This window comes from Hirundo rustica, chromosome 5 (assembly GCF_015227805.2).
Source record: "Hirundo rustica isolate bHirRus1 chromosome 5, bHirRus1.pri.v3, whole genome shotgun sequence".
Taxonomy (NCBI): Eukaryota; Metazoa; Chordata; class Aves; order Passeriformes; family Hirundinidae; genus Hirundo; species Hirundo rustica.
The window spans coordinates 1,635,672-1,776,063 of NC_053454.1; the positions used below are offsets into that span (position 1 = coordinate 1,635,672).

The 140,392-nt window shown below is 48.0% G+C and overlaps 2 protein-coding genes across 11 annotated transcripts in view; both read left to right on the forward strand.

Annotated features, from left to right (window-relative positions):
• Window positions 1-26,245: 26,245 nt before the first annotated feature.
• SLC4A11 (solute carrier family 4 member 11) lies at window positions 26,246-121,093 on the forward strand. Of its 10 annotated transcripts, XM_040063600.2 has the most exons (22): window positions 27,618-27,850; window positions 30,726-30,939; window positions 44,081-44,131; window positions 54,942-55,085; window positions 64,014-64,060; window positions 69,220-69,451; window positions 70,103-70,165; window positions 70,709-70,790; window positions 79,391-79,514; window positions 82,732-82,938; window positions 87,617-87,701; window positions 94,813-94,938; window positions 95,648-95,761; window positions 96,812-96,944; window positions 97,239-97,312; window positions 102,382-102,607; window positions 103,327-103,433; window positions 104,546-104,714; window positions 107,816-107,989; window positions 112,455-112,650; window positions 114,191-114,360; window positions 117,598-121,089. In XM_040063600.2, exons 2-22 carry the CDS (start codon window positions 30,795-30,797, stop codon window positions 117,659-117,661), a joined length of 2,733 nt encoding a protein of 910 aa, XP_039919534.1. In that variant the 5' UTR covers window positions 27,618-27,850; window positions 30,726-30,794; the 3' UTR covers window positions 117,662-121,089. The 10 variants fall into 10 exon arrangements, with proteins under 10 accessions (XP_039919537.1, XP_039919540.1, XP_058276473.1 ...); XM_040063603.2 differs by lacking the exons at window positions 27,618-27,850; window positions 30,726-30,939 and adding an exon at window positions 26,246-26,437 and having other exon boundaries at window positions 117,598-121,093; XM_040063602.2 differs by lacking the exon at window positions 70,103-70,165 and having other exon boundaries at window positions 27,597-27,850; window positions 117,598-121,093.
• Window positions 121,094-132,169: 11,076 nt separating this feature from the next.
• Window positions 132,170-140,392, forward strand: part of LOC120753029 (5-hydroxytryptamine receptor 7-like) — a 10,016-nt gene continuing 1,793 nt past the window's right edge. Inside the window, exons 1-2 of the mRNA XM_040064904.1 lie at window positions 132,170-132,250; window positions 133,182-133,729. Of these exons, the coding sequence (XP_039920838.1) occupies window positions 133,221-133,729 (509 nt within the window). The 5' untranslated portion in view covers window positions 132,170-132,250; window positions 133,182-133,220. The remainder of the gene's footprint in view (window positions 132,251-133,181; window positions 133,730-140,392) is intronic.

Genomic DNA, 140,392 nt, shown 5'->3' on the forward strand with positions numbered 1-140,392 from the left:
GCAGACCCAGCCTAGCATGCAAACTCCTACCCTGAACAGCCAGGGCTTGATGAATTTATAACCAACTGAAAGCAGAGCTGAGGGAGAGTCAGGCAGCCCTGATAACCCTGCCTGCAGATGCACTCTTGGAAGGAAAGTTATCTCTTGAATTCATTTTTTTAAGGCTGTTTTTTAAGTCCCGCTGAGCTCCCATAAGGATGTGAAGGATGGAATTCAGGCTCGCCACGCTCCAGACCTCCCCAGACCCTACAAAACCCTGTTGAAACATCCCAGTTGTTCATGACTCCGCCACAACAGCACAAAGGACGAATGGAAGCGATTCTGTGCCTTTCAGGGGTCACGGGCCATGTGGCCCTGCCTCAGCTCCACAATCAGACCCCGAGAGAACATTGTCTGCTGGAGAACTTCCTCTGCCACGCCACCCTGCTGAAACAGCACGACAGCAGCCCCGGTTCAGGCTCCAAAGGGCTGCCCTCAGCCAACTCCGTAATTAGGACAATGAGGAAAACGTATCTCTAAAGTAGCATGCCTCTTAATAGTCGATTTATTTTTAAGAATGGGTGTGATTCAACAGCTTTTTAAAGACTTCATCTCCCACTGTCTGTACCGTGAGGCACAAGCCTGGGGTTGATCTGGTGATTCTTTAAATGGAAGGCTGGAGTTGGCTGAGCTCAGTGTTTTGAGTGAGGTTTTATCGATGCTGCCCCAGTGGCTGGGCTCTCAAGACCTGCTCCTTGGCCTCTCTGTCACCAGCAGCCTCAGAGTGTCCCTCTGACCCACTCCAGCGAGCGCCTTGCCATGGAGATGTTTCCTGTGAGAGGTTAGTGCTGATTTCCAGTCTGGCAGGGGTGTGTGAGCTCTGGGACGGCCGGAACAAGTGCTTGTGTGTGAATCAGCCTGCTGGAAGAGGGCTGTGTCCCCCCAGCTTTGGGGGTTTGGAGTGGAAAAAGAGCTGCGGAGTGTTATGGGATTTTTGGTTTTTTTATCTGCCTGTCTACTCAGGTTATGGTTGCTTGAGGCTTCACAGTGGGTTTTGATAGTTTTTGAAGGGTTCCACAAGGTGTTTGCAGCCTCCAAGAGAGCTGGGGAGAGACTTTTAAAGGGCGTGGAGTGACAGGATGAGGGGGAATGGCTTTGACTAAAGGAAAGTAGGTTTGGATTGGATATGAGGAGAAACTCTTTGCTATGAGGCCCTGGGGGGTCATGGAAGTGCTCAAGACCAGGCTGGATGGGATAACCTGGGCTGGTAAGATGTGACCCTGCCCACGGCAGGGGGTTGAAGCTAGCAAGTCTTTAAGGTTCCTTCCAACCCAAGCCATTCTGTGACTTTTTTTTTTTTTTTTTTCTCCCTTCCCTGGATTTGGCTGTAATTTGCATAAGGGCTGTAGAAATTTTTGTAGTTTCTCCACCCCAAAAAGCCCCACAAGCGCTGGAGGATCCTTGCCATCCTTCATTCTGGATGGGAAAGAAGGAAGAAATAACAACTGCGATGCTCAACCATGCATTCCTCTTCTTCCCTTGCTGCCTTTTTAATGCCACATCTGATACTGGAATGTGAGGATCCCCTGCCCAGGTTTCTCTTCACTTCTCTTCTCTGCCAGGGTTTCTGCCCTCCTGTTTCCTCACTTGGGAGGTGCTGCCCTGTGAAGGATCCTTTCTGAACAGCACCTCTGGATAACTTTTCATGAATTATGCTGGCTGACCAGAGAACCACAGAATATTCTGAGCTGGAAGGGCCCCACAACGATCATCCAGTGACTCCTGGCCCTGCACAGGGCACCATTAATTATTTTGCTTTCCTCTGCTGTCTAAATTCATCATTCTCTGAGCCTTAAAAAGCAGCAGAGTGTTTAATATTCAGCCTGGGATGAAGGTGGGTGCCAAGTTTGAGATGAACCCAGCTGACCAACAGCTTCCTCCCCCTCTTTCCAACCCACGAGCGGTCACTTCAAATTCAAGCTGCGCTGGTTGCTGGGAACTTTAAATTGGCATTTTGGGTGGGCTGAATTATCTTCCTGAGAAGTCCTTGAAGGGTCTTGCCTGTGATAATGCTCCTCGGTGCCTGGCGTGGGTGAGCGGCTCTGAACTCCCAGCAGAGCTCCATGGTAACCAGAGATGGCATTAATAAGAAAAATCGCCAGTTCTGCTCAGTCACTCTTACAAAATAGCCCTGCAGGTGGAGGAGCACATGCCTGGCTCAGGTGTGACACAGGTTCAGGCTGGAGCAGCCACTTCCACCCTTTTGGTCTTCCCTAAATCCCAAATTTTGGTCTTCCTTAATTTCCTGCTGAATGAGATTTCCTCTGCAGGGCTCCCAGAGGGAGTTTGGAAAGGTACCAAGAAAGGGCAGGAATGAGCACATCCATGTCGTGGCTGCTCCAGGTATCCCTCATGCCTTTGGGACTGGAATTTCATTAAAAAAAAACAACCCCACATTTGATTTGGATTTCATCATGACCATCTCTCAAGGGGCTGCTGTTAGAGTGGGATGGAGAAGCCAGCAGGACAAAAGATAAGAAAATGGTATTTCCTCAAAGCCACAACATTTCCATTTGTCATTAGAGGCTGGTGATAGCTGGCAGGGGTTGGCTAGATTTATTTTTAATTTATTTTTTTAATCTGCTCTGACTTTCAAAGGCTGACAGGACATCCTGTACTCTTGAAGCTGGTTGGTTTTCCAGGTTGGTGTTGTGTGGGTTTGTTTTTTTTTTTTTTTTTTTTTTTTTTTTTTTTTTTTTTTTTTTTTTTCTGTTGCCACTAAAAACCTAGAAATGCTTCATCTTCTGTGCTGGAAGAGTTGTTGAGTATTTCCCTTACAGGCTCCACATGAAGGGGAGGAGGCCAGTTCTTGTCAACTAAAAATGCTCTTCAGTGCCTAAAAACTGGCCTGGACTTCAGCTTCAGTGCAAGAATTACATTTAAATCATAGATTTCAGAGAAATCTGGAGCACTGAATTTCTTTCAGCAACAACAGAATTCAGTTGCTGATTTTTTTTTTTAATCATTTGGTTCATGCAGAGCAGGGACACAGTGAACCTGAATGAGGGTAACTCTGAAGCAGTAAGTACTAATTTCTGACAATTTAAGGTATTTTTTGGTTTGTTTCTGGTAGTCAAGATGATTGAGGCTCACTGAAGAGCTCTGACAAGCCATAGTAGCGCTCCCCACCACATCTTATTTAAATGTATGTCTGACTCTCATCTTGATGATCAGATGAAAACAGCCTAGAGAAGGAACCTCTGCTGCAAAAGCATTTGGAAGTGAGACCCTTCCTTTATGACAAGCTTAAATTATTTTCCCTGCTGAATTATCTTTGATTTTTTTTTTTAACTGGCTTTTTTTTTGGCCATGAGTACTTTATGATGACACTTAAATAACACTTTATATCTCAAAAGCATTAAGTGTGCATTAAATCCTGCTGTAACGATTAGGAAATAAGACTTCTGGCTACTGGCAAAAAAAAAAAAAAAAAAAAAAAAAAAAAAAAAAAAAAAAAAAATTGGTATTTGAGTCATTTATTACTTAAAATAGTAGAAGATGGAGGGAGTTACGCAGCCCAAGAGTGACACAGATATCCAGGAAGGAGACCAATCCAGGCAGGCACAGGAAGGTTGGAATGATGAGCACAAATTCCCCCAGGCAGGTTTCTATTAACACCACTGTTCCTTGAGTAATTTTCAGCTGGAGCTTTTTGCCTCACTCATCTCTGTGGGTATATTAAACAGTACATGGTGTACCAGAGTCTGAGAGATGTTTTGTAGGGAAGGGATGTGTGGATCATTCCCCAGCAGATCAGAGTTTGTAGCCAGAATTGGCAAAATGCAAAGATAGGTACAAGTTCTGTGAGGGTGATATCAGTCTTGCTCATGTTGGTTTTAAATAAGAAAAAAAGAGTGATTTTTTTTTTCTTTTTTTTTTTTTTTTTTTTAAGAAAACCTGCTCTGGTAGCAGGGGAAAAGAGATTTCCTTAAATTCTGCCCTCAGCACTGTGCATTTGTGGGTGACAGCTTCTTTCTCCTGAAGGGAGGAAAGCCTGAGCATTAATTCTGTGACTGCACATTTTGTGTTTGTTTTGTCTTCACTGCCATGACTTTACCCCTTTCCTCAGCTGATACTGATGTCTTGTTAGCTTGGTTCATCCCTTCCCCTCTCTGAAAACACTGGGTTTTTCAGCTGCTCTACCAAACTGAGAAGCAGGTTCATCATTAATTCCATCCTGTGGATGCTTTACCCATCTCAAGTGCTCCTCATTCCCACGGCTGATTTTTGTGGAAGTTCTTTAGTCCTGTGAGTCCCTCTGCTCTCTCCTCCAGTTGCTATCAGCTGGAAGTAGCATTTTCAGCTCTTTTCATGCTGACAGACACATCAGTAAATTGTCACCTCCCTGCAGAGCTAAAAATCTGCCTCTGAAGTGTGGAGCTGACTTTCAACCTGAGCTTGGTTTAATCTTACCCTGGTGCACTCTGCATCACCAAAAGCCCCCCAGTCCTCCTGTCCAGCTCTTCCAGGGTGTCCTGTGGGCCATGAATTTCCCATATTTTGCTTTTTAAGAGACCCTTTTGCCCTCTCCAGTTTCCACATTGTAGAGGGTGAATTATTTATTTATCTAGAGGGTTTTTTAATAATTTTACTTTTTAAATTTTTTTTCTTTTTTAATACAGGCATCTCTTTATGGTGTCTTCTTCTGGCTATACAAACATCTCACCTGAGAGGCTCTTTAATTATGATGTCCCTGATGTAATCCCGCTGCTTTAGGAGCTGGGATAGTTTTTTGTCAGGAATACCTGCCCCTGAAAACAGCTGCTGAAAGCTGGGGCTCTTAGGGAAACCCAGTTGATTAGAAATAGGAGTAGCTTTGCTTTCACCTGAAAAGAGGCCATAGGTGAGGGCTCTGCAAATCCATCCATCTGTGCATAGAGCAGCAACAAACCAAGTGCCTCAGTCTTATCACAGAATCGTGGAATGGTTTGGGTTGGAAAGGACCTTAAAGATCAGCCAGTGCCACCCCCTCCCACGGGCAGGGACACCTTCCACCACCCCAGGTTGCTCCAACCCCCATCCAGTCTGGCCTTGGATGCTTCCAGGGATCTAGAGGCAGCCACAGCTTCTCTGGGCACCCTGTGCCTGGGCTCAGCACCCTGACAGGGAAGGATTTCTTCCTAATATCCAACCTAAATCTCTCTTCCTTCAGGATAAGGCCACTCCTCCCCGTCCTATCATTCCAGGCCCTTGTCCCAAGTCCTTCTCCAGCTCTCCTGGAGCCCCTCTAGGCCTTGGAAAGCTGCAGTAAATTCTCCCTGCAGCCTCCTCCAGCCCTGTGGTTGTCATCCCGTGCCCTGTGAGCAGTGTGGTGGACCCTGACGTGTTGATGCTGGAGCGCTGCCTCCTGTCAGGGATGGGGGAAGGTGTGATGCAGGCACTGCTGGAGCAGAGCAGGGGCTCTTGGAGGAGGAAAGGTCTGTGAGTGCAGCCCTGACCTTGACTCCAAGTTCACCAGCAGATAAAAACGAGCTGGAGAGCGTTCAGATGTCACGAGCACGCCGGGGTCTCTGCAGCTGTGCAGATGAGGGAATGTGCCGGTGACAAGTTTTTGGAGGGGTCTGAAAAGACAGGCCGGCTCGATATTTAAATCTGCATCCGGGCAGGCGGCACAGTTGTGTGTCTTGGAGAAGAATGCGAGTTTATTTGTTTGGATGAGGGCTCGGCCACCACTCGTAGCATGAAATGTGAATTTGGAGAGCGGCTCTCAGAACGGCTCCAGCGACTGCGGGCAGATGTGGGGTGGGGCTGGCGCTTATTTAATGAGCTCTGGGTTTAAATGTTCAATATAGGAACCCAGCTCTGCCTGCACACCCCCTGTGACAGCCCCCCAGGACCTTTGGCTGCTGAACTCCTATCTAATTGCAGCTTTTGCTTTTACTCACAAAGCTGGTGTGAAAGAACTGAGGGGAATCTTGAAAATGGTGTCCTGGAGAGCAGCGCTGAGAGTTTGGCCTGGCTTTTCCCTTCTGAGGGGTTTGGGGGGATTTGGAAGCATGAGCTGCTTCTTGAGTGACTAAAACCCAAGATTCTAGTTTTTTATTTTGCCTCCACAGTGTGAGAAGGAACAGCCTTGTACGAGTCACCCAACAGCTCCTCCTGAGGTGACAGGGTCTGACAAGGCTGGACAGGGCAGCTTCAAATACATCTGGAACTTGATTTCAGATAAAAATTCTATACACATGTGATTTTTAGCCGCACCTAGAGTCCAACCAAGAGCGAATCTCTCACTGACAGCATCAAAATTAATCTGTGGCGGGGTTTTCTTTGGGGTGTGTGTGTGTGCTGTCTTACTATGAATAAATACAAACAGTCTTCTCCATCCAAGTGTTTGCAAAAGCAGAGCAGGGGATTATAAAAAAGTTAACACCCACCCTGTTTTGCCTGAAAACCTCTTGGAAAATAAACACTGCTCCATGATAGACTGAACTATTTACAAGTCTACTTTCACTGCTGATGAGAGTGGATGGGAAGAAATAAACATGTTTAGTGCCTCCAGTGTCTTGTTGACCTCTGCACAAACTGTGGAGAACCTGGAGCACTCAGGTGCTGCTCCATGGCTACCCTTAAAATGAAAATACTGATGTCTACCAGCTCTTCTGTCTGTCTACAACAGGCTCTGGGACTCCTTGGTGGTCTCTCCAAGCTCTCCGTAAGGGTTGGATTTAGGAGTGTCAAGGTCAAATCGTTATTCTGGTCATTTCTATCTGAAGTAATGCTTCCAAAATCAGGAGTTAATTCTGCTCCTGACGTTTGGTTATTAGGGAACAGTGCTGTTAGTAAAGCTTGTGTTAAATGAACACAGCAATTTAATACCTCCTTATGTTACCAGGCATTACCTCGATACAGCCACCCTGGTATAATCTGAACACTTAAAATTTAATTTTACTGAAGGAGAGCCCCTTAGGGTAAGGCTGTATCTCCATTATACAGCCCTCAAAATAACCTCTTGGGCCTCTGAAATTCCCTCTGGGGGACCTGAGCCTTTGCAGCAAGAATCTGCTGACCAAAACCAGCCTGATCCACTTCAATGGTACTGGGAGAAGGTCCCATGTGACATTTGGGACTTTTCTCTTGGATAATACACATGGATTTCTGACAGGAGAGTAGAGCCAGGTTGGGGTCAGGCTTTCCTCCCAGGGAACAAGGGACAGGCTGAGGGGAAATGGCCTCAAGTTGTGCCAGGGGAGGTTCAGGCTGGATATGAAGGAAAATTTCCTCACTGGAAGAGTTTGTCCAGGGCAGTGTTGGAGTCACCAGTCCCAGAGGGATTTAAAAGATGTATGAATTTTTCCATAGCAGGGCACCCCCTTCATGGGTTTAACAGGGATAAGGTGTCCGTGGTTGTGACATCTCAATGGGCCTTCAGTTAATTAATTAATTAAGGCCCCTGGATGTTCTGACCTCAAACATTCCTTCCATCTTCTCTGGCCCTGGTGCTTCTTTCCGACCAAATGAAGTTGGAGCTGAAACACAAAACAGCTCCTTGAAATCAAAGCTTCTGAAGTTTAAAGCACTGCAAAAGCCATGCTGGATTGTGAGACAGGTTTGTGTCTGCAATCCCCCTCTAAGAATGCTCCCATGTGAGTGATTTCTGCCTATTAAAAATCTAAAATTAACCCCTGGGAAAACACCATGTGCTACAACTGGAGAACAAATTCATCTCTTTCTGAGGCTCTGAATGTTTTAATCCCTGTGGACTCTCTCTCCCTTGTGACATATCTTGGCAATTCATAGCAGATCCGAGTTCTTTAAATTTGGGCTCCGGCAGCCCTTTTCTGGCTAAAAGTCCAGTTTCACACCTGACAGACTTTTAACTGGGGGCGTGTGAAAATAATCTCAGTTATCCATCCACAATCCAACCAGGCAGGAGCTCAGGATGGCTCCAGAGGGCTTTTAGCCCAGCGATCCTGGCTGGGGATTTGGTGGCCAAGTGGCCCTGTGAGGTTGAGGTGGTGTAGGTGGAGAAGGAGGTTGTGATGATGATGCGTGAAGCTGGGGAGCTCACAGGGGCTTAAATCACGTGTGTGTCACCTCACAGGAGGCTTTGCTGTGAAACAAAAGATGTCAGGGTGAGGCCAAGGGGGGTGCTGGCAGAACTAAGAGGAGCAAATCTGCATGAAGCCTATGGTCAAAGGTTGTGCTGGATGGTTTGGGAGGTCTTTTCCAAAGTAAATGATGCTCTGTACCTGTTCTGGAGGTTGTTTTGTTGGCCTGGTGGTGGTGTGGTGGTTGAGGTTCTTCTTCTTGTGGCTGTACAAACCTCCTGCCTCCAGAAATGCCTCTGAAACGTGGTGCTCTTGCTGGGACACGTCAGCTCTCTAGAAATCTCTTTCAGGAGGAAAAGCACAACCCTGCAGCTCAGGGTCCTTGATGCCTTGGGAAAGCTGACTTGGAATAGAGACTGGGAAGAGCTAGAGAATGAAGTAGATATTTATTAAAAGGCCTTTAAGGGTACACCTTGGGTGTGAGGGTATTGGCCTCTTTTCTTCCCTGCCAAGGTCAGGATGAATAATACTCAGGAAACACCAAGCTCGAGTTTGGACTTGGAATGTTTATTATATCTTATCTATTTACAGTATTTACAGGCTCACGTACCATGAGCTCCAACTAGCATGCTAGGAAAATGAGGTAAAATGGAGTGCTTCTAACTCTTTCCAAGGTTATTGAAGCGATAATCCCCCAATAATGAGACGACATCTATATTATTTATACTTTTGACTCAATAATGACCACCCAAGGCCTGCAATGCGGACCTTTTTCACCCAATTAAAGAAAACCACCCAAACCCAAGAAGAAAAAAGAAGAAGCACAAAGACCACACCCAAAATCTTCCATCTTAACTCATATGTATTATTATTTACTAAAATCTTAAATTTAAGTTTCTAGCATTCCAACACTTGGGCACTACAAGAGCTACACCCAAGGTGGACCCAAAATGGTCACAAAATGGATGATGGGTCACAAGGTCTCACTTTTATAAGTTTTGGTCCATTTGCATATTGGGGTTTAATTGTCCAATTACAGCTTTGGGTTGTGAAGTTTCTTCTTGTTTTCTCTCTCAGCCCCCATTGTTTGTGCTTTTGGGCCTGAAAACTTGTAACAGTTGTCCTTGGTCTGAAACAGGAGAAGGATTTGGTTTGTGTCCCTACTCTGTGTAGAGCAGAGTGACACTGAATGTGAGCTCAGAACTGCACCCCTGGGCAGCACAGAACCTGAAAAACACCGAAGTTGAAACTTGAGGCATGGCAGTCCAGCTGGAGGTGCGTGGAGCAGGAGGCCCGTGGCGCGGACAGAGCAGGCCCTGCTGCGGCTCCCTTTGCTGGGCAGGAACCTCCCCGAGAGGAGGCCCTGCCCCTCCTGGGCACTTCTCACGTGGAAGAGTTAAGTTTTGCAGCACAAACCCAGTCTGGATGAGCAGAACCAGTGCCTTCAGTGCACCATAAAACCCATTTGCTAAGTGGCTGCTTTCTCAGTGGTTTCATGGGGTGCCCTGCCCTGAAGAGAAACTCTTGTCCCTTCCTGGGGGTCTCTTTGATGTAGCAAAGCCCATCCTGACAAATTCAAGGTGTTTGAATTCGATGGTTTGACCTTGCTGCAAAGTGCATTGACGTGCAGCCGCCTCCTGAAGTGACCTTGGTCGCTGTCTTGGTGTTGGTCACCCTTGAGGAAGGGTCTGTGCGCCAGCGTGGGGTGAAACGTGCCCAGGGTTCCTGTCCCTTGTCCCCTGGGGCCACCTCTGCCCCTGTGCCCTGTGTTTGCTGCTGATGAGCACCAGCGGCCTTGGATTTTGGGGCTCCTCAGGACTCCTGGGGGGATCCCAGGGGTCCCCCATGCCCAGGGTCCCCATCCCCTTGCAGGCCAGCTCTGCCTGAGGGTCCCAGGGGATCCTGAGTGTCCCACAAGTCCGGTGTCCTGATCCTCCCTCAGGCCAGAGCAGGGGATTAAGAAAAGTTAACACCCACCCTGTTTTGTACAAAAATCTCTTAAAAAATAAACACTGCTCTATGATAGACTGAACTATTTACAAGTCTACTTTCACTGCTGATGAGAGTGGATGGGAAGAAATAAACATGTTTAGTGCCTCTGTGTCTTGGTGACTTCTGCACAAACTGTGGAGAACCTGGAGCACTCAGGTGCTGCTCCATGGCTACCCTTAAAATGAAAATATTGATGTCTACCAGCTTTTCTGTCTGTCTACAACAGGCTCTGGGACTCCTTGGTGGTCTCTCCAAGCTCTCCATAAGGCTGGGTTTAGGAGGGTCAAGATAAAATGATTGCTCTGGTCATTCCTATGTGAAGTAATGCTTCCAAAATCCAGAATTAAACCTGCTCCTGAGGTTCAGTTATTAGGGAACCAGGTGTTAGTAAGGCTCTCCAGGTCTCTGCATCCTGAGCTCCCTGTGGGTCCCCAGGGGGGTTCCAGAGGTCCCACCTGCCTGGGGTCCCTGTGTCCTTATTCCAGCAGTGCCTGGGGGTCCCTCGTGCTCAGGGTCACAGGATAATAGACATTGTCACTAATGAAGTGAGGGACCAAAGCAGCCTCAGTGTTGGTTCCTACCACTACAATAAAATCACTCTTGGGCTGCCCCAAGAGCCTTCTGGATTCCCTTGGAGGACCCCACCAAGAGGAAAATGCCCAGGTGGCTCATTTGGCTCCATCTGGAGAAGTGAAATGCCAGGGCAGGCGGGTGAGGACCGTTCCAGAGGTGAGGCTGTCCCCAGGGCTGGTGCTGTGGCCCTGGTGTCCCTCACTCTTCAAGGGAAGAGGGAAAGACCTGCCCTGGGCTTGGGTGGTGGGGCTGGGAGAGTTGAGGGCTTCCATGAGGAGCTGCTGGCATTTTCCCTGTGTCCCATGGAACTGATCCCAGCTGAGCCCAGGAAGAAGGGAGGGGTGTGGGGAAGGTGTTTCTAAGATTTGGGTTTACTTCTCCTTGCCCTGCTCTGATTTGATTGGCAATAAATAAAACGAACTGCCCTGAACTGAGCCTGGTTTTGCCTGGATTTAACCAGCGAGGGATCTCTGCCTGCCCTGGTCTCAACCTTGAGCCTTTTGTTGTGTTTTCTCAGCCTTGTCCAGCTGGGCAGGGCGGTGACAGATCTGCTTTGGCACCCAGTCAGGGTCAGCCCCACCACAAGCCCAAATACCTCCTCCAAGGCCACCTCAGTGCTGGGATCTGGGGCTAAAGGCTGCAGAAATTGGGGGAAATGTGGAGAGCGATTTTTAACTGAAGATGAATCAGCTGCAGAGATTTTTTTCTGCAGAGTGCTTCCTTCTGTCTACACCTGCTTAGGTTTCCTTGGATCTGGGAAACACTAGGGGGGAAAATTGCCCAGACTGCTTTTTTAGGTATCTTAAAGTCTATTACGGATAGAGAGTCCTTCTGAAAGAGAGTGGCTTTAGAGCAGGAATTTGAAAAAAGATTATTGACTGCGAAGGTGGTGAGGCCCTGGCACACGGTGCTCAGAGAAGCTGTGGCCATCCCTGGATCCCTGGAAGTGTCCAAGGCCAAGTTGGATGGGGCTTAGAGTACCCTGGGATAGTGGAAGGTGTCCCTGGGGGGCACTGGATGGTCTCTAAGGTCCCTTCCAACCCAATTAATTCCTTATTTCTGTAATATCCACGTTTAAAAGCAGCAGATGCTTTTATTTTTTGCCTGGGGCTCACCTCAGTCCAAAGCCTTGAGAGCTGGCTCTGAGAACCTGCTGCCTGCTCCCCCTGCCAGCTCCTTGATTATATCCAAGAATTACAGGGGAGCAGAATGTGTTTGTGTTGGGAATATTGTGACTCTCTAAACTGACACTTTTAATTGGGATCTGCCTCATAGACAAACGCTCTTTGTGATAAATGACAGCATTTCTCATGCATGCTTCTCAACTTTTAAAAAAATTTTTATTGTTCTTCTTTCCCCTGCATCCCTGTGAGCCAGGAAGATTAATGGGAATTTGCTGTTCTCAGCTGTAGGTTTCTTCCCTGGCTCTCCTGGCAGGGATAGCCCCTGTTCCCTGTCTGTGGGCAAAAAAGGAATGGGATTGGGAGTTTGGGGTTTATCCAAGCAAGGAAGGAGCCATTGGGAAGAGGAGGAAGAATCATCCAGATGCATTGCTGGGGGTGCAGAGAAGTAACTTTTGCCCCTGTTGTTCTATTCCCCTTTCGATCTTGGCTTTATCTTTGTCTTAATCTCCTCCAACCCTTTTTCCTTCGAGCTGGGGGAAGCCCAGGGGTGTCTCCTCGGAGATGCTGAAAGGATGAGCTGCTTCTGGGGTGCTCTCGTAGCTTTGTTCCTGCTGCCCACACACGGCCCTGGGGCTGTCCTGGGATATGGGGAATTGCCATAGGCTGGGATGAAGTGCAGGGCTGTCCCCAGGTGGGGCTGCCAGCACAAACAGCTGCCCTGACTCTTGGAGCTCCTTCCAGAGGCTGGGGACCTTCCTGCACAGGGATGGGGGCCCTTTCCAGGATATTTTTGGAGGATCTGTGCCCCACAGCCCTGTATAACTCCTGTAGGTCAGTCCAGCCTTGGGCTGCTGTGGTGGAGAAGGAAAAAAACACTTCAGGGTTAGGGTAAGGTGGTGGAGTGTCCCATGGTCAGGCTCTCCTCTCAGGAGAGGTGGTGATGGCAGGACTGGTAACTGTTGGAGTTCCTGGTTCTTTCCTGCTCCAAGGTCAGGGCGAATAAAACTCAGAAGAGGTTTTTGAAGTCTCGCTCTGAAATTTATTATCTTTATCTATTACAAACTCACGAGTTGTGAGCTTTCTCTAACAAGCTGAGAAACTGAGCTAAAATTGTGTCTCTTCAAGGCTATTTAAGTCCTAATTATCCAATAAACAGTTGACATCTATATTATTTATGTTTCTAATCCAATTATGATCACCCAAAACCCCCAATGTGGACTTCTTTCACCCAGTTACATAAAACCACCCAGATTTGTGAAGAAGAAGGTGCAAAAAAACCAACTAATCCACACCCAAAATTCTCCATCTTGGCTCCCATGTATCACCACACATTAAAATCCCAGATCTGAGTTTTTCACCCTGTGAGACCACACAGCGCTATCCAAACTCCATCCCTGTGCTATCACTCATTTTTGGAAGCCTGTTTTAAGGCCTCAGGTCAAATGCAGTGCTTCCCTGAAGTTCTGTGCCTGCCAGCACCGAGAGTCCAAAATTCTCAGCATCTAGAGTTCCCACAGTAACAGGCACTGATTTGGGGTGGTGAGGCTGGAGACAAGGATTGGGAATTCTGCTCAGCTAGTCCTTTTCTGCTTTCCCTTGGGATGAGAGAGCCTGTGGAGCAGATGGACTCGAAAAACCACGATTGGTGTGATGGGGATACACCTCACTGCCTATTTTGTCAGAGTGGAGAGTGGGTCAGATGTGGGCTGTGGGGTGGGAAGTGCAGCTGGGGCTGAGGTTTCTGCCCTGCAGAGCTCCAGGGTGGCTGAAGGAGGAGGTGGAGGGATTTTGGGATACTCAGGTCCTGCAGCATCCTTCATGCTCCTGGTTCAGGTACGCAGGCAGCAGCCCAAGCTGGCCATGCCTGGGATCCCCAGCCCTCAGAAGTCTGGAGTGGCTGGGAGCTGTTAATGAAAAGTACTTGGAACCCACCCAAAAACTGCTGCTCTTGAACTTATGGAGAGCTTCCAGCTCTGAGGGATGCAGGTAGAGAACATTTGCTTTCCCCTTCTCCTGTGCCAACAGATGGTGTTCCAGGATTGCAATGTTGTTAAGAGGAGGGTTCTGGCAGCCTTGGGGTCTCTTGGATCTTGGGGTCTGCCTGGTCACCCCAGCTGTGGTGTCCCCATCCCATTCCCAGGACTCCCATCCCATACTGGGAAGGGAAACGCTGCCGTGAGGGCACTGTCTGCTCAGGGCACGTGGAAGTCCTGGCTGGGAAGTGTAGGAATTGTACAGCCTGGAGGGGATTTTTGCTCTTCCTGCCCTGATCCCACCCCACACCATCACTCAGGGATGATTTATTTGGATTATTTCCTGTGTATCCCTCCCTCTGGACAGGGAAGCCTTCACCTGCTTCAAAGCACCCCAGCTGCTTCCCCCAGAGCTCCCTGTTCTGTTCTTCTGGACTGCTCTGCTTTGTGCCCCCTGAAAAAACTCTTCCAGATGGTTGAAATCACTGCAAATCACCTCTCTTTGGAGCAGAGGTGCTGTTGCTTCATCAAGCACCAAACTTTGGGAATTTTCTTTTTTGTGTGTGTTCGCCACAAGTATTCTGCTGGGATAATGACTGGATAATTATTTAACCTCTTTTGAGTTTTGTGGTGCTAATCAACGCTGTCTTCTTTAATCTGTGCTCCAGTGTCGTGACTGGGGCATGATCTACAGGGAGGAGAGGGGCATAAACTCGTGTCATTGAGCCAAATTTGCTTAACCTCCCTGAAACAGCCTGTGAAGGTTGTGTTGCTCCAGGCCACCGCTGATCCTGTTTGTGCTGCTGGAGATCTGAAGGGCTCCGTGTGATCTGATCTCCCTCGGATTTAGGGTTCTCTTGGTTACTGGGAGTGCAGGGAGAAGTTTCTGCCTTACCCAGACGAGTCACAAAATAATAAAAATCCCCAAGGTCACAAGGGAGGAAAATGAAATATTATGGAGGTTTGGTTTTTTCTGCTTAAAAATCTAACAAAAGGTAACTGTTCCTGTGACACAGTGCAGAGCTGTAGGTCTCCCTGCTACAGGATTTTTGGAGATTCTGAAATGACCTCAGAGGATGAGTGAGCCCTTCTGTGAAGGGCACGTGTGCTGTAGACACCTCTAACTCGAGATCCTTGGAATCCAGGCTTGGAGAACACCTCAGGAAGCCTCTCCATAGGCTGGGAAGCATCAAAAGCTCTTTAATGGATATTTGTTGGAAGTTTTTATCCAATGCACGGTTCTGGGCCAGAGCAGATTTATGGATCAGTGGAAGGAGCTGTTTTTAGGCTCCTGAGATGCCCTTTCCCCCTTCCATACCCATCACCAGTAACTCCCACTGTGTTCAAAGGCTGGAAACAACAGTGCTCCAGGCTTTTGCTTTCTCTGCGGAACCCAAACCTTTATGGGATGTTTGTTTGGGAATTGTGGCCGGGAACACTCACCCGGGGTGGATGTTGCAAGGAACACTCACCCGGGGTGGATGTTGCCTGTAGCTGTCTGCATCCTGCTCCTTATGGCTTTCACAGGCCTTGCTCAACTCTTCCCTCACAGTTTCTGTTTCTCGTTGGTGATCACGACAGAGGAAATGTGCCAGGTGAACCTTTCAGAAAGTCAGATAATGACCTTGAATCCAGCCAGGATGGTGCTGTCAGCACCTCAGGGTGTTCTGTGTGAAGGGGAACACTGCCACTCAGTGATTTCAACCTTTTTAATGAGCGAGGCTGGATGCAGCCTGGTGTCCCAACCCACACCAGATCCAGGCAGGGATGAGCTGGGTATGGGCTGGGATCAACCACAAATTGGACCAGTCTCCCCTGAGCTGCAGGATGTTCCTTGGGCAAGAAGGGATAAGAATTTGGATTCCTCTAGAGCTGTCAGATCTCACCTTGGTCAGGGTAGAATTTAAGTCGTTGCATTGTAGAATATTCTGAGTTGGAAGGGCCGCACAAGGATCATCAAGGCCCAAGAATCCCACCCTGTACCTGAGAACATTGTCCAAACACTTCTGGAACTCTCTCAGGCTGTGCCTGAACTGGGTTTGGTATTGGGACAGAACCAGCCTGTCTCTGACAGGACAGAATCCCCTTCTCCTTCCTCCTGCCGGGGAAAAGAAACCAGGGATGTGATGTCTGGGGAGAGCTGCTTGTGGTGAAATCACACAAAGCTGGGTCACAAACTCAGCTCAAACCCTCAGTGAGGATTTCTTGCTAAAACAACCACGAGCACCTAATTTATCAGCGTGGACCAGGCTGGAATATCCCCATCCCAATCCTCTGGGCACCGAATGCCTCGATCCCAGGGAGGCGAGAGAAGCCCTGGGGGGATTTGCATCACTCACCCAAGATGACCACAATGAACTTTTGGTACTTTGTGGTGTTTGTAGCATCGTTTTGGAGTGCGGGGAACGTTCTGACTGCGAGAGTTCGGGTGTAGCAAGCATGGAAACAGCCTGGCTAAGCTGGAGGGGAGTCCTGGAGCCAGAAGATGGCTGGTGATGAACTGCTGTGGTGTTTCAGTCTGTAATCAATAAATACTCGTAATGGCAGGCAAACTCTCTATTAAAAAGCTTTGAGAGCGTCTGCTTTGTGTCTCCAGGCTGAAAACAACCGTGCCAGGGCAGCGACCTCCCTGATTTTCTCTTTCCAAACGCTGCCTTTGTTCGCTCCCCTGTTTCTGGCAGCAGCTCAGGGGGTGCCTCAGTGTGATGGGCAGAGAAGGAGCTGGAGGGGTGGAGTTCATGTCCCCCATGAGCTGGGAGAGGAGGGCTCCTCAACCAGCATGAAGTGATCAGCCTGGATGAGGAGATGGAGTAGATGTGAATGCAGCTTCTCACCTAAAGGTTTTTTGTGTTTTATTAGGGAAGGACCTCGCAGCTGCTGAATGAGGGCTTGGCATGTTTTGTGTATGAAGACAAAAATATCAAGAGTTCCAGGCTAGGTGGGATGGGGCTTGGAGCAACCTGGGATAGTGGGAGGGGGTGGAATGAGATGAGCTTTACCATCCCTTCCAACCCAAACCACGATTCCCTGATACCTGTAGGGGTTTTTGGAAAGGTGGATCAGTGTGTTTGGTCCCTGGGAAGGGATGAAGGTCAGTTTTGGCTGCTCTGGAAAAGGCACCATTGGACAAAGCTTGGAGCTGTGTGGAGCGACAGTAAACTCAATCACCTAAGGATCCTCCTCTGAACAGCATTGTCCATTGCTTGGAATAATATCTGACCCCAATTTTGGCTGCTTATCTAGTTCCCAGCAGGCTTCAGTGCTCAGAGACAAAATCATCTGGGGCTGGTGCTGTCTTGGGGGAAGCGAATGCTGCAGAGAGAGGAGTTGTTTCAATCTGGAACGAAAACATTTCCCAAATCAAGCTGCTGCCCAGCTTATCAGGGTGTAAACACGTCCTCCTGTGGGAACAGGAATTGCAGACCAGTCTGGGCTGAATCTTGCTGCCTCTCTTCATATCAGTCTGCTGGAGTTTCTCAGACACTGGAGGTCTGCAGAGGGTTTGAAATGCATTGTTTTTTCTCATCTATTTTCTTCATGGGGGAGGCAAGCAAAGACCTTGGACTACCAGGAATGTTTGGTTTCATTCAGAGCTGCTGTGTGGTGGGTGTTACACCAGTGCAAGGGAATGCACTGCTTTTATTCCCTTTCTCAGAAAAAAACCACCCTTGTTTTGGTGGTTCTGGTGCTGAAAGCTCAGAAATTACACCGAGGCTCCTTCCACAAACCCATCCTTGGGGAAATGTCAAACTGGTTGAGCTCTTGGGGGTGTGGACCATCCCCCCCCAAAAAAGGAATGACAGAATGTTGTGATAAAGGAATTGTGCTCCTGATGTGTTTTATTCTGTCCTTGGGTGAAATCTCTTGCCACATCCTGGAACTTGAGGCTGGTGAAAGGGCAGGGCAGCTCCCCAGAGAAGGAAATGACTCTCAAGTTACTCTCTGCTTTAATTTCAGTCATTTCTACCTATTTTCTCAGGATTTCCAGCCAGGAGCCAGCCTGTCTGTGAGAGAAGCATCTGAATGGATGAGAAGGTGCCAGCACTGTTGTAGGTGGCTCTTTGAAGTCTGCTCACTCTCTTCAGCCAGGACACCTCAAAATACACAGCCTGGAAGAGAAGGGCAGGGAGCTGGAATTACAGGAGTCGTAATTCTGCAGAAACAGGAGCTGCAGCCCAGCAGACACCAGTCTGTCGTGGTGGACAGCTCTGAAGTGCAGCTCTCAAAGTGGCAAATAATGGTTGGGTTTGGTCATTTTGGTGTGTAGAAGTTGTTTCTGCTCACCGGGGTAAGAGACAACGACAGGATTAAAAGGTATTTCCTATACTTCTGCAGCCTCAGATGGAGAATGAGGAAAGGGGAGTATGGATGGGCTGTCTACAAAATAAATATGATATAAATGCTATGGAGTCTTGCATCTCTCTGCATGTAGAGATCTTTACTGTAGCAAGGAAAGAATTTTATATTCTGGCACAGGACTGATAGTGAAACGCTGAATTCAGAGATAAGAATCATTTGTTTTTCTTCCAGCTCTCCTCTATTAAAAATGAATAAAACTCATCAAACCCTCCCTTGTTTTATACATGACAACCTTTGGGGTTTTCTGGTTTGTGCAGGAAGAATAATCTCCTAGGAGATGATGACCAGCCTGGTGTTTAAGTGGCTCAATATTGGAAAACTTCCCTGCTAGTGAGTCAAAATTACCTTGCACTGGTCTTTTCCCGTTCCTCTGCCTCATGGCAGTAAAACACGGCAAAAACTCGTGGTCTACGTGGAATTCTTTCACAGAATGGTTTTCTTTGTAAACTTGCAGGTGATTTCACGCTTCTTACTTTGGGTATCAAATGCTTAAAAGTTTCCCTTTCTGCCTTGTAAAGACTGAAGAAGAAGCTACAAACCTTCAGATCCCTCTGGGACAGCTTTTTCTGTCCAGAAAGGGTTGCAGGAGGCAGATCTAATCTCTCAGCTGGACTTGATGATCACTGTAGGCCCCTTTTGGAAGTTCTCTACCTCAGGAATGGCTTTTCCAGCTGGTTTTTCTTTCTTCCCCCTCTTGGAAAAGGGAAGTGTTTGGCTGGAGGAAAAAACCTTCTGCTTTGGGACCCTTTCGTATGTCACTGTTCAGTGGGAGTCACTAAATCCCTGCTGGCATCAACAGTCCATGGCATTTAATGCAAAAATATCATTATAAAGATACTCAGCTGCTTCCAAAAAGCATCGAGGGCTCTACTTATCCCCTTCTCCAGGTGGTGGAAGTGCTGCTGATCCAAATTAATTCGAAGAACACGTGCTGGGCTATTAAAAGAGCTCAGTTTTGGTTAATATAGCAGTAGGGAGAGTAACTCAGTCCCCCTGTTGGGTTGTGCTGTTGCATTGGTTTTCATTAGTTGCTGCTTTGCTGATTTCAGAGTGAAAAATTCCTTTAGGTTGCTGTTGGTTTGAAGGGATGGGCTCTCAAACCTGAGGCTCTGGGTCTGTGGGGACTCTGGGCTCTTGGTGAATCCTTCTCCAGGGGCTGCTGCACTTCTCCCATCCAGCCCTTTGCTGGAGTCTTGCACCTTTCTGCATGTAGGGATCTTTCCTGTAGCAAGGAAAGAATTTTATATTCTGGCACAGGACTGATAGTGAAACATTGAATTCAGAGGTAAGAATCACTTGTTTTTCTTCCAGCTCTCCTCTATTAAAAAAGAATAAAACTCATCAAGTCCCTTGTTTTTTTTTACATGGCAACCTTTGGGGTTTTCTGGTTTGTGCAGGAAGAATAATCTCCCAGGAGATGACGACCAGACTGGTCTTTAAGTGGCTCAATGTTGGAAAACTTCCCTCCCCTTGGGTCCACCTGTGCTTGACACATCCCTTGGAAAGCCTCTCCTGCACACATCCTCTCACCAAATATCCCATCCTGGTCCAGGCTCTTGTGTGGAAGCTCGAGGTGTGAAGCTGCAATGGTTTTCTTGGGGCGTTCTGTGCATCCCTGTCCCATTGCTGGGGGAGGGTGGCACCTCAAGGAGAGAGAAGCAGGATGCTTTTCCTGCAGCCCAACTTGAGTTCCACGGGCACGATGAGCTCCGAATCCGCTTTAGCAGCGAGGAAAACCCTGTCGGGCTTTGAAGCTGTTTGTGGAACTTCACGGGCTTTTTTTTCTTCTTCTTTCCCCTGTTCCTATGAGTTTGCTGCCAGCAATTGTATGTGCTCAGTGAGATGAAAGTCACCATGCCCAAGTGTGAAGATTCTTCACAACCACATCCCAGAATCCGATCCCTTTTTGTGTTAAAAGTGGGAGTTTTAGCTTGTCTGGAAGCTGTTCCAGTTGCTCACAACTTCTCTGTGCTGCAAGTCCTCATGAACCTGCTGCTGAGTCAATTAAAACCTGCTCTCTTTTTTTGCCTGGAAAATGGTCTTCTTTAGGCTTGTTTTTGTCTCTGCTGCTTCCCGTGTGTTTCTGCCTGGTGCCCTCCTCTTCCTCGTCACGAAGGTTTCAGGTAAATATTTACGCCGGTGGATATGTGTGATTTAAGTGGATGAGTTAATCAAGGGGCTCTGCACTGCTGGGATTTAAGGCTATTCCTCATTACATCTTGAGGAGCTGCTGATTGTCCCTGTTCTTTATCTGCCGCTTTCCGTTGTGTAATTCTTTATTGCGTTGTTACATGACATCATCTGGATCTGGTGCTGATCTGTGCTTTGGGCTTCAGAACATGTTCAGCTGAGTCTTGGGCAAGGAGGGGGATTTATTACTAAACCCATTAGAGTTCTGAAAATAAATAAACACCATGCTGAATTCCTTATCCACCAGCACGTCGCCTCCAGCAGCAGTGAAAATATTCACATCGAGTCGCCGCTGACTGCCCGAGAGGGGCTGGGGTTGCCAGCGCCTGGAGTGACTGAGGGTTTTTTCCTTTAAATTGTGCTCTTGCACAAAACCCAAAAAACAGTTGGCAAGTGTGTTCTCTACTGGAATCAACAATCTCTTAATGCTCTGAGGCTAAACTAAGGCTGAAGTCAGCTATTCAGCTGTGGCTCTGTGCAAATCTATTGTGTTTATCTCTGCCCGAGACGTTCTCATTAGGCAGCAGGACTCTTTGTGTAGCTGTAACATCATTTTAAGGGTAGGATTTTCCCAAGGTTTTGTCCACAAAGAGACCAGAGCAGTGGAAAACCTTCTTCTTCTGAATGTCCCCTCTTCTGCAGTGGCATGGCTGAGCCTCGGCAATTCCCACTGTGCTGAAGAGGAGGGGCAGCTCTGATCTCTGTGACAGTGACAGGACCTGTGGGAATGGCTGGAGCTGGGTCTGGGGAGGTTTGGGGTGGAAATCAGGGAAAGGTTCCTTATCCAGAGGCTGGTGGGGCATTGCTCAGGCTCCCCAGGGAATGGGCACAGTCACGAGGCTGCCAGAGCTTCCAGGAGTGTTTGAACAACAATCTCAGGTGCAGGGCCAGGAGATGGACTGGACAATCCTGTGGGTCCTTTCCAGCTCAAGATATTCCAAATTCTACCAGTGTTTGCTGTGTCCTGTAAGGATGTGTGGGGTCTCTGGCAGCAGGGAGATGGAGCCTGGGCTCTCCTGCAGGGTCCAGGCACGCGTGTGACAGCCCCTGTGTGACACAGAGACCCCCAGTCCTGTTGTTAACCAGCCATGAAATGGGGATGTGCTCTGACAAGCTCCACGGAGAGAGCTCTGATTGCTACAGGAGGGAAAACTGACACCCAGGTACTGAAGGGCCGGAGCAGAGCTTAAGCTGCTGCTTGGGAGATGGATTTCAATCCCACACTCCCTAGGAAATAACTTTTTCCTTTAGACCAAAATTGACCACAATTATTGTTGCTTCAAACACTGATTAAAATCTTGCCCTGGGAGGGTCTGGCTGTGCTCAGGAGCCTGAGGACAGACTGTGGCTGTAGGAGCAAGCAAGTCCATGTGCTGTTGCTCCTCTCTCCCCCAGCATCAGTGGGACGTGGAACTGCTGGAGCAATCCAGAGGAGGTCATGGAGCTGCTTCAAGGGCTGGAGCCAGGCTGGGAGAGCTGGGAATGTTCACCTGGAGAAGGGAAAGCTCCAGGGAGAGCTCAGAGCCCCTTCTAGTGCCTAAAGGGGTTCCAGGAGAGCTGGAGAGGGACTGGGGACAAGGGGTGGAGGGACAGGACAAAGGGAATGGATTTGCACTAGGAGAGCGGGGATTGAGGGGATATTGGGAATTGGAAAGTCTCTGTGAGGGTGGGGAGGCTCTGGAGAAGCTGTGGCTGCCCCTGGATCCCTGGAAGTGTCCAAGGCCAGGTTGGACGGGGCTTGGAGCACCCTGGGAGAGTAGAAGGTGTCTCTGCCCATAGCAGGGGTGGCACTGGCTGGGCTTTATGATCCTTTCCACCCAAACCATTCCATGATTCCACAATCCTCTCCCAGCTGCAGTTCCTTCCTGTGCCACCTTTCCTGAGAGGCGATAGTCGGGTTGCTCCCTTTCTGTCTCCTCAAACACCTCCTGCAGCTGGGAGATCTTGACACAGGAGTGAATCCTGTTTTAGGGCGTGAGGAGGGGCTGTGCTCAGGGCAGAGTGACCACACTGGTGCTGTCTGAGCTCTCGGTCCTGCCCTCATCTCCCCGTTCCAGCCGGGGGTAGCACGAGTTGGCAGCGGGGTCTGGCCTAATGAGATCTGCATGTTGGCATGGCTTTGGCCAGGGAGTTTCTGCCTCCAGCTCTGGCAGAGCCTGCTGGAGACTGGCTGCCTTCCCCAGCTCCTGCCACTGCCAGGAGGAAATCACCATCTGGGTGCAATCTGCAGCTGAAGGAGTCTGACCTTCCCAGCAGCTCTTGGTTGAGCACCAGCTCTGGCCCTCACTGGGCTCCTTTCCTTGCGAGGGAAAAGGATTTTGCAGGGTGGGGGGAGACAAAGGAATGAGAGTTTATGTGCATTTTAATCAAATGTAGCTGATTTCTTCTTTTGTGGGAGATGGCTCTCACCTTCTGGTTGGGAGCGCGAGCAAGGAGCAGCAGAATATTGCCTTTGTCTTAAAGCTTCAGATTTCTGTGTCTGCTCCTTGTGCAGCTCCCTCCACTCCTTTGTGCTAAAAGAGGCTGCTGTGCCCTTTCCTGGAGTTGTTTTGTGAATTTCATGGTCTTTTCTCCCTTATTTAGATGAGTTTCTCAGGTGGGGGTGACCCTAAGATATGTGACTCTTAGAGGAGGACTTGATGTGCTCCCCTTCACCTGGGTGAGCTGTTGCTGTTCAGTCTAATATTTATTTGTGCTTTTGTGGGCTGAAAAGGCACCAGAAGAAGGTGGCAGTTGCTAAACTCACCTCAAAGTCTCGAAACCCGCTCAAATTGCAAGTTACTGGTTCCCTTGGCCTCTAAACTTAATTTCTTTGATTCCTGAAAGCAAATCTGGTGCCTCAGACCAGCCTGGGTCTCCTCAGAGCAGCCTCAAATGTGTCCTGAAATGGGATCCTCAGAGCTGCTCTTGTGGAATTCAGCTCCAGGGGTGAAGCCAGAGAGTGCTGAAGGAAGGAAGCAGTGGTGGGATAAACATTTAAAACCCACTCCAAATGACACAGAATCCAAGGCAGGAGTTACCTGGGAGTTCCCAGCAGGTCGCTGCTCCCTCTGCTGTGCCTTTGCCTGCAGCGTCCTGCAGGTGATGGCACGAACAGGATGTGCAGCAGGAGCTGGGAAGAGAACTCAGGTTTCCCTTGAGTTGCAGTCAAAGCAGCAGGAGGTAGGGTGGGATTCCAGGAGTTCATGACTCAAACAGAATAAAACAACCCAGGCTGCAGGTACGGTGGTACTTACATTTTTAATTTGGATCCCCTAAGCAGCTTCTTTGCTTTTGTTTCAAGTCTTGGCTGTGCCACAGCTTGGGAATCCCAGTGCCGCTTCATGAGGATGGGATAAGGGTTTCTCTGCAATGCTTGGGTCCACCTAGTGTTACTTTCTGTGTCCAGGCTCTTGCAGCCTCCAGTGCGAGGCCACCAGCAAGAAAAAAAAAAATCAATCAGAGCCTTGGAAGAGCATCCTGCTAAAAAGCAAACACACCTGGCATCTGTCCCTGGCTTGGAGGGAACCCAGGAACTTCTGCTGGGATACTCGGCTGATCCTGCTGGACCAGGCAAGCAGGTCCTGTACGATCTGGTTGTGAAGCAAAAAATCCACTTCCCACTGGTTTCCAGCCACAAACCAGCCTGGCTACAAAGAGCTGATTAATGCCAACCAGTCAGTCAATAAAGAGAGGAAAATGAACTTCTGCCTGGGAGGGAGGTTGGCTTTGTGCATAAAGTTAAGAACCTGCTGGAGGGGAATGTTGGGATGAGGCTCCTCAGAAGCTGATGGGCTCGGGGAAGGGTGGAACTCCTGCTCCTTGGATCCAGCTGCCCCTGGGTGACTCTGCTTGGCTGTGACAGTGGAGAACGTCTGCAAAGATCAGGTCTGGAGACGCCGGGATAGACCAGAGAGCGCCAGACACTGAAGTATCTGATGTCCCCTCTGGTGCCTGGAATCGTGGCAGAGAAGCTGATACCCTCCAGAAAATGCTGCTGGTGGGGGGGGGCTAAGATTTCTAGCATGAGACAGGCGCTGCCATAATGAGGATTTGTCATAACGGGGAAACACGGTTTGCCGTATTAAAAGGGAGTTAAGAGGGGGCCAAGTTTCCTACCATGAACTGAGAGCCCACAGGATGTGGGACTGGAAGGGATCTCAAAACTCCTGGAAGAGACTTCCCGGCCCTGTGAAGCTGTCCCTGCATGCTCTCGTGTATTCCATAGTCCTTCCTGCTTATCCTCTTCCAGGAGGAGCTGGCAAGGTGACCACGGGGGACACTGGGCTCCCACTCAGCTGCCATGTGCCCAAGGCGTGCAAAGAGTTAAATCTTGTATTCAACATGTGCAGTTTAAGCCACTCAAACAAGGATTCACTCCCACAATAAATGCATCTTCCAAGCCAACGTAACTGGATTAAAACCAAATCCCCCCACTTTTTTTCCTCTCTTTTTGGGTGATGTCCTTGTTTTGGCTGGGATAGAGTTGATTTTTTTCTTCCTCAGGGGCTGGTAAAGTGCTGTGTTTTGGATTTAGTATGAGAATAATGTTGGAGTAATAGCTTTAACCCTCAGCTTTTGACAGGGAATTTCCCACCTCAGTTAAAATGATGTCAAATGTTGGTGTTTGTATTTTTTTTTTTTTTTCTTTCCCCTGGATGTGGTTTGTTGATTTAGAGGATGGGGAAGGCTCACTCAGGATATGCTGCCTCTACACCAAGATCTGTAGCGATCAAAAGCCAAGATGTCAGTAAGATTTCTTTAAACCTTCTTCACCCCTCATTTCCAAATATTCAAATTCTGTGGCTGTCCTGGGATCCTTGGAAGTTTCCAAGGCCAGGCTGGATGGGGCTTGGAGCATCCTTGGATAGTGGAAGGTGTTCCCTGCCATGGTAGCTGGGGTGGGACTGGAATGGTCTTTAAGGATCCTTCCAACCCAAACCATTCCAGGATTCCCAAATTGCTATAGCTGGATCAGCTGAGACCCTTCTGGAGGAAAGAAAAATCAGGAAATGGAGAAACAAAACAGTCCCAATCTAATCTTTATGGTATAAGAACTTAAATGTGCCTGTTTTTTCCTAAAGCAAAGGCTGCAGGTTGTTTTTTTCTGCACCTGCTTTTCAAATATTGTTGTCGCTGCTTAGTTTGGTAAACAACCTCAAGCTCCTTCGCTGTGCTTTACCCCAGGCATTTATTTTGACCCCCAGCTGGTTGGTTTTGACTCAAAAGTGCCCATTCCAGGTTATTTCAGAGGAATTTTGAAGTGGCAGAGAAAACCAGTCTGGATGATGGGACTCCACGGTGTCGATGGACACACCTGATGGGAGAAGAAAGATACGTCAGTGCTGTGCTTTTCCCCTGCTCTGAAATTATGAACATCATCTCCCCTGCTAATGCTTCCAGCAGCCTGCATCCCTGGAAAAGTGAACACAGATTTTTTTTTTCCATTGAAGGGAAGAGCCTCAATCCAGGGCCTGTTGTGCTGGAGCAAGGTTTTAACCTGAAGGATACATGTCCTGTAGATATGAATGAGTCATAGGAAGAATTTTTTCAATAAGAAAGAGGGTGCTGAGCCCTGGCACAGGGTGCCCAGAGAAGCTGTGGCTGCCCCTGGATCCCTGGAAATGTCCAAAGTCAGGCTGGACAGGGCTTGGAGCACCCTGGGACCGTGGAAGGTGTCCCTGCACCATGGCAGGGGGGTGGAACTGGATGATCTTTGAGGCCCTTTCCAACGCAGTATATTATATAAAAAAATCCCACAGGCTCCCCGAGGAGGGGTCTGCGGGGATAAATCTGACTTTTCAGCGTCGCTGTCCCCGCCGGGGCCGCGGGCGGGCTTTAGGACCCGGCCGGGTGTGACACCGCCTGTCCCTTCCCCTTCCAGCCGCGCTCCTCACTCGGGACTTTCTCCAGCATTATTTATTTTTTTTTTTCCCCCCCTTTAAATTATTATCATTATTTTTAAATCCGCGCGCGTGCGGGGGAGGGGGATGAAAACCGAGTAGTTTCTCTCTCTCTCTCTCTAAATTTTTTTTTTAATTATTTATTTTCGGCGGGGGAAAATAAATAAAGAAACCTCCCCCCCCTTCTCCTCCTCCTCCTCCTCCTCCTCCTCCTTCCCCCGTCGGCGGCGGGCGCGGGGCAGGCGAAGGCGATGCTGCGGACGGGGTGAGCGGCTCGGCCATGGCAGCCCGGCGGCTTTTCCACCTCCAGCCCTGCGGTGAGGGACGTGGGCTCTTGGCGGGGGATCTGGGAAAAGCGGGGTGTCCCCTGTGTCACCCCGCTTTGGCACCCCGGCTTGCGCTCGTTGCGCCAGCGCAGGGGCGGCGGCGGCATGCGGTGGGCTCGGGGAGGGGATGTGTGATGATTTTCCCCTCTTGGGATGGGGGCAGGAAAAAGCAAAAAAAAAAAAAAAAAAAGTCTTCGCTTTGCATTGCTGCCGAAGTTTTGGGGTGTTGGGTTTTTGGTTGTTTTTTTTTTTTTTTTCCTGTTGGTATCTGCGAGGAGGTGGCTGTTCCAGCCCCGGGGATGCGGCGGGACAGCAGAACCGGGGGGGAAAAAAGGAAATTTGGGGTCTGGCTGTTCTAGGGGGTCTCTTATACCCAACTTTTACTTGTTTGCACCCAGCACGGGCCGGAGGGCACGGTGTGGAGCTCAGCTCCGCTCTCCTGCTTGCGGATGAGGTTGCTGTTAAGGTAAAAAACCGCAATAAAAAGCAAGGGGAGGAAAAAAAAAAAAAACAAAAAACCATCAAAGTAGAAAAAGTGAAACTTTAATGTGATGAGTTCGGGGCAGCCGTGCGTGCCGGGGAAGACCCCCCAGCGAGGAGTTTATTTGAAATGCGGAGGGGAGGAGGGGTTTAAACGCACTTGGGGACTGGCTTTCCGATTTAGGGTGAACTTTGGAGAGTTGTTTTGCGCGGTGTCTCGCCGCTGCCGGGCGGAGGAAGCGCTTCCTTCACCGGCATGGCCGCGGCGGCAGCGCTGGGTGACACCGGCTGCAGTGACAGCCACCGCGGCTGGTGCGGAGCCGCTCTGTGTCGGACCGCAAGTGACTGTAGGTGGCACAGCAGCTTTGTCACCCGTGCTGTCCCCGGACCTGTCGTGAGGATCGGTTGCTCGGGGAGGATTTGTGCTTTCCCCGCTGCAGTTTAATGGGAAAGTTTTCATTCGGAGCTGATGTGCTGCCTCGGAGCCTTTGCTCCGCTGCTTTTGCCTTGTCCGTGTTGTCTTTCTGGAGACCTGGCGGTGCCGCGGGCTGTACTGCAGCAGTAGAAAACCGTGGAATGGTTTGGGTTAGAAAGAACTTAAACACCGTCCCGTTCCACCCCTGCCGTGGGCAGGGACACCTTCCACTGTCCCAGGCTGCTCCAAGCCCTGTCCAGCCTGGCCTTGGACACTTCCAGGGACCCAGGGGCAGCCGCAGCTTCTCTGCGCGGATTTGCACGTGGAGAACCCACGGGGAGTTTTCCCCTTTCCCCGAGCTGTTTCAGTGTCTGCAGGATTTGTCTCTAGGTGTGAGCCTAGCCTCGTCCCTCCTCCGCCAAATTCCTGCCCCTCCAGTGCTGGAGCACGGGATCAACAGCTCGAGACCCAGGACTGAGAAAATCCAGCATCCCCTCACCTCTTGTTGGGTTTGTGGCTGCTTTTTTGGTTTTTTTTTTTGGCGGGCGGGAGGCTGGAACAGCGAGGTGACACTTTGAGTCCTGTCTGCACAGCAACCTCAGTCATTGCTGCCTCCCCTGCGAGCCGTGCGTCGCCGCTTCCCGGCTGTAATCGGGATTTGTTGGCTAATCCATCTCAGCCAGAGCCCTCCAGTTTTGAAATATCTGTGGCTTTTGTACAGTTGGTGCTCCGTAAGAATGATGGACCGCAGAGGAAGTTCCCCTCCGGCTCTCCTGTTGTTCCTTGGCAATTTGAATGCTTCAGCTTGTTTAAATAAATGCAGATAAAAAAGAAGGGTTGGGGGTTTTAACTGGAGCCCTTGCTTGACCCACCCGGTGGCATAAGATATCTGTGTGTAAGCTCGGAGCGGCTTGACTTCGAGTAAAGCTGTAGTAAATCATTTGAGGCTGTAAACATTTATTAAAACAAGCTTTATTTTTGTGTTGAGTCAGTGTGAAAACAAAGATGTCTTGGGTTTCAAAGGGAAAGGATCCGCAAGGGAAGCTTTCTGTGTTGGCTTAAAGGAAAGTGTCAGTGAGAAGTTGGATATTTCAGCAGAAGGGAGCTGAGGTAAGAGTTAGGGTCAGATTTTAGCTGCAGAGTTGGAATTTAATCCGGAGTTATCAGACTTAACCTGGCGCTGTTCAATTTGCCTGTTTGTTGTTTGGTTTGATCTTTCTTGCAGGAGGCAGCTGAGGTGAGAGTTAGGCTCAAGGTCAGGCTTTAGTTGCAAGGTTGGATTTTAGTCCGGAATTACCCGGCTTAGCCTGGTGCTGTTTTATTTGCCTGTAGAAGACTAAAACCTCCAATTCTGTCCTGGCAGAACTTCACTGATGCTCTGCATAGGTCCTTTATGCCTAAGGACAGCTGTTAAATCACACTATCTGGTGAAAGCTGCTTGTTGGTTTGGTTTTTTTTAGTAATTCCAATGCTGTGCTGTGGTTCAGGTGTCTCTGGGAAGCCACAGGAGCCTTTCTGTTGCAGCAGGCTGGGTGACACTGGAGTTACCTCCTCCTAAAGTGAACCCACTCCTGGAGAAGTCCTGGTTCCTGGTGTAGGATTGCCCTGGGAGTAAACAAAGCTCGGGACACTTTAGTAACTCATCATCATCATCATCGTGGAGCCTCTAAATATGCAAATCCTTGCCAAGACATCCAGCACAGGTTAAATCTCAGCTACCCTTGCTATCTAAGCTGAGGGGGGAGTCTGGTGGGAAGGATGCAGTATGGCTAAAAACCGGGAATGCCGAGGCAATTCCTCAAAGTTCATCCTTATCTGAGTGAGAGCAGTGTTGTGTGATTGTGAAGATTCCAGCTCCTTCAGGAGTTTGTGCTGGGACCTGGCGATGCTGAAAAATCTCATTTTATTTTTTTTTTTTTCCCCTCTTTTTGACTGGAAATGCAACTTCCTAACTCTGATCCGGGCTGAGCTCCCCACAAAGGCTCTCTGCAGAGCACGGGGACACGCTGGCCCAGAGCACAGCGCTGCGGGCTCCTGCATCTGTCAGTGCTGGCTGTGATATCAAAGGGCTCTGCTGTCACTCATAACTCCATGGGTTTTTCTACTCCCTCTTTCTAAATTCATCCCTGGCTCTGCCTCCCAATTAAAACCAGCAGGACTGAGGGTTGCTCGGCTGCTGAAGGAAGTTCTGCGAGCTCTGATGATTTGGGTAGGGACCAGAGGCAAGAGAAGCATCAATCCTCAGATCTGCTGAGAAAGTGCAAGAACACGGGGAGAAAAACATGAAAACCAAGGCTTTGGAGGGGGTTACACTTTATGCTGGTGTTGGGTGAGGACTTTTCTTCCCCACACGTCCTTTGGGTTCCCCGGGTTTGAAGGTCCTGATGGAAGTGGCAGGAGAAAGGCTGGTGGGGCTGTGGCAGCTGTGCCACGGTGGGACGGATGCCAGCAGTGCTGACGGGGGCTGTGGTAGGGGAAACTGAGATTTGAAACTGGTGGAGAGAAGATCTCAGCTGGTCCATGCTCAGAACCTTTGTCTGAAGGTGTTCAGCTGGGCGAACAGTGGAGGTGGAGTGAGTTGTTGGTGGGTGTTACTCACTGAGAGGGGCTCAGGAGTGGAAATTAGGTGGACAGAACAACTTGGGAGGAGGATGAGGTGACCTTCCTCCCCTCCTGGTGTTGGGGCAGGTGCTGGCACCCTGCAGTGACCACCCCAGGGGACAAGCCACCCCAGGGAACGCGGTGTGAGGCACCAGGTTTATTCTCCTTTTCCTCTCGCCCGCTGCCATCTCCTTTTCCAGGAGTTAAACGCCTCTTCCCCCTGCTCCGAGCCTAATTGCGTCCCCAGGGTTTAACACGCGTGTGTTTGTTTTATTCAACGTGTTGGCTGTTCCCACCGGAACAGGCTGATTTTTCTATTTTTTTTTTTTTTTTTAAGGGATTTGGCTTGTGGGTTTTTTTTTTTTTTTTTTTTTTTTTTTTTTTTTTTTTTTTGCTTATTGTGCACAACAAGCTCCAGCACAAGATATTCGTTGAGGGAGGAGGTTGGGGTTGGGGTGGGGGGAGGAACTGTAGTAATGCCAATACTTCTTGAATATTATAAACCTGGCTTATCAGCCCGACGCAGGGCTGGAATTTGTCTCTTCCTGTGCTGCATCTCTGCTTTCTGAGAGGGGCGTTTAAATACAGGCTGGAGACGCTGCCTTGCCAGTGTGCTCTGCTGGGCTCTGACAGCAGCATCGGGGCTGCTCCAGCGCCTTTGGGGTTTCTTTTATCGCTCCGTTTTTTAAAATTTTTTTTGCACTAAATCCTTTTGGAGGGGGGGGTGGGAAATAAAAAAGGAACTTCTCTGAGAGGAGGCTCTGAGACTGCATGTCCCAACAGTACGCGCTGCAGGAGGCGAAGGGAGACGCGGTTTGCTTCGTACCTGGCTCTCCTCTCTTCTCCGTCCTGATGGAGCCGGCGTCCTTCTGCTACCCCCGGCTCACCTTCCTCCGCTCGCCCTACGGCCAGTTCGGGGCCAGCGCCGGCTCTTCCCAGGATTTGGCCCCGTGGCCACAGCGTTTGGTGCCGCAGAGGTGGAGCAGGCCGGTGGACGGTGCGTGGCCAGGGCTTGGAAGGGTTGGGACGGGGCAGAGGAAGAGCCCAGTGGGGTTTGAGGAGGTTTTGGAGATGGTGGTGAAGAGGGAGGCAGCGCAGGTGGGGTTTGGGGGATGGGGTTGGTGTGGTTTGTGGTGATGCTCTGGGACCTCTCCTGGTCCCACAGCTTGGCCGTTGGCATCTCCATCAAGGAGCTGCTCTGGTCCCTGCTACGCCCAGGGAGAGGATAAACAACCTCAGCGTGGAAAAAAATTAAAAATAGAAACTGATCTGAGGCAGCCTTTTGTTTCCCGAGCTTGTTCGCTGGCTGAAATGAATCCGGCACCGCGTGAAACCTGAAATACCTGCTGGAGGCTCAGCGGGCTCGGTTCACCTTTAGGGTTGTGATGCTGCCAGGTGTCCTCTAAACTGTTAGTGAAGGTATCAGATGTGGGGATAGAGGAAGGTTTGAAGTTGTTCTAACGCAGGTTTGTCTCACTATGAGGAATTACCTTAAAAATTCCAGCTTGGTTCAAATCTTGCTTTAATGTAATATGGGGAGCTTGGTGAATCCTGCTTGTTTAGGAGCTGAGCTCTCTAAGTGCTGATCCTAAGGATGGGAGTCTCAACTTCTTATAAAACTTCTTTTGGGGAAGATGTCTGATTTGGTGAGGTGTTGTCCTGATTTCTCTTTAAAGGTGGAGCAAGGAGTGGGACTGGAGACCTCCAGGGGTCCCTTCCACTCTCCAAACACCTTCGGGACCACCCTTTTAGCATCTTATTGCCGGTCTGTGATGTGCCTTACGTGGAAAAGCTCGTCAGGTGGCATGGCAAGGAAAAAAAAAAAAATTAAAAAAAAATGGAGGAGACTGGCTGAGCAGTCTCGGCAGAGAAAACGCGTGGGAGGTGTTTAAAAACACGCATTGCCTGTGGTTCTGTGCAGCGGAAACCAGCCTGTGGCAGGGCCTGGGGGCTTGTGGCTCTCTCTGCTAAAGGGATGCCCCTTCCCCAGCCGGGTGCTGCCTCCCCTTGCCTTGCTCTGGGAAGGGTTTGCTGCCTCCTGGTAAATTTGCTGCCTCCTGGTAAATATCATCGCTGGGAAATGTTTTTAACTGAAGTCGCAGCATCTGTCAGAGTTACTGGAGTAGGGGAGTGACCCAGCCTTGCCAGCTTTTGGATAATTCGCTATTTATTTCTGTTTTGTTCTTTTAGGGTTCTGCCTTTTCTAAAGCTGAGTTGGTGTTGCTTTGGGGAGTTTGGGTTTTGTTTTGGTTTTTTTTTTTTTTTTCTTTTTTGTTTGTTTGTTTGTTTGGCCAGCTTAGCCCATTCCTCTGGGCTTTAAATACCCAGCTGGGGGAGACTTGGCTTCTTCTGCTGAAAATCTCGAGTTGTGAGGAAAGCCAAGCAGCAGTAGAATAGGCTGGAGCAGGAGGAGAGGATGTGGCATCTTCCCTCCAAAGCTTTTTAGGCACCTCCTGGTCCAGCGCTGGGCACATGGGCTGGGATTTAAGTCCCCTCGGATGAGGTGAGATCTTTCAGCTCTGAATTCTGCAACTTGCTGCTGGAGCACAGCCTTGCTGCCCTGTTTCTCATTCCACTGCATGCATGCATTAACCCTCGCACTGCTGAGCTGGATGAAACGCCAGAGCCCGGCAGGCACGGCAGCTGTATCTTTAAGGAATTTGCTCTATCTCCCTCTCAGCAGCAGTTTTTTTTCACCCCCTCCTCCTTTTTTTCCCTTTTTTCCTTTTTTTTTTTTTTTTTTTTTCCCATCCTCTGGCTTTCCCTGTACTTCTCGGTGTAAGGTACAGCATCTTCTCACTTCAGTTGAGCCTGCCTGGCACAGAGGGGTTTTTTTTTTTTTTTTTCTTTTTTAAGGAGGCGCAGGAGCTTTCTCCATCCTGCATCCAGCAAAACTCTCTGGCTCCGGAGCGCTGGGTCGCTTTAACTACTCTATTTTTGCTCTCAAGAGGCGAGCAGCTCCGAGAGGCGGTGGGATCCGGGTGGCTGGAGGAGGAGGCAGCCCAAAGCCTTTTCTGGGGCAGTGGTGGCATGTGCGGAGGTGCTGCCCAGGTGTGGGGCTGGCAGAGCTGCGCTGGAGGTGTCCATCTGGGAGCTAATGGGTCGCGCTCTCACTCCACCCATCCGCCGCTCGCCAATTGGAAGTGAGAGACAAAGATGCTCTGGACGGATTAATATTGGAGCCAGTGAAAAAGCAGGAGCCTGCGCTGCCTCGGCCACCTGAGCGAGTGGCCTTTGGGGACAAGTGCTGGTGGCTCGGGGGGGAGCAGCCCTGAGGGGAGCAGAGGCATCTCTCTCTTGAAGAAGTAGTGCAGGTAAGTTGTGGGCTTAAAACCGCCCCTCCCAGGCTGAAGCGCTGCTGTTGCTGGGTGATGCGTTTGGTCAGGAAATCTGAAAAAGCAGCTCTGCCAGCTCTTGAATTATTTAATTCACTAAAGTAAGGCAGTGCTTGATGTGTTTTCTGTGGGCTTTGCTCTGCTTAGTGATGATATCTATTGCCTGGGCTGGGTGTCTCAGTGTTTAAGGATGGAGAATGCCTTTTGAATTCCATTTAAATTAACCAGAGCGCCGGCTGTCGGGGTTTGAATTTAGTTTCAAGGTATGCATGGGGAGATGAGTGCTGAAGAGCTTCTCTGTTCTGGTTTTTCTCTTAATTAATGGCAAAACATCCTCCCAGCCTGTCAGTGAGCTTTGCACAGAGCTGTTTCACTTGGGGGAAGTGCGGTGCTGAGTGGAGACAAAATCATGTATATGTGGTGTGTCTGAAATGCTCCCAACCATCATCCCCGGTGCTGTAGCCGTGGAAGCCTTGTAGATGAACCATAAACAACATCCTAATGAATAACATTATCTCACGGCGTGCCAGTCTGCAGTTATTTCATCACTGGACTGGGGCATTTTAATTTTTGGATTGATGATGGACAGGAAAATGGGATCTGGTGCTGCTGCCTCTCCCCCCACCTGTGTTGTTGTTGTTGTCACTGATGTTGTTTTATGGCTCCTAAACACGGGAAACTGCATGGGGTGGTTTGTGTTGTTCTGCTGAGCCTGGTGGGAGTTGCAGACCCTGTTTTGTTTCTGGGGGGGTGGATGAGGCTGCAGAGTGCAGCTCTGTGGCCATTTGGGTATCCTCTGGGCTGTTCTTGCTTTTCGTGGCAGAGGGAGGTTTTCCTCTCTGAGTCTTGATGAGAAGCACAGTGGAAAATGTGTTTGGTGATCAGGTGGCTGGGTTCAGCACTCTGGGTACAGCCCTTGGGTTTGGCCTCGCTTCTGGTTTTCTGTGGGTTAGACCTGCTCCATACAGTGCCTTTTGTGGGGTGGTGGTGGGAAGGGGTGCAGGAACAACTTTGCTGTGAAAGCTTGGCTCAGCCACTGCTGCCTTTTCAGCAGCTGTTTTCATTTCTGGTGGCGATAAGATAGCAGGGTGAGAAAAAAAATAAAAAACTTTCTAGAAATTCACTTTGTTCCAAAACATGACCCTGGTACCCTGGAGGAGGGAGGGATGTTCCAGAGTGGGACTGATGCTGCTGCAGCATCTCTTAACCCCCAAGAAAAGCTGATTCCCACCAGTTTACTCCTCCCTGCTGCTTAATTTTTACAGTGTTTACACACTTAAACCCCTGCAGGGAGCAGCTCCCACCCTCTGAATAGCCCCCAAGTCAGTGAAATGTTGTCAGGCTGTCTCTTAACCATTTTCTGCGTGGTTTACACAGTGCCACTGCAGATAAGTGGCAGGTGGTGGCCTCTAGAAGACCTGCCTGTGCAAAGAAGGCATTTCAGCAGAGAAAAATATCTCAGGCATCTTTTAAAATCTATCTTCTCAACCCTGACCAAGGTTTTGGGGCTGTTGCAGTATATCTTTTTCTTTTTGATTAAGAGTGATGAGGCTTCTGATAGGGCCCTGCAAGGGAAAGAGCTGCCTGAGAAGCTGTCAGTAAGAGTTAATGCTTTCTAAATTATTTAAATGTTTCAGGAAAAGTCTACTGAAGAGCCTCAACTGGCCTGATGTTGGGCCTTTGCCAGCTTGTGGGATCTCTGGAGGTGTTTGCTGTCTCTCCTCTCCGTGTAGTGCTTAAGCAAGAAATCCTTGCAAGTCTTAAATCACTTTTTTGGAGGGTCCAACAAAACAACCTCCCCCCCTTCATCCTGTAAAAAAAAAAAAAAAAGTTAAAAAGGGGGAGAATAGCCAAAATAGTCCAAAATAGCCAAATCCCAAAGTGTTGTTGGTGCCTTGCTGCTGAAATTGTCCTGCTCACCTGCGGAATGCTGGCAAGAAATCCAGTGGATGTGGAATGACTCTGGATGTGCAGGGTGGCTTCCTCTTGCAGCTCACCTCTGGGAGGCAGCCTCGGATATTAATTGTTTGGGTGGGCTAAATTGTGATGAGTCAATCTGGGGAAATGTGCTGCTCCTCCTAAATCCAAACAGCTTTTATTTTTTTTTAAATTTTATATATATTTTTTGGGGGGGGCGGGGGGGGGTTGGTCAGGTCTCTGGGAGCTGTCACTGCTGCACCCAGTGACTCTTTCTTAGCTGGTTTGATTGCAATGGGTGAGCTGGAGGAAGCTGAGGAGGGGAATTGTTCAATGCAGTGAGGGAAAAGGCTTTGAAAACAGCCACGTCTGATCCCCGAGCCTGTGTGTGGGTGTGTGTTTGCCTGGCAGGGAGCAGGCAGGAGGATGCTTCCTGCTTTATCCCTTCAATGTGATGCTTTATTTTCCCAGCCAGCCACTGTGAAAATTAGTTCTGGGGTTTCATTTATCTGGGCATAACTTAAAACCTCCCTGCACCGTTTCCATCCTCAGAAGAATATGCAGCTCCTTCCGTACAATCCATGATTTGAGCCTTGAGTGCCTGCTGAGCCTCAAAGCCAGAGAGTTGTGTTTTCTGCCTGGACCATGACTGGGATGTCATCCCACTCTGATGGAGGACAGAGCCATGGAGCAAAATTTTATATCCAAGTGACTCGCGATAGCCCTAGAAATGTCAGAGGACTGGTTTGTGTTCTCAAAAATCACAGAAACGGGACATTTCCAAGGGGTGGGATGTTTAGTTTGGATAATCCAGACCTCTGAGTCCTTAAAACAGGGATGTGGGGGGATGAAACCCTTCTGGGAAGCAAAGAAGTGGTGAAAATCCTTTGGGGGTTATTCTGGTAGGGGCATAGGGGAATAAGCAACACATCAATGCAATCCTGTGGCAAGAGGAGCGTGTTAAACGCAGAGGGAGTTTTAAAGAATTCTGTAACAGGAACGTTCTCTCCATAAGGTTTGCTAGAGGAGGTGTTTATACATCAGGGGGGCAAAGCCTGAGTCCCTGCAGGTCTGAGTCTGGAGCAATAATTTGCCATCAGATTGGGCTACTTAAAAGCACCTTCCTCCTCAGTGTCGGCTCTGAGCAGCACTTCATCTTCCGAAAGTTTAGTGGGGTGAAGAGCTTCGGAGTAGATTTAAATCTTTCTGGGGCATGGCTATCTCCTAAACTCTTTTCAGGACCTCCTGAGTTGATTTCTTGTAGGTATTTGCATGCAGACGATGTTTTGATCGCCCCATTTAGGTAAAAGCCTGCAGTAAATATCCCTGTTCTGCTGCCCAGCGATGCCAACCCCTGCTGGTGCACCCTTCTGCTGCCTGTGTTAAATCTCCAGGTGTGCTGTGCTTTTTTTTTTTTTTTTTTTTTTTTTTTTCCCCTTCAGGGGCTGTGGTTTTTTTTTCTCCCAGCCTCATGAGGAGGAGGAGGAGGATGAGCCGAGGAAGGTGAGGGGCAGCGGATGCAGGCAGAGAGGAGCTGCCCTCCCTGTGGGTACCAGCTGCACTGTGGGGCGTTTCCCACTCTTTGCTCTTCCCCTGGTGCTGCAGGGAGCTGCATGGGGAAGATGTTTTGACATCTGTGACGGGTGGAACCGGAGGGGAGCAGGATCACAGCTGGTGCCTGTGGAGCTGGGTCTGTCCTTGCAGAGCACTGCCCTGCAGCCCTGGCTCTGAGCTGGAGAAGGGGTGAGCTGGGGAGGGACGGGGCTCTGCTGTGCCTTGGGAAGGGAGGGATTATCCCCCTCAGGCTCTGCTGGCCATGGATGTGTGTCTGCGCTGACAAGGGAGAGCGAGGCTGTAAAGCTGTGCCCAGAAAGAGTCCTTTAGTTGATCTTGACTCAGCTCTTCAAGAAGAAGAACTCCCTGGGACTCCCAGTGTGGATATGCCCCACTTAATGACTTACAAAATGTCTTTTTGCCCCTCTCGAATTTTGTCTGTGGTGTTTTCCTTTGCCTTTATCAATGCTTTTTGGGGTAAGGTCTGTGTTTGGCTTAGCCACAGGCAGTATCAGACGCCATTTACCAGGCACTTTTCTGCCCAAGTATTAGCAAGTATCCCTTACTCATCTTACACTTCCATGAATTACAGTGATCAGTTTGGAAACCCTGACTTCTGTGATTATTTTTTCTCTTTTTTTTTTTTTGGGTCACACCTCTCTAGGCATGGAGAAAAACAAGTCAGATCTCCAGCTCTCTCCTGTCTGTCAGTTTTGATTGCCCAGAGCAGCAGCACAGGGCCATATTCCAATGTCTGTGCCAGCAGGAGCTTTGCTTTCACCAGGCTTTCCCAGCTGAGTTAGGTGGAGCTGTGGGAAGGAATTGGCTGCTGAAGGTGTAGATAGAAATGAGAAGTGGCAACTCGAGGCGGAATAGCTTTTTGCTTGCTGCTGTCCATTAATTCTTGCTGACTGGTGTGGTTTTAAATGATTTGCAGGGAATGTCTCCACCAGGAGCCTGTGCTGCTTGGTCCTTCTTGAAAACTCCCAGAATCTCTTGTCTAAGAGCACAGGAGATTCTCTGTTGGAGAAAAACTGTAATATTGACATATTTGGAGCTGATCATCTCGTCTGTGATCAGATTTGCTGCCTGTCAAGCTCCTGTCCTGTTCTGCTGTGATGCAGTCGTGTTATCAGGGGCATTTGGGGCTCCCTCGTCCTCCTCCAGTTGAGCTCTTGCTGCACACTGAGATTTTTAAACTCCATTTCAGTCAGTGCTCCACATAATTAAAAAATTCCTCCTCTCCTACAGGTTTCCCCTGCGGTATTATTTCCTGTGTGTGTGATTTTTCTCTTAAGTCTGGGTTTCTGCTGACTTTGGGTGGAGAAGGGGAGCAGTACTGTTTGGTAATTGGGTATTTAAAGCACATAAATTGTGACTCTCCCCTTGCTCCAAATTGCAGGAACCTGAATGCAGCTTCCATATCTCTTGTGCAGGAATCCCTTGTCCTGGGATGTGAATTCGTGTTGGGGTGGAGAGAGCAAAGAATAAGAATGTAATAAGAGTTTAATATTGAACACCAGGACTGGGGAGCTTTGGATGGGGGAAGCTGCATCATCTTCCATCAGGTTGAAGCCTTGGATGAGACCATAAATTTGTCCAAGCTGGAATTGTCCCTGGATCAGTTTGAGGGGGTGCAACTTAACTGTAACATTCCTCATTTTGCATTCAGTGAACTCCCGGAGTCAGCTGGAAGTGGCCAAAACCTTGCTGCAAAGCTAAAGTCCTGCATGTCTTCTGGGAAGTGGATTTCTTTCAGTTATCCATCCCACTTCTGCCCAGTTATCTGACTGGGCAGTTCAGTATGATGCAATAGTTGCTAATTCTTCCTGAGAGGAAATGGGCAAAGTCTAAAGGCTTTTCCAGCACATACAAGTGATTTTTATAGTAACTTCTCTCTCGCAGTCTGACTGCTTTGCCTTGTCAGCTTTGGGGCAGGACATTGCATGTGCTGATGAGTCTGAGAAATGTCCTCCGAGCCCCAGCACAAACTGGTGGACATCGAGGTTGTTGAAGAAGCTGTGGCTGCCCCATCCCTCGAAGTGTCCAAGGCCAGGTTGGATGGGATTGGAGGAACCTGGTCTGGTGGAAGGTGTTGGAATATGGGGTTGGAACTAGATGGTCTAAGGATCTAGAAGGTCTTTAAGGACCTTTCTGGCCCAAACCATTCTGTGAAATTGGGATATTGGAGCACACCCTGAGTACAAGATAATGAAGATACATGATGTTTTCTGATCAGAACTTCTGGGGTAACTAAATTTCCCAGATGTGCAAGCTGCCCACGTTCAGAGACAGCCCAAGAGCTGCCAATATTAAAGGGCCTGTAAATAAAAAAGTTCTGCCCCAGTACCTCTTTCAAACTGCTGTTGTCTCAAAATAAACTCCAACTAACTATAAAGCCACTAGAATTGTTAGAGGTTTATCACAGAGAAATCATAAAAGCCAAAGGCTGTGGCAGTACTTGCAGAAAGCATTTGCAGAGCTGTATTTCACTTCAATATAAGGCTTGTGCTGCAGAGGGCTGTTTACTTGGAAGATGCCAGCACCAGAACATTGTAATTGAGTTACCCAAGTATCCCGAGAATGTGTTTTTATTCATAATCCTCCAGTATTGCAAGGCTCAAGAGAACTTATTGCTAACATTAAAACAAGAGAGTCAAAAATGGGTTATTAGATCGGAGACGCGGTGCCCACAGGAATTTAATAATGGAGGATGGCATGGCAGGGGTTTGTTGTTAAATGTAAATGTAAAAATGATAAAAATGTGAGGAATCAGGAAAGATACCGACTTCTTGTCTGGTGCTTCCCATGGCAGATCAGCTGTTCCATCCCAGTCCTGAAACCAAACCCCTTAAACAGCATCAGCAACCGTGACTTTGCTACCAGTTAAAAAATAAATGTCATAGCTAGGTCTGGTGGAAGACACCCTGCCCATGGCAGAGTGTTGGACTGGATGGTCTTTAGCTTCCAGCTCAAACCATTCTGTGATTCCCTGATATTCCCCTGCCTTGGTGGCCCTTGGGGTCACTGCTGTTGCCTCAGCTCAAAGGGTAGTGGCTTAGCCATGAAATCTTCAGCTGTATCCTTGAGTCAAGAAAAAGCAGCTTTGTTTTCTCTTTCGCAGCACTTCAGCTCTTCACCTCTGAATTCAGAGCTCAGAAAGCTCAGAAATTTTCCTTTTGAGAAAGGAAAGAAGTGATAACACCATGTGCCTCTCCAATTTACTCTCACCTAACAGTCATCCCTGCAGGGAATAAGGTTGGGGTAGCAGTAGGAAGTTATTTTCTGGAGTAAATTAATGATTAGAAAAGAAGAACACGGCTTCAATTGTAAAAAGAGGGCTGCACCATGTGCTTTTGGGCAGACAGAGGAAGGTGGCACCTTGTTCTGCCTTTGGCTAGGGAGAGCAATTGGAGAGTTTGGTTCTCCTTGGAGGTGATGGGTGAGAAAGAGTCTGAAGAGGGGCAGGACCTCTCTCAGAGATGCCAGAGGCACAGGAGTGAGTTGTTGTGCTGTGCATCTTTGCTTCTCGGGGTAATGCTTTCCATCTTTATCTCTAGAAGCCTTTGTCTTGTTGAAATTTCTTTGCTTAGATTTTTTTTTTTCTTTAATTGTTGGAGCCTTTGAAAGAAAACCTGGGTGAAAGAATGGGATTGTTGCATGTGAGGGTGTGGAGAGAGGAAACCCCTGAGCCTCTGCACTTCGCGGGCTGGAGGAAGATTTATCCTTCATGGAAACACTAATGCAACTTCAGGCAAGCGCTGGAGCATTATCATGTTGATACCTAATGAATTTGGAGACTTGTACTCCTGCCCAGGCTTCCCTAAGCCCAGCAATTGCATCGATCACCATGGTGTTTCATAACTGGCCCTTGGTTGAACTCTTTTTAATTTCAGGAGTGGAGGTGAGGTGGGGAGAGGAAATGTGAGGTTGGTGTGTGCGTCAGGCTGCTGGAGCAGAGTGGGCTCAGCCTTGCCGTCAGCTCTGCACAACCCGAACCCATCGCTGCAAAACCTGGCCAAGGAGCCGAGACCTTGGATGTGAAATGCCGTAAGCGCCGGGAGAGGGGAGCAGGTGGAGCCTGCTGATGTGTTTGTCTTGCTGGCTGCTCCTGAGCCTGCACTTCAGCACCAGCCAGCTGGGCTTGTCCTTAGGTAGCATCCCTCAGCGTAAGGAATGCTTGCTCCTGATTGGGGAAGATGGGGAGAAAGGGACTGGGGCGTAAAGAGGAAAGAGATTAATTGGGCTCCCCCTGAGATCTGTCTGGTTTGTTCTGCTCAGTTCAAAACTTGGGGTTGTTCAACGTGGAGGTGTCCTCTGTTAGAGGACACGTTCATTTCAGGATGTTTCCTCCTAATTTATCCGAAGCTGGGACAGAAGGTCCTAGGCTGAACTTACTGTGACATTGTAGTGCTTAAAGGGGGCCTTTAAGAAAAGTGGGGACAGACTTTTTAGAAAAGTTTGTTGGGGTAAGACAAAGGGTGATAGTTTTGAACAAAAAGAGGCTTAGATAAGACAGAAAGAATAATTTTTTTGCAATGATGGTGGTGAAATACTGGTCTGGGTTGCCCAGAGATTTGGTGGACACCCCATCCCAGGAAATGTTCAAGATCAGGCTGGATGGCATGCTGAGCAGCCTGATCTAGTTACACATATCCCTTCCCATGGCAGGGAACATGGAGTAGACCTTCAGAAATCCCTTCTGACCTGAATTATTGTGTGAAAAAGTCATGTTGTATGAAAAAGTCAGGTGAATGCTGAATTCTGTAGTGCATCAGAGGTGCAGATGCTGTAGCCCCCAATTTACCCTTCCCACCTCCACTTGTGTTAATCCCTGACCTTTCAGCTGCTCCCATGGCTCCCTGCCTGTGTCTGGGCTTGTGTAAACACCCATCACCTTTTACCTCCTGGGCACGCCACACACAGGTTCCTGATGTTAATGTGCCCCTTCCGTGGGGGATATAACAGCTTTTCCAAAGGCGCCAATGAGGCTGTTTGGAAGTCTGAAGTGGGTTGGTGCTGTGCGACAGCATTATGTTGGGAGAACACAAATTACCAGGACTGGGTTTTTGCCAGGACGTAGTAGGGTGAACGCCTGACTTTTTTTCTCCTTTTTTTCCCCCCCGAAACGTGCCATTGCATCTTTAATTACAAGGTTAAGACCTCTGTTTCATGACTCATCTGAAAAAACCAGCACCTCCACCATAATTACCCGAGCATGTTGCCGCGGGGACTGTGGCTCATTAGTGACTCAGAGGAGCCAGTGGCACCTAATGAAATGGCACTGCCTGCTGTAACACCCCAGCCTTGCCCTTTTAATGCCTGGTCCAAGCAGGGACCAAACCAGTCTCCCGTAAAGGTGTGATGCCAACCCAGGCGATGCTGCAGTTGGAAGGAATTTCTGAGGAAGAAACCAACCAATTCCCCATCGCTGGACAGCATCAACCCGCAGAAATAGCTGTGTTCAGTTGAAGGAAGGGCAGAGTGTCTCATTTTGCCCACTGAAGGGTGAGCATGTTGCTTCAGGCTCCTTCAGAAGCCATAACAGGAATGAGAAATGGATAAACCATCCTGGTGGGAATGTGGGTTCCTTGGGTAATCCACCCGCCGAGGCGTATTTTGTTTGTTTCCCGAAATACGTAAATGCAATCATTGCACAATAAGAGCCTCTTTAAAAACTTTCCTTTGATCATTAACATGCTAATCAGTCTGGATGGATCTTCTCCTTCCCTTCCAGGTGGAGGGAAACAATTGACTCGTGTAATGGGTGCCCCTTGGCCACAGTTCGGTGCCGTTTGTTCCTCCAGCCCATTGTTCTGGGATGAACTTTGGAACATTGTGTTTCTCCCTTGGACCAGACACTCGAATTGCCCTCTGGTTTATGTGCTGGCTTTTTTTTTTTTTTTTTTTTTTTTCATGGCCATCAGGGTGTCCCTTCAGGAACCTGCTGACACTGGTAGGTCTGAGTGGTGACAAGTGACAGGGCTGGGAGGTGCTGCCGTCAGTGCCGTGACTTTGCATCCGTCATGTGCACAAAGGCTCCCGGGGGACCAGCGGGAATTGTGAGGCCTGAAAACGTGGCACACTGTACAAGGGAATAAAGAGCCTGCAACCTGGGAGCCAAAAGTTATGGGGCAGAGAAAGGGTCTTTGGGAAACAGTGTCATACCTCAAAGGAAAAGCAGGAAGCCTAATCTGTAGAACAATAAGGCAGGCGAAACCTCTTTCCTTGTTGGCCCAAATTCATCTCAGGCTTGCGTAGGTAATGTTTGATTAGCCTAATGAAGTGGGGAAAGACAGAGCAAACCTATTCCTCTTTCTGATTGCATTTTGGCTGGGAAGAAGCGTGTGAGGAGACAGCATCGAGCCACAGGTTTCCAAAGGGCTGCTTGGGTGACTCTTGCTCAGGGCTTGAAATCAAGGGCTCTGTTATTCACTGTAAAATGGGCTGTGCACCTGTCCAGGGGAGCTGCTGCCTGTGCCCACGCAGGCTGAGCTGTCACTTTTTGTCAGTGTCCAGAAGAGCCAGGCTGAGTTTGGGCACCAGGCTTTGATCACACCAGAGAGCAGGTGCTCCTGTGCTCTGTTGTCACGCCAAGAAACATTCCACAGCCGCTTTGCCAGCAGCGAATTGCAGAACTGACTCAGTACCAAAACCCCTGTTCCCTAATGAGTGATGGGGGTACATCCCTGCTGCTGCTGTGTTTGTGGATTCGCTCTTGCTCGGCGTCATTTCCCATTTGTGGCTTCCTCACCAGACCCTGCTGGTGCAGATGGTGTTGGCTGCAGGACCCCAGCTCAGGAAGTGGGCCAAGGAAGGCTGGAGAGTTCTGGGGCTTATCTTCAAGTGCCAAGCACTGTTTGGGGGATATCCTAATGATTAGGAGCAGCAGGATGGGAAGTGAATTCCCATTTTCATCCAAATTGAGTTGTTTTTTTTCTAAATCTAACTGGTTATTTTTATCTGAGCACAAGGTACAACCTGAGCTTCGTTATGCCTTGTATTTTTATAAAAACCTTTCGGTTTTTATTATTGCTAACATACTTGGTCAGGTTTGGTAAATTCCTGAGATGGGCAGACTCATCCTTGATCTTTAGCCTTGCTCTTTTGTGGTCCCAGCCCAGGATATCTGAGACTTTTTTCCAAGTACTGCATGTGGCTGTAAAGGAAAATTATGGTAAATATTATAATACCAATAAGCAAGAAGTTACATTTACCACATTCAGGAAAATTTGATGCCTGCGGTATTTTGGGACTGGCTTTGTGCTGTAAAGTGAAGACATTCAGCGTCTTGACGATTCTCACGTTTCGTTTTTTTTCTGTCTTCTCCAGAGTCTCCACCAGCAGCGATGTCAAGAAATGGATACTTCTTTGAAGAGAGTGGCAAGTATTATTTGACTTTTTTGCACATCCACCGTATTGGAGGGAGAGCTGGACTGCAGGGGTAGCTGCAAACCTGGCGCGGGTGATACAGGATCCATTTAGCTGAAGGGTGATGTGAAAACAGTCTGGTGTGGTGGTTGTGTAATCTCGCACTGGGAGCAGGCTCCGTGTTTTTAAACCCTGTAGATGTTTGAGATAGGCAGTAAATAATCAACTCCACATTGTCATCAGTGACTGTTCTGGGTGGCTCCTTGTTTTTCAAGTTCTTTCGTGATGTTTTCCTGTCGTACAGCCTGGCAGGTGTATTTACTTGTCTTTTTCTGGAGTGGGGATCATGCGTGGGTGTTGGATCTCTTTGGAGACATCCTGCCAAAGAGCATCAGGCAAATGTTGGATGGCTCTGGCAGACACATCTTTTACTGCAAAGGGTTTTTTTTATTATTTTTTATTCTTTGAAGCAAGATTAAATGGTGATATTTGAAAACTTGGATCATCCGCCTCAACTTGGGTCATCTGCCTCAAAGATGACTGAGATCTTGGAGATACTGTACTGATAAAGGAACAGTTGAAGTGCAGTGAGGTCCCATCTTCTCTGCTGATTTTGGAGGAATAGAATGATGGAATAATTTTGGTTGGAAAAGACCTTAGAGATAATCTTGTTCCAACTCCCTGCCCCATGTTTTCCCCCAAAGCAGCATGTGTGTAGGGTATTAGGGAGAGACCTTCTGGAGAGTTCCAGCCTCTTCAGGAAGTAGTCCCTGAGGGCTTGGGGCTTCCTGCCCTTGGAAGTGTTGGAAATATTCAGGACATCCAAATGGTGAGAGGAAAAGACAAAAATTCTCTGGTTATTTAGTCCCTTAGCTGCTTGTAGCTGTCACAGGGCTCATCTTTCTTGTTCCAAGGGACCAAGACTTGGGCTGACATCTGGAAGGGGAAGCTGAATGTCTGCCAGATGTCAGCTGATGCAGCACCGCTGGTGACAGCACTTCCTTTGGTCCTGGCTCTCCCCTTCTTGTACAAAGAACAAATTTTGGGGAGTCAAAGGATGAAAATGGAAGCCAGTCCTCTCATCTCTAGGGAGAGGTGTTCTCTGGTGGCTGAGTCAAATTGCAGAAGGGCAGAAAAAAAAGCCTGACCTCAGAGAGATTTTCTGAGGGCATGTGAGGTGTGAAGTCTGAGTAGCCCTGCTCCTTCCCTCCTTCCCAGCTCGCTTGTGGCTCTTGGGATGTGGCTGGTGCTTTCCTGAGGATTGGGAATGCGAGAGGGTGATCCAGGCTGGGACCTGAGGAGCTGACTGAGCCCCCAGCTCCTGGCTGAGGGCAGTTTAAGGGCTTGGGGAGAAATGCTGCTGGTTTTGGAGGCAGTTCAGGCCCCTACTTCTTCCCAAACCCTTCTGCCACAGGGAACACAAGCCCAGCTGTCTGTCCTAGCATTTTATGTAGCTCTGCATGTCCCTTTCCAGGACTCAGTCTTCCTTTCCTCAAACTATACCCACAAACAACAACAAAAAAAACAAACCCAAAAGCAGATCTCTGAATGGTTTTTTTGTAGTTGTGGCATCCTCTGTGCGAATCTCTGAGAGAGGCTTCTTCTTTTGTCGACTTGGTGCCGTGGCAATGGGCATTTCTGCCCTATATTTGTGTGATTACTCATCTTCCTCCTTTGTCTTAAGGAGACAGCACCTTGGAGCTGCCTCTGAGGGCTTCGAGAAGCTTTGTGGTGCTTTCCTGTCGTGATTCTGTGTGGTTTGGGGAAGGAGGAGACGTTGCTCGCGAGTTCCCCCTTGGCCCTGAGCGTCGTGTTGTTTGTGACTGGAAATACAGCGGATTTCTTGGTTATTTCGCTCTCAAAGCTGCTGTCACTCTTACTCCTCATTACAAACTGACCTTTGGGAAGAGTTCAGCTGCTGTGGAGTGATGAGTCACTTTCTGCTGGTTGATTGAGCCGAGGCCTTGGAGCATAGGGAGGGTGGCGGTGTGAGTGCTCCCGCCCCGCTGCGCCGCTTTGGTGATCTCTCTGCAGGAGCTTCATGCTCGCGGATTCTCAGAGCCTTCACCCCAAAACGTCATCGGGGCTGGAGGAAATGACAGATGAAGGTGTTACCTTTTCACAGGGTTTCAAAACAGTTTTGTTGTGTTGAAATGGAGCTACGAAATCACCGAGCTGCCTTGTGGCACCACCTGTGGGGATCTGCCAGGCAAGAGATGCTCTTGCCCCACCTCTAAAACAATAAAAAAAAAAAAAATCCCCAATCCCCTGATGCTGTGTTGGGAGAGGGCAGAGAAAAAAAGAAACCTCTTTAATTCTGTTTTTTGGACACTTTTCTCCCTTTTCTCAGCAGAGCAACATCTTTTGATACTCTTGCTCTGTGGAGAGTGGAGCTTTTTTTCCCTTATCTCCTCCTGAGATCTTACGTATACATATGGTTTTCTGTATTCTTAGTAATTAGGATGTTTTTGTTTCTGAGCATATCTGAGGCTCTGTTTGGAGCCTGGGTCTGTCTTTTGCCAGCTAACTTTTCTTTACCCTTCTTGTGTTCTCAGCGAGGTTAAAATTTAAAAGTTGAAACCTCATTTTCAGTTGAAAGGACTGTAGCGAGGGTGATCTTGGCTGCAGCGCCAAAGCAGAGCTTTGGAAGAGCCTCCTGGATGTTTACATCCATAAAAACTTCAAGTGTTTAGTAATTTGTAGCTCTGTGAATTGCTGAGGGGCTGGGGAAAGCCCTGGAAGGATTTTCTAGTGAATTAATGTGTGACTATTTGGGAAGTTCAGAGGTTGTTACGGTCCCAGCCATCTCCCATCCTAACTAGCTAAAAATCTGTAAAGTTTATCAAGGAGACCACATCTTCAGCTTTGAGTTCAAGTTTTCCCTTATTTCTGGAAGAAGTTGAAAGCCACTTTTGTGGCTTTTAGTGACTTGCATGAGGTAAATACTTAGGATTTAGCTGGGGAAAAAAAAAAAAAAAAAATCTGGTGAGTAGTTTGTTCTGTACATGCAATATTAAGAGGGCAAAAAAAGGAAATAAATTTGTGCCTGCCCAGTCGGACATTTCTCATGGAGGGTGGTCACAGCAGATTTGATGGCATCTGATGGCCACGGTCTGTTTTCAACCCATGTGTACTGTCAGTTTTAATAGTTGTCCCCTGCCGCCTTGCTGATGAAAATCCATGTTTTTACTCATTTTTTTTTTTTGAGTTTCTAGAACAAGCCACTTGCACAAACAAACCTGGCAGGGCCTGGTGGTAATTGGTGTCCCCCTCCCTGCATGTTAAAGTCACTTAAATCTCCTGTAGGGTTGTTTTGACAAATGAGTTTTCTTTCTGGTGAATTTAAGTGAGTAATGAGATGATTGTGTAGCCCCAATCCAAACCTGGGGATAATTTGAGTCCTGATGAAATGCAGCTCAGCAATCAGGGCTCAGAATTAACTCATCAAGCCTCTCATTGTCTCCTGTGAGCATCCTGCACCCTCCTCGTGGAGGTAGATGAGCTCTAAAGGCCCTGGAATTACCTGAAAGCGATGAAATTCTGCCTAAATTGTGGTGAGGTTTTTAACTGAGCCAAGAACTTTCCCTGATAGGACAAAAACCTAGGAGTTCTCTGGTTCCTCTTGCAAAATCCAAGGGAAGGAATCCCAGTGCGGGGCTGGGGATATCTGAATTGTTGCATTGTTTTAAAGCTGGCTCAACAGATCCTGCAGTGTAAATTTATTTTTTTTTCTGGTCTTCCAGAGCAAATCCCTCACTGCTTCGTCTCCTCTGACTTATTAATTGGTTTTGCTGGCACAATAAATCACAGTTGTGTTGAAGGGCCCCAAGGCCCCAGTCTGGCTTGGGATGTTTGGATATATTTTATCTGCTTGTTTTTGTTTTTCAGTTTGCAGTTCAGCTTGGTATGTGTGCTGGGGTGTTTTTTTTTTTGTTGTTTTTTTTTTTTTTAAATATTTGACTTTATCTGTCTTGGAATTGTTTGCTTAAGTAGGAGATTATTTTAAGTGTTTTTGTGAAACAGATCCTTTCACAGTGGGTTTTTCCCCATGAGATGCCCAGTTTGCCAGCAGGAGATGAACTGCTGCTACCTGTGGGAGAACATGAGGGGGTGGCTCACAGGTCTCTTGTACATCTTTATTTCTGGAATTATCAGGAGGCCTGTAGTAAAATAATAAAAGGAGCAGGAACACCCCTGATTTCTGAGGCTTCTCCTGCAAAACTGAAACTCCACGTGTTCTGTAAAAACAAAACTAAAATCCCCAACAACACTCCACTGAATTACTTGGATTATTCACAACATTTCCTAGAAATCTGGCTGCAAAATACAATACTGGAATTAATTCAAAAGTGCCTGGGTGTTGTTTGTTTTGTTTTTTTGTTTTGTTTTGTTTTGGAGGGTTGGGTGGGTTTTTTTTGTTTTTTGGTTTTTTTTTTTTTTTTCAGCAGATCAGCTCTTGGAGTTCTGTTATGAATTTTCACTGAAGTGGCAGGGCCAGCTTGACGTTTTAATCTGGCTCTTCCTGACAAAAGGCTGAAGTGGGGTTGGGAAGATGCAGCTGAGGTTGTGGTCAGCCAGTGGTGCAGGGATCTGGGAGAGCTCTGCTCTTGGTGACTCACCTGCTCCGCGCTTTCTTTCTTCCTCTGGTTTGGAATTTTTTTTTTTTCCTTCCTTTCCCAAGAGGAGGTTGTGGTTTAATCTCTGCTCTTGAGCTTAGGTAATGGATTGACATCATCGTAGCAGGTGGTCGTTGCTCCAGAAAATCTGTATCTGATGGGCTCCCAGGGAGTGCTGGAGAGCCAAGAAGCATCACCCAACACTTCCCTGGCACTTAAGGTACCTGTGGAAGGTCTGGCATTGAGGGACGCTTCTCTAAATCCAGTTTACATGATCTGAAGATCTGCCTGTGCCAACCCAAATTATTTGGCTTAAACCTAGAGTGATTTATTTGAGTTGGGACCCTAAAGACCAGCTCTTCCACCCCTGCCATGGGCAGGGACACCTTCCACTTGACCACGGTGCTCCAAGCTCTGTCCAACCTGGCTTTGGACACTTCCAGGGATGAGGCAACCACAACTTCTCTGTAAATCTTAAAAAAGGAGTTTTTTCCAACCAAGGTATTCATGGGCCTGGGTCCTCCTGGACAATTAATTTGCAGCAGCAAACCCTCAGCAGTCCAGCCATGAGGTCTGGGGACACCCCCAGCTGTCTCCAGGGCTGGCGCAGTGTCCCTGTGGCTGCCAGGGGTGAATCTTCTGTGAGCCTTGCCAGGGACTCTCTCAGCTGTGAGCCAAAGGAAAAGCTTAAAATCCTAGCAAGAATCCAGCTCTATTTAATCATTGTGGTTTACAGTTTTAGTTGGGTGGGAGACGGCTGTGGGTGCTGCTGGCTGGCTGCAGCCTTGCAGTTTTTCTTGTCTCTGAAATGCAGTCAGTTGTTGGGAAGGAAGGGGTTTTTCATGGCTGTTGTCATGCAAAACAAACCCCCGAACTTTGCAGTTTAACCTCAGCAGGGATGGGTAAAATTTAGGTGTGTATTTACCTGAAAGGCATGGTTATGTCAATGTAATTGCTCTCATTTTATAAAAAAAAAATAGAGAGAGAGAGATATTATTTTGGTAAGTAGGTGAGTATGCTGGAATCAGCCTGTGAGATGTGCCCACAAACTTGCTTTGGTTCATGTGGGAGTAGGGTGCTGTTGAAACCCTTTTTTTCTGGAATGCTCTGGAGATCGGAGAAGTGATAACTGTTGTACGAAGTTTTTCCAGGTCTCTCCTGAATCGTCCAGTTGCTCTCTCTGTGCCAGAGTTAACTGACTGGAGGGTTACCTAACCTATGGAGGCACCAGGAATCCGTGTTTTCTGTGCAGAGCGTAAAGGTCAGGATGGAGGTGGATGCTCCATTATTAATTGAGCTTCCTTTTGCACCCAAAGTTGGTGATTTGGGAGATTTCCAAGTGACACAGTGAATCGGAGCCTGCAGGGAGCGAAGCAAACCCTCCGAGAGCTGAGAGCTCAGGTTAATTAAAACTTTGTGCCTTTCTTGAAAATTAGTGTCTGTTCCTGGCTAGAGCAAGTTAAAAACCCACGAGGAAAAAATTAGGTGAAGATGGCTTTTTTTTTTTTTTAACTTACTGCCAGTATTATCACCAGTTTTTAGCTAGATAACAAGGATTAAATCTCTCTTGGGTTCCTTAAAACTCTATTACAGCCGAGCACTGGGATACTCAAAAGAACTAGGCTGGATTTTAGGGTAATGCCCCATGTCCAGTTGATGCTCCTTTACCTTTGAAAGCTATTGAATATACATTATTATCATTGATTCCTTTGACCTTCTGTACTTGACCCGTAATTCCTCTGAGAAAACGGATGCAAAAATGGTTCTTGGGCTCTTCCAAAACAATTTGCTGCTTTCTGTGCCTAAAAAACTCACTTGAGAAATCGGAAATGGCTTTTAACGTGACAAGCTGATAACATTGGATTGCCAATCATAGCTCAAAAAGCCTCTTTTAATGTAGTTTGAGGTTCCTGGCTTTCTGAGGAGAGTTTTTTGGAGGGGTAACTACCACTTGTGAAGAGGATGAGATGCAATTCCATGATTCTGGAAGCCTGGGCTTGGGTTTGACAGTGGGTGCTGCTATAAATGAGAACAGTTTTCCAGGCTTGGAAAGGATATTGCCTTGGAAATTGAGAGCAAAAATCAGTTGCTTCCAGAAAACTGCTCTGAGTCAGTGGCTTGTGCCTGCAGATGTTGGTTAAAGCTCCACAATTGGCTTTGTCACCTGAGACACTCCGAGAGGTCGTGCAGCGGCTGTGGCTGGAATAATTCCCATCAGCTGGGGTGTGAGAGGATGTTTTTAGTAATAAAGCTGCTTTTCTCCCAGGAAACTGAGCTTGATTGAGGTGTTTGGCTTTCCTGGAGAAGCCTGCAGCCCTTAAGCTGGGACTGCTGCTCCCAATTCAGCTTTTCCAGGGGATGTATCTGATGTGGCTGAGGCTGAGCTTCCTGCTCGCCGTGACTCTGCTGATTTTATTACCCCAGGTGCAGCTTCCAGGTGCCACCAGAGCAGCAGTGGGACACTCAATGCCACTTCTGATGGCAGCAGCTGCAGTCACTGCTGCTCCCTGCGGAGCCCTGGGCACTAAAACTCAGCTCCAAAGCGAAATAGCTGCAGGGCAGGCACCTTGTCAGAGCTGTGAGAGGGCTGAGAGCAGCGGGAGCTGGGAGATGAAGTGGAGCTGAGAATGTGAGGAGAGTGAAGAGAGAAGGATGGGGATGGAATCTTGGAGTGGTTTGGGTTGGAAGGGACCTTAAAGATCATCCAGTTCCACCCTCTTGCCATGGGCAGAGCAGGTTGCTCCAAGGCCCATCCATGATCTTTGGTGGATATTGGGATATTAGAGTACAGCAGGTCTGGGCCAGGGATGAACTGCAGAGGAAGGGGTGATGCTTTGGATGGGAATTGCCAGAGAAATCATAATTATTCCTTTTTTATTTATTCCCAGCACCTACATAAAATTGAGTTTATTTTCTGGTTATTCTGGTTTATTTTCCTGTTGCATAGTATGGGCTGAGGGAAGCCCTTAAGGTAAAGGAGGATTTAAGGTGAAAGCATCTGCTGCTTCTGGCTGCAGAGGATGAGGAGGGGGCTTTGTTCCTGCAGCACTGAAGGATGCTGTGTGCTCTCCTTAGTCTCGTGCACTTCCCATATTTTTCCATTTCTTTGCCATGAGATGAGTCCTGCAGGGTGGACTGAGGAGGATTATCCTGACTACAGTGTGTTCTTCACGGTGCAGGATCTGCACTGATCTGAGCCAGCTTTAACAGGCTGCTCTTCCAGCTCCTCCTCAGCCAAACCTCTTTTCTCCAGTGCTTTTAGACATGTTTTGGGCTGAAATGGCCCTTCCTGTGCTCAGAGCTCTGTCTGGCCTTGTCATTGGCACTTCAGCAAATGCTGCCTTCATCTGAAGGTGCCAACTTACGATGGTAAAGATGGGGGGAACACCAATTTGGACCTCTTAAACTCCCCCAGGAAATCTGATGCTAGTGAAAAGGTGTTTAACTCTGCCCTCTGTCTCTGAAGCAAATTCTCCTGACAAACTGGGACTTCCATGTGGAAACCTGATTGGTATCTGCACAAATTCTGCAACAGCCACCTCAGATCCTGCTCTGAACTTCTGCAAAAAAACCCCAAAACCATTAAACTTCCAGAGGAGCTGAACAGCTTCTGCTGTCGCTTGTGGCATCTGCTGCCCTTCAAGCAGCGGGGGTGGCACTCGGTGAACATCAGGGAATGAGGAGGGAAACAGCTGCCAGGGCTGGAGGCAGGGCTGGAGCTCAGAGGGAAGGTGCATCTGCCATGCCACAGAGCCTGTGTCACCTCGAGGTCATCCTGCATTTGACAGGCGTGAATTGCTCGTGGTTTCAAGATCCTGGCAGGCGAAATGGGCTGAAGGATTCCAAACAGAAGCGGTCTGAAGCCTGGAGGTGGTTCAGTGACAAAGCAGACACCTGTCTGGGAGTGCAGTTCCTGTCCAGCCCAGGTTGGGGATTATTTGCAAGCCGAGTGTTTTGTCCGTCCCTTGCCCAAGGGACGCGAGGCTCGGCTGCCTTTTGTTCTGCTCTTTCCTCCCCTAAATAGGGAGGAACAGAGGATGCTTCCCTTGCCAGAGTCCTCGCTGACCTCTGCCCAACCCTCTGATCCTACTCCACCCTTGCCCTTCTTCCAGCTCCTGGGCTGCTTCTCTCCTGTCTCCAGCCCTCTCTGTTTTCAGAGGCCGCCACTGCCAACCTCTTATCAATCCAGTTTCAATGGCTGAGGAGGGGAATAAAAAGTTTTCCCTGCTTGGCCTTTCCCTGTTTACCCATCGAATTCCATTAGGACAGGGAGGAAAAGCTCAGCCATGTTCAGAGCTGGGTGCTCAGGCCATCCTTACGTGTCTCCCATCTGACCCAGTGAGTGGGAAGGTTGGAGATGAGGCTCAAAACTTCCCTGAGGCTGCAGTTCTGGATGTGGTTGAGGTGGAAAAAGTCTTCGCCAGGCTGATTTTTTTTTCCTTTGCAGGGCTGCCCAAACTCTCCTGGCACTGTGGGGAATGTCAGCACAGTGGGTACTCAGCTTTGATGAGAGATTATGATGTCCAACATGCATTTTGGAGGAACCAACCCCCAATTTTGGGACTTAGTTTGTGATTAAGATACCTGTGGACTTTGTAGTACTTCTGATGGCAGCAGGCACCTTGTCCACCTGTTGTCCATCCCTCCAGGACATCCCTGCCACATCTGCCAGCAGAGATTTCCTATCTGGAGGTGCCCACCAGTGTTCAGATGTTTCCTGTACTTTTCCTCACCTCACGTTTTTCTGTCTGGACAAGTTTCCATCGTGCAGAGATGCAAACACCTAAGCTCTGCCAGCAGCAGAGGGTGGTATCCTCGGTGTGCTTTGTAAGATGGGGACAGCAGCACCCTGGATGCTTTTTGAAGCCTTCAGAACACTTCAGACAGGACTTATTCACATTTATTCCTGTCAAGCTGTGAGGTGAAGGAGGCAGAGATAAAAGGGGGGTTAATCTGAGGGTCTTTATCAGGTTTGCCACGCCTTTCATAAGCTGTTGAGGAGTCATCTGGAGGCTTGAAGCTCCTGCAGCCCCTTTGCACCCTCTGAGCCCTCTGAGGGGATGCTGAGCTCCACCAGCTCGTGGCAGGAAATGCTGCAGCCCTTGTCCTGTGTCACTGAGTTCCTGTTTGTGGCCTCCCTCCTCTGGGTTTGTGTTTTGTGGTAGAGAACTGTCGGCTTGATCCCTCTGAGGCAGCCTGTGCTGCTTTCAGCTGCTGCCTCCACATTTGCTTATATGAGGCTTTAAAAAAAGCAATCAATATTTTAGTTTCCATTCAAGCCTCTTGCCTTGAAGCTCCCCCTTTTCATTTCACTGTAGTGCCTAGAGCCAGCTAATGAAATATCTCCCTCCTGCTTCAAATTAAACATAAAAGACTTGTCAGAAGATGGGGAGAAGCTGCTGAATAATCCTGGTAATGTAAAAATCGACATTCTATAATGTCCCTAATTCTCCTAATTAAACATGATACATGAGTGTGCTACAAGAGTCCTCCAGCTGCTCCGTAATGAGATGTTGCAGGGACCACTTTGCTGTTGGATGAGGCTGGGTTAAACTCTAATTAAAGCCTTGCAAAAGGCTAAGGAGTTGTCTGGTATAATTAAGAAACTTGTCTCGCATTCTCAGTGCTGCCACCCCCAGTGACCTGCTCCTCTGCCCTGTGGGGACCTGTGGGTCCCTCTGTCCATATCAGGTCTCTCCTTGGAAACTTTTTTTTTTCTTTTCCCCCCCCTTTAAATTTTTCCACCCGTAGTTTCAAATTGCTGCGTCGCGGAGCAGCAGCGCGGCCTTGGGTCGCTGGAGGTCTCGGGTTCAGGGCGGGCTGGGGCGCAGCTCTTGGCTTTTGGTGGTGCTTTTGGTGGTGTTTTTTGGGCAGCCTTTTCATCCCGTGGTGGTTTTTACCTGAGGGGAGCACAGTGTTGGGGCTGGGCCTTGCTGTCCATGCCATTGGCATGAGGGAAGAGCCCCCAAGGCCACCCCAAAACATGCTGGGAGCCATTCCTTGAACTCCCCGGGCCTCACGGGGCCTCAGAGCGGCCCCTCACAGGACCCTGGCGGCGGCAGAGGCCTCGCCAGCCATGGACTCGGACTCGGACTCGGAGTCAGAGTCAGAGTCGGAGTCGGAGTCAGAGTCGACCTCTTCCTCCCAGCCCATGGAGTCCAAGGAGAGCCTGCAGGCCTCTCATGACACCCCCATCTCGTTGTCAGGGTACCTCAAGTGCGACACGGACGATGCGAAGGAGGAAGGGGCGAGCGAGGAGCTCTTCGATGGCGTCAACTCCACCATCGTGTCCGGGGACAGCATCCGCTTCTTCGTCAACGTCAACCTCGAGGGTGCTCCCAGTGCCACCGGTGAGTGACCCCCAAAAATGGGGATGAGAGGTGGGGCTTGTTCCTGGTGTGGGATTTCATGGATGGCAGTGGGTTGGAAGGGACCTTAAATGTCATTTCTTTAAGGGTAGCAACACCTTCCACCAGGCCGGGTTGCTCCAGGCCCCGTCCAAGCCATCCTTGAACCTTTGCTTCTGGCACAAATATCTTCAAGGATATTTGCTTGATATCCTCAGTACTGCCTGTGATAAATGGTGAAGGGAGGAAGATAGCCAAGCTGTTCACCAAAAACTTCTGTTGTTTTCTGTTTCGTTTTGTACACAATTTTGAACTTTTTTTTTCTTCTGCACAAAATCAAACAAAATCCCGTTCACCTAATTTGCCATGAAAACCGGTGCTGATCTTTAGTGAATCCTTTGAAAAGTAAAGCTGGAAGAGGTAGGGAGCACAGATCTAAACTGAGATCCCACTTAGTGCCAAGCTGGGTCTGAGAAACAGGTTTTAGGAGAGGACAAATCAAGTCATACAGCTAAAGGGGTTTTTTTGGTGGCTGGTGGCTGTGACAATCTTGCTTAGCTGTAGCAACCATTTAATCTTTCTAGAAAATGTTTTCAATTATAGTAAGATAAGTAGTTTTGGAGTTAGACAAAACCTTCTTAATTCCCTGAAAGTGTTCAGGGCTGGGTTGGAGGGGGCTTGGAGCAACCTGGGATGGTGGAAGGTGTTCTGCCCACAGAAAGGGGGTGAAATCTTTAAGGTCTTTTCCCACCATTTTCTGAAAGCTGGATTTTGTGGGATGTGCATGGGAAAATGCAGCTCTCAGGCACTGCAGGAGCCTGGGTTTGTCCCAGCAGCTGGAGCCTGTCTGTGTGGGCACTGGCTGTTTTAGAGGTTAAATGCACAGGCTCTGGATTATTCTTGGTCAGAGTGTTGGAGAGTCCTTTCAGTTTGTTAAAAGTTTTTTTTTGGTTACATGCAAATCCCAATTGATCTGCAGTGAGCTGTTACTGGGAATGGTGATGCAGATTAGGCACGGCCTGGACGCCTGTTTGACGATCTTGGTGTCTGCTTTTTGACTCTTAAGTGATGGCTTGAACTTAGGAATAATATCCAGCAATTTCCAAGCCTGTGATTTTACAAATGCCATCTTAATTGAAAGATTTAAGGGAGCTGTGCTCTGCTATGACAAGTCTGGACTCAGTGCCATGGGGTGCATTGTTTGGGGATGAGGAATGCAAGTGCTGTGGATTCTTCTGCATTGGAAGAAGTTCACTTTCCTTGTGTGTCCTCCTGGGCTTTTTTTTTTTGTTTTCCCTTCCATTCAAAACAGGACAAAAAAGGCTTCATTATTTCCCTGAAGCACTGCTGTTTGTGCTGGTGCTATTCGTTGTATCCTTTTATTTTTCAGCTGAGATGTTTAGGATTTTTAAGGAAAAGTGGATTTCTGGTGTGCTGGGGTCCTGTTTCAAATGGAAGGCTGGAGATTTTTAAAAGGAGCTTCAGGCAGAGCAAAAGAGAGCAAAAGTTCAAACTTTCAGTAAGGGCATATGTGAAAAAAAGATTTATTTTTTTTTTCTCCCATTGCAACATCAAAAAGACCCAGGTAGCCAAAATCCAACTTCTTCACTGTTAGGCAAAGAATTCATCAGAGTCCAGGTGTTGGAGCCGTCTGGGCTATCAGTTCCTTTACAGAGATGGTTTGACTGGAGTTTCTTCCAGGCTGGATTTTATAGACATCAAATCAGTCTGTGGCTGCACAGGGCACAGCTGATCCTCCTGGAGGGGTGGCTGAGGGTGGCTGAGATGAGCCCCTTAAGCTCTTCCCAGAGAAATACCCTGAACTTCTGAAAAAAATACCCAATTCCCAAGCTGAGGTTTAATTATGCTAGAGCCAAGGTGTGTCTGGGAGTGAATTGTTCCCTGTTCAGAAATCCCCTTCCATCGCGGCCGCTCTTTGGAAGCTTTGGGAGGTTTGTTGTTAATACTCAGGCTTTGATTTCCTGGAACAAAGCTGGAACTGAACCTTTGCATGGACTGTCCAGGGCGAGACAAGCTGGAAATAAAAGTAGGGTTTCTCCAGGCAGAGGCCCCAAGCACCTCATTTCCTACCCCTGGGGAGCTGGTGCACCAGGATCCTACACAATCCCCTGCTGCTCTGAAAACACAGAGGAAAACCAAGCATGAGAATGGAATCTTTGCATCCTCATCTTATTTTCCTGTGTTCTCCAAACTGGGTGAAATGTTTAAGGCAAGATGTGCTCTCTTGGCTGAACGTGGTGCCCAAACTCTCTCCTGCTGGAGACTTTTTTGGGTCAGCTGCTGTGGGGTTGCTGCCCACCTTAATGTAGGGCTAAAAGATCCAAAATTCCCATGTAGGGAGGGGATGAGTTGGAACCTTGGGATGCAGGTGCTGGCAGGCAGTGAAGGTGGAATTACAGAAGCAGTGACAAACTCTTCCTCATCCTGTTGAGCTGTTCCTCTCTGTGTGATGTGTGTACAGCTCTCCATGAGCGTAATTGGATGCTCTCCACTCTAATTCTGTTTTGAAAAGATCACTGTGTGGGATTAAGCTTTGAGCCAACAGAACACAGCACGACCCATAAAACTCCAACAATTGACCATTGACATGAAATATTGGGCTTTGTGCACAGGTGTGTGCAAAACAGGATGGCTTGAAGAAATCTGGGGTTTAAGGTATGGCCTGTCTTATTTTTAATTAATATTGGCTGCCTTTGCAGGGAATACTGAGCCCAAAGCAGTGCAGATGCCTGAGCACCAAAATGCTGCTCAGTAGTCACATTTGGGTCATTTCTCCTGGGTGTTTCAGTGCTTCCTTGCATTAACTGATGAAAGGTTTTGGTTTTTTTAATTCTCTTCTGCTTTTCATCCTTGTAGCTTGGATTTTGGTGGTAACATTTGTTTTCAGCAAATGTTCATAGCTCTGACAGGAAGGTGGGTGTTTGTCTGAAGCTGGAGGCTTTTGGACCTGGGATCTGCATTTTTGGGGGAAGATCAGGGTGGTTTTTAGGTTGAGGGTTTTTCTGAAGTCACAATAAATGCTTGCAAGTAAAATCACAGAGTTGTTTGGGTGGGAAGTGACCTTTAAAGGTCATCTAGTCCAACCCCCCTGCAGTAAGCAGGAATGTTTTCCACTACTCCAGTTTACTCCAAGCCCCATCCAACCTGGCCTTGAACACTTCCAGGGATCCAGGGGCAGCCACAACTTCTCTGGGCAACCTGGGCCTCACCACCCTCATTGTAAAATGATTTCTTTTTCAGGTCTAATCTAAATACCCTCTCTGTCACTGGGAAGCCATTCCCCCTTGTCCTGGCACTCCAGGCTTTTGTCCAGGAAAGCTTTATCAGCAGCACACCTGGAATTAAATCCCTGCAAATAAATACAGCAATTTTGGTTTAGGCTGGGCTTTAAATTTAATGGACAGGTGATGCAAGTGAGTCTTTGGAATATGTGGGGACACATCCTTGCCATCAGTCACAGCGTTCTTATCTCTTTGGCAGCTCCCTTAAGTCAGCCAGGCATATATTTTCATCATTTGGGTCTTGGTGTTTTTTTTCAGTTTTAGATTTTAAAACAATCATTTGGATCTCGTTCTTGTAGTTTGGGGTTTTAAAACGGTTCTTTGGATGTTGTTTTGTAGTTTGAGGTTCTGAAACAATTCGCCTTCTCCTTACCCACATTGCAGGAGGGGTTTGCACGGTATTTTCTTAAATTTAGGCCAAATTTATCAGGGATTTGTGGAGCTGTAGCTGCTTAACTTTTCCCACTTGCAGCTGACGTTCAGACTGGTGATTTTAGAGGTGCCTCCAGCACTTTTGGGGAGAACAAGATGAACTCCTGACAGCAGCGAAAAGCCAATTGGAAAGCAGGATGTGGCCCTGCTGGGGTGTGGGGGGGGAAGCAGCGGAACACGAATTACGCTTCAGGAGAAATTAAAGGCTGTTCCACCCTGCGGACAATTGATCATTCCTAGATACAGAGAATCAACAGTTTCCTGTATCCCGCTCCAGAGGCACACACGTGCACACCCGCCGCCGCTGCTCCCGGCAAAACACGGCATCCAAGTCCTGGCCCGGCCACTGCCCAGATGACTTTTTGCTTCAAGGGGACGAGGAGAAAAGCTGGATGCTGGCGCCAAGGATATTCCAGGGAGAGTAGCGTCCAGAGACAAGTGGTCTGGGCTTGAATGGGTATCACTCTGCACACAATAGTCACATTTCCTCACATTAATACCAAGGTCCTTTTTATGTCTCGAGGCACAATGCTGACCCACGCGTTCCATCTGATAACTCCTGTTTTAGCAGTTTGATGTCAGAGTGGGATGTTGGGCTCCCGAGGCTTCCTACCCTCTAATGGAAAGTGGATATACCGATTGTGTGCCGGGGAGGGGACGGCCTCCCTCCGAATTTCCTGACGAGGGTGTTTTCAAAGCGCTGCTTAGGAAGCCGAGGGAGGTGTGGGGGGAGCACGGGTGGTTCTGCACGGAGGCAGCGGCCTCCCTTCTCCATGCTTCACCTTGGTCCTGTGGAGCTGCTTCCCGTGGGATTTAGTGTGTGAAAAAAAATTCACGTCTTCCCCCTGCCCCAAATTGATCTGCAGAACCTACCACAGGTGGGTTTTTTCGTGAAAAAAAGTCACACCTCGTCCCTGGTCATGCTCTGTGCTGTCCCCACTCTTCCCAGTTCCCACCCAGGAGTGTGGGGGATGGCTCTTCGCCTGCCTTGACGTTTTTGCTGCTCCAGAATCCTCATTCCCACCTGACTTTGACCTGGGGATTTGTGGGATGAACCCGGATGATTTCAGGCTCTTTTGTTTCAGCTCAGTCCTTCACCTGTTGTGGGAATGTGGGATGATGAGGGCACAGTTATTTACCTAACAACATTTAACCAAAATCACTCAAATCTGATGGTGATGAGTCCAGGCTTAGGACAGCAAAGCAAAGAATCCCTGTGAGATCCTCTTTGTGCAATCCCTCACTGCCAGTGGTGTGTTAGAGGTGTCACCACTGCTCCTGACAAACTCCTGTCATACCACCTGATGATGGGGTTTTATTTAAATATTTTTAAGGCAGATTTGAAAAGCAGAACAGTTTTTTCTGCTGGCAGTGTGGTTCGACACAAGTGGCTAAGTTTTAGATTTGGGCAGACCCCTGATAAAAAACAAAGATAAAATAGATTTTTTTTGTTGTTTTTTTTTTTGGTAATACTCTCCCCAAATCTTAAATGCTTCCACTCACACCAGATCCTTGATATTTTTCAGGGAAAAACATGGAAGTTCTCAGATAGTATTCTGCTCTGATTTATTTTACTGTGCTTATATATTTACTGTGAAAATGTACCAGGGAGTGTGTGTAGATCTAAAGAAATATGCACAGCCAAAAAGCTCTTTTTCTCTAATTTCCACTCCTTTTATCCCCCCCCAAAATACTATCTTAAGATACTGCAGGCATCCAGTGCTGGCGTTGCTCCAAAGGCTTTTGGATCTTCTCAGGTGTTAAGGGCAGCACTGGGGACCTGAATGAGGAAAAGGATGGAAAGGAATCCTGGGTGAAAGGAGATCTCTTAAGGCAAAAGGTGAAAAGCCTTAAACTTTGGTGTATGACATTCAGGGGTTTGTTTTCAGGTTTGCATGGCAGATGTCATTACCTAAACAGGGAGTAGAGGGGAAGCAAGGAGGGGATTTTGTTTCTCTGGGTTGCTCTTGGGGATTTTATTAGGGCAGCTGGAATGCAACTGAGCAGATAAACTTCCAAGAATTAAATCTCATTTGTGTTGAAATTAGATGGTGCCTGTTTGGAGAATAGTGGGAAATAAAAAGGAGAGGCAGGGCCCTGAGTGTGCCACGAGTTCTGATGTTGACAAATCCTCGGCGCTGTCACAACTGAACTCCCTGAGAGTCGCTCGTGGCATTCCCAGTAATGCTCCGTGCCTGCGTGCACGCAGCCCAGAAATTCGGGATGCGCGTGGCGCCTTGATGTGCCTGCCAGGGGATGTCGGGGATGCGTTGCTGACTTTTTGGCTTTTCCCTTGGGCAGGACCTGGAGCAGAGCCCAACAGATAAGCTTGGCCACCCCTGGCAGCTCTCCCTCAGCTGTGTGTGAGGACACACAATAATGCCCCTCGCTCACTCGCTTGCCTAAAATAGGCTTTTACTGCCTGCTCTGTCTGGCAAGGAGGGCCACAAAAATAGGCATGAAAATTTCACGTGGTCCCAACCTCCTCGTAGGGTTTCGTTGCGCTTGATTGTGACGTTCAGGTGTGCAATCTCAAATTACTGAGATTTTCAAGTTACTGCTCTTGGCAGTAAGACTTGGCTGAGGAGATTGATGGGGAGTTTCTTGCAGGGTGTATCCCATGTCACATGTATCCATGTCAGCCCCATGAAGGGCTGCTCTGTGGAGGTGCAAGGGCCAAGGGTGTTGAATCTTTTTATCCCCTCCTTGGCTGGAGGGAGGCAGGGATGGCGCTGTGGAGGAGGAGAAGATGAGTGGCAGGCTGGTGGTGGTTGGACTTGAGCCTTGGATGTGTCTTGGGCAACCTCCTGCAGGGTTTGATCTCACATTGCCCGGCAGGAAATAAAAGGATATTTAACATGAACGAGGCAGAATAGCACTTGGGACATCTCTGTGTATTTTTCCCTTCCCTCTGTCATGTTTCAGTGGATTCGCTGCTATCCCTGAGTGATGTTGTAGCACTCCAGTGAGCATTTAAGGTACCAGCCCAGAGCCATATCCATCCATCTCCCTGCCTGGATTAAAGCAGTGTTGTTGGGATGAATGATGAATGAGGCTCTGGGCTTTCCAAAGTGCCACCTCCATACCCAGAACAGCTTTTTTGAGAAGTTTGAAAGATCCTGCTCCAACAGATGTAATGAGATGTTTTTACTTGTGTTGATAGAGCGGCACTTGGTGCTCCTCCAGCTGGGTACGTGAGAGGGCTGTCAGCTAAGATTGATACACCTTGAAAATGATAAGAGGAACCAAGAGTTGCTGCCTGATAAAAGCACAACAAGAATTTCTGCTCCCTTTCCATGTATCCATGAGGACAGGCTGCAGCTCTCTCTTCAGCATGTGCCTGCTATTGTTCAGGATTGTGGGTGTTTTTTTGTCTCTCCCAAACTATTTCTTGCAAAAGCAGATAAACCAAAACATTTTCTCCTCAATGAATATTTATGGGCTTCCAAATCTCCCCGCATACTTCTGCATGTGTAATTAGGCTGGAAGTTGGGTAAGTGAGCATTGGAGAACTACAAATGTGAGAGCCTGGGGAAAATGCTTGATGTTTCTGGTTTATTTGGGTGCTTTCTTTTTAATAATAAATTGCACTTTTTAGATGAAACAGCTTGTGTTTTCCAAAAGGCGTGTCAAAAGCAGGAATAATTGGGGCTGTTGCAGCAGCAGACTTGTCTGGTTAAGCGATTCTTTTAATCACATGTGCAGCATCCAAGTGAAATTTGGAAGAAGTTGGGTGATGTAACCGAAGCATCTGAACCACTTCATTTTGTTTAGGGGGAGATGAAGTCAATTCTCTCCCTGTTTTCTACAGCTCTGCTCCCACTTTGAGTTGGAGCCTTTGAACCCCGTCGAGGGCAAGACTCAAATTTCTGTTTGATCAGCAATGATTTTGATTAAAGCAGCTTTCTGCATGCAGAGGATAATTGCTTTTTTTGTGGAGTTCTGGAGTTTTAACATGAGTTGCACCCTCATATTATTTTTTGGAGAGTAGCAGAGCTTGGCTTGAAGGTGCATGGCCAAGTCATGGGATTGCAGCAGCTCCTATAGGTTAGGATTTGGAAGTAGACATCTGGAAAGGAAACAAACCCCTCATCTGAATAACTGTAACTCCGTGTTACATCTCTGTAGTTTTCCACAGCTTGTCCTCTGGAAAAGTTTTGGTCTTCAGTGGTTTTTTTCCATGCTGCTTCTGTGCTCATTTGAATTAAAGCCGTTCACGTGTTTCATTTTGGTAGCAGCTCAGGCTTGGGGTTTTTTTTTTTGAGAACCTAAGGAGAAGGATGCCAGGCTGGAAGTGTTCAAGGCCAGGTCGGATAGGGCTTGGAACAACCTGGTCACGTGGAAGGTGACCTCGATGGTCTTCAAGGTCCCTTCCAATCCAAACCATTCAGTGATTCTCTGCTTAAAAAGTACCTGTGGGACAAATAATGCCATAGGGAGGCTACCTTGCCTACAAGTAGTGTGCTTTTGGCAAATTCAGCTTCGGTTTGTTTTATTTTGTAGCTGATACCCAAAAAATGCTTTGTAGATACTCTAAGAAAACATTATTGTTGGCACTTGGAAGTTTGAAGTGGGAATTTCCCGGGTTCCCCCATCCTGTGTATTCAATGACATTTACTAGTCCCTAAACAGCAGTTTTCTTTCCCAAGAGCTGTGTTGCTTTCTCCTCAGATTTATGGAGGCAGTGTGGTGAGTTGACAGGACATTAATGTGCTCATCTTGGAGTCACTGCCTGCGATCCCTTGGAACTGCCTGGCTGCTATTGTTGACTCCTTAACGAGGACAAGGAGGGTTTCCAAACGAGAGTGACTCATGAGATCGTAGCCTCAATCTATCAAACAACGATGCATTGGATTAAATGATTACTTCAAGGATTAGGAGTTAGATTTTTGGGGAGGTGGAGAGGGAGGGAGAGAAAGGAAGAGTAAAAATACGCCAGAGTTACAAAAACCTGGCCAAAAAAAGCTGCAAGACACAATCCCCTAGTGATCAGATAATGCCAGTGCTGTGCTTGGTTCATGCTTCCAAAATGGGAGATGTTGTAAAAACTGAATCTCTGCTTTTCTCTAGAGATCATCCCCTGCCAAGAGAGTGATGCTTCACCTCCTCCTGAGCCTCCTGCTCGGCTCCTGCTGCCTGTCAGGTACCTCTGGTAGTAACACTCTTCTGATGTGTTTTTTTTTTTCCCTCTTTCCAGCTGAAAGTGAAGGTGCTGGCTGCGTGTTACTGCACACATCAAGGAAGGTGAGTAGAGATGCTGTGTGACCAATTTGGTTTTTTCATTGTCCAAAAGTACAGAAAAGGATCATGAAACACACTGAGGGGCTGCTTGTCACTGGACTAAGCAAAAGGCATTTAAATGTTTCTTCTCTTGAATTCCTCTCCCTTTCTTTAAACCTAAAAAGCCACGTGCCGCTCATTCTCCAAACAATTTCTCTGTAATTCTGATTGTTCCACTGTTTTTTGTCCCAGACACTTCCTTGACATGTTAATTCATCACTTTCTCTTTTGCAGCTGCCTCCGCAGGGATCCAAGTGTGCGCTGTAGGGATCTGGGCTGCTGGGCTCCTCTGGAGCTGGGAGCAGACATGGCTGGAATTTGGTTCCCTCTTTATTCCAGCTAATCAGTCGTTCTTCATGAGGTTCAGCAGGAGTGATATCCCTGGAAACAAGCAGGCTAGGAGGAGGATTAGGAGCCCACACTTAGTTTACACTTGCTCCTGAGACTGTAACTCACTAATAAGGTGAAAGTGCAAAAAAAAACCAAAAACCAAACTTGTATAGGCTTTATTATTCCAAACTTTCAACTATGGAAGGGCACAGAAAGTACTCAGAGAGGAATTGGGTTGGTGTTTTAATGACTTCCCTGTGAGGGTGCTGAGGCCCTGGCACAGGGTGCCCAGAGCAGCTGTGGCTGCCCCTGAATCCCTGTAAATGTCCAGGACCAGGCTGGAGGGGGTTGGAGCACCCTGGGATGGTGAAGGTGTCCCTGCCTGTAGCAGGGGTGGCACTGGCTGATCTTTGGTCTCTTCCAAACCAGCCCACTCTTTATTTCTCTGCATCTGTATTTAGTACCATGTGAAGTTTTTTTCTTTAGGGTTGTGAGGCTTGTGGTACATTAAGTTGTCTTGACTTCCTGCCTGAGGGCTGGAAGGAGTGGCTATTGTCATGGGAACTTGTAGCATCACTGATCCTGGTAAATCACAGAATCGTTTAGGTTGGAAAAACTCTCTGAGGTCACCAAATCCAACCATTTCCCCAGCACTGCCAAGGGCACCGCAGACCCATGTCCCCAAGTGCCGCATCCACACTGCTTTTAAATCCCTCCAGGGATGGGGATTCCACCACAGCCCTGGGCAGCTGTGCCAGTGCCTGAGGTCTTGGATTTCAGGCTTTGTTGCAGGTTGTAACTTAAGGTTTTAGTTTGTGTAGCCTTGCAAGCTTTGGGGGCTTTTTAGGGAATCCCAGAGAGCTCTTTAATTCTGCTTTGCTTTAGGCCTCTTAAAACAGCTCAAATCCTGAAAAGATACTTCAGAAAGCTGAATTAGTAGTGGGATGAAAATGTGTGATAGCTTTAGAAACCTTTTCCCCAAGTTAATAAAAAAAATCCAAAGCAAATAAAACCCAAAGAAAACACTACCCAAAACAAAACCACCACCACCAAAAAATTTTAAACATTGTTTGGTATAGAATCATGGAAAGTTAAAATAAGCTATTCGATGTTCAGGAATGAAAATGTCTTTATCCCTAATTTGTCTTGTCTAATCCCAGTGCCAAGGTTCTCAGTCATACACACTTGACTGAAAGTAACCTGAGAACTTAATCACTTAAAAGTGCAAATTCTAAGCCCAAATGCAGGATCTGCCTCTGATAAGAAATAGTTGGAAACTTCTAACTCATAAGTGTCTCTTCTATTTTGTTTTTCCTTTTCAGAGCTGTAGGATTCTTGCTTTTTCTGGCCTACAGTTCATGCTTGAGCGTTTTAGTGTGCTCTGGAGCCACAAATACCAGAGAGCTTTTGCAGGGCTTGAGAAAAAGATACTTTTGCCAGTTTTTCCCTCTGGGGAGGATGAATGGAAATTTTGTGCTTCAAATGCAAAGGAAATTGGGACCTGACTCATGGAGGAGATAGCTCCAAGTGTCTGGGAAGGGGGAATCACCAGCAGAGAAGTGAAAAGCTTTGTCTGAAGAGGCTTCTCTGTAGGTTATCCCTGTCTGTGGTGGTAGCTTGCGGTTCTGGAAGGGCAGTTTGTGTCTCAGGCAAGTTGCTATCCAGCAGGGCACTTGGTGGGCAGGAATAAGGGTTTCTCCACACAGGTTGAGCTATTTAATCACCGTCACAGAGTGGTTCTGAGACAGTTGGCCCAAGGGACCATGGCAGCAGCTCAGGCAGGGCTCTGCTCAGGAGAACGGGATTTTTTGGATGCCACAAAAAATTTGCCAGTGACTCTAAGCGGTGGTGTCAGCTGAGCAGCCAGCCAGGAGAGAGCTTGCATTTCGAGCCTTGTTGGTGAGTTAGAATTTGTGATTTTGGCCTGCTTGAAGTCAGGGGAGGCTGTTTCAGTGTTTCCCCCCTTTTTTGGCACAACAGCCTCTGTTCCTGTCACGGTGCAATGTGAAGCTTTACAATCAAGGTTGCCCAGAGCTGTTCAAATGGCTCTTGGGTAGCTGGCTTGGGTTTCTTCCTAAGCAGTTTCCAGCATCGAGTTTCCAGCATCGAGTTTCCTGGTGTGACTTGACTATCCAGCTAAAAATATTAGTGAGGGAGCATTCATTAATCTCCCCTGAAGCCAGCGGGGGTCCTGGCTGGAACAGTTGTGCCTGAGCTGACGCTGAGGCTTTGCTGTGCCAGTGCTTCCAGTAATTTGATTTTGGTGTGTCTCAGGGAGTGATGGATTTCTCTCCTTTCATGGTGGCTGCTTGTCTTGTGATGTTCAATGTGCATAAAGCCTCTTTAAGCTCAGGGAGTAGATTTAGATGGGGTGTTAGAGATGCTCCCTTGTGAGGGTGGGGAGGCCTTGGCACAGGGCGCCCAGAGGAGCTGTGGCTGCCCCTGGATCCCTGGAAGTGTCCAAGGTCAGGTTGGATGGGGCTTGGAGCAAGCTGGGATAGTGGAAGGTGTCCCTGCCCATGGCAGGAGTTGGAACAGGATGAGCTTGGAGTTCCCTTCCAGCCCAAACCATTCCATGACTCTATAATGCCTTCCCGAATCCTAGGGAGTGATAATGATAAATGGGTGATAAATATGAGTCTTCCCCCTATCTCCTGTAAAGGACCAACAGCAGGGAAATGAAACAGCAGTGAGGCATGCAAAGTTATTTTCCCAAGGCATTGCTTGAAGCCTGTGGCTCAGCTGGAGCTGAATCCTCCTGCCTTGCAATGAGCTGATGCTGTCAAGCACAGCTCACTGCAGGATCAGCATTGATTGAGATGAACTGGGGCCTTCAACCGACCTGAAGGGAGCTACAAGAAAGAGGGGAGAGATAATTTACAGTAGCCTGGAGTGACAGGACAAGGGGAAATGGCTTCAGACTGAAAGAGAGTAGGTTTAGATTTGATATTAGGAAAAAATGCATCATAGGGATGGTGAGGCCCTGGCACAGCTTGCCCAGGAAGTGTCCACGGCCAGGCTGGAATGTGCTCTGAGCACCTTGGGCTAGTGGAAGGTGTCCCTGCCCATGGCAGGGGGTTGGAACTGGGTAATCTTGATGGTCCCTTCAACCCAAACCATTCTGTGATTCTGTGATCTGGGCAGATAATGCACGTGAATGTCTTTGATTAGTTTTTTGCTGTCCCTCAACTTTCTCCTTCTGCCCTTTTGCTTCTGGTTGCTTCTCTCGTGCAGAAGTTGGTGACACAGAGCCACCTTTGCTATTTTGAAGCCTCTTGTTACAGGTGTGTGTTAATCTGCTCTCTATTTGAGACAGACTCACTGCTTGCACTTGTGAGGTGGAGCTGTAGCTGTGTCCCTGTCTCCTCTCCTACGAGCAGATGGTTCCAAAGCCTTGGGGGTGGGAGCTGAAACGCTTCAGAGAATCCTCCCTCTCAAGGATGCTGTGGAAAGAGTGATTGATGCAAAGTAAAACAGTGCTAATTGCAATGGATGTGTACTGACAACTTGATAGTTGCTGTGATAATTACAGTAATTAGAGAGATGTTGGCATTTTTTTGCCTATGTCTATAAATGGAAAAGGTAAGAGAGAGTGCAGGGAAGGAGAGGAGCCGTGAGTGAAGCTCTGGGATAGCCCTGTACCCTGGGGGGAACATGGCATGGTCCTGACTGTGGGGGCAGCTGAGGGTCAGATTTGTAAAAGCAATTCAGGGTTCGGTTCTTCCTGAGCTTGAGGGGAACTGAGGGTTTCGCTGTCTCTTGGCAATCTGGTTCTCAGCATCACAAATTCAACCTGGCAGCTTTCCCATCGGAAGGAACATCCATGGAAGAGTGCAGTTCCTGTTTCCTCACTCAGGCTGTAGAAGGAGTGGGCCAGGACTGCCAGCCCTCCTTGTCCAGTGCTCTGTGTGTGGATTTCCAAGGACTGTGCAATGGGAGTGAGGCATTTGTAGTTTGATCACTCAGTTAATTACCTTCACAGCTGACAGGAACAGAAAGGAGTTAAGGTTCTGGAACACACTGGGGCTGTCTCGAACACTCTGGGGCTGTCTCTTCCATCTCAAGGCCAGTAAGTCTGGGACAGCAGAAGGAACCAGCAGAGAGCTGGGATAATTTCAGCCTCGTCTGTCTTTTTTTCATTATTGCTTTAAAGCTAAATCCACAAAGGAAGAAAACTTCCACGGAAGTGGAAAGAACAGAAATTTACCAAATGTTAGAAAAGGTGCTGGGCTGGATGGCATTCCCCACCTCCCACTTCAGGCTCCCTCACTGGGAGCACTGCGGACAGATGGTTGCCAGTTTGAGGACAACTGGGTTCACTTGGCACTGAGATTCATACTGGTAATTTTTCATGCTGCTGAGCTCAGTGTCCATTTCTCTCAAATAAATTTGCCACATTTTTTCAAACTTCCTGTGTTACTTGAACCTAAAGAAGATTTTTAATGCTACCTCAAGTATTTTTGCTTTCAGACCAACTTATTCTACTTTATTCTAGGCTAAAAAAAAACCAACAAAAACAAAACCATAGAAAAAACCTTTTTTTTTTTTTTAAATTATGCTTTAATGTCAGGGTATAAATGGTACCTGGGCATTCACCTGTGGGCACACTGTTAGGATAAAACTTAAACCTTACATGTATTAATGCATAAAATACCCTTTCTCCTGTGATGTGAGTGGCTGGTAGAATCCTTGGTTGGGTGGTAACCTCAGCAAAGCTGCTTGTGAAGGACCCAAATTCTACTTTGCTGGTGTTGTGTACAGCTGTCTCATGCTCTGAACTTTTCTCAACACAGTACCTGAAATTAAAGAATTTTGAGGAGGAAGTCAGAGCCCAGCGAGACCTGGATGGCTTCTTGGCCAGAGCCAGCATCATTCTGGATGAAACAGCCACGTCCTTGGACGATGTTCTCCGGGAGATGCTGAAACACTTCGCCGAGGATCCTGAGAACATGGAGCCGAGCTGCAACTTCGAAAAAATCATGAACACTTTATTCACAGATTCAGGGACCCCACGGGAAGGGAACGGTAATCAGCTCTTGGTTTGCTCTGGCTCTTGGTTTGGTGGGCTGTTGTTGATTCATTTGCCATCCTTGCCGTGGCGGGGTGTTGGACACTCACCTCATGGTCCCCAGGCTTGCACGTTGCATGTGATGCCGTGGGTTGATTTTTTTCCCATGTCACTCAGAATGAAGGGCCTCATTTCTCCAGGGTTTTTGTGTTTTGGTGCAGTCTTGCTTGCCCCTGTTTCATTAAGATCACCTATCGTGGCGGTCTCTGGGGTGAGGAGTCAGCAGCACTGGGATGTCTTGTCTGCGTGGACGCTTTTGGTTTGCTTGTCCTCAGACAACGCTTTTCAGCCAAGAGACTCTTGCTGGTGTCTGATCAGCAGTGGCTCCTTTGCCTTGTGACTGTCCACCTGAATTCACACAGGCTGGGGAATTTTGCCTGCTTTGGATGAGTAACTGGGAAGGGTTGATCCTTTGTCTCACTCCCAGCCAACTGGAGGAGTTGGGAGACACTTGGGCTTCCTCCAGAAGCTCAACCAGAGCAGCCCTAGCCAAGATTGTTGGCTCTGGTGTCACTTTAAGCTATTAACAAATGTTGTAGTGTAGTCTGAAACCTCTGTCTTTTAGCCCAAGATGTGAAGAAGCTTAACTGAGCATTGTTTCTCTGTAGGCACCCCTGATGGTTCAGAGTCAACAGGAATGAATGTACAAACATGTCCATCGCACCTCAAATGTAACTGTCACAGCCTGAGTGAATTTGTTTAACAGATATGTCAAGTCCTGAGCATGTAGTAAGCATGTTCATGCTTTGGTTACTTCTTGCTACCTGTCTTAGAGCTTCGCATTTGTAATCCCTTTAATTTAGGCTTTCTGCCAATAAAGAACTAAAAGTAAGTAGTGCCATAAAATAATGTCAGAGCAGTAGCTGGGAAGAGGGGGAGAGAGGGCAGGGGATTGGGAAGGTGACACCTCTCCCAGTCCTGTCTGTGTGTGTGTGGTGGATGATGCTAATCTAATAACCCAGTACTGCAGTAGGATGATGTTGGGAGGAGAAGGCAGCTGCCTTTCTAAGCTGTGAATAGTTTAGGGCCACACTTCAAAAGCAGCAGGACAAATGTTTCCATCTCTCTCTGTCAGCCCCCACCCTTGCATCAGTCCACTGGGCAGATAGGAATGCTTGGGATTAGTAGTCAGCTTCTATTTAGAAGGAAATGTTATTTACAGCTGCAGAATAAATGAGGACAGCCTGTGATGTTTCCCTCTCTTCTCTTCCCAGTTCACCTCTTATCAGACACAATTCAAGGGGTCACAGCCACAGTCACGGGGGTGCAGTATCAGCAGTCCTGGCTCTGTATCATGTAAGTATCATGGGTTGGAGGAGCAAAATCACTGCCATGCAAACCTTTTCTTGCTGCTGGGAGGAGCAGAGGTTCAGAATGTGCCCTTTTGGGTTAAGCTGGTGGTGCTTTTTCCATCCATCCTGTGGGATCTGTCTGTCTCTGGGCTGCTCCTCTTCTTAAAACACATGCAGTAGGTGACCACAGCCCCTCCAGGGCATCCAGCTCTTGGATGTTATAGAATTCTGCTGTTAACAAGCTAAGAATGCTGAAAAAATGAGCCAGAAAATGCTAATTACTGAGAAATGCTAATAAAGGAACTTCTCAAAGGGACAAGCAAACTGGTTCATGGACTGTTTTGCCTGCCAAAGTCTGGGAGCCTGGACCAAAAGATTTCTTAGGTCCTTTGATAGAACCATCCAGACTTTGTAGCTGAAAATTGAAGTCAGACATTCCATGCTATTTAGACACTGATTACTTTGTCTGACAATTAATTTGGACGCTGATTAATTGTCAGCACTGTTAAAACATTGGAGGAGCAGGCCCTTAAGACAGTAAGAACTCTGTCACCTGGGATTTATGAGATGTGGTGGCTTCACCCCAGCTTGCACTTGACCAGGACTGGGGTTTGAAGTTATTGTCTCCAAGTCAGGCCTGTGGGGTGAGCCAGGCTGTCCCTTCACAGGGGACAGGCAGAACCTGAGTCCCTGAGCCAGCCAAAGCAGTGCCTTTTTGACTCTGTTGCTTTATTCCTGTGCAGTCTTGAAGTTGAGTTGTCGAGAAATACGTTAATTCCCAGAGAAATGACTGGGATGTGTGGGATAGGTGCCTAAAGGCATGCACATATTTTAGCCTTCACAGCCAGTTTGCTGGGACAACTGTCACAATAGTTTTCCTTCTGCTTGCATTTCTTCTCCTGCCCTCTGCTTATGGCTGGGGAAAATGGAGCGAAATGGAGGATTAAAAAAATAAAAACCAAAAAGGGGACAATACCATCAGTGAACAAGGAAAAATCTCCCCCTTGTTTTTAATCTCTTATGAAAGAGAAGGATGTGATCTCAATGTGAAAAAGAAATGTTTGCGTATCAGGGCTGTGTCCTGAGAAAGAAGAGAGCTGGATGATATTTCCTGCTTTGTGTGCTACTTTTTTCACCTGGCACGTACAAAGCAGGACCACGAAGAAGAAAGTGAGTTTATACAGTAAAATGGTGTCAACCAAGGGGACTTTTGGGCAGTTTTCTCCGCTTTGGGTGCCACAGGAAGGGTAACAGCAGTAAGGATATGGAGGTGCTGCTGATGCAGAGGATGGAAGTTTCTCCTGTGGGATGAGACGGCTCCGTGGAGGGTTTTGGGGAGTGTTGCCTTAACACCAAAGCATTTTAAAGGTCATGATACAAATGCTGTGATTACATACATGAGACTGAAAAGGGTGGGTTCAGCCTGTTAGGAAAGTGAGCCAGAGCTTTAAATGCATCCATGTGAGTAATCCTGGCTTCCATGACAAGAGATGATTTGAAAAATAAGCTCACAGCCTGAAGGTGTCTTGTGCAAAACTTTCCTTGTTTCTTCCTTTTGTTGCTCTGAAGAGGGAGAAGAAAGTGGTGGGAAAGCAATGATGAGTTATTAACTATAATTATCTAATTGTTGCACTGTATTTCTGCTGGAGTGATTGTGCAACAGATTGTGAACCATATTTTTAGATCTTACATTTTTCTTGAAGTCAGATTGCAAAACAGCTTCCAAACCTCTGAAGTAAAGGGAATTTGTTGATGAAAAAATTTTCCATATGAGTGGGAAGAACCTTTAAGATATCTGCTATTTTCTTTATCCTTGCATTTGGTCTGTATTCTTTCCTAAATTTTGTATTAGCACTGCTGGGTTGGTGCACCTTAACCAACTTTTAATTCCTGGTGGATGAGATTGAATTGAGTATCACGATGAGATTATATTAAAGAGGAAGAGCAGCTCAGACATAAAGTTTTGGTGGTGTTGCTTCTGCATAGATGATGAGGGGAAATATTAACAGCTGAAATTAGTTTGGGGTGAGAAAGGAAGGAATTTTGTAGGATATTCACTGAGTTGTGCAGAGCCTGACTGCAGAAGAATATTCCTAATGGAGACAAAAATGTATTTCCCTCTTCTTTGCGCTCTAAAGAAGGGTCTTATTTCTTACCTGATTTATCCTCAGTGAGAAGAGCAGTGGGGAGAACCTCGGGTAGAAATATTTGTTCTGCTTCTGTTGGATTTGGTGCTTTCCTGATGGTTTCAGGGCTGGGGAAGCTCCAGTGGGGTCAGACATTCCATATGGATCTGGGCTTCAGCCACAGGGCAGAACAAACCCTTGAGGAACTGAAGATCTCAAGGTTTCAACGTTCCAGTGAAGTCCCGGAAAACAACTGAATTCCGATTCACTGCAGGCTTTAGGGCTGGTTTTGTCAGGAATGACCAAAACCTGAGCTTGCTGAGGCCATACCAGAATACATCAGCTTATGGAAAACTTGGGATTCTTCCGTTAAAATGAGAGCTGAGAGTATCAAAGCCTTTCCTGCCCCAGTGATCAGCAGGGTCCAGCTTTGGAAGAACGAAAGTTTCTGTTTGTGTCATGGTCATTTCCTAACTAGAAATCAAATCTTAAGAGTTTTAGATAAGCTTCATCAGCCCAGGACAAGATCTCATAACCTTTGAAACCACGGACACAACTCCTTTTTCCTCCCATGCCAGCATTTGCCAGAACAGGAAGACACAAACTGGCACAGAGATCTCCTGCTGCTTCCCTGGGAAGCTGCTGCTGGTTGTTTCCTTGGAGAAGCTGGGATGAGGGATAGTCCTGTCCCAGAATGAGGAGTGCTGGGCTGTTTTCCTCAGTTATTTAAGTGGAGAAGCTCAGGTGCTGCCATGAGGGTGCTTGGAGCTCCCCCTGAACCACCCAGACCTGCCATGATCCCAGCACAGAGGGGTAAACTGGATGCTTTCCATGTCTGGACTGGGAAAAATGGGCAAGAAGCTCCAGTGGGAGCTGCTGGTTTTGGTGTTGCAGCTTTCTGCCTCAAAATGGCCAAGAAACCGCTCCTTGTCCCTTAAGAAGTAACTCTATCACAAGCCAGGTCCTATCACACCCCATTCCTTCTTTTACTGCCTGACAAATGAAGATGAAAATGCCTGATTTTAATTTTTTTTCCTCTTGGAAGGAAGGATATATGATTTTAAAATGGCTTAACTGGCTGCTGGTGGATTTTTCTCCCTCACGTCCTGCTAGAGGAAACATCAGCTCGGTGGGTAACGATACAAATGTCCCTGAGCTGATGGAATTCCCCAGGCATCCCAGCTTCCAGGCTGTATTCTCCTTGCCAGCAGATCGATATAACTGCTGATTTCCAGAGGTGAATCCTTACAAAAACATGAAATCAAGCTGCTCCATAGTCTGGATGGAGTAGCTGTAGAGCCGTTTCTTCTGGCTGGATTGCTAAGGCACGTGGACTGGGCATTGAGCTGATTTCCTAAAGCTGTTTTAACAGGCAGAGCAGAGCGGGGGGAAAAGCCTCTCTGCTAGCAGAGTGGTTCAGTGCTCTGCGTGCTCTGTGTTGCTATAGAATTTCTGCCTTTGATGTAGCCTGTCATGGCAGTGACTCCTGTGGAGGAGTTTAACTCAGAAAGACCCAGGTAGCCTCACAAAAATAGGCATTGTGAGATGATACTGGGTAACCAGCAAGGCTGCTGTTGAGATATTCAAAATCTGAGGAGTAAGACCCCAAATTTAATGTATTACTCTGTGAAAGATGTGACTGGTGTCTCTCTCAGCAGAAGTAATAACAAGTCCATTTTGTGTGTGTAAGGCTTTTTCCAGACCCAGAGGTCTGTGGGTTTCTAGAAAAGCCACATTGTCTCTGATTTAGCTGTTGAATAGATTTCAGAGATGCTTCATTTGCTGTCTCTTCCTCAGATTATTCTTTTAAAGGGCAAAATGGGAAATTAAAACAGTTGGACTGCTTAAAACAAATATTTTCATTTAGAGGAATGATTACAAGATTTGGAGCCTTGTAAGCAAGAGCCTCTTCTCCAGAATTTACAACCATCATCTCTCAAGTGTTTTTTGGGCTCAGAGAGCCATATAATTTTTTTAAGGGCTTCTCCACCCTTTTAGGGTTTTCCCAGATTGTGCTGGAGAGCTGAAGCTCTTGCAGGTGCTGTTTTATGAAAAGAAAACCTCAGATTCAAACTCTGCATTAGGAATTTGGGTCCTGAAGAAGAAGGAAGGCTTGTTCTGCTACCTGCAGGGTCTCTACAGGGATGAGATGTCTCCTTAGAGAATCCTGAAGGTTTGAAAAGTCCAACCACTAATGCAGCACCGCTGTGTTCACCTCCAAACCATGTCCCAGCTGCCACAGCCAACATCTGGCAAGTGTTCTTCGACTTCAGGGAACCAATTAATTTTCTTTTAAGGACCTCTCCCCATCCCCATGCTGAGCCATCCCAGGTGGTGCTGGAGAGCTCCTGGAGGTGCTGTGTGATGGAAAGGAGCTCTCAATATGCGCTGGCCTGGAGGAAATCCTTCCCCCTGGAGAGGATGAGTCTTCCTGGAGCCCAGCAAGGTGCATTTCCCAGGCCAAAAGGATTTCCAGCCTGGAGTGTGGATGTTGTGGCTGAGACCAGCCCGTGCCAAGCTGTGGGTGAGCTGCCTGGCCTGGCCACAGCTCCGTTCCTCACTTGCAGATCCTGGTTTCTCAAAGCTGGTGCCTGGAGCTGCTCAGCAAAGGAAGATTTATTGGCAGTGGATGAGAACAAGAAGTGTCATTGTTGTTCTGTGTGGGGACAGGAAAAGGCTGGCTGGCTGATTACCTCTGCTGGGCACTTTTTCTTACTGCAAGGGATAATTTGTTTCTGAATTAACTTCCTTTCTTGCCCTTTTAAAAGAGGGTTTCTGTTTCTCTTAGGTCTCCATAATTTGACCCTTTTTATGATTTGGTTGAGCAATGTGTTATTACTCTGATAACATCTTGGGTGTGGGGCAGACCTGGGGCACGTGGGGCTCGGTGGATCTGGGATTTTGGTGGAGCACTGCCAGTTCTCACCAGCCCAGTGCCACCCTCAGCACCACCAGAGGCAGAGGGGAGCAGAATTTGTGCTGTAATTTAAGTGCTCTTTTTATGAGCTCAATTATTGGGGGATCAAGATAAAACTGCTGAGAACACAACCTGGCATCTCATTAAATCATAGTCCAGCATTTCCTGGAGTGACTAATACTGGGTGAAAATAGATTTTTCAGCTTTCTAGCCAAACCAAGGGAGAATCAAATGTAGCTCAACTCAAACCAAAAAGGAACTTGGAGGCTTTGACTAAACCAGACTTGATTTAGAGTCAGCTGAAAATGTCTTGCTAGTTCTCAGTTTTTTGGGGCTTTGGCTATTCACCCTCCAGCTTTTTTCTTTATTTTTTCTTAGTGGGAATTTGTTTAAGTGCTACTTAAAAAACATAAAAATAAACAGTTTCATTTTGAAAGTGACTTTCTTCTTGGCCTGAGCTGTGCTGACTTTTACCTGCAGTCCTTCTTGACTTGAGATTTCTCCATGTGAACCAAGGAACTTTATTTTGTGTCTTTTACAAATATTTGCACAAGTCTGGTTGGGACTGCAGATTTAGTTTGTATTGTATTTGTTTCTGGATTCTGGGATTAAAACAAAAGTGGGAGCTGTAAGTGCTACACCAGGGAATAGAATTTGAGTCAGCTAAATAATGGCTTAAATTTGAAGAAAAGCTTGGGCTGCTGAATGATGCATGAGCAGTGACTTGGCCTTGCACTGGCAGTATTGAAACACCATTTTTTTCTCCAAATTAATGGATGCAACAGAGGGAGAGCAGACTCAGATGAGGCTGCATTCTGCACTGTTCCTCTCCTCCATGCAGCCAGGCTCAGGTACATCCCATCTTCTCTGTGGCACCTGTTTAAATCTGGTTTTAATCGGGTTTGTCCTCACTAAATCAACTCCGGCCTGATTTGTAAAAGTGTTACTGGTCTAAATTATTTGTACATTGACCTAAGTGTTGGAAATTCTCAATTTTACTGGTGGGATGTTGGGATTTGGATCCATGTGTCGGTGCCCATAGAGTTCTTTACAGAGGAGCTGGAGGTCACTCTCAGAAGTGTGAGAAACCTCAATCTCCAGCGCTCAGAATAAAACTGTTTTAGATAAAAAGGATTGATCATGACAGTGAATTTCTTGGTGTCTTGTAAGTGTGCTCCGTGTGAAACCTTTCTGTACTGTGGGATCCTCTTCTCGCCCAGCCCCACAGCTTAAGGAGACAGTGAACTCCTCAGAGAAACACAAATTTTTGGTGACTGCCAGGAAAATGATCTTGTATTGTGAGAGAGACCCAATAGCAAAGCTCAGCTTTTTACAGTCCCCTTTTTCCCTCTGTACCCAAGAAGCTCTGGAGCTGAAGTGTGATTGTGGCACTGCTGACAGGACTCCTGTCTCTGGAAAACACAGCCCTGGAGACAATTCGTGGCACTGAGACCTAACCCTGACACTCCAAGGAGAAAGAAAACTCTGGAACACGTGGCCTGCTTCATTATTGAACTTTATGATAGGCTTTTCCAAGTTGCTTTGTACTTCAGTGGTTTCTTGCTTGGTCAGGTCCTGCCTGGTGCACGTGGTAGGGAAGGGATGATGTCTGGGAAGTGTTGGTACAGCTCTGTGAGCCACAGGTAGCTGATACCTGCTTCTGGCATGGAAATGATGTCCAAAATGCCCAGCAAACCTTCCTTTTCAAAACAGATTATTCAACGAACTCAGCAGCTGAGGTATGGAAATGCTGAGCTCAGAGTTGATGCTAATGGAGCAGTAATCCTTCACTGCTGCTGAGCAGGTGGGTGAAGGTGAGAGAAACGAAGGTGTTGGGCCACTTGAAGGTTCTCCAGTTGGTCCAAAGCCCAGAGCTCACGTCCCCTCTGGCTTGTTGAGCTGGAACACAAGGAGACTTGTCTGGTAGCCAGCCACAGCTGGATTTCAACCAGGGGCTTGGCTTCGGTTGTGAAAACAAGTGTAGCTTGCACTCTATTTTCAATTACTTCAAAAGATGTTTATTCCTCACCTTAGGACCTGCCTTGATCTTTCTCTCTTCCAAAGTTTATTCAAGTACAAAAAGAACAAGAGGCTGTGGTGAAGGGAAGTTAGGAAATAAATGAAGCAGTGTCATCTTTCTCATGTCCTGTATTGTTCTAATTAAGCTGTTTCGTTGCTCTCAGACAAGTGCCTCTTTGGGATTTATTTCTAATTTATAGAAGCGGGCTTCTTCCAATCTGAGATCAGGAAGTCAAACTCAGTTAGAAAGTACTTGATGGTGTGATTTTTAATTTTTTTTTTTTTTTTTAATGCAAATAGTGAAGAACTTGATAGAAAATATGATGTGGTCCTTACTAGGACATCTCCAGCCAAAGATCTTGTTAATGGAACAGCCCTCAGGGTGCATGGGGGTGAGAATACATCTTGAAAGAAATAAGATGGGATTATGGAAGAGAAATTAGAGAAATAAATCCTCCTGTTGGAGGACTTTGATAAGTGCTTGTTAGGTGACCAAAGGGAGCAAGCAGCTGAAATAACTTTGAACCAGGTAAAAGAAGGGGAAAATCACTGTGAGGTAGGAAAACACTTCCAGACCTCTTCCAGGTGTCTGTAGGCAAACTCTGTGTGCATTTTTCTGGTTTACAGAAGGGTTGGGAAATGGTTGGTGGCTTGGAGGGGAACAAGAGAGCTGCATGCCAGGCTGGCATTACCCACTGCTGCCCCTGCACCAAGCCCCAAAGTTTCCCAGCAGGAAAAGTGACAGCTAAGCAGGTCCCCGCTCTGTTTAAATATCCCAGGGTGGAGATAGACCTGGTCTTTCACGGCCTCTGGAGATGATCCCTGTGTTTATTCAACACAACTTTTTTTTTTGCTAGTCTTGGTTCTGAGAGTTAAACATCCATCCCCTGGATCACAGCCAAGGATTTCCCTCCAAGCACTAATCCCGTCTCTGTGGATCTTGAGCAGGGAGGTCAGCCTGGTTTCTTTAACACTTGTGAGCCAGAAAGGGGAAAACAACAGCTGGGAGCAAATGGGGAATGCCATTACAGCAGAGAGGTCTGCCTGAGGCAGAAGTGGGAATATATTGGCTTGGCATTTTGCCTTAGTGTTTCCAGAAGCACTTTGGGAGATCAGGTGAAATGAAGTGTAATCTTCTTTTCCAATAATGCAGGTGTTTTTTAATAAGAGGCTTTTTTTTTGTGTGTATGTGTGTGTGTGTAGAAGCTTCTGTAGATCTGCAGGTACTCAGTGTGTTGTGCTCTCCATCATTTGTTTTCTTGGCTGTTAAAAAGCAGCTGGAGGAAAGGGCAGAATACATCGTGAAATCTTGAAAGGTACTTGCCATAAAAACATGCATGTTAAATTGTACAAAAGACAGCAGAATTAGGCTAATAGGAACTAAAAGTTTAAGAGTTCAGAAGTCTTTGACCAACAACATGATGTGCTTCTGAAAGGTGAAATGTGTTTTTATGCCTTGTTTTTATGCCCCTTTATGCCCACCAGGGGAGATCATGCCTGGTGTTGTGGGACCCAGTCTAACAATCCCATTTTCCCTGACAGTTGCACTATAAAGTCCCTTCAGCGTCGTCACGTTTGCATCAGCCGCCTGGAGAGGCCTCAGAACTGGGGTGAGAACTCCTGTGAAGTCAGATTTGTGATTCTGGTCCTGGCTCCTCCCAAGATGGTGAGTCTTGTCTTCTCACACCACAGCTTCAGGGGCTTCTCCTGAGTTTGCTTTTCCTTGGGCTCCTCCAAGGGTTAATAAATGTTGTTTTTAAAACACAAGGGGTTGTGAAAAGGCCTGAGGTCTTCTCCGCAGCTGTCAAGATGATTTATCCTGTTGGTGAGGGGTGGATTAGTGGGCTGTGTCCTTGTCTCGTGGCCTGCATCCTGGTGGGGAGGACAACATTGTGTAGTCCCCATACACACCTGGGGTGCCCTTAACACCCTGTGGATTCCCCTCTCCAGCTGCAGCTGCTATTTTTAGAAGTAAGAAATGCAGTTCCTTGCTAAAGCCAGGCTTTTGAAAGGCCCTTGTGAGCCTACAGCTGGTGCCCCACTGCAGAGGTCTGGGTTGCTTCCCAGCAGACTTCCCTGATGGGGCTGACATTCACCCTGCACGTGTGGCTGCAGCAGCTGGAGGTGATGTAGCCAAGAGGAAGAGGATTCTTTTTTGAGCTCTGTTGCAGTGAGGGTGAGACTTTCTGGGGGCTGCGGTGCTTCTAAGGTCAGCCTGTCCCCGAGGCCCTTGGGGATGTGTTTTCAGAGCTTTTAGCACTTGAAACAGCAAGGTTAAAGCTTGCTCAAGTTCTGGCTCTTCGGTGTAGACAAGAATGGCACAGCAGAACACTTTTACTGCAATCAGAATATCCTGCATTGGAAGGGACCCACAAGGATCATCCCAGTCCAACTCTGAGATCACGGGGGGCAATCAAGGTTAATTGGGGATCACCATCCTGTCTTCCTAGAAAGCACTGCCCTGACCAAGGTGGTTCTTCCAGCTTAAGCCTGAACAGTTCAAAGCTCAAGACCTTTTCACACTCCAGCTGGCTGTTTACACCTTGGGGCTGTTGGATCTGTGCTCCTGGGAGGTGCTGGAGAGGTTGGGGACCTTTTCTGGACAGGATATGTCCTGATTCAATTTCCTGCTCTTCAATGCTATCTGTGTGACCTTGGGACCTGCTGGTCTGGCCTGTCTCCTCCCCCACTGCACCACCACCCTCGCTGAAATGGGAATACTGGTGTTTCCTTCTTTCCCAGGATTTCTGGCAGGTCTTTCCCAACCGAGCCACTCGATGCTTTTGGCATCGACCTTGAAGCCAACAGGCTGAAAACATATTGATGTTCTTGTGAAAAGCCAGGAGGGAGAGCAGCTGGAGCTGTGTGCAGTTCCATGGATCTCTCCCTCATTGTTATCTCGGGCCAGCTACGTGCAAAGCGCCCGGCGAACGGCTCCGCATCCGCTCGGATCCCGAGAGTTTGCAGTTCCAATGGTCAGCATCAAATGAAGGGAAGGGAGTGGAGGCCAAGAGAGCTTGCACTTGCCAATGTGCTTTTTTATTTTAAATGGGTTGGTGGAGCCAGCCCCGAGTGCGCATTTCTGGTGCAGCAGTTAAAATAATTAACGTGCTGACAGCAACACATTCAACGGGCCTTGCCTGGGGAGGGGAAAAAAGTCCACAGCATGGGCATTTGTTGTGCTGGGAATCCAGATCCTTGGCCTTGCTGATACGGAGGATGGAAAAAACTTGAGTTTTCTTGCAAATATCTATCCTCTCTAAACTGTTCATCTCCATGGTAGAGAAAAAATGGGAAGAGCGTTGGAAATGTTGAAGTGATCCTTGCAGCATCCAGTCCAAGGATTTCTGCTGCTTAGAGGTGAAAGGTGGAGCCTCCTCTGTGATGGCAAATCCAGGCTGGTTCACAGACTCTAAAATCTTTCACTTAAATCCAAACCTCTCCCTAGAAACTTAAATTGAATGTGCCCTAGTGAGTGTTTGAAGGGGCATTCCTGCTGATGGAATCCCAGAATTTAAGACAATTTCATTCCAACCCTCTGCCATGGGCAGGGACACCTTCCACTGTCCCAGGTTGCTCCAAGCCCCATCCAGCCTGGCCTTGGACACTTCAAGGATGGGGCAGCCACAATTTTTCTGAGCAAATGGAGGAGAGGAGGGTGATGTGAGTGATGGAGGAAGGGCAGCGTTAGCGATGACTCTGGGACCAGCTCAGTGTCACCCACGCCTGCTCCTCTGCGTCACCCACTCTGAATTATTTGGTTGTGTTCATGGAGAAAATGTTCATCTGTTCAGTTGTGAATCATGAGAAGCAATTGAGATCAATCACAGATGCTCACTCTCCTTTTCACAGCAGTGTGAGGAGCTTGGAGGTTCTCCAGGGCTGGGGAGTGTTTGGGTGTCTCGGGTAGCTGCTACATGATGAGTGTGGAGTGTGGAAGAGGTGGGTGGGTTGGCATCAGAAGGAGCTTTTAATGAGCTGTACTTCTGTGTAATTTGGTCTTGGCAAGTATTTTACCTGTCCTGGCCACAGCAGCAGGTGAGCAGGTCAGGACCTGGAGAGGTTGGATTTGGTGGGTTTGTGCAGGGGTAGGGAGCTCAGCCTCCTTTACTCTTCCCTTTGCATTTAATTTCCTGCAGTAGGAAAGCAGCTTGGATTCTGTTGGAAGCTGGACCCCCAAAGATCAGGCCTGTGTTTCACAGAAAAATTAAATCCTGAAAATAAGCATTTTTTTCATGTCTGCGAGACTGCTGTCCCTTCCAAGCATTTAGTGAAGACAGACAAGAGCTCCTTGTGTATGTGCTCTGCTGTTTTTTCCCATCCTTTCCTCTGTGCCAGTGGTTACTTGAGCTGAGAGCTCTCAGTCTCCACTTTTGCTGCCAGGATTACCCCAGAGTGGGCAAATTAATTGAGTTTTAATGCCCAGAAAATAGGAATGAGATGAGCACAATAATCTCAGTCCTTCAGATAAGACATCAGTACCTGCATAAACCTTGACTGCAGCACCTTTCCACCCCAGGAGCAGCAATGCTGAGGTGCTGTAAGGCAGCAAAGATTTTTGTCTAGTCTTGAAGGAAAACCAGGGGTAAAATGCATGTTCAGCATGATTCAGCTTTGGATTGGTTTCTGGGAAGTTGATCAAGTAAAGATCCATCAGGCCTTCAGATCAGGACCTGTGTTGGTGCCTGCCCAGGATTCTGCTGTGGTTGTGTGTCCATCTGCAACAGCTTCCACATGTGCCCTCCTCCCTCGGGTGTCTCAGGGATCCTGGGAGCCCCTCTTCAGAGGGGGAAATTGCAGGCTTTACCTTTCAGAATCAAAATTAAATGGTTTTACAAGCACTTTTTCTGTCCTTTTATTTATTTATTTCCCCCCCCGCTTAGAAAAGCACCAAAACGGCCACGGAAGTGGGCAGGACCTTTGCCACGATGTTTTCAGACATAACCTTCCGGCAGAAGCTCCTGGAAACCAAAACTGAGGAGGAGTTCAAGGAGGCCTTGGTGCACCAGCGGCACTTGCTGACGGTGGCGAACCAGAGACCCTCGGGGAGGAGCGATGGGCACAAGTCACACGGTAACAAACAACTCAAGGTAAGGCTTGGCCAGCACCTCTGCCATGCCCTGGTGTCCAAATCCAGCAATCCAAGGGGATTGGGGTGAGGAGGTGAATGCTTGAGGCCAGTGGGTGCAGCAGCATTCCCAGCACCGAGGCTTCCCCAAACTTCTGCTGTGTGCACATGCACCTTCCTCAGATTCTGCAGTAAATCTCCAAAAAGCCACTTGAAGGAGGCAGGTGCCAAAGGGATGCAGAGCACTTGGGGGTTGAAATGGTTACAGGACTTGGATTCCAGATGCTTAGTCGAGGGTGGGATTAATGGATCCCTGCTCCTTGTCAGTCCAAGGTACTTAATCCTTACAGTCAGAAGGCTCTGAAGGAAGCTGCTGCTCGTCTTTCCCGCAGCCAAAAAGCTTCTTGGCCATCTCTGCACGGTAATTTCACTTAAAAGTTGCCTGTCAGTATTTGGCCTGATTTCTCCCTGTTTGATCTGTAGCTCTGTAAAACATTACTTGCTTTGTACTTTCAAGTTTGAGGGAAATGCTGTAACTCAGCTTTCTTTTCTGGAATTTCCTGTGTGTTGGTCATTGCTTTGTTTTTCCGTTCAGAAATCCATTCTTTAAGCAAGCAGCATACCTGAAAAACAAACTGTACCATCTCCAGCATGCTGCCTCTGTCCCTGCATTACAAATAACCCCAAAGCTTTGGGTTGCTTTAGAGTGCAGGACCTGCTTCACTTCTCACTTTTTTATTCCCCCCCCTGGAATAGATTTAAGGGGTTTGATCTGCACATCTGGAAATGAGCAAAGCTCGTGTTTTTCCTGCAGAATCCCTATGCTTATAGGTAGTGCTTTGAACTTTGCTAGACCCCTTAACTTTGCAGACAAGTCCTGAAACCCTCTTTAAACCCAGGTCGTTCGAGGCAGGGATATTTGGAGAAGTAATTTACCTGAAGTAGGTTTAACCCTTTGCTCCTGGCCTTTCAAAGGGATTTTTGCTAGAGCAGTTGAAGTGTCTGGCTTTGTCTTTTGCTAAAAATAGCAAAAAAAAAAAAGTCTCCAGAGGGTTTTCTGCTCTGTGGTTTGGTGAGGAGGGCTGGAGAAGACACTGAGCTTGTAGATTTTGGCCCTGAGACTGGTGATTCCTGCTGGCCTGCTTGGAAAAGCAGCCTTGGCCAGGCAGAATCCTGATTTCTGCAAGCCAGTGCTGTAGAGAGGGACACTTCTTCCTTCAGCTCTTGCTTTTGGCACTGACAGTTGTGGGCCTGGATTTGCTGAACTGTTGCTCTTTTAAAACCATTTTATCCTTGAACTCTTGGGAGATACAGCCTCTGTATCCCCACCTCGCCCTGCCGGCACAAAGAGCTGGGAAAGGAGATTTCCTGGCAAGCCAAGGTTTGCCTGGAGAAGTGAGATTGGTTTGAGCCCCTAGGCTGGATTCCTCAGCTCCTGAGAGCCTTCTCCAGCATCTCCTTCCCTTGTGGAGAGGAGGCATTTCATATGAGCACAAACCCATGTGAGACCAGGAGTGGAATTTCAACCTGTCAGCCGCCCCCAGAGGAATAAACCCCCTCGCTGGAGCCCCTGGACTGTGACAAGCGACCTCTCAGGAAGGTGTAAAGTCTCTGGGCGACGTGAAAATCTGGCCTCCGGGGTCCTGCAGTGATGGGAGAGGAAAGGGGCATCAAATTCTGTGTGAGAGTGGGATTTTTGCAAGTGCTTGTTTTTACCTCTGCTGAAACACTGAGGGGGATGTGACAGTCACACTCCCTGCTGTGCCTACAGCACCGTCACTTTGCCTTGGCTCATCTCAGAGGATTATTTAGGCAAGGCTATGTACTCAATCATAATTAAGTCAGCCTGAAATCCTCTTGTTTACTGAGGCATCTAATTGTGATTTTGTTCATGGAGAAGCCCCTAACAGCTGTGATGTTTTTCTGGCTGTGATTTTGTGTCCTGTGTGGATTTGCTGAGGGGGATGTGTGTGTGCTCAGCATCAGCAGGAGGGAGGGTACAGAAGGATGTAGGATTTTTGCACAGACTCGTGTCCCTGATCTCTGTAAAACACTCCTACAGCCCCCCAGCACTTTTGGGGAGGGCTGAGGAGGGGTCAGAGTTGTTGGAGCAGGTTTTTTCTGTTTGGCTTTGTAGCTGCTAAGTGCTGGCTTAGCCTCTTGCTCTAACCCAAATAATGGCAAGAAGCTGGGAGGGATTTGTAGAATGGAAAGTGGAACAATTCATGAACTTCATCTCTTCGGATAGGTTGGGGGGCAAAAGCAAAACCGAAAAGGGCTGTAACTTTGGAGTCCAGTAAACTCAGTCTTTCACATTTTGTATTTCTATACCTTTTTTAACTCAGTCTTTTAGCAGCCTTCTACTGGAAGGAGGCCTGCAGGAGGGCTGAAGAGGGATTTCTTGCAAGGGAATGAGGAGACAGAAGGGGGAATTGCTTTAAGCTTGAAGAGGTAGATTTAGATGGGATATTGGGAAGAAATCCTTCCCTGTGAGGGTGGTGAGGCCCTGGCACAGGGTGCCCAGAGAAGCTGTGGCTGCCCTGGACCCCTGGCAATGTCCCAAGAGCAGGTTTAGACAGGGCTTGGAAGAACCTGAGCTATTGGAAGGTGTCCCTGCCTGTGGCAGGGCTTGGAACTGGGTGGACTTTGAGGTCCCTTCCAGCCCAAACCATTCTACGATTCTGTGATACTTCTAGTGCAGCCCTGGTTGAGTCTGAGGGTAGGAGAGCAGAGAGGAGAAGCTCACAGGAGGATCAGCCCAACAGAAGGAACAGCTTTTCCTACTGCTGAGGTCCCACTGACACCCCCTACCCTTGTTTCACGCTCGCACACACAAGAAATAAGTGCATGAAGGAGCCAGGGCAGGTCTTAAACATAACCCTCATGCCTTGTGGGATGAGTTAGGTAGTGCTTTCCTTCTCTGCACACTCCCAGCTGCCTGGAACGGGCTTTGTGTGCCCCAGAGCCCCCTCCCTGCTGCCCCAGGCCAGGAGCAGCCGCGCTTCTCCTTCCTTGGAAGATGAGACACCCCGAGCATCCTTTTCCCTGTGCTCGCTGCAGCATGATAAGTAAACATCCCAGTCTCAGGCCATTGTGATTCTCTGGCTGACTCATGCCTTCAGGAATCTCTTTCTGGGGGGAAAAAATTAAATTGCTTTTCGAGTGCATCTGGCTTTGATGTCTGACTCTGCCTCCAAATACGGCTGAAGCGCTGAGATTTTTCAGAAATGCTTAAAATGCAGTTGTTTTGCTGGTGTCTGCTGGCAGCACATCTGTCTGCTCATCCTGGTTGTTCAGGTTGGAGTTGAAACTGTCCTAAAGTTTGAAAAGTCCTACAGGTGTGTTGGCAAATTGCAACTTAAATAGCTGAAATCTGAGATGATACAGTCAACTGATAAAGGAGCTGGTCCTTTTTTGCACCCCAAACCCAGTGATTGCTGTGCCCAGTGTATTCCTTCTAAAGGAAAAGATTCCCTTCTTTATTTTGTTTGTGGTTCTGATTTCCCAGGTGCTGCAAACAGGTGAGTCCCAGGAGAGAAGGCAGAGCTGTGTGTAGCCCATTAAATGAGCACTGTAGTATCAAGTCCTTTCTAAAGCAGTAATTTTTATCAGTTTCCACATGAATCAGCCAAAGGAAGAGCTCCCTGCTGCTTTGAGATGATCTGTTGGTGTAAATTTTGTCTCTGTGATTTTTATTTCCCCCCCTTGCGCTCCCTAGCAGAGGTTATAAGTCTTCTGTGCCTGGTTCTGCAACAAATAACGTGAAATGTTTTAGCTGAGGCAGCTGGGGTTGTTACCACTGCATAAAGGTGCATTTGATTTTCAGAGTGGTTTGTGTGCTCTGAGAATAACAGGAAAAAAATCTGACAGGTGCCTCATTTGTAAGTGTTGCCTACCCTGACGCTTTCCATGTGCTTTCCATAAGGAGGGAGTTGTGAGCATTGGGAGGGTGAGAGTCAATAGCAGCTGTCACAGATTCCTGACAAGCTCCTCACTGCCTGTGGTGAGCAGCAGATCCTATCAGCAATCCCACTGCACCTTGCAAGGCCCCCAAACCAGGAATAAGAGGGAATGTGTTGGATTTTTTGGAACCCTTCCCCACAAAAGTGATTTTATTGTGTTTTAATGGGCAGGAATTATGGCTCGGTTGTGTGGATTTATTCGAGGTTTTTTCCCTGCTGATGGAGTTCGAGGTGTTGACAGCCTAAATTCCCTCACATCTCTCTGAGGTCTCCCTTTGCCATGGCAATGCCAAGGGAGAAGCACTTGCTGGGGATCCTCTTTCAGAGGTTTCACATGGATTTAGGGGAATTTTTGTGCTGGCATCTAAAGTAAGAGTTGTGTGGAGGGATGGGGAAGGCCCCTCAGATGTGTTTAACCCCATGGCACCCCCGGTCTGATCCTCCCAGTGGATCTTCAGCTCCCTCACCTGTGAAACAGGGACACAGATAGGAATGGGAGGGGGGAAAAGGGAAGGAAGGGAGGAAAACAGGGTGGTCTGGGGGATTTTCTCTTTTACAATGCTATGAGGATATAAATTGAATCACGGTGAGTTTATTTTTATTATCATGACAAGATGGGATTTGAATGCCCTATTCAAAACGAGCCCTCTCGCTCCTATCAGGGTTGAATAAGGAGCTTAATCTCTTTAACAATGCGTGAGCCTTTACACTGACACAGCACTTCCTTCCTTTCTTCAGCTGCACGACTTTCTCAATATTGGCAAGGGGATTTCTGATGACATTGCACGAAGATTCCCAGTGTACGCGCTGGACTTCACCGATGGTACGTTGGCCAGTGTTTATGGAAGCTCTGCCCCGAGTGGGGGATTTTTTTTTATTTTTTTTTTGTGATGTGATGTGATGTCCTGTTTACAGTGTGCATTCAGTGTGTGCTTTGATATGTGTAGCAGCTCTCCTGGCCCGTGTTTAAAAGGGTGTTTTGGCAAAAGCCCGTGAATGGGCAGCGTGGAGATGAGGCTCCTGCAGCGTTTCCTTAATGAAGGCGCTGGCTGTGCGCGGATGAGGACTTTAATTTTGATTAAGCAGTGATTAAATGGATCGATTACTGCCGTGTGTAGACTCAGATCAACTCCTTGCAACCTAATTACTCAGCACTGGCCTGATAGGCCCTTTCTGCTGCCTCTGCAAGCCGGCTCCACGCTAATTATAGTGATGCTGTGGGAGTTGAGAAAGCTTAAACAAAATGTGAGCTGCAGTAACTTCAGCCCGGTGTTGTGAAAAACAGGATACGGCTCGTCCGCTGCCGCCAGATCACAGGAGCAGCATGCACTGTTTATAGTGAGCCTCAGCTTTCGGGCTTGATGCAGCTCCCACAGTGGCCTTGGGGATTTTAAGAGTTGTTTTCTCCCTTTTCGCTCGCAGACTTTCACTTTCTTGAAGGCTGGGAGGAATCTTGGGGACAAAGCGGGATTACAGAGCCCCAGGCTGACATCAAAATGTGTTTCTTGCAGCTTGCTGGGGAGCTGGTTAATATATTCAATATCATACCCAGAAAGTTCGGCTAAAACAGAGAATTAAAGTGCAGGCAGGGAGAACGTTGGAGATTTATCAGATAAATCAGGAATTTATCCCTTCCTGCTGTTAAATCCACCTTGGCTCAAGCGTGTGTCCCTGCCTTCCTCAGTGCACAGGTGCTGCGAAAGCTGAGGAGATGAGGGTGATCTTCCATGGATTAAGCATAAAAACACAGGGATGCCCACCCAGACCCCAATTTTCAGAGTCTTCTCTTGCAAAGCCACCTTCCACAGGCAGCTTAAGCTTCTGAGAAGCCTGGCCAAGGCTGTGGATGTGTGGATTCCTCACTCCCTTCCAACCAGCAGAGGAATGTGAATGAGACGTAGGCTTAGCACAGGGGTCGAGTGCTGAGTGCTTTTTCCAGGTGCTTTGGCACTGCTGGGATGAGACTATTTTCGGAAGACTCAGTGTGGTGGGAGGGCTGATGCTGATTTCTCAGGGGATTTGAGGTTTTTTTCAGGAGGACAGGGCATATAAAACGATTTTCAGGGGAGCAGCAAGGATTCAGATAAAACAGAAACATTCATTTTTGGCGTTTGCATCACTAGCATCAGGTCTGGCAGAGGACTTCCAGCTCTTTATCTGGACACTTCATCCCTTTGGCTGTTGCTTTCTAGAGCTGTCAAAAGCTCATTTTTTATTATAAAGGGATATTGAAGCACTTGAGAAGGGAGCTGCTGCAGAAGCACCTTGTGGGGACCCATGTTCCCTCCAAGACAGAGCAGTGTCTGCTCTGCCTGTCTGAGCACAACAGGCACAAAAACATTGGATTTTGGTCCTGCAGCCGATTCTGGCTGTCAGCAGACTTGGAAACCTCCTCCAGGGTCCATATTGTGGCTCTGACTGCGTCCAAGTGACCCTGTGGGTGCTGCCTCAGCCCTGGGCTCTTGGCTGATGCTCTGCAAGCTTTGCACACACCGATGTACAGAATGGGCATAAAATCGGGATAAAATGCAACCACAGGTTAAAAAGTGTCAGTGTTTTGTTATACAACTTCTGGAGAGTGGAAAAGAGGCCAGTGAAACTCCAGAACTACTTCAGCTCAGATGGGAGCTTCTCACCTTAGGAACAGTTGTGCCCTTTCTGTAGGAAATGGGGAAAAGGGGATTTTTCGAAAAACATTGTATATTAGTATGGCCATTACTTCCCAGAAGCCAGAAATTAAGATGAATTCTTTAAGGGACTGCTTGAAATGAAAAGCAGATGGAGCATGAAGCATCTGCCATAAACCACTGAGACTGAAGGTGATCAGGAATGTGGAATTCCTGGAGCATCTCAAAGCAGTGGTGCATCAGAACACGAGGGATTTGAGCTGTCCGAGTACGTGCACTCCAGACAGCCACATGTGCACCATCAAAGAGCTCTGAATTACAGTGATGCTGGGTTTTGAATGGTTGGAGTCTCTAAATCCTCAATCTGAGAAGCATCCCGGAGTTTGGGGTTAGACAGATAAACCCGTCGGGGCAGGGTGATAAATAATGAGGCTTTTGTAGGACCAGCAAATCTTTGGCCAGTTGGAGTTTTGTGGGATTGGTCCTCTTCACACACTGCACAAATTACCCTTAAAGGAAAAGTCTTTCTCTCTTATTTTTTTCTTTCTTTTCCCCTTTTGCTCCAGATTAGGAACTTGTCAGCTTTGTTTCGTGGCAAAGTCTTGTGCATTTTACTGAGTGGGTCAAAGGATCAAGAGAGTTTCCTAAACTTCTGCTCCAGGATCTTGGTGATAAAGATGACTTGTAATAGATGTCTCCCAGCAGGAACATCTGAAGATGAACAGTTGGGTTATGCTGAGCCTGAGAACTCCTGTAGTTTTCCTTTAAACTGGAATTTACCCCATTTGGCATGTGACTGTGACCTTTGTGTGTAGGATTCTGTCTTAAAAAACAGTGTGACTGAACTTCATCCTGGTCCTGTCAAATTGCCTCAAAGCACTCGTGTGTCAATTTTATTACTCTTTTAGCCTCAAACCGTAGGAGCTTCCAGAAGTTTCTTTATATTGAGTGAAAGGGGATTCTGCCTGGGTTCAGATACAAAATTTCTGAAACTCCTGAAAGCTGCTGTCCTCATTCTTCAGTGTTGTTTTCTGGGACAGCACAGAGGAACAAACACAATTACAGTGCCTGAAGGGCCCAGTGGGAAATTTGAGGTGCTGGAGATGTTTATGGTGAGCTTTGTTGCCGTGTTCTTAAATAGCTGTATCCCTTCACCTCCTGGGGAGGGAAAATGAAGGAAAAAGAAGAAAGCTGAGGTTTATTCTCTTCCTCTCGTTTTTTCTGTGCCTTTGATACCTGACTTTGGTGGGTGGATAGTTCTGCTGGAAGTGTGGATTTCTCCCTGTCCTTGGTCCTGCAGAGGGTCCCTGACCAGCTCCTGAGGTTTGCTGGCAGCATCCTTGGGATTTGCTGTGGTGTTTTGCAGGAGGGAGATCTCCAAAGCTCCCCGCAGTGTGGGCATGCTGAGATGGAAGGCTTGAAAACATTGGAGAAATGGGATTTGAAAGAGAACTTTAGTTTTGCTGGCTGTCTGAGGTAGCTCAGGGCTTAAAGCTTGATCTGAACCAAGAGCTGAAATGTTGACCGTGGACTGGCTTTGACATCTGCCAAATCCTCATCAGCTTTCCTCCCTGGTCGCCTTGGCCACTTTGTCAGGATTCCATTCCTGAGGAAGGAGGGGAAATAAAGGGATCGCAGAGAGGCTTTTCCCCTTCTCTTCCATGCCTCTCCTGCCCAAGATCAGATACGAGGGAGCTCCTGCATCATTATGCAGCTCTTCATCCCTAAATGTCACCTGGGTACCAAAGTTTAACATCCTGAACTTGGAATGATTCCCCAAAACATCCAAGCTGGGTAGCTTTGGGGTCTCTGGTGTCAGTGTTGGGTGGGAAGGTTCTAAAGCATCGTGTTTTGTCAATGGATGTTTCCTTCCAAGGCGCCCAGGATTTCCTGGGAACTGGGCTGGAGAAAGTGAGATAGAAAGGGAAAGGTCTGAGCTTTCATCTGATTTTTCATGCCTCTCTGCTCTCAGCAGATGCTTGGCTTCTGCTCCAAACTCCCTGCCTGGATTTCCTTTTCCAGTTGAGTTCTTAGTCCCACTTGATCTGTGATTTACTCTTCTCAGGACTTCAGGGAAGATTCATCTCCACAACATTGGGCAGAGTCCAGCAGTCATCACATCAATGAAAGCCCAGCCTGAGGGCATTGGGAGAAGTTTGTACTTCTGAGTTTTACCATGTTATTAATATTAAAAAGTGGGGTTTTTTTTTTTAATTAAGGCTTTAATAAACACATTCTTGCTGCTGTGCTGCAGGTCAGTGTAATTAAACTTTCTTTGCATGGGATATCTCAGAAAATTGGGAAGAAACATTAACAGGCAGTTCAAAGAATGTCCATCAGTTGTGATTTTGATTTAGTAAATGTACAATTAATAGACTTCAGGAGCTGTAAACCCAGTTTTTAGGGCTGCTGGTCATTAACTTACTGCTGTGGAATCCAAAGCAAAGTGAGGCCAGAATTGCTGCAGTTTCCCCTGAACCTATAACCTTGTCTCTACAAACTGCGACATTTCAGAAATCCAGGCAGGTAAAATGGAACTGTCACGTCAATGAGCATAATTGCTCCCCATTCCAGTGTGTAGCTGTATCGTGATTTCAGGGGAATGCTCCTGTAATAATCAGCTACTCAAACTCCACAGCTGGACCAAGAGTTGATTTTTCTGCTATAAATTTTTGTGGTGCAGGTGGAGTGGCACATTTGTCAGTGGCTTTATGAGCCTGTCACAGATGAAATGCCATCATAACACAGCTCACCCTCTTCTGAATGAAGCCATGGCAGCCCATGAGCTGTAGAACATCCTGAAAATGTTTCACCAGATGTTGGCTTTTAAAAGGCAGAAAGGTAAATTGTGGTTAACGATGGATTTCAGTGCCTGTGGCAGGTGGATCAGTACAAGGAGAGGCAGTGTTTGGTCATGACTGCAGTTAAAGAGTGAGCAGTCAACTTTGGGAAGGAGTGTGTTTAATCTGGTTTAATTATTGTCTCCATTACAAAGTGAATTTTGCTGCCCACCAGCAGGACTCTCGATCCTAGAATCTTATCTGGCTGATTATGGATTAAAGAAAGTGCTGGAAATCTTGTGGACCCAGCCAGGATGAATCACAGAATCACTGAAGTTAGAAAAAGCCTCCAAGATGATTGAGTCAAAGCTGTGCCCAATCCCCAGTTTGTCACCAGCCCAGAGCACGGAGTGCCACCTCCAGTCTTTCCTTGGACTGCTCCAGGGATGCGCAATCACTGCCTCTCTGGACAACCCATTCCAGTGTTTAACAACCCTTTCCAGAAGGAAATTCCTCTTGATATCCAACTGAACCTCCCTTGGTGCAGCTTGAGGCCATGTCCTTATGCATGAGGACCTCCACGACCAGCAAGGGGCTCCTTTGCCAGGATTGAAACTGAAAATGAGCTTTTGTGATGCTCTTCAAGGTTTCTTCCTTCTGCCCTCTCATACTATGGTTTAACTACCTGAACCTTTTAAAAAAGATCTTACTTGCTTCTCTGGACCTGGTTGTCCTTTCAGAAATGATTACAAAGCTTCCAGGCATCATTGCCCCTGACCTTTCATATTGGGAAGACTCCCCTGCCCAAAAAGCAGTCTTTTGGAGTGACAGAGAGTCCTCTGAACCAGGGTGTGACTGTGTCTACTTGTGGAACCACCCCTCAGTCCTATTTTTCTTGCCAAATCCTTCCTTTTCTCTAAAGGTCTTGAGCAGTTTGGAGTGTGAGGTAGGAGCCTGCAGCTTTTGGACTCAGGATCACGGGAAGTCTTCATCAGTGAAAATTAAATTCCAGGCCCTTTGGGTTGCCAGGAGTGGTCCGGAATGTGACCTGTGGTTTCTGGATCTTCCCAATAAACGGAAAGGAATTTGCCTGGAAACAGCTGGTCCAATGACTCCCGAAAGGTCAAGCTCATATTTGCATGCTTGCGGTGTCTCTTGTCAGGTTTTAGCCTGGAGTTTGGGTATGCTGAGCATCAGAAATGCTGTTTGTGTCTGTTCCTCTCCTGCCTGCAAGCAGGCACCTCGCAAGGTGTCCTTTATTCACGTGCCTGCCCGTTCATTACACGTCACCTTTGATTTTTGGGTTTTTACATCCTCCTCCCACGCTTATCTCTGCCCTGCAAATGGTGCAGAAGGCAGATGTTAGATAAGATCCCAAAGCCATCGAGAGATTTTTGTTCTTTTCATTCTGGTGATAAAGGTTTTCAGTGTGGCACCAATAACCTCTAAAGCCAAGCCCTCCTTTATCTGATCCAACTCATTGGATTTTACCTCTCTCAGCAAGGGCCTCATACTGCAAAAGCTTATGTGGGCATTTGGGAGTTCAGGGCAGATTCCTGTGTGGGAATTCTCTGCTCTGGAGCCTTCCAGAGAGCAGAATTGGGCAGCTCCAAGCCCTTCCAGCTGTCTCAGAGAAAGAGCACCATCAAGGATGGTGGCACAAGTGGGCTGGAGGCTGAGGAGATGTTCTCCAGGGCATCCTCTCTGTTCTGTGGAAAAACTCGTGTTCTCCTGGAGCAATATCAGCTGCTGTCATCTCATCCTTTCTGCTGTGCATCCCCAGTGAGCTCATATCAACATCAGCCTGAAAACAGGAAGGGGAAGGGAAGCTACTTCAGAGGCTCTTCAATTTATATTCTGACACTTTAATTCTCTTTCTGGCTGCTTTGTGTTTTGGCCTGGTGTGTTTTTTTCCGATGGAGATGAGATGTGTGAGTGGATGGAAAAGAGAGAGAGTGTTCTTTCAGCAGGGCTTGTTGAAGCAAATCTCGGTGTAGCCATTCCTGAGGCTGTTTGGTTTTGTGTCCTGCTGCCATTTTTTTGGTTCAGGGTAGCATATTATTGATTCAAATCTACAGCCTTAGACTTCTCTCTAGGGAAAAAAAGAAGGGCTTCATGTTTTCCTGCCCAGGAATAGGAAAGACAAGAGATTGTCCTGAAGCTCATTAAGGACACAGTCCAGAATGCCTGAAAAGTTGGTGTTAGAAAGGCAGGGGATGGGGGTTTATCAACCCTAAACTTACAGTTTCTGCCTTGATCCTCTTCCAGGCTTTGGAGACTGGCAAAACTGAGCAAAAAGCTTCTTGTATTTCCTGTTTTGATGAAGTAAAAAATGTCTGGTGGCAGTTTTGGTGCTTCTTCTGGTCCCAGATGAACAGAAGAGTGGGTTGTGCAGAATCAAATATTAACAGTTTGGTTACATGTTTAAAGTGTGGACTGAATTTCTGCTTCTCAGCATGAACTAATGGCTGATGTGAGAAGGTTTTCAGTGCTTTAGCAACATCATTTTTGTTGTGGTTTGCCGCAGGTATTATTGGGAACAACAAAGCTATAGGAAAATACATCACGACCATGATCTTTCTGTACTTTGCCTGCCTCCTTCCATCCATTGCCTTTGGATCCCTCAATGATGAAAATACCCGAGGAGCTATTGGTGAGTTCATCAGTTTTGTGCTTCTTAAATTTATATGTTTTGTGCATTTGATTCTCTGTATTCAAAATGTCATTCTGGTCACAGAAAGTTCTGACAGTTTTTATTTACGAGGGGAAAACAAACCCAAAACCACGACTAAAGGATTTTTTTCCTAATTAGGTTCATGACTTTTGCAGAAAATTGAACACTGCTTTGGGTGTTATCATCTGACTTGGACTGATACAGATGTATGCTACTGTATTTTTGAATTATGCTGACTTAATGTCATTATTTGCTCATTTTTCTTGGTACAAGCCCCTGTGCTTTTGACCTGGATTTGATCGCCAGAATTGAAATCCCTGGGACAGAGCTCAACATCATCCTTTATTGCGGTTGTAGAAGCAGTTGGTGCTGCAGTCACAGTTCAAACAAGCACTGGTTATGTCTTAGAGGTGTTAAAAAAAAGTAAATGTATTTAAAATGTATATGTAAAATCTAACAAGACACAGAAAAAAAAATCCCAGAGCCTACCAATTATCTGAACATCTGGAAGCCTAAGTTACGGGTATGAATAAAGGCTCACTTTTTGATTTATGAGTATGTTACCTCTGCACTCTTTAAACATTTCTTCTACCCATTAGTGCTTGGTTTCTCTGCCCTGTGAATGGTCCTGGATAAGGGAGGGATTGACCCAAATCCCCATTTTTGTTTCCATCCTCCCCAATTCCAGATGTGCGGAAGACAATTTTCGGGCAGTGCATTGGAGGGCTGCTCTACTCCCTCTTCTCGGGGCAGCCCCTGGTTGTGCTGCTGACCACAGCTCCCTTGGCCATCTACATCAATGGTGAGTCTGCTACAGGTCTGCACCAGGGGATTGAGGCGTTGGAACTTCGGCTGAGAGCTTTGCAGGGCTTGAGTTGTGCTTGTTTCATAAATTGGTATTTAATGGCTGCTGTCAGGGAGAGGTTCTCCTGCCAGGGGAATGGGAACAGCTCCCCTGGGAAGTTACAGGGCACAGAGTCAGGGAATTCTTGGACAAAGCTCTCAGGCACATCATGGGATTGTTGGGGTGTCCTGTGTGGGGCCAGGAGTTAGATTTATGATCATGGGGGGGCCCCTTCCAGCTCAGGTTGTTCTGGGATTCTGCAAAACCTGAATCAAATTCCTCCCCTTTCCATCACCATCAGAATCAGAATATCCTAAGCTGGAAGGGACCCACAGGGATCATCAAGACCAACTCCTGGTTTAGTTCAATTTGTTTTTCTAAAGAAATCATTTTGCAGAGAAAAAACTTCATGAAAAGAAGCCTTTCTTCAGCTTCAGTGAGGACAGCTGTTTCAGTAATGGTTTTCTCGTGTGGCTGCGTTTAACCAGCTTGAGACAAAGTTTTTTGTTTTTGTTGAGTTTTGGGGGTTTTTTTAATTGATGTTTTAAAGTATGATCAGCAGCTTCCCAGGTACTGCAGGCTGATCTCAATACCAGAGATCAGCCAAAGGAACATGCTCAGGATCTGTGGGGATTTTCAGAGGATGGGCTATGACCAGCTGGAAAGAGCAGCCGTGAGACCCCTTGCTCGGCAGCATCCCAAAATGCCAGTGAGAGCAAATTCCAACTGATTTTGTGGCCTCAATCCCTAGGAAAAATGCATTCAGCAGTGTGTGGGGGTGAATATTTTTCCAAGTGTCTCTCTCCATTTCCCATGATGGAAGGGAAGAACAGGTTGTGTTGATGCAGTGTCTGTCTGGAAGTGCAGGAATACGGATTTAATGGTATCTACAATAAATGTGTTGGGGTGAAGTCTTGAAATTGATTCTTTTTGGCCTGGGGCAGATGGGAATCGCTGGGTGGCAGTGGCAGGAGTTGATTGTGACATGTGAATGCTTCACTTTTGCAGTCATCCGAGGAATCTGTGACGACTACAACTTGGATTTCAGCGCTTTCTACGCCTGGATTGGACTCTGGAACAGCTTTTTCCTTGTGATCTACTCCCTCTTTAATTTCAGCCTCCTGATGAAGCTCTTTAAAAGGTAGCTATTTTCAAGAAGTCATATTTTGATCAGATTATTCTTCAAATGGAAAAATTACACGTTCCACAAGCTCCTTAATTACGAACTTGCTGCAAAATGTATTTTGTGAGATGAGGAAAGTATCATTTTGGCTTATTGTTCCAGCTCGAAAGAAGTTCTGTGGTTTACTTGGTTTTGTTTCTAAGTTGGAGCCTAACTCAGATTGGTGTATTTTCATGTAAATTGATGAATATGCTGATTTTTCTTTGAACACACTTGAATGCAGCTCTATTAATTCCTGGGGTTTTCCCACAGGTCAACAGAAGAAATAATTGCACTTTTTATATCCATCACATTTGTGCTTGATGCCATCAAAGGCATTTATAAAGGTAAGTCTTGCAACAGTGTTTTTCAGAGCAGATCTCTGCTTAGCTGCATTGTCAAAGGCAAGCACAGGGCTGCAAAAATGTGTGATGTTTGCTTGTTCTGTGTTCATTCAAAGTCTTCAGGGAATAAAAGAAAATCAGTGTGTGTGAGATGGAAGCAGCCCTTTGTCATCAGTTTACCTGGGTGTGCAGAATTTTTAGCAGCTCTGATTTCAGTTGGTTGAGACAGAATTGGTTTCTAAACTTTCACCAAATGGAGAAACCATGTTGTTATTGATGTGATCCTCCTCCTGATTCCAGTTTGGTTTTGAATGGTCCTGGCCAAAAAAAAAAAAAAAAAAAAAAAAGTCCAATTTAAATGCCGTGTATGGAGTCCTTATTCCTTGACACATTATTCAGACTCTGTGGAGGGCAGTTAAAAGATGGTTTGAGATTTCCTGGTTTTCCCTGAGCTCTGAGACCCTCTTTAATGGCAGCACAAGGACTGCAGTTGCTAAAGCTCCTCTGCCCTTTCCAGCCACCCATTTCTGGGTTAAATTCTAAATCTCCATGGAGAGTCTTGGGGTTTAACAGATTCCTCTGATACTTCTCTCCCTCCCCATGGGGATTGGCAGGAGGTATTTGAGCAGGTGAATCACTGTAGCAGAAATACTGTGTGAGTGGCAGCATTTCTGTTCATCCCAGTGAGGAGCTGGACAATGCCCCATTCCTTGATTTTTATGACCTGTTGTCCTCCATCCCAAAGTTTGGAAATCCTTCAGGATACACCCAAGCACCCTCCTTGTTTTTAAGACACTCAGGCTTGCAAGGGAATGCTTTCCAAGAGATTTGACACTGCAGAGCAATTTGAAGGGAGATACTTTCTCGCTTCACTGGGAATCCTTAATTTGCCTTGTGTGCTTTGATTGTGCAATCAGAGTTGTTTTTTTCCCTCTGCACAACACCTGCATCTTTTAAATATCCTGCTTAGAGCTTGGTGAGGGAGAAGTTTTTCTGGGATAGTTGTTGAGTGTGTGCTGTCCTGGAGGCATGGGTCAGTCTCCAGGTGGTCCTCAACAGAACATTCAGCTGCTCTGTAAAAATTAACAAATATCCACAAAGTTTCTGTAGCCCAGAGCTGATTTCCCACAGCAGAGGTGTGGGGTGCAGGTTAAGTTGCTGGAAGCATCCACCGATTTTGTCTGCCAGACTTTCAGGAATATGCAAGTAAATCCTCAGATTATTGCAGTGGGGACAGAAGAAGACAAGGAGCAGTGACCTTACTGACAGAAATCAGGTTTAGATTGGATATTGGGGAGAAATTCTTCCCTCTGAGGTTGCTGAGCCCTGGCACAGAGTGCTCAGAGCAGCTGTGGCTGCCCATGGATCCCTGGAAGTATCCAAGGCCAGCTTGGATGTTGAAATAAGTTAACCAAGACTCCCTTTTCTTCATGCAGGAAAAACTAATTCTTTATTTACATAACTCATTTAATACAGTTTTCACATACCTCATGTGCAACACCTCTTGGTTGGTAGTTTTCTTACTACTTTATTGGTCAGAAGGTGATTTGTGTGTTAAGATTCAGGGTTTACATTTTTCCTTTGTGGGTTCTCATGGAAGAGATCTAATGCTTATGTAGGTGCACTTATTTTTCTCACCGAGAATAGATTGTTTTGCTAACGAACTTTTCATACCCAAAGTTGTTTCGCATGGGAACTTGCAAGTTATCTGCACTTAACTAAAGCAGAGGGGCCTAATCTATATTTTATAAAACTTTTCTAACTTCTTTTACCTGTCTGCAGCAGTTGGACAGGGCTTGGAGCAAGCTGGGCTAGTGGAAGCCATCCCTGCCATGGAACAAGATCATCTTAAAGCTCCCTTCCAACCCAATACATTCTGTGTTTTTCTGCGTGATTAGAGAACCAGTTGAATTCTCTCTGTACTTGTGAAGGGATGAATTTGTAGGGATGGTGGTAATAAAGTCATACCAATGTTCCTTTGCCAGCTCACATTGGCTTCAGCTGCACCTGGGAGTGTTCAGGGCATCGCAGGCGGGACCAAAGCTGTTTCCAGGCACAGGAGGGACCGGTGCTGGCAGGCACAGGCTTCATCCTTAACCCTCTTCGAGCCCATATTTAAAAACATGACACCAGTGCAGCTCATGGCTGTGGGTTCATCTTTGCTCTTCCCCTTCTGTTTTCGAGGACTTGGTGGTTTGCTGCTGCCACCTTCTCCTCCCACTCAACATTTTGGTTGAGCAGTTCAGTAGGAAGTGAAAGCTGGTATTTTCCCCATGCTGTTTAAACATATCCTGGTAGTGCCTTATCCTGCTGGAACCAACTCTGGGCTTCCTGAATGCCAGGGGACAGTGCCACCTCTGCCCAGATGTTTTCCCAGCCCGTTCATAGCCGTGATTTTTTGCAAGGTACACATGCAGGAAAGGAGGGGGAGGGCCCTGCCTTGCAGAGGAACCGAAGCCGTGAGCGTTCACGCGGTCCCGGTGACACTTTGTTTTTGCTGCCTGGCCCAGCCACCGAGGCTGTGTTTGTTTGATCTTGACATCTGCACTGGGCAGGAAATGGTGGTGAGCAGGCAGAGGAAAACAAAGCCAGCTCATGTTGTTGGAGGCTGGAGAAGAGCTTGGCTTCAGCCAGGGCACCCCCGGCTCCGCTGCTCTCTCTGGATGTTGGCAACGAGGTTCGCTGAGCTCCGGTGTGAAAACAAACTAGAAGTGTTCAGGAATCAAATCCTTCCCAGCAAGGTGGTATGGGATGAAGACCTCCACTCTTTGTCTTGGTGTGTTCTTGTTGCTTTAATTAAAATATGAGAGTAAAGCAAAGTTTTTTCCCCTCTATCCAGGAGGGACCAGAGTAATCCTGCCCAGGTTGGTGCATGTAAATTGAATTTCAGCCTCAGAGATGGAGCGTGGAGCGATGTGGTCAAGCTGAGCACAGGGCACCAAAGATCAGCCCTAAATATATTACTGCAATATATCCCAGCCCTAAATATAGTATTGCAACACAGCCATCTGTGGGAGCTTGAGAAAATTCTACAAGACCCAAAACAAAGCCACTTGTTTGTTACTCATTCCAGTCCAAATCTTAATCCAGTGGAATGCAAATACATTCTCTGTAGTTCCTGGGTTATTTGTGCTGCTGGTTTCTCTGATGCTCAGATGTGTCTCTGGGACTCAGCAGCACTTAGGGTGAGCAGGCTTTTCTCCCTGGACAGCTGTGAATTCCCAGGAAATGCTGCCCAGAATCATTTTTGTCAGGACAAAAGCGTCCTTTGGCGTTCAGAGCTGGAAAGTGCAAATCTTCTAACGGCCCATTCTGTGCCAGGCTGTGGGTCATGGCAGTGCCCTGGGCCCCAGTTTTACCTGTTTGCAGAGCAGGTGTGTGTGTCCTGCCAGGGCTGAGGCAGCTAGAGCACGGAGGGAGGAAATACAAGAGAGCAGAGCCTCTTCCGCCGCACGCGATGGGGAACGCGCAGCGCTCACCAGGGGAGGGATGGGATTGCTCCTCACTGGGGGAGCTTGTCTGGAGCTTTAAGGTGATGTCCTCACTCCTGGCTGCTCTTGGTGCAGTTTGAGAGGTTGAATTTTGAACTGTAAACCTTCTGTGATGTTTAAATTTACGTACAGATGTCTTGAATGCGAGGCAGTCTTGTCTCTTGTGGTCTATGTGCCACGCTGACCTCATCCACTTGTGGAACACCCAGACTCCTTTTAAAGCACCTTTAAATCCTTCTGGAGATGGGACAAGAAAGATCATTACTGCATTTCAAATGGCTTCTTGGCTGAACTCGCGGCATTTTACACCAGGGTGAGCTCCAAACCAGCAGTAACACAACCTGGGCTTCAGCTGGACTCAAGGTGGTTGCAAATATCAGTTGCGCTGCACAAGAACGTTCAAAGTTTCTTTTCAAATACTCAGAATTAGTTTGTTTTCCCTGCTTTTCCTGTGGCCGCTGCAGATGGGAAAGCTGAAATGTTTGGGACTTTCAGAACCTGGATTATTATTTGAGGGTGAGGGAATTGTTAGGAGATTGTTAGTTGTTAAAATTGTTAATTTTAGCCTAAGGTTCAGGTGGTTGTGTTTTTACCTAGAGAGGATGCTCTTGCCATGAAGTTCTCTATGCAGAGTTTGAAGGGGTATTTTGACTAAAATGAAGAAAAGTAGTGGGACTGCAAAGTTCTGGCATGGTGGTTTCCATGCTCCTGCATTTCCCATGGAAGTGTGTATGCTGCGTGTTGCCATTTGAGCAGATATTGTGGGAACACTGAGGCTGCAAAGCCCAATTCACATCTTCTTGCTCCTGGTTTTACTTGCTCCTTCAGGCTTTTCTTCCCCAAAGAGGTTAAATGATACCAAAACTGTATTTATACGCTTGGAGCCGGCCAGTGACATAGAAATGGGAACACAGTAAATGCTCAAGAGCAAGAGGGTCTTTACAGCTGTCCATTCCTTATATAAACACCTTTGAGCTGATCTAAAACATTTATGGACAGTTCCAGGGGCTTTACTGGGTGTTTTGCTTGTGCAGGTTTACTTCAGGTGCCCTGTAGCTCTAATTTGCATTGCAAATTTGAATGTTCTGCCAGGTTTTGCATATCACCCACACGTATCTCAAAAATCTGGACTAGCCTTGGAAGAAGAGTAATTACTGTACACTGTGTAATCCACTTAAGGATCTGTGCAGCCTGGCTGCTCTTAGTGTTTCCAGAGAATCCTGATGGAATTTGTTTGCCAGGCTGCTGAAAGCAGGTGTCTAGATAGAAATATTTATATGTATATCTAAGAGCAGTCCTTCCAGTGTTGGGAACAAAGCCACATAATTAGCACTGGAAGTCCGTACAGTATTGCTTTATAGATTAATTTAACTCTTACCTGTTAAAATAAATGAAAAAATCAATCTGTGAAGCACTGGCTTGCTAAGAGCAACAGCTCTGATTTCTTTCTGCAGGCTTGAGAGGCAGAGCTGGTGAAGCATAACGTTAATACTTCATGATCAAGCAAGAAACCCACTTTATTTTACTTGCTGTGATTGTCACACTCCTCTCCTAACACTTGCCTGTTGGTTGTTTGTGCAGTTTTTAAGAAATACTACCACCACGGGCACACGGGAGGTGGAAAATCACAGGCTGATGCCATCCCAGGCCTCGGCATCAACACCACCTTCTTGATGAGCTCCTCAGTGAGCGAGAACCAGACCTGCACTCACGACGGGCACTACGGGCGTGAGACCGCCGTCCTCAGCCTCATGTTGATGTTGGGAACCCTTTGGCTCGGCCACACGCTCTATCAGTTCAAGAAAAGGTGAGTTGTTTAGCGCTCAGGCTGCTGATTATTTTGGATTCTCTCTGAGGGAGTCATTTACAGCTTAGGTCTTAATTCTGCAGTCCAGGAAAATCAGGTGGAAGCCAAAGGCAGGGATGAACTTGGCAGGGCCACCTGGAAGATATTCCCAGCAGAGCAAAATGTTTGCTCAGGGGACAATGCCCTTCTGTCTTTGATTTGGCCTCACAAATGACTTTCTTAAAAATCTTTGGGTTCCAAATCCACGTTGGGATCCCTGTATCTCCCTCCAGTCAGGCACCGAACTATTTTGCTGGGCAAAAATTCCTGATGGTGCAGGAAGATCTACTGGGAATGTACCTTCAGTGTGTTCTTGGGAGTCAAACACCGGCTCTGATTTGGGGTTTGCTCCTATTGCTCTTAAAACTCTTCATTTGAAATGCAGGAAGCAATTAAAGTGGAAATGAGACACAAATTGGTGCTTGAAGGCCTTTTTTTTTTTCTAGCTTGCGTCTTATTTTCTTGTTTCTTTGTGTTTTGCTTCCGCATTCATCAACCTTCAAAGGCTGTAGGCTCCAGAAGATTTAGGGCTGAGTGAGAGACTAATTCCTCACTCCAAGTATCTCTTCAGAATTGCAAGATGGAACTGAATTTTCACTTCTAAAGCATTAAATGTTGTCTGGATTGAGTGACTGCCCCAACAGTGGGGTGTTGATGGGAATTTTTTGTCTCCTTTGCAGCCCATATTTGCACGCGAGGGTACGCGAAATTCTGTCCGACTGTGCCTTACCCATTTCAGTCCTGACCTTCTCTGTTGTGGGTTCCTATATCTTCAAGGAAATTGAGAGTAAGTTCTGGTTTTGTTCTCTGGAATACTGGGGTTTATGAAAGAGAGAAGTGAAATCCTATAAAAGTTTTGCTAAAAAATGAAAGTTCTTCCATAAAATTTCACAAATCCTGTGTGTACCTCCCATCAAGAGCTCAGATTTCCTCACCATTAGATTTATGTCATTCAAAACCCTGATTAAATGAGGCTGGGGCAAGAAAAATTATCCAGATGTGTCTTTTCAATGAGTTTGAGGTGTGTGTCACAGGGAGATGAACAATTTCTGGCAAAGAACAAAGGGCAGAATAATCAGCAGGCAGGAAGGGTTGTTGCCAGTCATATCAACATGGAGTTGGTCATCCCAGTTTGTCCTCTTTGTCTCCAGTTTGTTTTCCTAATTTAGGTGAAATGGTGCTGAGCATCTGGGCAGCCCTAAGTTACACAAGGAAATCTAAAAATGAGACACCATTCATTGGCCAGATAGATCAACTTTTCCATATCAGGAAGTGATAATGGGGACAGGAATTGCATTGTCCTGCGGTGACGTGAGCGGTGATGTGAGGAAATGTATGGAAACAAAAAAGAAATGGCTTTTTTTTTTTTTTTAATTGTGATGGCCATTCCATCCAGTTGGATTGCAAAATGATTGTGGCCATGTGTGATTTATCCCTAGCCAAGGATTGCTTCCAATGGCAGCAGAGCTTTGATTTAGATTTTATACTAAAATGCCTTGCACGGCTTGTTGGAGATGAGGAAGTTTTCAAATGCCTCTGTGGGTTGATGAACTGAGCATTATGGTGCTGGTTAGAAATAAGGCTTCCTCATCTGAGAACACCTTGCATCTGTGGAAAGCAAATTTCCCTTTTTTGTTTTGCTCCAATATCTGTAATGCCTTGCTAGGACTAGCAGTGGTCTGTCCCATCAGGATGGCAGCCAAATCCTAAGTGGATGGAGGAAAAAAATAAACCAAACCAGCCAGATGGACCCGTCTTCCATGGCCTCCAGGCTCCCACATGCCAGAGCATCACGCCTGCTTTCCTGTACTTGCTTCCCAGTACCTCATGATGTTGGGTAAAACGTTGATGGTCGGACAAGAAGGTGCCTTCTGACATCCTTTCCCCTCCTCTTTGCAGTGTCCAAATTCAACTACAACGCCTCTGACAGCTTGTTTGTGCTGGCCCCCGTGCAGTCCCTGTCCATCGGGTCGGTGATGAGCGCCATGGGATTGGGATTTCTGCTCTCCATGCTCTTCTTCATCGAGCAGAACATCGTCGCGTCCCTCACCAACGCCCCGGAGAACAGGTAATGCCTTCGGTGCCGCTTTTCCCTCCGTGGAGGGATGTCCCTGGATCTGTCACCACCACTGCTTGCCCAAAGCTTGTCTGAGCATCAGAAAATGTATTCAGGAAGTGTTCTTAAGAATTCCTGTTGCCACAGGTGGAGGTAACTCTGCTGCTTAACTCCTCACCACCCCCAAAGCTCAGTGTTGTGGCAGTAAGCCAAACCCACAAATCCTCAACGAGCTCATCACCTCAACCCGTTTCTTCTTTACTCTCTGCTCAACACCATCGTTGGTCCCCTAAAACCCTCAAGGCATTTTTCACTAAGACTTTTGGGAGCCAAGAGGTGGCGTAGTGAATGTGAAACATATTTTGTACGGTTTGAGCTCTTTGGATGCACCTCAAGATATTTAGGGAGTGTCTGACACATGTGGACACTTGCACTGCTCTTGCAGTACAGAGAATTTGTTGAAAATGAGAAGTCAATGACCTACATAAATGTTGTAGCACAACGTGCTGCAGCTGAGCATCAGGAGTGTTTGGAGCCGGTAAATTCTGACTGAAAAAAAGGTGGAAGTGCAATAAAACAATATGTCCAGTGTCTGATAAGTCTCACTTATGTGCAAACTTGAGACGTTGCACTATTAAAATATTCCCTCTGATGTTTTTGTGCCAACTGCAATCAGATGCGATGTCAAGAATGAATGTAGATGACTTTTTTCCAGGGAAACTACCACGTCTCTGAGGATTTTTTGCTAATGTGATGCGTGGGAGGGTTCTCTCCTTGCATAATATCCATTAGCATTCTCCATGTTGTAGCTGGAGTGACACAGTATTAGGAGAGAGGAGACAAGCTCAAATTCAGCTACACTAATTTAGTTTCCTTTGACCAGCTCTTATCGCTATTATATCCCTTTAAGTGTTGCATAAATCTGTATGTAAGTGGGTCATCTCCTGGCTAATGTGAATTCCATCTAAACTTTTGGTATTTTCCACCAGAGCGTCTTTTAAGGAATGTAAAATGTTCTTTGGAGTTTTTCAGAGTGCCTGGGTACAGGGCTGAGCTGATGCTGATCAGGTGTTGGGGCAGGGATTTTTAAAGAAGGAAAAACAAGGCAGGGATTTTTAGAGATGTCAAAACTAGAACTTGACACCATCTATTTGAGTTGCCATCACAGACACCTTGCACTATCCCAGGTTGCTCCAAACTCCATCCAACCTGGCCTTGGACACTTCCAGGGATCCAGGGGCAGCCACAGCTTCTCTGGGCACCCTGTGCCAGGGCTCAGCACCCTCACATGGAAGGATTATTTTCTAATATCTTATCTAAACCTGTTCTTTGTCCATTTGAGTCATTCCCTCGTGTCCTGTCACTCCAGACTGTTGTAAAATCTCTCCCCATCATTCTTGCAGCTCCCTTCAGGTCCTGGAAGGCTGCAATTAGGTCACCCTGAAGCCTTTTCCTCTCCAGGCTGAACAATCCCAATTCTCTCAGCCTTTCCTCACAGCAGAGGTGTTGCATCCCTCTCATAATCTTGGTGGCCTCCTCTGGGTTCATTCCAACAGGCTGATGTCCTTAAAGCCTTCTGAAAAGAATGGGGAGGACAACAAACAATGACCCTGAGGGTGCTGAAGGTGCCTTTGGTCAGGGAAAGAAGCACGTGAGCAGGGGCTGTGTTTCCAAAGCGTGAGTCAATGCAGGAAATGCATTTGCAGTCCCACCCTTCCTGCCAGCACCTTCCAGAGGCATTGCAGGGTAGACACCTACCTGACCCACTCACCCCACGGCCTCCTCAGACAGTGGAAGGGGACACTCCCAGTGGGACCAGGCTTTTGTCCCAAAACTGAGCCCCACCCAAGATTTCTGCTGCCCAAACAATGGCTTTGATCTTTGTGTGCTGCGTCAGCTCTACCAGCTCCATGTGCCTCGTGTCCACTTGGGTGGCTCCAAGTCTGTGCTGAGGTGTTCAGTGGAGCTTGTTTGAGTGGCACTGACATGTGTAAATGAAGCTCCCTTTCCAGCTGGTGGTGCCCAGAGAGAGAATTCAGCTGATCCCTCCCGTTGTGTGAGGATGTCAAGTGCTCCAGGGGCAGAGATAAAGCCTTAGACCTTTCACTGAGGGTTCAGTCTGAGAGCTGAATCCTTCCCCAGCCTTTTTTCTAAACTTTGCTCATAATATCGCAGCAGTTGGTACTATTCAAGAAAGAATAATCAAGAAAGGGGCAGACCTTGCAAAAACGGGCAAGGCTGAAGTGGATGTGAGTTCAGTCTTGGTGCTGCTTTCCACACAGTCCTGGCAAAGTGGGTGTGCTCAGATTCCTCAGTGAGGGCTGTCAGGTTCCCCATCCCCTAAAAATCAAAACAGGGAAGCTCTGCAGGATTTGATGGACTTAGGAGAAAATCTCCTTGGTTGGCTACCAACCTTTTGGAATGTGTTGCCCAGAGAAGCTGTGGCTGTCCCATGCCTGGAAGTGTCCAAGGACAGGTAGGATGGGGGTTGGAACAACCTGGGATAGTGAAAGGTGTCCCTGCAGGGGGTTAGAACTGGATGAAATCTTTAAGGTTCCTTCCAGCCCCAACCATTCTGTGATCCGTTCCATGATTCTGTGACTACCAAGGAGGAGCTGAAGTTTAATGAATTCCTGTCCCATTTTCTTATCATGCAGTAGCAATTACATAATTAGGGGATTACTGCAGCATACCGAGCACGTGTTCTGCTCGTGGAGAAGGAGGGAGATGAGGGTTACAAACAAGAAACTTCATCGGCAGTACTTCGACAGCAAATGCTCAGAATTTTATCCCCTCCCTGTGTGGACTCTGTGAGCAAACACACACGTGGATTTTGTGTAGACTCTGCAATAAACATAGGAGAAAAACGCTGATGAAATTTTCATGGGCTGTTACTTTAGTGGGCTGCCTTTCTGCTCAGAGCCGTTCCTCCCAGATGACAGCAGCTTTGGGAGCAAACCATCACATTTCACTACCTTTAGCGCTCACGTGTAGTGCCGCACCGCGCGTACGGTAAATCCAGAGGTGTGAAATCTCTGTGTGTGTTGAGTGTGGAAGGGCAGCCTGTAGGATTTGCACCAGGTGTAACTGCTGTCCCCAACCCCTCGTTCCAGGCTGGTGAAGGGCACAGCCTATCACTGGGACCTGCTGCTCGTGGCGCTGATCAACACGGGGCTGTCGGTCTTCGGCCTGCCCTGGATCCACGCCGCCTTCCCACATTCCCCCATGCACGTCCGGGCCCTGGCCTACGTGGAGGAGAGGGTGGAGAGTGGACACATCTATGAGACGTAAGTAGATCTCTTTGGATGCGTTTGTGGCTTGCCAATGCTTTGGGAACAGTGGGTTGCGTGGCTGGGGTGTTGGCTGTTGCATCCCAGATACGAAAGCGATGGAAAGGTGCACCCAGTGAGCTTTGATTTGGCTTCATCCCCTTCGCTGCAACACTCAAATTCGTGCTCTGGGCCAGTGGCAGCGTCCCACAGGGTTCCCACCCACTCTATTGCACTCTTCTCTGGAAAAGTCAACCAAGGTCATTTTCAGTTTCAGCCCTTTGGGAAGCTGAGGAGATGATTTGGCTGGATGTCTCCAGATGCTTTCCCCAGAAAGAATGCAAAGCTGATTCACTGCCTGAAACCTGTCTGGTGGTTATTACGGATGGGAGGAAAAATGCACCATTATTTCAGAGCTCCCATAACATCTCCCACCACATTTTGGGAAAGAGATGCTTAAATTCTCTGGGTTTTAAACAGAAAACAAGTGTGAAGCCATGGCTGGGTCATGGGTTTCTATTTAAGACCAACTCTTCTGCTGCTCTGAGTTGAGCAACACATTCTTATCACAAACCTATTAAAAACAAATTAAAAACCTTTTTCTCATGGAACAATCTCTGCTCTGGAGCAGATCTGGCCTGTTTGATCTCAGTCTGTTACAGCTGAGTGCTTTTACCACAGGAGTGATAATTTCCACTCACATACCATTAGTTTTAATTATCCTGCCTTGGTTTCCATTTTCTGAGTTGCCACTTATCAAAAGTGAGGCTAAGTGATCATTGACTTTGGAGGATGGAGTGGGTCTCTTAATCTCAGTCTTGCCTTCACGCTTGTTTTAGTGCCAAATGGCCCAGCCCAGCCAGGCACAACTGATTTTTTGGGTCAGGGATGGACAGATTTCGCCTTCCAGATCTGGAAATTGCTGAGTTCTGCTGCTCCCTGTAACTCTTCTACAGATCTTTTCCTGGGAGATCAGTCCCTTGGGTTTGTATTCCCATTAGGATATGTTGCTATTGGTTGTTTCCACAACTGTATCTCTCTTGAATAAGTGCTGAACCCTATTTAAAGAAAAAAATCAACTTTGAAATTCAAGTTCTGTAGGGTTTTAATCCATGTCTTTGCTCCTTGTGTCTATGATGTGCTCTGGGATACCTCCACTCTGTTTCTTTGAGAGGTGCAGAACTCACAGTTTGAAACCCATGTGTCAAACCTCCCTCCTGTGTCTCCTGTTGTCACTTTTAATATCCAAGTGCCTCTTTTTCCTGTTTTTCCCCTGTCATGATTCTGTATTCTGGCTTTGACTTAACAAAGCCAAGTCCCCTGCCTGAACTAAGCACTAATTCCTGCACTTGTCCTCTTCTTTTTCACCCAGCTGCCCCAAAAAATAGCACCAGAGAGGCCTTTTTGGCCACTCTGACCTAGATACAGCTCCAGTGGTTATCCTGGAAGGGCTGAGGGCTGCCCTGATCTCCCTGAGTGTGTTTCCCTCATGGCACAGCTCTGCTCTGCTGGAGGAAAATTAGTGCTGAGAACTGGATATTGGGAGTGAAAATGGGAATGAGGATTTCCGAGTGCTCTGAACTCCCTTTGAGACCAAAGCTTTTTGTTCTCTGCAAAGCACTGAGGCTAGAACAGGAGGCTCCAAGCAATGTAGTCATCTTTTTTTCTTCTTCTTTTTCTTTTTTTTTTTTTGTCTTATTTTTTTCCTCTTTTAGCCAGCTCTGCTGAAAAAGAAATGAAGCTCAATTAGAAAATCAGCTCTGTCTCCCTTGGCAGGCTCCTTCCCTGCACTCAAATCAAAGCTCCCACAGGATGATGATATAAACAAGGATAAAGATCTGTCACAGTGAAAGCAAAATTCTCCTCTCCCCTGTTGAGAAACGATTTAAGTTTCCTGTGGCAATCTGCAAACATGCTCTTGTTGCTTACTTGGAGAAGTTCAGGAATGGCTAATCCCATGCTAGCCATATTTAGAGGATTTTGGGGAAATGAGCCTGGATTATGCTCTTTAATCTCCATTAATTACTTTATTTCCATCACAGCACAGATTTTCTGGAGCTGTTTCCTCAAAGGCCAAGCTAGATTCTGAGCACACGGAAATCAAGGATTCCTTTGTTGACTTAATGTGACTGTGATGTTCTTACTCTGGAAATGAGGTGTTAGAATTAGCAGAAAACCAACCTCAGGCTGGGAACATCAGTTTTAAAAATATCATGTTTGCCCAATTATGGGCAATTTTAGCTATGTTCTGATAAAATATTCCAAACTACTAAGTGGCATTAGCAGGAGCTGGCAGCAATCACAGTACATCTTGTCTGTGATCAAACACAGTGCTGTGATTGCTGCATCCCTAAGAGATGGCTGCAGAAAATTCCATGAACTTCAGAAATCTCTTACCAAAGGGCTGCCACTCTGAGCTTGTACTTGCAGCCTTGCATCGGATTGAAATGTGGTTTTGTGGCTCGTTTTATTCCTGAGCCCTTCCATTTGCATGACTTCCCTTGCAGACTTGTGCGTGCTTGCAGGGCAGGAGCCTCCCCAGCAGGAGAGGAGATCTCTGTCTGAAACAACAGAAATTCTTCCTCTAGGGCTGTCCTGGTGCTGGAGGAGCTCCTGCTGTACCTGGATGAGGTTAATTCAGTGCATCCCTAAACTCCTGCTTCTCTGAGCCACCACGAAGGCTCATCGTGGTTCTGGCAGCTCTGGAGCAGCCAGACTCTGGAATTACTCTGGCACAGCACTTCCAGTTGCACTTGAAGCTGCTTGGCTCTGTTCATCCCCAGGAATTCTGTGATGATCCAGACCTGGAGGCAGTGGGAAAGATGCCAAACTGTCTGTTTAGGTGATGTCCCTGTTCTAGCAGAGCTGGCACGAGTGAAGCTCTCCCTCAGCTTCTCTGGGCACTGGCAGGGACCCCTTGGTGTAGGAGACTTGTGAGAGGATCCAACAAAATCTCTGTTTGTAAGGAGAAAAGCTGTGGTTTAAACATGTTGGAAGGGTTACTTAAAGGTTAACACCTCTGTGCATCCTGTCCTGGTAATCCTGGGTGATTTGTACGACCTGCCCCACTACTCAGAAGAATTCCAGTGTTGTTCTCAGGACTTTGTGTGCTGTTTGTGGTACCTTAGGTCTCATGACTGCTGGTGTTAATTCTGCCTTGTTGTCCAAATCCTCAGAGCAACCTTTGGGCTGTCAGCCTTTCCTCCCTCTCCAAATGCAGGTGTGGAAAGCTCCTTCAGCTTCATTTTGCTCCTTGAAGGTATAAACACATTTGAAGTTCAACTTGACCTTACTTCTGAGCAAAACTCTCCAACTTAATATCACAATAGTTCAATCTTCTTTAGGACAGAAGGGATTATGAAGTCCCAGCAGTGCGTGTGCAAAGGAGGGAAGTGTGTTTTGACAGATCGTTGATGATAATCCTCAGAGAAATTTGTGTACAGGATTAATTCACAATTTGTGGGGTCTCATCCAGAGAATGAGGTCACTAAATGACACCAAAACAGCCTATGGACAAAAAATTTCCCTCATAATAGGGGGATTTATTCACTGGTTTATCCTCTGAATTGTTGGATTTATCTTCTTAAAAAAAGGAAAAAAATTAGGAATGCTCTTTTTCTCTCTAAGTAGTCTTGACAGATGTGGGTTTTCTTTCCTCCCATTGTGTCTGGTGATTTTTTTCAGACTGGGAGGAGATGCTCACAGGTTTAGCTGAAGTGCAAAGAAAACACAGCAGGCTCCCCTCAAGTCGGTTGCTAAAGCTGCTGCCTGCTTTCCTGTCAGTCTTCCCCTCAAAAAAAAAAGCTCAATTTGTGGCCTGTCAGCTCTGGAAAATTTGCATTAATTAATGACATGTTTTGCATGGTAATAGGCAATTGCCCACAGCAGGACTGAATCCCTGTGTGGTGTTCTCAGCATTCCCTTCCATGTAAACAGGGAGATCCTTGTATCCATCAAAAATGCTGACTCGCTGTCAGGAGAATGCTGACTTTCTCTCTCTCTCTTTTTTTTTTTTTTTTTTTTTTTTTCCTCCAAGACGTTCCTTATTTCCTGGAGAAGCCAATGAGTTTTCTTTGGGACAGAAGCCAGTCCAGGGTAAAGCAAGGGAAGGATTACTGTCGAGAAAGAGGATTCTTGCCTGGTTTGTTTTTTTGTGGTTTTTTTTTTTTTTTTTCCTGCGTTGTGCTAAACAGAATCAGTTTTGAGGGCAGTTTAGTTCAGGATAGGATCTGTAGAGCTTTGCAGAAGGGGAATTTGGCACTTTTCCAGCTGCTCTGTGGATTAAGTGCCTGGCCTGGCTCCAGCCAGGCTCTGCCTCCTCAGTGTCAGCACGGGGCCACAAGTGCTGATTTCATTGTGGTGGGGATGAGTTTCCCTTTCCCCGGTGGCACGTTCCCTTTCCTGCTCCTCCACGGAGCAGGATAAACACTTAGAGACCTTGGGGTGTTATCCCAGCTCCTAACCCCTCTTTCCCTGCTTCCAGGATCGTGAGTGTGAAGGAGACGCGGCTGACAAGTCTGATGGCTCATTTCTTGGTGGGGCTGTCGTTGCTGCTCCTGCCCTTCCCTCTGCAGTGGATCCCAAAGCCGGTCCTTTTTGGCCTCTTCCTCTACATCGCCCTGACCTCCATCGATGGCAACCAGCTCTTTGAAAGGGTGGCTCTGCTGCTCAAGGAGCAGGTACCTGCACTTGTGTTTGCAGCCCGAGCGCACAACTGCTCAAACTGTTGCTCTCTTGCTGTGGGATTTTTTTCTGTGAGGGTTTTTTTGGGGAGTTCTGAACCCTGTCTGTGTTTTCGTGTCATCTGCAGAGAGCATGCATTAAAAAAAAAAAAAAAAAAAAAAAAAAAGAAAAGAGTAATAATATGAAGTATAAAAACCACAATATCAGGAAATTATGATCTTTGATTTCCCCAGCGAAGCTTTGGGCAGGTAATTTATTTTTTTTTTGGTCCTGTTTTACAGTTTCATTTTGTGTGAAATACCACAAGATGGGATTTTAGACTCAAAATGAAATTATTTGTGTTATTGAAACCTCTGTGATAGGGGCTGAAAGCAAACCCAGAAGATGTTTTTAAAATCTGTCGCTGTTACAGATGCTAAAAAGGTGTTGTTTGGCAGTGTAGGTGGTACCTGGAGCAATCTCCAGCTCACCTTCTCTTATGTAACAAGAGTCAAGGGTTTAATAAGCCCAACATTTGGCTCTGCATCTCTGCTAATCTGTCTTGATCTGCAGTATTACATCCCAGAGGTTAAAACTCTGAGATTCAGGTAACGATTACATTTGTCATGTCAATTTTTGATTGAGGGTACTGATGTATGTGACTTATTACTTCTGGTTTCTGTAGGAATTATGTGTGGAATTTTCCAGGCTTTGGCGTGGACAATTAAAAAGTACCCTCAAATATGGAAAACTCCCTTTTGTGGAAACCTTTTAATGGGTTGTGGCACGATCTGAAAGCCACTGAGGCTGTGCTGCTGCCAGCAGACAGTCGCTCATCCTCTTCATTGATGTATAGACAGTGAGTCAAAGCCTGTGCTCAGACATGAGCAAGGAACTGTCAAACCACCACATTTAGCCTATTAATGTCATTTTTTCCCCCCCTCATTTCTCAAAAATGGGTGGCTTATATGAGCTGAGAAAATCCCTGCAGTCTGAGCACAGCCTCTTCCTGCACTTCCCTCATCTCCTGGTCTTGCCCTAGTGGGGTTCAGCCAAGAGATGGGAGCACCAGGGGCAAGCCTGGAGCCTTGCAAGGCTCTAAAATAATGAGGAGCTGGGTGTCAGGTGGAGGAACCATCAACAGGAACAACACCTGGATGCATCTGTTCTCCTTCTCCCTGCACACCCCCGCAGGCACCTCTGGCTGTGGAGCCCTGAGAATCCCAATCCTCCCCAGGGAATCTCATTACTGCGCTTCCCAAGGTGTTGCATTGCACTCCAGATGTTCCCAGAGGCAATCCTGGCCCTGAGGGGTGTCCTGTCTTCTCTCCAGGCTTCCAGTGCCCAGTCACCCTCTGCGTGGCACTGGAATTAACCCCACAAATCCCGTGTTCAGCTGCTGGACCTTTTAAGGACCCTGATGTCGATGCAGCGCTTATACAAATTGATGACTTCCCTCAAACCCTGGCGTCCCAAAGCCCCATTCTGCTGTCACAACTCCAGGTGTGTTCTAACAAGTGTCCAGGCACGTCTAACGCGTGGTTCTTCTCTTCCCAGACCGCTTATCCTCCGACCCATTACATCCGCAGAGTTCCCCAGAGGAAGATCCACTACTTCACAGGCCTGCAGGTCCTGCAGCTCCTCATCCTCTGTGGGTTTGGGATGTCACCCCTGCCTTACATGAAGATGATCTTCCCTCTCATCATGATAGGGATGATCCCCATCAGGTAGGAAACTTGGCTGTCTTTTTTCCCTGTCTGCCATGCTTTGTGTCTTCAGGCTTGGATTACTGGAAGTCTGAGGAGAGGAGAAACTGGGAGCTGGGCTTGTTTAGTCTGGAGAAGAGTGAGAGGAGATCTCACCAATCCATATAAATAATAATTTAAAAAAATAATAAATAAATAAATATAAAAATAAAACAAATAATAAAGAAAAGTGTTTTTCACAGAAAGGGTGATAAAGTACTGGAATGGTCTGCCTGGGGAGGTGTTGGATTCGCCATCTCTGGATGTGTTTAATAAAAGACTGGATGTGGCACTTGGTGCCATGGTTTAGTTGAGGTTAGGGTTGGGTTGGACTTGATGATCTTGGAGGTCTCTTCCAACGTAATGGTTCTATGAGTCTGTGATTCTGTGAAATATCTCCAGGATGGTGCCAGACTCTTTCCCGTGGTGCCCAGGGGCTGGACAAGGTCTAAAGGTCACAAACTAAAACACAGGAAGTTTCACCTCAACATGAGGAAGAATTTCTTTATCTTGAGGCTGGCAGAGCACTGGAATAGCTGCCCAAGGAGGCAGTGGAGTCTCTGGAGACATTCCAAACCCACCTGGACACATTCCCGTGTCACCTGTTCCAGGGAGATTGGACTGGGTGATCTCCGGAGGTCCCTTCCAATCCCAGTATTGCAAGAAGTCTGAGTGGTTCAGAAGGGCTTTCTGCATTTTGCAGACTAACTGGAAGTGGGTAATGATGAGGGTTTTTTAACCAGGTGCTCAAGCCTGAGGAGGATTTCACTGCTGCTGGGAGTTGTGTAAAGGGTTCTGGGTTGGCAAGTGCTTTTCTTCCAACTTCCCAGGAGGCAAAACCTCCCCCTTTTTAGTGTCTGTGAAATGCCTGATCTTCCTGAGAAGCCATGGTCCAAACCTCCCGGTGGTATTTGATAATGTTCCTTATCACTTTGCAATTTGGTTTCCTCAGGCCAGTGCAGGCAGAGCTGTAAACTTTTCCTAAGAATAATTTTTCTCTCTTACCCATTGCTGTGGTGACCTCAGAGACCTCCTGCACTGCTGGATGCCCCTGTCAATGATCAGTTGGGTGAAACTGAACACATTTAGACTTAAAATATGTGTTTAAAGGTGGGAGGATCCCCCAATATCCTACTTGAGAGAGAATTGTTAAGAAATTGTTAACTAATTTCTTCCTTGGGGTTCATTAGCAGCCAGTGCCCATCATTCTCCAGTTAAATCATTCATGCTCTCAGTCCTTTGGATATAATGAGGCCATAATAAGATCTCGGAAGGAACAGATCAAGTTTCCAGTTCCACTTGATTATTTTTAGGCTGGCATGGTACCGGTGATACCTGTTTGACTCTGAGCTCGCAGTGCCAGAGTTATTCCCTCCGATCCCAAAGTTCAGGGCTGCCAATTTGCTAATCTGCACCACCTGCTGTGCTGTTTTCCTTGGCTGATAAAGATGGGTCCGGTTTTTCCTGAAACAAAAGCAAATGTCAGAGCTACCGTGGCTTTCAACAGGATCGTGTCAGAGCCATTTGGGCTGGATTTTAAAAGGTAAACGGGCTGGGAAAACACTGAAATTATTGTTCCTCTGGTAGTGATCCTCACCTGCCCTTCACACTGGTGGCACTTGGGGTGCCTGGATGAGTGGCTGGTAAATATTCCAACTGTGAGCGGTGCTGGATGAGTGGCTCTTGTGGGAATGGCAGCTTTGCACACAGGGCAGCTGAGTGCAGAACAGAAAACATGGGCCACGCTCAGCCAAATTCAGGTATTGGACATGGTATTAAAAAACTCAATTACTGTGGAGAGAATGGAGTCAAAAAACCTGATTTTGTACTAAGAGCTGGATACTAATATGCAAATATATCTTCTTTTCAGTAAATAAGGTGCTGTCACTTTATACCCCCTGTGTTGTTAAGTCATTTCTCTTTCCAGGCAGTTTTTTCCCAGCAGCTGGATAATCAGCCCCGCTGCCAAGGGGAAGATGCTGCAGCCGGTGCAGCATGGAAATTTGCCCTTGGCTTTCCTTCTTCTGATTTTTTCTTGCCTTCATGTAGTTTCTGTGACCTCCAGCCAAGAAGGCAGCACCATGATCCATGAGCTCTGTAGTTAATGACTTTTTCCCAAAGGTTTGGCACTCCAAATAGATGAGGCAGTTGAAGAAATTTAATATCTTTTCTATTTTTTTTTTTTTTTTTAAGAAGTGAAGGGAGAAAGAGGAGATGGGACAGTAGCCAGGGGGCAAATTCAAGGATCAAACCCAAATGAGTGAGGCATGGCTTGGTGTTCCATCCAGAACATCAGTCACGTCCCAAAGCCACATTTCCATCCATCCAGCAGCTTTAGGAACGTGATTTGTGCTGTCATTGGTGAGGGATCACTGGTGTGGTCTTAGATGCTGAGAAGCCACTGAAGTCTATTATTGCAGTGGAAAACAGCCTGCTGAAAGAAAACTTATCTCTTTGGGTATTCCCAATTCTTGGCTTACATTCAGAACTTGGGGATGGTGAGTTTTTGATTGCCCAAAGAAGAATCTTCTCTCCAAGTTCTCTTATCAGGGTTCCCATGGCTCTCAAGCATTTTATTCTCTGATGGGTCTATTTAAGGAGATCCTGGTATTTCTCATTAATAAGTGATGTTTGGGATCTCCTGCACAGCTGTTGAAATCTGAAACTGATTTTTTGGTGTTTTTCGAGTTATTTTAACAGCTGAAGACTCATTTCTTTGTTAAACAGGGGGAAATGCCACATAAATGTAGCTCTGGGATTTACAAGGGCAACTTCACAGTGCCTTTCTCACCCAAATGCATTAATTTGTGAGGATGTTCTTGCAAAAAATCAAATAAAAATTTATAAGTAAGGGAATCCCTGTCTCCACGTGGAGAAGGTAGACACCAGGTCGGGATGGTCTTCTTTGGAGTCAAAACCACAAAAATTCACCTTTGTACCTTAGTCACGCTGAGGACTTGGCAGTGGCAGAGCTCTAAGGAAAGCGACTTTCCTTCCCGTGAGGACGAGGATGTTCTCTCTCCTTTCCAGTTGAAAGGAGGAGGCTCTTCCAGAGGGAGAGCTGTGTTTGTTTGCAGGTTTGGTTGGTTTTGCTGTCCCCCATCTTGTGTCCCCCTCAGCTGGCTGAATGTCACGGCCAGGCTCACCCGGCAGCTTTGGGGACAGAGGGAAAAAAGCTGCATGAACAAGGGCTGACTCCCCCTGCCTGCTCTGCCCTAGGTACAACCTGCTCCCCAGGATCATCGAGGCCAAGTACCTGGATGCCATGGATGCAGAGTACTGAAGGCAGCGGAGACAACTCCTTTGGCGCTGGAAAAGGCATGGGACCATCTCCTGCAGTTTCCTTTCACCACTTTTCTTCGTGCTCTGACGTTGGCGATGCACTCCTGTCACAGCCCCACGGGGCCTGTGCCAGACCGAGGGAGCCTTGGACTTGAGAGGACGATGCTCTCTGGAGCTGTGAGGCGAACAAGCTTTATGGAAAAATGCTACTTTCCACATCCCCAAGCACACAAACCCCAAAGATCAGCCTGGCTGCACGGTTGGAGCATCCAGAGTTGTCCTGTGTTCCTTTGCTTGAGGGTGGGGGGTCTTTTTTGATGCACCACATCCTTCTGTTCCCCAACACTAAGAACAGCAACTGACCCTTGTTTTACACAACGACAGCCCTGGCCTGGCCTTCGAATCCAATTCCCTGTGCACCCACTATTCCCAGATTGGTGTTCTGGGTGGGATGGCCTCGTGCTAAACCACTGATGTCAGGAGAGGTTGTGGCTGTTTTCTCAGATTAATGGGTTTGGAAACAGTTGCAATGCATACTGCTACAATCCACAGCTTTGGATGAATTTTTAATTCCTGCAAACGAGCTGGGAACATTCAGAAGCTGGCCCTGCGGACGAAACCCCATCTAGGTTTGAGCTGTTTGGGAATTAGTTTGGATCCTTCTCCCATTTCTCCTGGGTAATCAAACACAGAATTGCAGTTTTTTGCACAACTGCAGCATTTTATTTTTATTTTTTTTTTCTTTTTTGCTTGCACCCAGAGGGCAGTTGTGTCGAGGTTGCATATACATATGTACAGTAGTGCCTATGTGTACATATATACATATGGAGTTGTGTATATATTTTGCATAGATATACAAATAGGCCTGGTTCTTTCCAAATATCACGAGTGTTACGTGCAGTCAGTGTTACCCACCATGTCCTGACCATATACTTGTTCTCTGCTTCAGTGCTGCTTTTTTTCCTCATTTGAGACGTGGTCACTTTTATTCCTTTGGAAGCTGCTCGGTTACTGGTTTTGTTCACGTGTTGCTTTATTCAAGGTGTTTCCTTTGCTTTCTCCTTCCTATGGCTTGAGACCTTCATCATTCTGTCTCGTGGCTCCAACGTGAATTTTTCATTTAATTTTGATGTACAGAAGGCAATGAAAGTTTTCCTCTTCCCACCTAATCAAATACTTTTTGGTCATTTCATTGTTTCTGTTGCGTAGCTGATTTCCAGTTTCCCCCCACTCCTGGACGTTATATTATATTTCTGGATGAATCTTAACTTCTGCTGTCTTTTCTATTTCAGTTTATTTAATTTTGCTCGTACTATGGTCAGTTTTCTTATTTGGAGTACTGTGAAGCAAGCTGCCCTTTAGTTCAGTGCTCAGCACATCACAGGTCAGAACTAAAAATGTTCAGAAGATTGTGGACCTTGGCGATGAACTCTCGAAAGAAGAGAAATGAGGGAAGAAGATGAATGTAAAATATGAATTCATCAGCACAGAGAAGTGTTTCTGACCAGTTGCTTGCCCAGTAGCTGGTGCAGAGTTTTTTTCTCCCACCCCAGCTTGGTGAGGGAGACCAACCCAGCCACGAGAGAGGAAGGCTTTGGGTGCAAAGCTCCTGTGCTGGCGCTAAGCCGGGCTCAAGCCACTGCAGATTTGGTGTATTTGCACTAAAGATCAGAAGGTATTTAATCTTTGTGGAGCTGCCCACGGCTCTCAAACACGCGTGCAGAACTAATTTTGTTTCATTTTCTTACGAAACCCTTTGTACTGAGGCTCGAGGGAGGAGAGCAGTGAGAGTTCCTACATCCGTGGTTTTACGTCCCTGGGGAAATTGTAGGGGAAACCCCTCAGCTTAGCGAGCAAAACAACGTCACAGACAGCAAAACCACGACCTTCGTGTGGCACCAAGCTGATCTGAGGAGCCTCGGGGTCAGGATGACCAACCCCAGTGCACCAAGGCAGGGAATTTGGCTTTCAGCAGCCTCGGGGGCTCCTGCCACGTCTGACAAGAGCAGGTACAAACCTGAGCGTGGTTTCTGACCAAGGCTTCCTGGCTTTTCAGTCATTTCTGTGCCGGGATCGCTCAGAGCTGTTAGCAAGGGCTGCGTGTAGGAACAGGGGCAGGCAGGATTTCGGAGGTGGCCGAACTCTGTCTGATCTTCAGTCAGCAGCAAAAGGGCAGGTGACAGCCAGCAGTTCAGGACCTGCTGGGAGCCAGGGAGTGCAGAGGGCTGCTGAGGCTGAAATAACATGTTTTTCCCACAGATGTCAGAAGATTTCAGCAAAGCTTCAATCAGAGGTGTCATCCTCTGGCTGACACACACACACGTCCCGAGGGTGAATTCCTGATGTCTCCACAGGAAGAAGTCACCTTGTGGGGTGGTTTGAGGGATATTTTGGGTGCCGTGGCTGGAGGAAGGACAGGTTGTGCCCAAGGGAACGTGGCTTTGGTCCTCTGTGAGGCTCTGGGTAGCATTTCCTCGGGCACAGAGCTGTAGTGGGGTGGACTGGCCTGCAGGTCTTGCCAGACAAAATAGTTTCGAGATGCACCCTCCATCCCCCACTTAGAAGAGCCAAAAATGTCCCCATTTAAAGCCTTTTTGAAAGATCAATTTCAGCGAGTGTCAGATGTTGCAGAGAGAATTTAAAACCCAGGCAGCAGGGAGGGTTAAATATCCACCACATCTCTTGTTTGTATCTTTTGTTTTCCTCCACCGGTGTGACTTCAGTGTTTGTATTTTCTTTGTAGCATCAGTAGGGTTTTGTTCTGCAGGGTTGTTGTTCTTACAGAAGTCAGGGGCCAAAGAATCAACTGATGGGAAATCAGCACAGCTTGAGGGGGCGAAAAAAAAAAAAAAGCTGTGCTGGCTTGGACTGGTTGAACATTTGGACCAACGTCTCGATATTTGGGTAGAAGGGAGATGTGAGGCTCGAGGCCTCTCGTCTCAAACGGGGTTTTCATGATCCTGCAGAGGATTTATTTTATTTTTTCCATGCCTTTTCTCTTCTTGTTTGCTTCTGGTTTTGCTGACTTAAGTGCAGGCGTTTCCAGGAAGTAGCTGACTAGGGAAGGAGGGTTTGTTCAGAGTTGATTGAGCACTTTAATACTTCTGTGAAGGTTTAAGACAATTAGAATGTAAAAGAAGTTTTATTATAAGCTCTTTATATACGCACAATGCTCTGTGTAACTGTTGCCAAAGAACTGAGTCTGGAAGGTGTCAAGAGCTGTTGGGAGAGTCCCTGGGGTTCACCTGGCATTGCAAGGTAGGGAAAAGCTTCTGAAACAAGTGGATTTTGGAAGTTGCCGTTCGACGGCTGCCGCGACGATCAGAAACTCGGGATAGAATAAAATTCTACTCTCAAACTTGTAGTTTTTGATCCTTGCCTTGAATGTAGGAGCTAGAAGTGAGCTTGACAATTAAAATTGGATTTGTACCTGACTGGTTTTGTTGGTCTGAGACTTTATTTTGTTGCTTTTCGAGACGTCCTTGACGTGCTGTGTGCGGGATTTGATGTCTTTGTCCACGTCAGTGAAGGGAAGGTGGTGAAAAGGTGGAACTTGCTGAACAAGCAGCGCAGCACTTCGGGGATTGCTTGGGAAGCTGACGACTGCACTGCAACAGCCCCAAACTCCCTGGCACCGACATTTGGAGTTATTAAATAAATGCCAAGCTCTGCTTGGATGTGCATGAGTGCTGCAGAAGGATGGGGATGGAGAGGAGGGATTCGGCTGGTTTGGCTCAGAGCTGCTGCTGCTGAAGTGGTCCAAGATGAGACCCAGGGCTGTGAGATACGACACAAGCTTCTTGATGATCCAGGGAACTGGGATGCTCTGGAAAGAAACAGAGTAGAGGGCCACGCTTAGGTACAGTTGTGGGTTCTTCCCCAAAATTCCACATCTCTGGCTGCACCCAGAGACTGAGATTTGCAAATTTCTGCTCATGGTATTTGGCTGCTTTAGGAGCTGCTGCTGGACTCTGCTCTGTGGAGACTCCTGGGAGGAGCAGGAAATTCCCCCAAAGTTGGATAGAGCTGGAGAATCTTTGGAGGTGGGAGGGAAGGGGTTGGTTTCGGGGGGGGGTTTGTGGAATTCTCAGCAATAAGAAAGGGACCTGAGATGTCTCATCACCAAAAGCAGCTCCTGTTTTCCAGTCCCAACAGGCATCCACACCATTGTCACACGTTCATGTTACTCCTTTCCAACCTTTTTTTTTTTAATTGTTTGTTGCATTCTGGATCTGCCCTTTGCAGGGTTTTTACCTGCCTAGAACGCTGATGGGCAGAGCCAGGGGTGGCTCAAGCACCTCTGTTGTGTCTGTTCCCCCACAGCTCAGTGCGAGCTGTTTACTGTCACCTCCTGACACAGCTCTCTGCTTCCCCAGCCCCTTCTAGGAGCTGGCTCTGGAATTTCCACTCTGGAAATGCTGCCCAGGTGCTGAGTGGGAATTTTCCCTGGAGAACCTGAGCCTGTGTCTGGCAGTGGCTGCTCCTTGGGACTCCTTTGCCAGATAGGCAATGATGAAGGATTCATGAGCTGCACCTCCCCATCTCTTCAGAAATCTCCTTTACGGCTCCTCTTCCACTTGGGGTGTCCTCCTTTCATCTGCCACACTTCCAAAACAACCTAAATAGACATCACGGGATGGGGGTGGGTTTTCTCTATTGAGGCCTGTGAATGTTACACGAGAATCATCTTCTCTAATTGTTTTCCTGTCTAATTAAGGCATTGAAGGACCAAACCCTCCACTCCACTCGTGGCTGCAGCACTGCTTGCGAAGAGCAAACCACCGATGTTGTGGGCAGAGCCAAGAGGAGGGAGTTGTTGCAGTACAAGCTTTGGAATCACAAATCAGCACTTTCCTCTTTGGCTTTTGCGTGTTTTCCTTTCGCGCTTCCCTGGCCCTGTCTTTCTTCGCCTTGTACAAAACGCCGCAGGAGCTCGGATCGCTTGGCTCTGCTCTGATGTCACATTAAATATTGAAGAGCCTGTCCTGGGGGAGCTGCTCCCTTCTGCTCCCCATCTGCCTCTCCTGCAAAGAGCTGCTCCCTTGGGAGAGACTGCTCTTCATCCATGAGACGAATTCCCGCTGCTGCAGCCACAGAAGGGGAGCAAGATGCAAAGAGTTGGGGGAAACATCTTGAAAATAAAGTCTCTCCCTCCTGATCTGGGTGGTGCTGGTGCTTCTCAGCACATGGGGAGAACCAGGAGCTCTGCAGCAGTGAGGTGTCTGTCATGTGAGCAGGGGGCTGCAGGAAATCCTCCTCTGGAATTCAGCGTGATGGATTTTGGTGCTGGGGAGACTTTTGGGAGGGCTGGGAGCAGCTCTCACCTGCCCTGTCTGGGAGCTGCTTCTCCTGGGAGCTCTGCTGGCACCTCTCTGGTGTTCAAAGCATTACATTTCTCGAATTTGGGACCAGTGCCACGGATTTCAAACGGCTCCTCCAGGGGTGTGCCAGCCTGCTTGAGCAGGATTTTATGGGATTCACATCTTCATGGAATCATGGCTTGGGTTGGGTTGGAAAGGAGCATAAAGCTCGTCTCATTCCACCCCCTTCAGGGCAGGGACACCTCCCACTGTCCCAGGCTGCTCCAGCCTGGCCTTGGACACTTCCAGGGATCCAGGGGCAGCCACAGCTTCTCTGGGCACCCTGTGCCAGGGCTCAGCATCCTCCCAGGGAACAATTCCTTCCCAATATCCCACCCATTCCTGCCCTCTGGCCATGGGAAGCCCTTCCCCGTGTCCTGTCCCTCCAGGCCCTTCGCTGCAGAGCTTTCCTTGCCTGCCCAGGTGTTGGCAGCTCCCTCCCATCTCCACCACTTCTGATCCTAAAGGACTGAATTTCTGGAAGAGCCAGCTCTATCCAGCTCTGAGAGGGTTCAATACCTCTGAGGGTGTCCAGCACCTCACAGAAAATGGCTCAAAATGATTAGTGAGACAGTGTGGTCGACTGTGCCTTGAAAAATAAAAAGGTTTTAATTAAAGAAGAAAGTAATATAAAAACATAAGAACGAAGCTGCTCACAGTGTAGGGACAGGTCCCACACAGCTGCTACACCACCCCAAAAATGCCCCGAGAAGCCTCGAGCTCTCCCTTAAGTGTTGAACGATTTGGGTGGGATTTTTGGCAAACAGCCCAACAGGGAATAGCTGCTTTTCTGAGGAGCAGGTAAAGAGGCCATCGGTGTTTTTGTCTTGGCACTGAATCAGTTATTGCTAGGAGAGCAAAGAAACTTCTCGTGTTCTTCCCTTGAAAGGTCTTGGGGTGGATTCCATGATCCTTGTGGGTCCCTTCCAAGCCAGGACATTGCATGATCCTACGAGATGCCATCCCAGAACACAGAAACTCTCTGACTAAAAACTGCCACAGTTCGGCCGCTAAAAAACCCCCAAACTTTATCCAAAGTACATCCTGAAATTAATGCAAACCAACCCCTTCCCCATGGTCCCACCTGAGAAAGGCGTGTCCTAAATACATCGCTACCCTAAATACTCCCTCATTTCCCCCTCCTGCTTTCCCTGGAGGGAGTGTAAATGCAGGATAGGCCCCGCTTAAGAGGAGAAACCTTCCAGGGGCAGGTCCAGCTCATCTCCAGCCGTGCATCCCCTTTCCCTGCAGCGTGGGGTGGATTTCCAGCGATGTGTGGCGGTGCTGGGTTTATTCCCCGCTATGATTCTCCAGGAGGTTTGTCCCAGGATTCTGAGGAGGAATTTTAACTGAGGGAATCCCCGTTCAGGGATTTCTGGCCCACGGATATCACTCTTGCTGAAGAGGCTCTCCCAGCCCATGGCCCTGATCTGGCGTTGATTTTCCAGTGAAGGGTTTCTTTTGATGAGAGTTGCTTGTGGGGGGAGGCAGGGAGGGAGAGGGAATTCCTTGGTTGTACAAGGAAGCTCTGTGTTTAGCATGGAAATAAAAAAGAAATCCGCTGTTTATGTATTTCTACTCCTTGCCCAGTCCCCGTCTTTTCTTTAATCCAAAGTTCCCAGCACAGTCTGGGTTTCTCTCCCGGTGCTGAGGGTGTTTCTGTGGGGATATTTGTGCAATCCCCAGCACTTGGAGCGTTTGAGCATCTCAGCTGTGACTGTAAGAGCACGTGTCTGACACGTGAGAGTCTGGGCAGCCAAAAATTGGATTATTTCACCATTTAATGGGGAATAACTGCACCTTCTACCTGATTTGGTGCACTGGGAGCATCTGGAGCTGGCTCTGACTTCCTTGGCATCACCCACACCAGAGAAGAGCCCAAATCCTGGTGAATATTGTCATCGAGGAGCCTGGGAACGAGCCGCTTGTCCACGGAGTGAATTTGTTACCTGCCGCAGGATCAGGCTGGGATCCAGCATCCAGCTGTCCTCCAACCTCCTTTAACTCAAGGATCCTGGAGGAGCTCACGAGGACGCGAGGTTGGGGTGAGGCTGGGAGTGGCTGTGTGGGTCTCAGAGCGGGATCTGGGAAAATCCAGAGCCTGAAAACTTGTCCCTGGATTCCAGTCACTGCATCTCCCCGGGTTCTGTGGGATTCCTGCTCCAGCTCTCGCCTTCATCAGCATCAGCTGCCCTAAGGCAATGCTGGTGATCCTCATATATTAAAAAAAACACCCCCAAACAAACCAAAAAAACAACAACAAGAACAAAAAACCTGACAACAACAAAAACAACAATGAAAAATAAAAACAACAACAAAAAAACCCCAAACAAAACCCCAAACAAAACCCCCCAAAAACCCAACCCCCCCCACCAAAACAACAAAACCAACAAAAACAATAAAAGCAACAACAAAAAATTAAAATCAACTAAACGAAACCAAACCAGAAAAAAGTAAAAAAAAAACCTCCAAAAAAACCCAAAACATCACAACAAAAACAACAAACAAAACAAAACAACAAAACCAACCAAACAAAAAAAAACCCTAATCAAAAACCTCAAAAAAACCAAAAAAGCCACCATGACAACAACAAAAACAAGAAAAAATTAAAAACAACAAAACCAAATCAAACCACACAAAACAAACACAAAAAGCCCCCAAAACATCGCAACAACAAAAACAACTGTAAAAAAATAAATACAACAAAACCAAAGCAAACCAAAAAAAAACATAACAAAAAACCAAACACCCCCGCAAAAAAACCAAAAACCCCACCATGACAACAAAAACAAAAAATAAAAACAACAAAAACAACAACAACAAAAAAAAACCAGACAAAAACCCTAAACAAACAAACAACTCCCAAAGAGAACAGCAAAAACATCTCCCAGTTCATAAATGGGCAGAATCCCAGGAAAAAGGGGGAGCAGTTCGAGTGGTGTTAATTTGGAGGGGGGCTGCCACTGATTTTTTGGGACGGGCGATGCTCCCTGCTCTGCCCGTGGGGACTGTTGGGATGTGCCCAGAGCAGAGCACCGAGCCTGTCCCGACCCTGCACAGGCTGGGGAGCCCCAAAACACCTCAGGAAAAAATGGGTGAGGAGTGGTGGTGCTCAACCAGAGCCCTCTGGGAGAGGGGGGGGGATCCTGCAGACCCCTGGAAGAAGGAAGGGGCTGGGAAGGACGTGTTTGGAACCTTCTGGATGCCGCTGCCTGGATTTCTTTCGGATGCTCTGCAAGGTGCCCAGTGCCCCCGTTCAGAGCGGATTTTCGTGCTTGGTTTAAATGTTGGTGGCGTTTGGTGCGGAGCTGGGGAGCGACAGGATTCCCTCGCACTGTCCTTCCTTCCCCACCAGGACACACGTGGTGCTCTGCCAGGAGCTTTGCAGGAGGCTTGAAATGCGTGAGACGGCCCAAAATTTCACGGATAAAGTGTCTGAGGAAGAGCCAGGCCCCAGGGATGGGATGTGTGGGTTTGCCCTGTGCCATGGAGGGCGTGGAAAAAGGGATTATTTAGGGTGCCTGCGTCTTCAAACTGATGACTTTGTCAGTAATTTTCCCTCCTCAAACTCCTGCTTTGGTTTAAACTAAAAAAAAATGGGAGTTGGAATATTCCTCCCTCCACTTCCCAGCTCTATGGAGAACTGAAATATCTTCCTGGAGTGATCCAGATGTCAGTGGGTCTGTCACAGCCCCCAGATATCCACGTGCTGCTGCAGCAAAGCTATGGAGAAGGAACCACTTATTCCCCGTCCCCTGAATTTTGGGGAGAGGTAGAACCCAGAGATGGACCAGAACGGAGAGCAGCAGAAACGCTGCAGCCAGCCAAGGGTCAGAAATCTGAATTTTTCAGTGTACGAGCCAAAAAAGCAATTAATTGCAGTTTTTTAATTTTTTTTTTTTTTTTTTTTCCTTTTAAATGTTGGGGGTGGATTTTGGATTCTGAGGTTGTTTCTGTCCCTGAGCCTTGCCAGGCACCAAAACCTGCTGGTTTTCGTCGGGGATTTGATGTGCTGAGAGCCGGTGCCATCTAGGGGACAGAGAGGAGAACAGGGACAGGCAGCAGAACGCCGGGACGGGTTTCGCTTCCAAACCCCCCAAATCTGCTCCAACCTCCTCATCCCAACCCCACTCCATCACCAGGACGCCGAGCACGGAGAACCCCGGGCTCAGAATGGGAAGCTGGTGGGCGCAGGGCTTGACTCAAGCTCAACCAGCCCCAAATCCTGCGTGGAAAGCAGAAATCATGGAATGGTTTTGGTTGGAAGGACCTTAAAGCCCCTCTCATTCCATGGACAGGGACACCTCCAATATCCCAGGTTGCTCCAAGCCCCGTCCAACCTGGCCTTGGACACTTCCAGGGCGTTGCCTTCAAGCAGCACCTTCGGCACAAGGAAAAAAACAACAACCAAACAAACAAATGAATTGTCAGAACAGTTTTTCCTCGAGTGGTTTTCTCCAGGGGGGACGGAGCCCTGTGAGCTCTTTCTGCCAGCTCTAGGTTGGCCTGGAGTTCCTGCAGCAACGTCCAGAGGTGTTACAGGATCACAGAATTATCTGGGGTGGAAAAGCTCTCTGAGATCATCCAATCCAACCTGGGCATTCCCAGCACTGCCAAGGCCACCACCGACCCCTGTCCCCAAGTGCCACATCCACACGGCTTCTAACTCCCTCCAGGGATGGGGACTCCAGCACTGCCCTGGGCAGCTGTTCCAATGCTTGACCATTCTTTTGGGGTGGAAATTTTCCCAATATCCAATCTAAACCTCCCCTGGCCCAGCCTGAGGCCGTTCCCTCTCCTCCTGTCCCTGTTCCCTGCCAGCAGAGCCCAAATCCCCCCCGGCTGTCCCCTCCTGTCAGGGAGTTGTGCAGAGCCACAAGGTCCCTCCTGAGCCTCCTTTTCTCCAATTTTTTTTTCCCAGGTCCCAAAGGGAGGCTCTCTCTCTCTTGGATAACTCCATCTGAACCCCCAAAATAAATCCATCATCTTACCGCACGTCCCTACAACCAGACTCTTCCCAAACCTTTGGAAAAGGTGGATGGGAGAGCAGGAGGTGGAAAAGCTGCGCTTCCACCGCTTTGAATAAATCATCAGCGCTGAGGATAACAACTAAAATCACCAATAAGAATCTGGCAAATCCATGGTACAGCCTTCGAGCCGGAGCTGCAGGGCTGAGGGGTTTGTGTTGCACACTCCCCCTAAATCACTTCCCCCCCCCCCCCCCCCCCCCCCCCCACTCTTTCCTATTTCATGTTTTTGGGGTTTTCCCCCTAACTTCATCAGTCCCCCCTGGAAATCCTTTTTGGCACCCGCCATGGGCAGCTCCAGGGTGGGCAGGAGGGGCTGCGGCCAAAATTTTGCCGGCGGGGGCTCCTCTTCCACCGCCTCATCCCCAGATGTCCCTGCAGCTCATCCCCATCTCCCCGGGGCAGTCCCAGCCGTGCCGGGAGGAGGCCGTGGGAGCGTCTGACCCTGACGGAGAGCGGCGACAGCTCCCGAGAGCCCTCCCAGGCGACCCAAATTTGTAAATCTTGGCCGCTAAAAGCTGCCTGTTGTCTGTCTGCGCGGACTCCAGCAGAGGGAGTGTGGCTGCACGGAACGGGATGAAAACGCTCTCGTCTCCAGCAAATCCACCCTTTGGGGATGAATTATTGGGATGTCTCCTTCGGATGGCCTTTTCCCAGTTGTTCCCCACCTGCTCAAACAGCAAAATGCATCGGGAGCCTTTACAAACATCTGCAAAGTTTAATTTTAATTTTTTTTTTTTTCTACTTCGGGTAGGACCAATAAGAAAAAAAAAAAAAAAATCCTGTCTCAGAGTTTTAAATCGTAGGTAAATCATTAAATTCACACCCCAAGGGATGGGATTGGACCCCAAAGCAAGGGAATAATTTCTGGGAGATCAAATCCTCTCTTGGGTACCACGTTCCCACTTTTTTTTGTTTTCTGGGTGATTCCGGGGAGATGTTCCTTGGTGCCCATCAGGGGCTGTTTCTGGAAGAGGGAGAACCTCAGAGGGAAAGCAGGAGGTGCCCATGGAGAGAAGGGGATGGGATTTGGGTCACTGAGACACCTCAGATTTTGTTATTCCTGATCACAGCCAAGGCAGAGAAGGTTTGGATACCCCAGACCGGCTCACCCCGAATTTCCCTGGAGGTAAAATCCACTCATAGAGATTCTCCTTAAAAAGCTGAGAGTCCCAAGGGATTGATTTTATCCATCTGGGCAGGGCAGAAATGCCAGCATCTGTGCTGCAGGGACGGTTTCCTCGGGATGCTGGTCCTGGAAACGCCGGGAGGTTGAGGACCTTGGAGTTAATGAGATTCCTCCAAATTTGCATCTTAACAACCGCGCCTATTACCTCGCCATTAGACTTAATAGGGTGTAATATTAACAATTAATTGTTAATAAAGTATCCCCTCCATGGCCGTTCGTATATGGAAATGGAATAATAGATCTGGGCGCTGCCCTCCGGAAGTGCCGGGAGGGCTTTTGGTCGGCTGCAGGTGCGGCGGGGGAACTTTTTATTTCGTGTTTTCTGCTTCCCGGCTTAGTTTAATCTTCCTTGGGGGTTCATCCCACCTCGCTCCTGCTCCTCCAAACCTCTGCGCTCCTCCCAGCCGAAGGCAGAAAGCTCCGGTGAGTGCTGAGCTAAGGCACGCTGGCCATTTCCTCCCCTAATTGCCATTAAATGCAATTAGCGCTTCCCAGCTCGCCCCAGAAGCAGTGTCTCAGCAAGGTCACCGCGGCCTGGGGCTGGAGAAACGCTGCACCGAGAGTTTTAGCCAGGAGAGGGATAATTATTTTAATCATTTCTTCGCATGAGAATCGGCGTTTTCCCTCCCGTCCTCCCCCAAAATCCACCCGAGCGAAGAATGTGCCCTCTGGCTGCTGGGTGAGTGTCCTGAGAGCCGGGAGTGACTTTTCTGCTCCCGTTTTTCTGCAGGAATTTCGTTGCTCCCCGAGTTATGACAGCAGCTCATTTCCTTGGGGAAAAAAAAAAAAAAAGAAAGAAAAAAAAATTAATAAATGGGGGAAAAGTCCCCTCTGGAGCTCCCAGACCTGCAGGAGGTCAGGAAGGGAAAAGCTGTAGGTCGTATCCTACAGAAACGGGGCTGGGATGAGACAGAGTGGGGTAAATTCTGCTCCCTGGAGCTCTTGCAGGATTTTGAGGCTCTGCCAAAAGTCCTGGAAGGCCAGAGCGAAGGGCCCAGGAAGTTCTTCACCTCTAAAATCAGCTTTTCTCCTTCCTTCCTCGCTGCCAGGACATGAACTCGACCCCTGTGCGTGATCCAGCCGCTTCCCAGCGATGCCTCGAGAGGAAAAAATCCCTCCCTGTCTCTCCTTAGTGCACAGGAGCTCCTTGCCATGCTGTTCCCCCAAAGGCAGCCTCCAGGGAAGCTGGAAAAAACCCTCCAAGCTGGAATAAACCCCTCCAGCCTGTCTCCCACCTCATTTCCTTTCTCTAACCCCTCTCCCAAGGGTGGGAGAAGATCCGTCGTTCGGGCACAGATTTTTTTCCTGGAATTCTCCAGGCATCTGGCCACAGACTGCCTGAGCCGGTCCTCAGGGGGTGTTTTCATCCTCGGCTGAATTTGTCTGCGTTTGGAGACTGCAGAACCCGGCGGTTCCCTCAGCAGGGAGTTCTGCAGATCCCGATTTTCCTCCTCGGAAATTCCGGGTGTATTCGGCAAATCTCGGTGAGCTCCCGCTCCCCCGGGCCGCGCAGGGTTTGTGGATCCCACCCATCCCACCCCGGATCGTCACCGCTCTGGAGGGGCCGGAAAAAACAAAACCAAACCAAAACAAAACAAAACCCCAAAAAAATCTCCAAAACACCAAAAACACCAAAAAACCCCCAAACCCCCAAACCTCCCACCTGTTATGGAAAAAAAGGTTTTAAAAAAATTAAAAAAAAAAAATCCCGGAGCTCCTCCAGCACGTCCTGGCCTGGCGAGGAAGCTATTTTCACCAGCCTCCCACACACGCCGCGATGCTCGAGCAGCAAAGGAGGAACCCCAGCGTTAAGCGCAGCTTTAACAGCCCTGGTTTAGCTCACCGGCGCCTTCCTTGCAGATGCACTTTTTCTTTTTTTTCTTTTTTTTTTTTTTTTTTTCTTTCCCCGGGAACATCTGCCCCAAAAGTCCCTGGGGATCGGCGCCGGCTCTGCCCGGAGGTAAATGCAGCGCTTGGCATCGCTGAGATTTAAAGGTGTTTTTTCCCCACACTCAGCCCTTCAGGCTGTCCCCTGGGTGTCCGGGATGAGATTCCAGGGTTCCCGAAGCGCTCAGCTCGGGGCAGAGCCTCGGGAATGGCTCCACACCCCCGCAGCTCTCCCCTCTGACCTCCTCCATCCCGAGGGATGCGGGATGGGCCCCGCACTGTCCATGCCCCCGGGAAGGCAGCGGAGGGGCTGAATTCCCGAGGGAACGACCCTTGGGAACAGCCAATGTTGGAGGAGATGGCTCTGCTCCGCATCTCCCACCCCAGGAGGAGCAAACTGTGACTGACGTCTGGGTTGAAATATCGGAGTGACCCCAGCTCCAAAGTTCCCACGGAACATTCGGTGGGGAGGGAAGTGGATGTGGATCTCTCCAGGTTCTTTCCCGTTTTCTTTTCTTTTTCTTTTTCTTTTTCTTTTTTTTTTCTTTTTTCTTTTTTTAAATAGTGTGTTTTACGTTTTTCCTAGGGTTAGGAAAGGCTTGTCCTTAGGGATCTGCCTCTTCCCTGGCTGTTTGCTGCTCCTCAGCGCCCAGCTGAAGGAACAAGGGACCCGCTACCTGCTAGAAAAACGCATGGAACGGAGAAAGAATCCCTCTCCTGTAAAATAACCCTTAAAATAAAATAAAATCAAATCGTGGGGAAAGGCGCCTTTCCCTGCGCCTGCCCTACTTGCTGGCTTCCAGGCTGCTTCTCCTGCCTCTCGGCGCTCCAAAGGCATCTCCTCAACTTCCAGCTTTTCCCTGGAGATCCTCGCTCGCTCCCCGCTCCCTCCCATCGCTGCAGGATCCGGCCTGGACCCCCCCGCCCCGCTCTTTGCTCCTCCCTGGGGGCTCCCAGGGAGCCAGGGACCATCTGGGTCCCTGCCCGGCAGAGGCGAGGGGAGGGCGGTAGGAGGGACCGGCGAGGCGGGGAGGGGAGAGCGATGCTCCGGGGGTGGCTCTTCGCTTCCTCGCCCGCCCGGAGCTGGCAGGGGCTCGCCTGGAGGATGTCTCACCCCCTCGGCACAGGTAACTCCGGGACCACCACCGCCCACGGCCGCAGCCCGGGGGATGCTGCAAAGGGGAGGAAGGGGCCGCGACCCGGCTTTTGAAACAAAACTTCAAGGGTGGGAAACGGGGTTTGAAACAAAACAGCGACAATTAAAAAAAAAAAAAAAAAAGAAAAAATAGGGGATGCAGGGTTTGTGCGTGATGCTCGGAGCATCCAGGGGTGAGCCCTGCGCTCTGAAGTTTCCTTGCGGATGGCCGGGAAATACTCGCAGGGGCGGAATCGCGGGGGTGGGAGCGCGGCCGCGGCTCTCCGGCTGAGCGCGGCGGGGATGCTCGGGCTCCGGGAACGAGCTGAGATGCCGGGGCTGTGCGAGGCACCCCGGTGTGCTCCCGCTGCCCGCCCCGTGGCTACCGAGAGCCCGCGTGTGGCCACTGCGTGCCAGGGGCAGGGGGTTCGCGGTCCCGGCTTTGAAGTTCGCGTCGTGCCACGGGCAGGGGATGCGGGCGGCGGGGGCTGAGCCCACAGCGGGGCTGTGGCTCGTGTTGTCGCAGCCGCTCCCGTATCCACAGAGGAGGCTCCGCAAGGGATTAAACGTAGGGATGCAGGGGAGAAGTGCGAAAAGGCAGCAGGCACAGCTCGGCAGGGAAACACATTCCACGGTTCTCTCTCCTGGAAGAGCACAGGGAGATGCTGCAGGCAGCCCGGGCTCCTTTCCCGAGTGGAGAGAGAGCGGCTTCCCTGCAAGCATCCCCCGGCGAAATGCGTGTCCTTAAGGAGACTCGGGAAGCGGCTCCCTGCCGGGCACGTGAGATGCAGCCGCATCCTCGGGGAGGCAAGAGCTGAGAGGGGCGGAGGGGGAGTGGTGACGGTGGGGGAGAGGATGAGAGGATATTCGATTTTCTTCGCCCCTGTTTGTGTGTGACAAGATGTTCTGGTTCGTCACTGGAGGTGTCACTGCTGGGGGAGCGCTGGTGCCGAGCTCGGAGCATGCTGCTGAGGGCCAGCCCCAGGAGGTTTCTGGAGCAGCACCTTCTCTTGGTGGAGAGCTCAGAGCAGCAGCGGCCGCCTCGGGAACCGCTCCCGAATCCATTCATGACTGAGGAACCCCCCGCCCCAGCCGAGCCCGAGCTGCCGCCCTCCAACCTCACCAACGCCACCGACTGCGGCGAGGAGATCCTGCTCTATGGGGACACCGAGAAGGTCGTCATCGGCGCCGTGCTCTCCATCATCATCCTCACGACCATCGCCGGCAACGGGCTGGTCATCATCTCCGTGTGCATCGTCAAGAAGCTCCGGCAGCCCTCCAACTACCTGGTGGTGTCCCTGGCCGCCGCCGACCTGTCGGTGGCCTTCGCCGTCATGCCCTTTGTCACCATCACGGACCTGGTGGGGGGCGAGTGGCTCTTTGGGAAGGTGTTTTGCAACGTGTTCATCGCCATGGACGTGATGTGCTGCACCGCCTCCATCATGACCTTGTGCATCATCAGTGTGGACAGGTAAGGCAGAGTCGGGCTGCTGCCCCACGCTCAGGTGGGCTCTGACATTTTTGGGGGGTTTCGGGGGGCTGGGTGCCACTAGAATCGTGTTCCCGGTTGGATCAGTGTTCCTGGAGGTGTTTTTTCCAAGTGGTGAGGGTTTTTCTGTGGGGATTCAGTGCCTCATTCCCTTTGGAAGAGCTGGGCTCAGGGTGTTCTCTCAAGTAACTTCCCTAAGTTACTTCCTTAGTCTTCCCCCTTTTGGCAGCTGCTTCACGTTGTTCTTGAGGAGCAGCACCTGACCTTCTCCATGGAAGGTGCCTGGGCCACCAAACCATTCAGGAAATCCAAAAGAAACCCCAGATGCACTTTGGAAATCCAGATTCCAGGGCTTCTGGAGCCAATCCCGTGGGATTCTCTGGACTCGTGCCTCGGCTAAGGATATCAGCAGCTCCCCACGCCCCATCCCAAAAATCCCAAACCCCCTGGCTTGGCCCAGTAAGTGCATCTGTGAGGATTTGCTGGCTTCACCTCCCACACCTGGAGCCGGGAGGGAAAGGCTAAGCCTGCCTGGCAAAGTGGCCAGGCTTGGACAAGTCAGCACCTCGGTGGCTCTAATTTTAGCAGCTGCGTCATCGGGGCCGTCGCGCTGACGAGCCGGTGGCCGGGGCTGACGTGTGCCGGCTTCTCGGGGGGTCGCTTTGGGCTGAGCTGGCACTGCTGGGCTGGGAGCAGCAGCTCAGGGAAGGGACACATCCCACACCTGAGATGTGCCCTTTCAGCTGTGCCACCTCCCCGGTCACCTCTGCAGGTGTGACAGCGGGTGACAAAGCAGCAAGGACTGAGAAAAATCCTGCTGCTGCTTGACATCCCCCCCCAGGGCACGCCAGCGGCGGGTCCTGCTCCAAAAGCTTCTTCCCCACCAGCCACTGCTCCCCTGGGAGCTGCAGATCCACAGCCCTGGGCAGCTCAGAGCTGCTGGCAGAGAGAAAAACCCCTGCCAGGCCACAGGCAAGGTTCAGCTCTTCTGCTGAACTTGCTTTATTTTAATAATTTTCCTGTTGGGGAAAAAAAGAAAAAAAAAAGAAAAAAAAAGAAAAGAAAAGAAAAAAAAAAAAAAAAGCAGGTGTGCTCAGAGCTGGCAGGAGGCTGACTCTGTGAGAGGGAAGGGATGAAATGCAGGAATGAAATGTGTCAGTGCTTCCTCCCGGTGGGAGAGGAGCAGGGAAGTGGCTACACACTAACCAGACTGGCTTTGCTTGAAAATTTCCTTTTCCTTTTCCTTCTCCTTCTCTTTTTTTTTTCCTTTTGCTTTGCCTTCCTTTTCCCCTTTTCCCTTTTTCTTTCCCTTTTCTATTTTCCCCTTTCATTTTTCCTTGGCCAAACATGCCAACAACTCTCCCCACCCCATCCCAAGTCCCCAAAACCACAATACATGCAATTCTTTTCTTTTTCCTTTCCTTTTCCTTTCCTCCTTTCTCCCTTCCCCTTCCCCTCCTCTTCCTCTTCTTTTCCCTTTTCCTTCCTCTCCTTTCCCAACCAATCCCATCCCATCCCATCCCATTCCTTGGAGCAAGTTTTTCCCAAACACAAACAGGAGAGATCTTTCCCAAAAAATACTTGCCATGGATCCCACTCCTCCCTCACGTCCCTCCCATCCAGTGTCACCGCTCCGGGGAGCAGATCCATATCCAAGGACAGATCCTGAACTTGATGTCCCTTTGTCTTTCCCGGGAAGGAGAGAGGGAAAAGCTTTGTCCCAAGAGGTTGTCAAAGAGCCTGGATTTTCTGGCATGGTCTCGTCCCTCTCGTGTCGGCACAGGAACTGAACCAGGATGGTTTGCTCCCAGGACTTCATTGTCCCCTCACCACAGGCCTGGTGGGGAAGTCGAGTGGTTGCAGGGCAGTTGCCTGGAATGTATTTCCAGCTGGGAAAGGAGAAAAACAGCAAGGACTGAGCAGAGGGAAGGGGCTGGAGCGTCCCTCCAGCTGTTCCCACCCGGCTCTGGGTGGGAGGAAGGACAACTGCAAGTGCAGGGGGATTGTGGGGTCAATCTGTGCTGCAGCTTGAGGAGGGAATGGGAATTATTGGGATGTCCCCTGGTGCACATTGGAGGAGAAGGTGACTGGGGTGCTGCCCTGCTGCTTTCCGCCCTCAGGGATCCCCAGGAATGGGCTGGAATGTGTGGATCATCCCAGGGCAATGTCTCAAGCACCCTGTGCAGCATCACTGCTCCACATCCACCCAGCACCCTCAGGCAGTGCATGGAGGTGGATTGAGAGTCCAGGATCACGCCTGGATCTCCACTTCCCCCCTGAGCCTGGGGTGGGCAGGATTTTTGGTTTGGCACTCGATGGAAACATCTCCAAAAGTGCAATTCTCAATTTCTGTGCTGATACAACCAAAAACCAAGGGCTGAGCTTGCGGAGTCCCTGAAGAACCTGCTCCAAAAGAGATTAAATTGTTATCTCAGTGAGGCATCAACCCAAACCTCCCCTCAGTGGTGGGGACCAGCTCTTCCTCCTGCCCTGTGAGGAAGAAGAGGAAAAGCCCTGGTCCTTCTTGGGAATAGAAATATTTCCTCTGTTTCTGTCCTGAATCCAACTTGGTCAGCACTGTCAGGCCTGCTCCTGCCAAGGAGGCCCTGCTTTTATCGATGGCTGAAGTGTCCTCAATATTTTGCTTAGCTTAGATGGAAAAGCTACTTGGTTTGCCCAGGATAATGAGGACTATTAAAATGTAGGCTGCAGTTATTGATTATTAATGTCGAGCGCTTCCTAAAAGCCTCTCGATTGAAGCTGGTAGAACTAATCTTGTCTGAAGCGAGATTTGATTGATTTCCTTTCAAATCAGAAAAGAAAAATGCTGGAAACATCCATCTTCCTCCTATATTTTCCTTATGTAAAAGCCTGCCAATGTTGCAGATTTTTTAATGTCACAAACCAAAAACAAACCAACAAAAAAATTTCCCCTCTTTCAGCTGCTCAGCTTTGATGAAACTCTCCATAAAAATGCCAAGGAGCTGACAAAGGGAGCTTCCCCAAAGCCCACACATCACTTCTGGCATTCCTGGTGGAGAAAAAACTCTCCATCCATTTCCCAGGCAGCTCTGCTGGGGCTCTCCCCTTTATCTGGCGAGCTTTTTCCACCCAAAATTAGATTATATGCTCCAAACTGGGATCACCCTCAGGAAAAGGATGCCGCCCAAAAGTCAGTGGGGTGAAAGCTGAACAGCATTTTGCTGGATTGCCTTTCCCATGTCCTCCATCCAAATGTTTCCCAGGCTGGGTAGATCCCTGCTCTGCCTCTGGGATGGATCCCTGGGATGCTCCACCAGCTCTGACTTAGGGCATGGGCAGGAGTAGCAGCCTCCAGCTGCCTTTTGTTCCCTCCTCTCCTTCAGCAGGATGGGGCAGGAATGGCACCAGCTGGGAAATCAGGGAAGGAGCTTATTTCAGCTGCAGAGGAGGCATGGAATTGTGGTAAAACAGCAGAGTCAAGGAAACCTTAATTCTGGGCTCCTTTGTCCTCCTCTCTGAGTGGGGATTCAGTTTTCCCAGTTCATAAGCTGCAGGATGGAGAAAGGGGAACCTCAGAGAGGTTTGGGTCATTTTTGTTATTTAATCCCTGAGATAACGTTCCAACAATTGAGGGGGGTCTACAGGGAAGCCAGAGAGGGACTTTTCATCAGGAAATGTAAAGACAGGACAAGGGCAGGGTTAGATGGGATATTGGGAAGGAATTGTTCCCTGGGATTGTGGGGAGGCCGTGGCACAGGGTGCCCATAGAAGCTTGTGGCTGCCCCTGGATCCCTGGAAGTGTCCAAGGCCAGGCTGGACGAGACTTGGAGCATCCTGGGCTAGTGGAAGGTGTCCCTGCCACAGGGAAGGGAGTGGATGGGATTTAAAGTCCCACCCAACCCAACCCAACCCAACCATTCCATGAGTCCCACTGAGAGCAGAACAAACACCCTGAATTGGCTCATCCATGGGGTTTGCTGGTGCAGCCCACAGCTAAGGGGCTGGGATCTGCAGGATCAGGGATGTGGCAGGAATTTATCGCACGCAGGATGAGTGGCTTCACCATCAGCTCAGCAGGGCGCGGGCCCCCCAAATCCTGGGAATTGCCTTTTGTTACCTGATTATCCCTAAACTTGATTAGCAGCACCACACACACGCGCACACACACACAGAGAAAAAAAAAAAAAATTCAAAGGGAGAGAATTCCACTCGAATTCCACCGCCTGCCAGTGCCACCTCGCCTCCTGTAAACGCTGCCCTATTTTAAGGGCTTCCTGCTCTCTTCAAAATTATTACAAAGACCTCAAAACGGCCCCGTTTCCCCCAGCAGCAGCTGCACGAGGCACTCGTGGATGAAATGTGTCAGCTTTGCCAGCCTGGTAAACCTCGTCAGCGAGCGTTTTCCTCGGCTAGCGCGTAAATTCCTTGAAGTTTCAGCAAATCCCTGGCGGATCGGCTTCCGAAGAAACCCGGTAACAGCATAAGAGAGGATGGCACACAACACAGCACGGGTTTATTGGCGAAGTTCTTGGCTTGGATGTACAGAGGGGTGATTTTGGGGGTGTCAGTTTGGGAATTGCAGCAGCAGAGCAGGGTTTTCTCCCATCAGGGGCCATCAGGTTGGAATGGGTTACCCAGAGAAGCTGTGGATGCTGCATCCCTGAAAGTATCCAAGGCCGGGTTGGATGGGCTTGGAGCCAACCTGGAGTAGTGGAAGGTGTCCCTGCACATGGCAGGGGGTTGGAAATGGATGATCTTGAAGATTCCATCCAACCCAAACCATCCCGGAATTCTCTGAAAACACAGACGGTCACAGAGAGGTTTGGTTGGTTCTTGTGACTGAGGCCAGCTCAAAGAAAGAATACAGAGGAAAATAAGGAAAGAACAGCTCAGTGAATGAATTCAAAAACATTCTATCAGGGAGGCAGGGGAGAAAATTTAGTTTCTCAATTGATTTAGCAGTCAGGAGGGGAGGAGAAATTAAATTTTTCTAATATTTAATTTCCATCTTCTAATCTTGAGGGACGATCTGGAAAAGCAAAATAATCAGGGAAGAGAAAATCTCTTAACACAGTAAGGCTGGCTGTCAGAATAAAAACAATACAGCAGAGGTAAAATTCTCCACAGATATTTTCTTTTTTTGGTTCAGCTTTCGGCAGAAAGTACTCATAGAGCTGCTGCTCTCACTGCCCCTCTGGAGTGACACCGTTTATCCAAGAAGAGTTAAGAGGTGATGTGTTCCTGCCTAAAAATTCCTGACAGCAGGAGATTGGAATCAAAAAGGCCGTAGCAGAACAGAAATCCATATGAGTGGCTCGAGGTTTTTGCTGGATTGATTGGAGCTGAGTAGCAGGCAGATGTTTTCCAGGGGGAACGTTGGCTGACAGCGGCCAACTCCCCCCTTGATTTATTGATTTACAATTCTAATTTGCCAACAGTTGACACAATTTCTTTATCACACAAACTCCTCCAATAAAAGACAGGATGGTTCACGTTTACAGCCCCTGGCACAACGAGGAGCTGATGGTGGGTGCAGCCTCCAGCTCCTTTCAGGCAAAATAACAAGGTAACTCCTAACCCCAGGGGTCAGGATTGGGGAATCTGTGGGTCACCAGGTGAGTTCAGGATCTCTTACTCCAAAATCCACTGATTTTCCTCTTGAGGGAGAGCTGGACTCCATCACTTTGGCAGCTACAGGCTGTGCAAGCGAGCAGATGGCTCCAGCTGCTTGGGTCATTCCCATTTGAGTTTCCAGTGGCCAACAACTTTCAGGGAGTCGTGGAGAGCCAGAAGGTCTCCCTGCGCCTCTTCTGCTCCAGGCTGAGCCCCTTTCCCAGCTGCCTCAGCCATTCCTGCTGCTCCAGACCCTTCCCCAGCTGTTCCCTTCCCTGGACACTCTTCAGCCCCTCAATGACTTTTTTTGTCGTGAGGGGCCCAAAGACTGCCCCCAAACAGCATCTTCCGCCCTCCAGCTTTGCTCATCCACACACATCTTTAAGTCTTGCCAGAGGCAAGGTTATTTCTTGGTCTCCCAGGGCCATCTTAGCTGCAGGTTGTATTTCTTCACCAACAAGTAAGAGAAGGCTGTTGTGCTTCCCACTTCCCATTAAACACTGCTAGGAGTTATTCCTCTAGTCTGGAATCTGTCCTGTGGCACATCACTCTGAGCATCATCCACCCCACTCCTGGTGTCCCCTTGGGGAGGGCAACACTCTGGAGTGAGTTATGTGCCGTGGCTGGAAGCTGTTGCATGTCCTCTGTACAGAATAGTTCTGGTGGAAAAATAAAATTCTTAAAGCTCTTTTTTTTTTTTTTTTTTCCTAAATTCCTGAAAACAAAGCTTTTTAAAGCATTTTTATTCCCCAGGAGACCGTGTAGAGTTCGGACTGCACTCAGCAGTTCAGTGACCCCTGCTGGTATGGATTCCCCATCCCTAGAAGTGTCCAAGGCCAGGCTGGTCAAAGCACGAGCAAACTGGGATGGTGGAAGGTGTCCCTGCCTGTGGCTGGGGCTGGAATGGGATGGTCTTCAAGGTCCTTCCAACCCAAACCATTCTGTGATTCCACGCATGGGCTGACTGCAAGAAAGCGGGGAATAAATTGAGGTGTTTAGTCGAGAGATCGCATGCCTGGGGAGATTTTCATTTGGTGAACTAATTTCTTG

Excerpts from the sequence above, each read along its gene's own strand:
- SLC4A11 (XM_040063598.1), top strand. The coding sequence starts at position 30,714 with ATGTCCCAACAGTACGCGCTGCAGGAGGCGAAGGGAGACGCGGTTTGC. Across the intron at positions 82,939-87,616 it reads ACGGTAACAAACAACTCAAG|CTGCACGACTTTCTCAATAT; the intron begins GTAAGGCTTGGC and ends TCCTTTCTTCAG. Across the intron at positions 102,608-103,326 it reads CTCTATCAGTTCAAGAAAAG|CCCATATTTGCACGCGAGGG; the intron begins GTGAGTTGTTTA and ends TCTCCTTTGCAG.